The following is a 144,179-nucleotide window of genomic DNA, read 5'->3' as shown; positions in this document are numbered from 1 at the left end:
TATTGTTAGAATTAGCAGATACTGACCAATATACATAGCAAGAGACGAAACAAGTTAATTCCAGTAAAATTTAAAACCCAGGGAATTCCCTTTAACCCTCACCGGACCTATTGGTTTTCTACATACCTACTTGCCGGCCGAGGGGGGGGGGGGCGGGTACGACCCCCCTCGCCGTTTCGCCCCTGGTAGAGGTGGCGCGTCGCGGAAAAAAACGAGCGTGTGCGCCGTTACGAGACGCAGAGATTGGTATCCGATTATAAGGTCCTAGGTCAACCGGTGACCTCTGAGGTCAGGTCAAGTGTTCCAAGGTACGGTTCAGTTCCTGGTGAATAACTTCGCAAAAAAACGGCCGCAGAGCCGCGATTTTGGCAGTATCGTGTTTGCCTCGATCAGGAGCGTCGAATGATATACTTTTTGTTCGGGTCAGGTCAACTTAGGGCGTTGACCTCAGGTCAAGGTCAGGTCAGAGCCCCCAGGTCACGAAGTTGGTCGAAAGAGGTCATGTCGCATATCATTCGATTCGGCAGGTCTTCCTGAGTCCATTAGTGGCTTTCCCGACTCGCTAGCTCAATTTGATCGGGAGTTATTGACGAAAAACTAATATGACCTTGATGACGTCATAAATGACGTCACGCAAGGTCAACATTGCAAAAGTGACGCATCGAACCTTGCAAGGAGTGTATCAAATCACGATTCTGTGTGCTTGAGATAGTTGGAGATCGTTCTCGGCGCCAGAATAGCAGTTTTCATTTTTCCCCATTGAATTATAATGGTGAGGTCACGAAAATGACCTGACCTCATATGACCTTAAGGAAAAATCCGAGATATACAAGTTGTGGGAATCATAATGGATACTAGATCCTGCAAGTTTCATTTCCTTGTTACATCTCCTCTGGCAGTGAGGGCGTTGCGAAGTTGCGACATCTGAAGACCGTGCAGAGGTTCACTTATCACGTCATACGTCAGTGACCTGACCCGAAAATGCGGTTGGTGTCAAAAGATCCGGCTTGAATCAAAGGTCAGGTATGCCAAGTTTCAGCTCTCTATCGCCAGCGTGTTCGGGGCTATCGCGAAAAAACCTATGGGGGGGGGGGCGGCACCCGCCCTCCCCCCCTCGGCCGGCGAGGGTTAATCTACGTACTGAAGAGGGTCCGGGCCAACTTTACACCGACGGAGCGGGGATGGCCGATGGGGGCGAAAGGCCAACCCCTAAGATCTCGAAAACGAAGCAAGTTAGCCACAAACTTTAGACTTGGAATTTAGTGTAAAGGTGTCAAATTGATGCCCGGGAAGGTATTGAGAACTTGGCGGCGCTGCGCGCCGCCGTTTTCTTGCTATTCAGGAAAAAACACAGGGGGGGGAGGGGTGGCATATTGCCCAGTGCCCACCCTCCAACGGAGCGAGGGATATACGAGTTGTAGGTATGTACATACCTATGGTCTTATTAATCATTATGCAAGTTCAAAGGGTTCGGTCATGGCTCTTACACGGTGACAAAGTTGCAAAAAAAGTGATTTGAGGTCAGGTCATTCAAAATGGTCTGATGACCTGACTTTGAAGGTAAGAGGCCATAACTTGCACACAATGTGTGAATTGATGACAGAAGAGTCACACCAAGTTTCACAGCGCTACATGCTGCGGTTTTCGGCTATTTACGAAAAACCTCGAGAGGAGGCGGGTATCTGACCCCCTGCACTCGTCGAAACGCAGGTTAAAGTTTCAGCACGCTCAGACAAACGATGCGTCAGTCAGCCATCAAAGCCTGAGGACGGGCCTCATCAACTCCCCCTGCAATTACGAGGTAAGTAATCAGTGCCATTTTTTCACATTTGGAATACATTTTCATTGTTGTGTGATACTTGATACAACACTGAATAGTCGACCAGTATATTTTAGTCAGACCACACAAACACGACATAATGGTAAGCAATAGCAAACATGTAACTGAGGCGTTTAGGGAAAAACTAACAGCAGCCAATGAGCTGGCATTGCTAGCGTAGGCGATGTTCCAACAGAAACAGCTGCTGTCGGCATTGTTTTTAGGCACTGGACATAACAACCAAGCCTTGGCATTGAAGCCGACTGACACGGAGGCTGGCCCGAACAGTGGCGCTGCCGTGCGTCCCGACCCGGCCCGTGCCGTATTGTTCTAACGCCAAAGGCCAGACTCGGAGAAGACTCCTGATCAAAGCGGCCACATGACGTGGCTATTTACGTCGAATCTCCCCTCCGACCGGGTCAGTGGCAGACTTCCCTGAAAACGTAAACAGGGCTGGACGGCCTGCCGGATATCGGTGATTACGTCAGTGGGGAAGGCTGGAGCGGAGGTCGATCTAAGAGGGTGTTCCGGTTGAAAAGCTGCTAATTTCTGTAGGCAGCCTTTCGTATTTTGCTGAGTCTATTGTAAAGCACACCTCTCAGCTATTGTTATGAGTGGGTGCTTCATCAGAAGTTTATTTCTACAATGACTTTTGAAAGAAAGATGTCAGGGCGGTAAAAACACCAGCTTAACAATACAGATCGGCTGATATAGAGCATGGTTTGCCCGGTCAGGTCGTGACATTAACTTTAGGCCAAGTGCTGGAGTTAATGATTTCAGACCAAATTAATTTTTAGGCGACACGATCCGACTATAGATAAACGTTGCTGGCAATATCAATGTCCCAAAAAACCTCGCGTCAAAATTATCTGAAGAAAAAGCCCACGAAAACTTCCCTTTTGACGAGCTTGCCCCGGAGGAGGACGAATCGTTGACTTTGGGTCAAATGACGAATCGGAATCGGAATCGAACACCCAACGCTCATTAAAGATCTGGAAAACCTAAAGTCGTAGTGTTGTTTATTTATGTGTAAACACAGCCCACGCGTATTCATTGAACCTTATTAGACACGGATGTTTGGGGTATTTGAAATGTCAGATGTCGCACTTAGTATGAAACTGCGGGCCGTTGCAGGGTAGGTACTCACGTAATGCAACATCATTAACCCGCGCCGTGCTGGGGGGGGGGGGGCGTTTTTACGCCCCCCCTCAGGTTTTTCGCGAATATCTCAAAAACGGCGGCGCGCAGCGCCGCCGTTTTTGGTACACGTGTTCCTACATCATTTCCGCACATGTTGTGAAAATTTCAGACCTAGGCCGTTCAAGGTCAGGTCACCAGGTCACGTCAAGTGACCTTACCTCAGAAAAAGTTCAAAGGCTCGCTATAGCTACACCGACTGAACGATCACTTTGAAACTTTCAGCGATTGATATGAGTAACAGTATGTATAAAATGTATATCTCGGATTTTTGATATCTGTGACCTAAGGTCAGGTCAATTTTGCGACCTCTCCATTATAAGTCAATGGGAGAAAATTGAAATGCGCCTCTTTTGGACGAATATCGTTCAAAACGCTCTCAAACATCGGTTCATAGGTAAACATGACACACTGAATAGGAAAAATGCACCTGTGACCCCTCTGTGTGCCCCTGAGGTCATCTCAGGTCATGAACGGTCGCCAGCAGTTTTTTTGCTATAACTTTTGATAGAGACGTGCTAGAGCGGTGAAAACACGTCAGATGTGTTCAGCTCGACGATACGGATCGACTGATATGCAACATGACCCTTTTCGGTCAGGTCATGACCTTGACCTGAGGTCAAATTTTCAAAATGACCTTTCAAGGTCAACAAATAGTTCATTCGACGCGTCTCGACAAGAGGAACACGATGCTGGCAAAAGTAATGTCATGGCGCCTATGAGTCAAAAGTTATTGACGAAAAAACGTTTTTCGTAAAAACGGCTATTTTTGGAGTTTTTGCCCTCTGGAGGCTAAACCGTTGACCTGAGGTCAAATCTGAGAACATTACTCAGAAAGGTCTGTAAAAGGGCTATCGAATGCGCTTTTCCGCGGCGCTGTAGCTCTATCGGTTCCCGAGATAGCCGTTGGCAGTTTCCAAAATGTTGAAATAGTCAACATTTTACCTTTGGTGACCTCTGGTGACCTGACCTTTGACCTGACCCAAAAAATGACCGAAGTGTTTTCGTCCTTATTTTTGACGCTCTTTCGATTGCCGCTTATCGCGTGTCGCTACGTGGCCCAGGAGCCGAGTTAGACGGGGGGGCGTGAAAACGCCCCCCCCCAGCACTCGGCGGAAAGTTCAGGCCACCAGCACGGCGCGGGTTAAATGCGTTCCAGTGGTGACGCCCACATATCCATCCTCTGGTTCCGGCAGGGCTGCACTTGGCCCCATCCCTCCTGGATTGCGACAGCCGGTGGGTTCCAGCAGACCGCTGACGCCCGAAGAGTGCCAAGACCATTTCCCGGGCCCGCTGGGTGAAGCCCGTGCGGTTGAAGCAAATCACATCCAAAAAAGCAGCGTTCACGTGTAGATGGCAAGTTGGCGGCTTGGTTTAGTTGGATACAAGTACACCCACAGAAAAAGCTGCATACAAGACGCACATTGGTGTTGTTTTGCCACTGAAATAAAACTGAAGCATGCGTTCATTACATGTATTACATTACGTACGTTTATTACAAAGTGTTTATTACATAAAACGAATAGCAAAGATGTTAACAAATAGAATTAGCACTTTCTCTAGTTCGATGCTCAGCTTTGCATTATATAATCTGCTCAATGCTTCTTCTTTTCGAGGGCAGATACTTTTGAGCTAAGTTCTTGCAATTTCTGGAAAATCTCATGCTGGTTAGCTTGCATTTGTTCGATTTGCTCAACAGCCCTCGGGTCCTGTTCCTGTCTTGCCAGCATGTCTCTTCCCGCGGATGATCTGTATCCGTAGCCCTCCACACTTGCGCCAAGAACGGCCAGAACCAGCAGGATGGGCAGCATTAGGATCCTCATGATTGTTGTATTGTATTTAGCTTTTTTTTTAGAAAAAAAAGAAACTGGCAATTTGACACTGTTGTTAAGAGTACCGAAGAACAAAATCTGCGACCCAATATTTCCACCTTGCCAAAAGAAAACTCTTTCCAAAGTAAAATGAAAACGCGTTATTATCTTTGCGGCACTTCTTTAAACACAAACCCTCGGCTATGATTGAAGCTGTACACATATGATCGTTGACATAATCGTCATTATCGTCATCATCATCATACCTCGTCAACAACCTGATCAGCAGCAGCGACAGCGGCACCCAGGAGAGGAGAATCAGTGGTTTCTAGATTCTAGTCGACATAAGGTGACCTTTCTTGACCTGACCTGACATGACCTTGATTTCAAATTGAGGCTTCTACAACTAAGATCGGGATGCATAATAAGCACTACCATCAAAATAAGCGCAAAATTTATCCTTAACCCTCGCCCGCACATGCCATTTTCCCATCTTATAACGCATATGGGGGGGGGGGTGCCACCCCCGCGCAATTTCGTTCCTGCTGGAGATAGAGCTTCACGGCAAAGACCAACAGATTTTTGGGAACAGACGAATCCAATGGTACCCAATTGTATCTCATTAGGTCAAGCATTGACCTGCCAGGTCAGGTCAAACTAAAAAATGTTCCTGTTTGGGGCCACCGCTGGAATATCACGTGCTGTGCCCATCATATGCCGATGATGATGCCATTTGTGGTGCCAAGCCAACTAGAACAGCTTTTTGTCACACTATCCGACTACTCGTATAGGTACAGCACTGTTTTTACTGGCTGTGATAATTTCAGGTCAAGTTAGGCAATGATATGTTTGTATGTTTGTGTGCATCTGTGTGTATACTGATGTGTGCACCGATTGTTTGGTGTGTCCCTATTACATGGGATCATGAACTGAGTTTTTACCAAAAAATGCAGTAAAAAACTTCACGAAAAGTAAATTCAACTAGCCTAAAATGCAATGCTTTTAGATGACCTAGGTTGACCTTGACCTTGACCCTGACATCTGTACATCGTCGAATAACATGCTCCATGATAGGTGGGAGGTAAGACTAGCAAAAAAAAAAAAACTAGACAACTAGCACCCATGACCCCTCTGTATACCACTGAGGTCATTGCAGGTCATCAAAATATCCAGTTTTTTTACAATGACTTTTTATACACAGGCTAGCTCGTTGGAAACACCTTGGATGTGTGCAGCTTAACCCGCGCATAACTGGGGGGGGGGGGGGCTCTACAGAGCCCCCCTATTTTTCGGCAATATCTTCTAAAACGTTTGACAGATCAACACGAAACTTGCGGTATCCTCAGCGGTATTAATTTGACACCTTGTGTTAAAATTTCAACTGTGTTTCTACCATAGTTTGGCCGGAAATGACGTCAGAGTGACGTCATGTCGGCCGATTTCGATGCAAAATATTAAATTACGGCAAACGCTCTCAAGAGCTAAGTTTTAAAGCTAGATCCGATTTCTTTGCATCAGTGGACTACAAATACACGAAGCTATCAAACTGTTATCTCGAATGTTCAAAATTTTTAAAATTTCAAAAAATATGTTTTCACAATTACAAAAAAAATATTTTTGATTTTTTTCATTTTTTTTTAATTTTTACAAAAAACGGAATATGTGTGATAGAAAACCCACAGATGAACTACTCTAGCAAGTTTTAGCCCAATATCTTCAAAAATAGCCAAGTAATTTGCATTATTCTCAAAATTTTACAATTATATATTTTTCAAAACCTTTTTTCAGTACGTTTTTGACATATTACAGCAACATTAATGGCACCATCGTGTTCCTGAGCTCAAACTGCATCTGATAGGCACCTTTTTATTGAAAAATGTCATTTTAAAAATTTGACCTTTTCTGACCTGAATGTGACCTGACCTCCGGTAAATTCAGCTGAAAACGACCTCAAATGACACAGAAGACATTGTTTTCGAAATCTGCGAGTAAAATGGACCATAAAACCACATAAATTGGTCACGTGACCAATTTATGATATACAATTTTCGTGACCTAGGATGACCTGGCCTTGACCTGAAAAATTCGAAGTAAAAGTTCGGTACCCTCAGGGTATCTAAGGCATATATCAAGGAGTGCTTAACCCGCGCACCGACGGGGGGGGGGGCGGATATCCGCCCCCCCTGAGGTTTTTCGCGAATAGCGGGAAAACCGCGGCGCGTAGCGCCGCGAAATTTGGTATGACTATTCCCTTATCAATTTTACACATGGTGTGCAAGTTTGAACCTCCTACCTTTCAAGGTCAGGTCACCAGGTCACTTTGAATGACCCAACCTCAAGTCACTTTTTTGCAACTTTGTCACCGTGCCAGAGCTACAGTAGATGTCGGAGGCCTTTGAAAGTCGCAGGATGTTATTAGGTCATTAGTAGCTACAATTTGTATATCTCGGAATTTTGATATCGGTGACCTAAGGTCAGGTCAATTTCGCGACCTCCCCATTATAAGTCAATGGGGGAAAAATCAACTCCCTGTTTTTACCACTAAAACGGGTCGGAATGGCCCCATATACCATACATGACTTCATATACGATCAACCTTCACTACCTTGAGGTCTGTTTTGCTGTTGGGCAGCTGTGAGGTCATGTGACGTCATCAAAGGTCACCAAAGGTTTTTGGCCAATAACTCCGTACAGGAACAAGATACAGACGCGTGGATGGTCTCATTGTGTTCAGCTCGTCAAGACGCATCGAATGATATACATGATGACCTCGAGGTCACGTGACCTGAGGTCAACCTTTGACCTTGACCTTTCGAGGTCAACATATATATCATTCGATGCGGATTGACGAGAGGATCACGATGATGCCCTTAGTTTGTTCCTATCTTTACTAATTCGAAAGTTATTCGAGAAAAACTCTCTCCATATTTAGCGCCGCCATTTTAACTTTTTCGACCCCTGTGACGTCATCTTTGACCTTACCTGAAAATGACCTTAGTAAAAATTGTAGATCTTGACCGTGCGTATCCGATGCCGTTTACCGCTTGTCCCTATCTTGCTTCGTTCTCGAGATCTCAGGGGGGGCGGTCATCCGCCCCCCCCGTCGGTACTAAGTTGGCGCAGACCCCCGTCGGTGCGCGGGTTAAACCAAAAATGAGCCTGATCGGACTTGTCAGCCGGCGGTCAGAGCCTAAATTGTGGACAAGAAAAATGCCGACAGTTTTTACTTTGACCTGAGCTGTGACGTCATCGATGACCTTGAGGTCAATGAAAATAGGTTTCGCTCGACAGTTTTTCCAGGGTTATCAGACGCCGTTTGAATTTTGACGATCAGCCAAGTAGTTTCGGAGATAGGAGGGGGGCTCTGGAGAGCCTCCCCCAGTCACTCGCGTTATGGAAAATAACCCAGTCATGCGCGGGATTGAATGATATGCATTGTGCAACATGATATTTTCCGGTCAGGTAATGACCTTGATCCCAGGTCAAATTATCAAAACGACCCTTTAGGGTCAAACTATACTATACGCGTCTCGAACGAGATGAACACGATGCCGGTAAAAGAAATGGCGAGTGAGTTTTGTGTCAAAACCAATTGCAGGAAAATGATTTCTGAGAAAACGTTAATCTTGACAGTCTTTGCCCCCTGGAAAGGGGCTCTTCCTCCGAGGGGAGAGGGTCACGGGGTTCCGGACCTCCCAATAAGTTCACTTCCCTAATGCAGCCTTATGTATAATAGTGTGCATTTTTGGGGTCGGACCCCCAATCCTTGACCGTGGTGGAGGTACTGGAAGGTCTGTAGGCTAAACTGTTGAGCCTAGGTCAAATCTGAGAGCATCAATAAAAAGAACGCTAAAAGAGCTATCAAATGACCTTTTCCTCTAGTCGTTCTCGAGTAATCCGCCACTTTGTTGAAAATTGTCGAACTCAGCGAAAACTGGTCGGGTGTATGAAGAATGTAGATTACCGATAGGTCCGGCGAGGGTCAAAAACGTTTTCACATGGATTTGTATTGAAACAAAAATAGTCAAGGGAACAAAAGGTTGAAATGTTTCTTTGATCAGACGTAGAATGACCACTATTTGTTCTCTGAACAGCAGTGTTCTTGTTTTGCTCTTGCTTATTGTTCTTGCTTGCTCTATGCCCTCACCAATTTCTCGAGCGTAACAATTCTTGCGGTGTTGTCCAACACTCTCGAGAATAGTTCGGATTGCTTAGCTTGAAGTTCGGAGATCTCATTGAGGGTCGACCATGCGTCGTCCCTCTCGTACATATCCCTTCCAGCTGAATAAGTGTACGAGTAGCCTTCTACGGCTGATCCAAGGATGGCGACAACAAGGAGGATTGGCAGCATCTGGAACTTCATGTTGATTGTTTGGAAGTGCCGAAAGGTTCGTAAACAAAACAAAAACAAAAAATTTGTCCGTTTTCTAAAGCCCTTAAACGATGACTGCAACTGAAGGCATGCGGAGATGCAGGAAAAAGACTTTTGAAAAATGTTTCCGCGAAGTTCACATCATTTTCAGCATGGCTCCCCTAGCGTTGCCCTAGTGAGCTTTGTGTTAAACTTAAAGGTTAATGTTCTCTGGTAAAGCAGGCCTTTGCGTCGAGCCGGTCGTATGCTGTCAGTCAAGTGTCAACTACCGAGAAGCGGAGGAGCCACCTCTAAATCTACAGTAGCATGTAGCCAGGTGCTGAGTGCTGAGGCTAAGCGAGCTGCGTAAAAAAAAAACATTCCTTTGTACTTACATAAATTTGTTACAGTGAGGATTTCCAGATCCACCATGTGGCGCTACGGTCGCGTTTGGTCGAGTCCAAAACCCGAAGGGAGTGAGGTCATTGTGGAAGATGGAGGGCGGCGTGGAGCGTGCGTTGCGCCGAGAGTGGGCCGCCCGTTACCGCGCCGAGGATGAGGGGAGGGGATGAAGGGGCGAGTTCACTCATGCAGGCATGGTGGTAGCCTGCTCAGTGCTCATGTAGAGGCTCCAGCAAGAATGCAAGGATGCATGAAAGGATTAAAGGGACCCTTCCACCTTCAAAAAGTTAACCCGCGCCCCGCTGGGGTCTGCGTATAACGCGCCCTACTGGGGGGGGGGGGCTTTTCATAGCCCCTCCTAACTCTTAAAACAAACGGCCGATCATCAACATTCAAACGGCGTCTGATAGCCCCGGAAAAAACTGTTGTGAGAAACCTAATTTCATTGACCTCGAGGTCACCGATGACGTCACAGGTCAGGTCAAAGAAAAAATTACCGATGTTTGGCTTGTTCGCATTTTGGGCTCTGGCCGCCGCTCAAGTCAGATCAGGCTCATTTTTGGTTTACACACTCGCGAAGAGATGCTTTAGATACCCTGAGGGTACCAAACTTGTACTTTGATAATCAGGTCAGGGTCAGGTCATCACAGGTCACGGAAATCTTATATCATGCGTCGGTGACGTGACACATGTTTTATGATCCATCTAGGCCATAGATTTCGAATTCGATGTCATTGTATGCCATTCCAGGCCATTTTGATTTTAATTTAGCTTAGGTCAGGCCACTTAAAGGTAAAAAAGGTCAAATTTTAAAGCTATAATTTTCCAACAAAAAAGTGTCTTTCGGATGCAGTTTGAGCTCAGAAAACGATGGTGCTTTTCATATTGGTGTACGATGACAAATACGTACTGAAAAATAGTTTCGAGAATTTATAATTGTGAATTTTTTGCTATAATGCATATAACTTGGCCATTTTTGAAGATATCTAGCTAAGCATTGCTGAAGAAAGTCATAAGCAGGTGTTCTTTCACATATATTCCGTCTTAAACAAAATTTAAATTCTGATTTTAATTTATATAATTTTCAAAATTCTCAAAAATTTCAAAATCCAAGATAGCAGTTTGATAGCGCTGTCTATTCTGAGTCCTTTTGTGCAACGAAATTGGATCTAGCTTAAAATTGAGCTCTTGGGAGCGATTGCCGTGGTTCAATGTCTTGCGTCGAAATCGGCCAACATGACGTCACTCTGACGTCATTTTCACCCGACCTATGGTAGCTACGAAGTTCATATTTTGACAAGGTGTTAAATTGATGCTGACGAAGTACTGAAGTTTCGCCTCGATACGTCAAGCGGTTTAGAAGGTATTGCAGAAAAAAGGGAGGGGGGGGGGCTATGAATTGCATGCCCTCCCATTTTTCGCCAATAACTTCTAAACGCGTTAAGCCAGCGACGTCAAACTTTCAGTACCTTATCATACATACATCAACGTAACACGTTTCCGGAAAATTTGAGCGAAATCCGTCGGAATTTTTTGAGAAAATAACGTTTTAGTGACGCCATGTTCGCCATTTTCGCCTCAAAAACGCCAAGATTTCAAATCCTCATTCAAATCCTCATTTTTAAAGAAATCAAGACGTAGTAAAAAAAGGTTATACGTGATTCTACCTTGTTTATCAAATGGCTATCTCGGTTTTTTGAAAATATTGGATTTTGGACCTATTTTTCACAAAACTGACTTTTTTTGGAAAATAATTATCAAATCCAAAATTTTGTGTATATCGATAAACGGAATATATGTCAGAGAAGTGGTCAATGTGCACCTACACACCAATTTTAAGAAGAATCGGCTCAAAAATGTGAGAGTTATTCAAAATTTTATGACGTCACGGCACACACATTTTTTGAATTTTTTTTTTGGAAGTTCTAGACCTCGTACGGAAACAAAAGCAGCACCATTCGATTCGACGTGAAAAACTGCATCAGATAGACACATTTTAGGCCTCAACAACCAAGTTCAAAATTTGACCTCACTTGACCTGACCTTGACCTGACCTCTACCTGAAATTCACCCAGACGTGGTCCATATCACTTATTGAATTCTATGAATAAAATGACCCATAAAACATGTGTCGCACATGCACTTTCTATATTTTGTTTTTGGTGACCTGACCTGACCTGACCTGACCTGACCTTTAACTTGACCTCTGAATGATATTGTATGCAACGAATATTGTCTTGGTAGCCTAAGAACACGTTTTGGGCAATCAGTCTCAGTCCTTTCTTCGGCAACTACGGTGCAAGGCCGATACTGTAGAAACTTGCATTTTTAACCCTTGACCTGACCTTGACCTGACCTCTGACCTACTTAAGCAAAAAATGGGCTCTTAAGATCCACCTTGCTGAGAGCTTTTGATTGCCGTTTTCCCCGTCTTTCTACGACCATCGGTTGAGAAGTTAGACAGGGGGGTCAGAATCTGCCCCCCCCCCCCAGCAGGGCGGGTATGGCTGAATAGCCCAGCGGGGCGCGGGTTTATGCATTGGCATAAAAGTGATATCCCGAGGTTCAGAAAGATAAAAATGAATATCTACCAAATCTCTCCGAAAAATATTATTTGGTTTCCAAGATATTAGACTTTAGCTTTTGTTTACCTTTTAGGATCTCCGCTGTTCCTACGTCATTTGGAAGCAGTTTGGAAGTTAATTTGGCATCCTAAAAGTGCAGCAGATGTTGCGCTCAAAGCAGTATATACCACCACGTTTTAATGATGGATTTAGTATAAGATTTAAAAATCGTTAGATCTTCGCTGACGATACGAATTCTAAGGGGGTATTCAAATGCATTAGCCCCTAAAAATATGAACACTGCAAGTTTTAAATTAAATATCTCCGAATTAAAGCAATTATCAATATCGTTGCTGTGAATACCCAAACCGCTAAGTCCAAGGCCAGGGACCCCAATGTGGCTATATAAACTCAAAACTAATGTTAGCCCTCGCCCGCACATGCCATTTTCCCATCCTAGAACGCACATGGGGGGGGGGGGGGGCTGCCAGCCCCGCGCCATTTCGTTCTTGCTGGAGATAGAGCTTTGCTGCAAAGACCAACAGTATACGAGTATATTGCCAATTGTTGATAAGCGTTTAGGAAGGCCTTTGAATAAAACCATGAATAAGCAATAAATGCGAAACGTCGGGCTATATATCATTTTTCAATATTAACTTTATTCTTGATTTAAAGCGAATGAATATTTAATTTAAAGACCTTCCTTAACGCTTAACAAAAGACCAACAGCTTCTTTGGGAAGAGACAAATCCAATGGTACCCAATTTTACCTCATTAGGTCAATCATTCAGGCTTCTAGCTCTAAAAATGTTGAGTGCGGGTAGAAAAAAACTACCTGGGGGAGGGGGGGGTGGCAACCCCCATGTGCGGGCGAGGGTTAAGGGGGATGGCCACTTTAAACATATTAAAATCCAATGAGTTTGTATGTGTAAATAGAGTGAATAACCTTATGCTCATGTTATATGTTGCAAATTGATATAATTAAAACTAAATTGATATATTTCGATATTGCACCGTCATCAGAACCGATATTGCACCGTCATTCTGATGACGGTGCAATATCGAAATATATCAATTTAGTTTTAATTATATCAATTTGCAACATATAACATGAGCATAAGGTTATTCACTCTATTTACATTATTAATCATGCTCAGAAATACCATAGCTTACCTCCAAGAGTTTGTATGTAGTTGTACGACTCGATAGGTAAAATGTGTCATATCACCCTTGAAAAGTGAATAACACGAAACGTTGGGTGGTTTTGGTGTTTTTATCTTACATCATATACGAATTATGTAGTTGTACCCTCGCCCCTACCGTGGGGGGAGGGAGTGTCAACCCATCTAGTTTGTCTATGCTGTATTAAATATCTTTAGAGTTGAAGTCTGATTTTCGTATAGCTTCTACCTTTTTGCAAAATCCACTAAAAATTTCAAGTTTCTTTGGTCTTTGTTTTCGCAGATATGACTTTGTTTTTGAGTACTTAATATCATGACCCAATTATGCCCATTCCCCAATGTCTTGTGTTGGCTATGGCCTATGCGTCTTGTGAACCTTTGACACCTTGGTTGTGTTTTTTTTTCTTTGCCAGTCTTATATCCCACCCATTGTGTATGTTATTCGACGATGTACTGAATAAAAATCAAGACTGAAAAACAAAGACGCACCGAATGAAAAAAAATATTATAGGTAACAGATAGCTATAAATGCGCTTCAAAAACCATTTGCCACAAAGATTTGTATTCAAACAAAAATAATCGAGAACAAAAGTTAAAATGTTTCTTGGATCAGCGACATGGAATGGCCACTATTGGTACTTCGAACAGCAATGTGCTTGACTTCTACGCCCTCACCATCCTCTCGAGCGTAACAATTCTTGCAGTGTTGTCCAGCACTCTTGAGAACAGTTCCGCCTGTTTGCTTTGGAGTTCGGAGATCTCGTTGAGTGTCGACCATGCGTCGTCCCTCTCGTACATATCCCTTCCAGCCGAATAAGTGTAAGAGTAGCCTTCCACGGCTGATCCAAGGATGGCGACAACAAGGAGGATTGGCAGCATCTGGAACTTCATGTTGATTGTTTGGAAGTGCCGAGAGGTACTTAAAATAAAACAAAAAACAAAAATTTGACCGTTTTCTGAAGCCCTTAAACAATGTCTGCAGCTGACGACGTGCGGGGCTGCAGGACGAAGACTCTTGAAAATGTTTCCGTTTAGTTCACATGATTTTCAGCAAGGCTCCCCTAGCTTGAGATTTGTGTTAAAATGAACGCTAGGAGAGGACGATGGGCTTTAGGAACCTAAGGACATGGATGAAGGATGAGAAATATTTTTTACCCATGCTTGGGATAATGATAACGTCAACTATTGCAAAAGATTCGAAAGTCAACCCTTTTTACAACGTCTAACGTATGGGGGTGGGAGGGGGGATGGGGGAGGGATGTCCGTATGATCCCCTAGCCGTTCGGCCCCTGATCCAGCTACAGCTTCACGTAAAGTCGAGCGTGTTGCTCGTAACGAGAGGCAGCCGATGATACCCAAGCCTTAAAAGTTCTAGGTCATTGGTTAACCTTCAAGGTCAGGTCAATGACCCAAAAGTCGGGAAATCGAGAACTGCTAGAGCTTCATAAAGAAGTGAGGTTGTTATGGGGGTTTTCGAGGAGCTACTTATGAGTTTCATGTTAGTGTTAATCAAAGATGATGTATTCATGCACTTAGGGTAGTTCGGGTCAGGTCAGTCCAGGTCAGCAAGTCCTGCCGGCTATCCATAGTAGGTGTCAACATCCGCTGACGCTTTCGTTGCATGATACATGGGAGCCAAACCTACTTTTCAAATGTTCAAATAGGTGCGAAATTCGAAATCAGCTTAAAAAACCAACCCAGCAGCATGCCAAACTCGAAAAAGTGAACTACGGTCATCTAAGGTCAATGACCTTGACTTGACTCTCAGTTGACTTTGAAACACACCATAATGCATGGGCAAACATCATTTTACATGTTGGAACGCCTACAAAAAAAAACTGAAAAATGCACGGATAATTCATAATGTGCGCTAAGATACGACGAATCTCGATTCCGATTCATTAATCATCTCGATTCATTTTGAAGGTGGAAAGTTCCTTTTAACCCTCGCCCGTATGGGGGTCAAACGGACCCCCCCCCTCGGTGTTTTGCGAATAACTCGCTTAAAAAGCGGCCGATCGCGACGAAACTTTCAGTACCGTGGTGTTAATCAATTTTACACATACCCTTAAAGTTTCATGACCCTGCCCCAAATGACCTTGGACCAGTGACCTACTTTTTAAGACCATGTTTGGTTTGGCCGGAATCGCGATTCGGCACATGCCGGCTCGCATTAGTCGCGCGTTTGCAGTCTTTTCGGGGTTTCAAACGCTCAAACATGTGATATGATGTTGCTCCCATGCATTAAGGTGGGTGTCAAGTCACCTGTAGGTCAGGTCAGGTCATTGACCTTTGATGACCTCGGTTCACTGTTTCGAGTTCTAAATGTTTCCAGGCTAGTTTTGGAGCTGAATTTGAATTTAGTAACCATTTGAACATTTACAAAGTAGTTTTGGTGCCATCGTAATGTAGCTATAAATGCTATTGTTTAGCTGGAACAGAGACATTCTAGCATAAAAATATTCAAAACAACAGCTTCGTCTATTAGTTATGGGCGCTTTCGAAAGACATTCGTCTTTCTTCGTCAGCCTGTCTTAAAAAGCACTAAAAACACGCACACGATACACGAGTTAAAGACAAGATTTGACACTTCTTATGACCAAAAATGTACAAAATGAGCAGTTTTGAATTTTTGTGCGAAAATGTTACGAAGCTGTCAGAGGCGACTGACACCTTCTACGAATACCTGGCAGGACCCCTACTGGTTGACCTGACCTGACCCGACCTGACATGGCTTAAATGCATGAAGACATCATCTGTGATCAAAACTAATATGATATTTGTGATCAGCACCCCGAAAAATTCCATAGCAGCCACACTTACGACGTTCTAACATGTCCCAATTTTCCAGACTTTTGGGTCATTGACCTGACCTGGAAGGACAACCAATGACCTAAGACCTCAAAATGGATATCATCGGCTTCCTCTCGTCACGAGCAACACGCTCGTTTTTTCCGCGAAGCTCTAGCTTAATCAGGGGCGAAACGGCAAAGGGGTCCAACGGACTCCTCCCTCCCCCCCTTATATATTCGCAGCTGGCAAAACACCAATACGGGCGAGGGCTTAACACGTTACAGAGGCCAACAACTTTGCTGTTCTTATCTATCTTTGTTTGAATGTTAAGTATAGGCCCAAATGTTTTGTGCAGCTACAGGAAACTAGCGATTCGTTTGTATATCACTATGAATGGGTTGTATGGTTTGTATGGTTTGGTAATTAGCGATCTTTGTGTACATATATGCAGAAAATCGGCGATTCTTTTCTTTAAAAGGCGCAGCGTGGTCCTACAGCTGAGTTTGTAAAGTCACACTTATACGGCCTTGGCCACACGGGCCGGCACTGGCGCACGGTGACCCGTCCCGACCTGACCTCGCCGGAGGGGCGGTGACGTCACCGGTGGGCGGCTGAGAGTGGGCGAGGCGCACTGCACTCGGCCCCAAACAAGCGGTGCAGACCGGAGGAAGCTGCGGTTGGGGTAGCTTCGCTGCCTGAAAAAAAAAACTTTCCTCCACCCACCCCATCCAACGATAGGCATTCGGTCCTGCGTAAAATCAGTGCACGCAAAATCGCTACGAAATTGTGTCACCGGCTCAAGTGTTCCGTTGGAGAAACTGTGCACTCTAATACTGCATTTACAACAGGACCGGTTCGGAGTCGTGCGTCCTGGTAGCACTGTTCCGACTCCGACTGCGGGATTATGATCGGCTCCGACTCCGACTTTGACTCCTGTTCAGGGCTGTGATTTTTTTATTCAAGATTTGAACAGGGTTTTGCAGGAAGCCGGAATATTCGGAACGGTCTTGTGCAAAAGTTTGCTGTGTTGTTTAATAATAATTCTGTACCTCCTTTCTCCTGTGTGAAAAGTCAGCCCCGGAAATATCTGGATCCTTGTTGTTCTCGAGAACTTCTCGAAAAGTCTCGCTTCTGGTCTTCTGGTTTGGTCAATAAGGCAAGAGACAGGACGATAGTTTATCCGGTTGAATACGGAGGAAACGGATCAGCCACGGTCCTGGACCAGCAATGTCTCACCGAATCCATTAAAATAAAATTACTGTCGGCTGTCCCCGAGGCGGTGCTGTGTTTGTCCCAGGAAAGTTGGCTTTGCCCCGACCTCGCAGAGATCATGTGGCGCCCCCGGGCGGGCCGGGCCGCCCGCGGCCCGGCTGCGTCATTGGCTGCGCGGTCGCCAGCTGGTGGCCCACCGCGCCGGCCGGCCGACCGGTGAGCGGTCACCGCCCGAGGAGGCCGCCGACCGGTCACGTGACCGGGCGCGGCCGGGCGGACGGGGTGCGCCGCGCGGCGGACGGCAGAATGAGCTGGAGCGCGGAGTCGGACAGGCGCGTTCCGAGGCTTGCTCACTGAGCTAAGAGATTGGTCGTCCTTGATTCTCTACATGTTTGTCTCTGATTTGCTTTGGTTTCCTCATTCTTTTAGCAATATATCACGGTCTAGTCTCGCTTTTTTCCTTCGCGATAAGCATACGCTACAATAAGATTAATGGTTGCATTGCAAGGCCAAGCCTCGTAAACTTAGCCACTCACAGTTAACTAGTATCTTGTGGGGTATTCCTTTGCGTCGACAACCTCTTGGATTCTTCCACTCGTCGAGCTATCCAGTCGGACCGAGAGGCCGTTACGTCGCCGCAGCTCATCAAACTTCGCTTCTACCCTGGCCCGCAGCTGGTTGGTCGGGGTTCAGGCGGCTCGTCGAGTGGAAAGGAGCTTCGCAGATATTTCCTGCACCATGCTCCCCCAGACGTTCTCGATGGGATTTAGATCCGGGCTCTTTGGTAGGTGTGGTCGACGTCGATGCCAATCAGCAATGCAACGTTTTTTTGGAGATGTATTGTATTTAAAAGCAAACATTTGACACACGCAAAACGTAACAAACAGGCTACATGGGCCACATGGAGTATTTCAGTCCACAGACTAATATAATTGTGGGCATACATATAGCTTATAAAATTAGCTGCCTTGGGTTAAAGGAAATAGTTCACTTTTTAACATGGGTTTTGAACTGGAATAGCAGTTCCGTAGCTTGGGCTGAGACGAGCATAAATCAGGAGCTTTTACAGCCCAAGGATCACCCTAGGCAAAGATATTCTATTTCTCGTCCCGAAAAAGGTGTCTTGCGTTGAGGATGTGTGCCTTGCATATATTTCCATCCAGTATGAAAAGAGCATGGGTCCCGAAAATTCTTCAGAAACTAGAGAAATTATCTACGAGAACTCTAGAGAAATTCCCGTACTGATCAATTAGGACATTCAGGGGAACATTATCAGATCGAGCAGATCGCCCAAATGCCGGTGGCTGCGATAATTTCTCTGTTTCTGAAGAATTTTCGGGACCCATGCTCTTTTCATACTGGATCGCGTGTGCCTTACAGAAACTGAAAAGTTCTTCCTATATCAAAATATAGAAAAAAAATCTTTTGTTATAAAAAGGTTTTATTTTCTTTGCTGATTATTTTGAACATAAAAAATAATAAATCGTTCCAAAAAAAAATAATTTCGTGAAAGTGAACTATTTCCTTTAACCGAAACTGGTGGAATTTTTGTAAGGATGTTGACTAGCATTGCGCAGTTTGGACTGAGTGCTCAGTCGATTCAATCAGTAGGCTAATCAAATGCTTGTCTGCAGACGCGTCTGGAGCCATGCTCTCGTAGTGCGGGTAGTGCGGACGGAACATTTGTCATGGAGGAGGATGAGGGGTGGCTGTTCCTCCGGTCCCAGCTTCTCCACAGCAAATAAGGAGCTGTGGAGGCTCGATCCTGTTGCCATTGACTGTTTTCTGCAGATACTGCTCACACAAAAAAACACGTTTACTCCTGTTCAGCTTTTTTGCTATGTCCCGGATCCAATCCAGTACCTCCATCAGTGCAATTATGTGGTCCCGCAGTGCTTTCTCCGAGCAGACCATAGACCACGTCATCTCAGAACAAACAGGTGCCCGGAATGCCCGCCAGCAGCATCTCCATCGTCCATTGAAACAATGCAGGCGCGAAGGAGTAGCCGAACCCAGTCGGTCGGCCTCAGCAGCCCTTCGCGGTGTTCACCTGCGGCGTCGATGGATTTTTTGGTAACTGGTCGCCTCCGGATAACACGTGGGTCGCCTGTAGACTTCTTTAATGCAAAGGTTACAGAAAAATGTAAGCACAAAACTGGCGGCGACGCTCTGCTGCACGGTGACTCGCGCACCAACCCGCGCCGGCACCGCCGACCCGACCGTGGTCAGCTGACCGTGCCCCCAGGCAGCAGCCGGGTCGCCAGGGTCACGGCCGCCGCGAGGAAGGCATGCCGGCCGTGGACCGGAAAGGGGGGAGGGAGGTGCCGGGCACTCTGGTGCCTCGACTTCACGGATGTTGAGCACCACTGCACTGGTGCGCCGAGCATCACGGCCAGCTCCAGCTGCTGCGTGAACACCCGCTTCTGGACGTCTCTGTTCACGTGGTTGTTCCTCGAGTAGTCCAGTCTAATTTCTCCGATCGCTTTGACTGACTGATCTTGTAAGACGATCTCAGACAGAAGCTGCTGGGACTCGCTGCTGAATAAGCCGCGAGTCCCACGTCAAGAAGTGGTGGAACTCGCTGTGCACGGAATCGTGGCTGCATGCACTCCCTGCAAGGGCCGATGCTTCACCTTTGCATTGTTGACCTTGTGTGACATCATATGGCCTATGTGGGTGGCACCCGAAGACTCCCCAAACACCTGGCTGGCTGATGCGGACGTCCTCCCGGACGAGTCCAACCATCTCCTCGGATCCTCAAAGACCGTGATGCAGCCCTCGAGCGTTGAAAGGCCGTGGACTTGTTCTCTGTACTCTGAGAGGCTCCGACATCCCGGGATCCCATCAGACGGAAGAGGAGCTCCAGATGGCAGTGAGAGTCGATGCAGTCTGTGGCGTCTGACGACAGCTCCACGACAAGACGCCCGTCGCACTCCACCTCACCAATCACCATCCTCTTCTCCGCCATCTTCTCAGACGTTCTCTGAAACGACCATTAACGTTGGCGTCGCCGGTGCCTGCGTGGTGTGATGAGCCTGAACTGAGGGGCCGGACCTACCCGTCTCTTACCTCGGTATCCGGGAGGATTTGGCGTAGTGCGGCCTCGACCTCCGCCAGCTCCTATTGCGTGTGTTCCAGCTCTCCCTAGCTGAAAGACGCCGGAGTTGACGGAAGGAGACAAAGGAAAAATAAGAAAGAAAAAAACGAAAAACATGAGCGGCCGCCGTCGGACGTGCCACTCACGCACTGGAGGCGCCCGGCAGCCGGCGCAGTGTCCTCGCCGGGCCGGGCGGGCCGTATTTGCTTACCCGACCGCTGGCGCTTATCTAGCCTCCTATTGGCGCCCGCACCCTCTGTGGCCGGCTCCCTCATATGCCGGGCATCTCCAGGAAACGGGGGGCCGGTTGCACCTCTAACGCCAAGCGTTAATGTATTTTGCACGGAACTGACGTGAAAAGACCATTAACGTTGGCGTCGCCGGTGCCTGCGTGGTGTGATGAGCCTGAACTGAGGGGCCGGACCTACCCGTCTCTTACCTCGGTATCCGGGAGGATTTGGCGTAGTGCGGCCTCGACCTCCGCCAGCTCCGGTCACGGGATAGCATTAGCAAACGTTTAATGCGTCACCAACCGGCCACGCTGGGTAGAAAGTGAGTGGAAACGGGGCGTAGCAGGGGCGCAGCGCTGGATTTCGCGCCCGGTATCGCTGTACAACTTCCATAGCTTTCTGGGACTGAGCCTGGTCACTGGGATCCCAGAGACACACGGCGCACATGCCGCCCGGGCAAACCACTGAGCCGCGAGGGCTGCCAAGAGCGGGTGGGAGGCCGGCGGATAACGGCGTCGCCCATACAAGTGCGGGCAGGGAGGAGAGTGGGCGCCTAGCAAACAAGCGCGCGGTTGGCGATCGCCGGCGGTGGCTGGCCGCAGTCCGAGCCCGAGGGACGGCGCGGCCTCCGACAGCGGGTTAGGCGGCGGTGGGAACGACATGGCGAACGGGCGAACGGGCGGTATGGGGGTGCGGTCAGCGGCGGCACGACTGATGTGTTAGATGGCAAGGCGGCGTGAGTCGGTGCGTTTTCTAGCGGCGGCATGGCGGCTGTCGCTATAGGACAATGTGCGGTGAGCCGGTCAGTGACAGCGCAGGGCATGGTGTCAGTACACACGTGACGGTCGTACGGTAATTGCGAAACGTTACGGTGCGGCTGTTAGCCGCGGCGTGCGTATGCCGCTGCGCTGGGCTCAGGGCTGAGGGCTGTCGGCAGGACATGACAGTAGTATAGGCAACGGGTAAGACGCCCGTGTCGGGCACGGCACGGGTTGTCGGGAGAGGCATGACAGCAGCGGTGGGACATTGTTGAGGCGTGTTCGACAATCGACAGTGTAAGTGGAGTTGTTGGACTGACGTGAGATGGGAGGGACGCCTAGTCAGTTTGGCACAGTTATGGGGCAAAGTCAAGTGAGAACCGTCGTCTTTGAAGTGATCCGGCGAGAAGCGCTGTTAATGTAAATGATAATAGAATATAACTGAAATACAGATGCAACAGATGTGCAATGGTGGATAGGATGCGCCACCTAGGTAGCTTGTGACTGTCTCACAAATCATGTGTCGGGAGGGGTCTTGTTTATCTTTATTGTCTCCTAACATTCAGGTAGACAAAAATTCCTGGTAGGGACGGATACCTCGCAACGATGCGTACAAGTCCGCCGATTCCTGGAATCAAGTTGGTCACCGGGCGATTTGGCCCGAATTGTCACACCGGCGGTTTCCCGCACTCTAACCAACACAACACGAGGCTGCGCTTGTCCGCGGCGAGCGAACGCGGTACAAGAGCGCTGAGGTGGGGGGGGGGAGGGCGCTGAGCAAACAGGCGCCTACGAGCAACGGCCCGAGACGAGAGGGTTATCAGGCCGGCCGCGGCGGCGGGCACGGCGGAACGAGTGCTGTCGGCGGGCGGTCTAGGCGGCGGGTGGGGGACGGCGTGGTACACGGGCCGCCGTCGGCGTCGGACATGACCGTTGCTCTGTCAGCGGCGGAGTGACGTTGACGTGTGACAGGCCTGCGGCTAGAGCGCTGGCAGGACGAAGGTTCTGTCGGCGGCGGCATGACAGCCGGGGTTATGGGTAGATGATAGGAGTGCTTGTGGGAACGGCGGGATGGTGGTATGTGACAGAGGGGGTGGGCCTGGCGATTGCCGTGGTAGGTGTGCCCGGTGCCGTTGGCGGCGCGGCGGCGCGGCAGCGGTTAAGACGTACGGGGTGGTCCGGGCGGCGGCCGGGATGGGTAGAACTGGAGTGTCAGCATGGCGGCGGTATGTGGGAGACGTGTCGGTCAGGGCGCTTGGGCTAGACATGATCGTGAACGGTCGGAAGCAGCGTGATAGCAGTACCTACATATATGGCGGACGGACACTCAGTGCGTTAGACATGACAGAAGTGTCAGCGGCGGCGTGGCAGTGGTTCGTGACAGACGGACAGCCTGTGCGGCGGGGATGATAGATGATTGTCCGCAGCGGCGTGACAGTGCCAGGTTGTCGGCAGCGGCGTGACGGCATCGGCGTGGTAGCGGTATGTGACGGATAGGCAGCTCGTGCGATGAACCTGACAGGTCCGGTGGCGGTGGCTTGACAGCAGCATATGACAGACGCGGTGACCGTGTAACGGGCATGACCGGCAGCAGCGTGACGGCTCGTGACGTAGCGGCGTAGGTGGCGACAAAGGCGCGATGCGCAGGCGCGCAGCCCCCTGTGCTGAAGATACATTGCCTAACGCAGCACAAAGGTCCGGCGCCACCTGGGATCGAACCGGGACACCCTGGCGATAGTCCTAACGGCACACAAACGGAACCGTCACGCTAACCACCACACAACTATGGACGCAGCGTTCTGCGACAGATGAGCGCAAAACAACGAGCGCTGGTGAGGAGGGCGGCGCTAAGCAAACAGACTTACGGCTGGGGGCCACCGGCCCGATACTGATAGGGTGGCCAGGGGCCGGTCGCGGCGGTGAGCGCGGCGAGACAAGTGCACCAGCTAAGGGAGGACGCCAGTAAACAAACGTGCGGCTGGCACGGCGGTGGCCGGAGACAGCCCGGTCCCGGTCCAGAGAGGCGCCGCAGTGACTGGCAGGGTGACCAGGGGGATGGGTAGACGGCTCTGACGTCATGGCTGCGTCATGACGTCATGGTGGACGGTCCGCTATGGCCAGTCCGACCGGCCACAGCGGTCGCTGCTGTGCGGTGACGGAAGGCTGACGTGGGGACGCAGTGGGCGGAGCTTGGAGGCTGTGTACGGTCCGACCGCACACAGGGCCCGTGAACAGCCCTCAGGCTTAGGTGGAAAATGGCAAACGGGAGAGACGGCCGGCGGTGATAGCGGTGGTGAAGAGCGCGGCGGGCATGACAGTTTGGTATGACATGAAAGATCAGCTGATCTCGGAAATGTCATAGCTAGTTAAGGTTGTTGTTATAGCGAGTTGTTTGTCGTCAGTGTGAGAGAGGGACGCGAGTGTATGAGCAGGGCGAGCGCGATAGAATGGGCACCGGTGGGAAAGGCAGCGCTAAGCAAACAGACGGGCGGCTAGGGGCCGCGGGCGGCGGCCCGGGATGGGAGGGTGGTTAGGCCGGGGTGCGCGCGGCGGGGCGGGGCTGGTGGGAGGGAGGTGCCGCCGGGAGACAAAGGCACGGCCGGCGGCCTCAGGCGGTGGCAGGTGACAGTCCGGCTCGGAGAGACAGCGCGGCGGCCGGCGGGGTGGCCGAGCGGCGGTCGGCGGGCGGCCGGGCGGCCGGGCGGCGGCCGGCGGGGGGGGGAGGGGTTGCCGCGGCGGCGGTCGGCCGGGCGGCGGCCTGCGGGGGGGGGAAGGGGTTGCCGGGCGGCGGCCGGCGGGGCGGCCAGGCGGCGGGCGGGTCGTGGCAAACGGCAATACAGCCAGCGGAAGCGTCAGGTGTGACGGTGGGCTGTCGGCGGCGGCATGACAGCGGTGACGACGAACGTAGCGGGCGTGACGGTTGGGTGTGTCAGCGGCGGCGTGACATGTTGGGTGACGGGCGAGGCAGGGGCGGCGGCGGCAAGACCGAGGTCCGGCGGCGGCGTGGCGGTGTAAATGACAGACGAACAGTCCGTGTGACAGAAGAGGTAGTCAGCAGCGGCTTGACCACGTATGACAGACGGGACAGGCCGTGCAACGGGCGAGATAGTTGATTGTCAGCGGCGGCGTGACAGCGTATAAGACGGCACAGTCCAGGCGACTGACGATAGAAGCCATGCTAGCGGCGGCGTGACGGCCTAATAGCCGACGGGAAATCTCACCGGCGACGGGGAGATGGGCGTTATAGTAGGGCAGGGCGGACTAGCCGTCCGAGAAACTCTCATGACATAAACATGGGATGTCAGCTGCGGCGTGACGGCGCGGGACGTGTCGGCGGTAAGACAAGCAAGGAGCAGTAATCGCCACGTGATCGCCACGGCAGTAATCGACACACAAGTGGAACGTGGACCACTCTGAAATGTTCAACACAACAATACGAGGGGGCGGTAGGTACGCCGGCACGGAGCGCCCGCGGGCCTAAGATTGCTGGTAGTGGGGTCGCTCGTGACAGCCTGGACACAATAGGGAGACGCCAGCAAGCAAAGGCGTGACTTACCGGATGATGCCCTTTCGCGTGTGGAGCGTCCAATCTCCGGGAGATGATCGCAGCGGCTTGAGCGCGCACGCACGAAAAACATGAGCGGCCGCCGTCGGACGTGCCACTCACGCACTGGAGGCGCCCGGCAGCCGGCGCAGTGTCCTCGCCGGGCCGGGCGGGCCGTATTTGCTTACCCGACCGCTGCACTATGGTTGGAAACGGCCTCACGGATGGCCGTGGGCAATCTCGGAATATATGTATATTTGGGGTGTCATTCTGTTGGAAATTGATGAAATGTTTTGAATTGGGCAGAAAAAATTATTTAGTTGCGCATTTAGTCTCCATTATTGTACGTGGAATCGGGAGTTTCTGAGAGTGGCTTTTTTGGTGCGCCGTCAAAGGTTTAAACAACCGCGCTGGTGATAGCATGTGGAGTACCTCCATGACGTTGTAAAACTGGATTATTATATATCAAAATAATCCTTGTTATGTTGGCTATCGAGTGGAGTGACTCTTTTTCCCATGCGTGTTCAAAATCAGGAACGGCATTGCATTCTGTTTGCAGTGTCACCACAGCAATATTTGCAAAATTACGTTTATGTTTCATTGGACATACAAAAAGTTCTCCATCGACCTCCATTGAGCTTTTTGGCAGAATAAGTCTCTGTTCAATTCTGCGTAAGGGGAACGTAAAAGCAGACTGCGCACTTGTGCGCAAAATCGTCCGTGAAGCTTCATCTCCCGAGGCGTACCTACCCGTCGCTTCGTTAGCACCAGGTCGGCTCGTCAGTCTTGCAATCGCTTATCCTTATAAATGATGGTAAGAAGCAGGGTTGCGGAGTCGTGGTGGAGCCAAATCCGACTCCGACTACGACTCCGACTCCTGACTCGTTGCCATGACTCCGGCCGACTCTGTCTCCGACTCCGGACCCCTGCCAGTGTTTCGGAGTCGTGATGGAGCTGTTCCGATTCGGACCGACTCCGACTTCCACTGCGGGCTCCTGACCGACCCCGACTCCGACTCCGACTCCTGGCTCGTTGCCACGACTCTGGGCGACTCTGGCTCCGACTCCGACTCTGACTCCGACTCTGACTTCGACTCCGCACCCCTCGTAAGAAGTAACTGCTCGCCGCTGCACCTGGAGTATGGATATCGTGCAAACGTGTATGGATATCCTGGAGTATGGATATGGATATCCACCGACAGAGCAGACATACAGACATGCTGTAAACGCCATTACACTGCCAATACCATGGCAAATCAAATGGCTATCTATGGTTTTTGATCATCGTTCTACATTTCCCAAAATCTTGAACTGAATGTTGGCAATTTCTCGTGACTACTTCACGACCATGATGCATGCATTTCTGAAATTGATCTTTTTTCAACCAGCTACGTACTCGTATGATAAAATGAATGTCCCCATCGTGTTCTACGCCCAAAAGTACCCATAAAACATGTGTCATGCATGGGCTGCGAATAGGTACCAGTTTTAATTTTCGGGGTTATGTGCTTACCTGATTGACCTGACTTTGACCCTGGCCAGTGGCCTATGTTTGACTGACCCCTACATTGATCTGACACTCTTTTAGCACTTATATGAAGGGTTGTGACAGTTGTGACAGATTGTTTAGGACCAACTGATGACTGAATTTATTTAGGACCAACTGATGACGATATAATCGAAACGCGAAACGCGAGGCACCGATTGCGAGGTTCTAAAGTCCATGCTACTGAAAACCCGATTTCAAGTGTTTGACCTGACCTTGACCCGACCTGTGACCTCGAAATTCAACTTTAAAGCATTCATGTGAATCGTCTCGTCGCGTTCTTCTTTCGTTTGCCGCGCCTCGTGCGCTTCGCTGCGCCTATTTGTTCGCGAGTTATCGGCTGGGGGCGTTGAACGCCCCCCCCCCCCGGGCAAACGGCGGATGGGGAAATACCCCAGCAACTGCCGGGTTAATCTGACGCATGTTTTGTCATTTGATCGTCATTTTATTTCTTACTTTTTTGCCCAATCTAAAAAAAAATCATAAATACTCTTTCTCCAAATTTTTGACCGTTTATGACCAATAGTAAGACACTGTGCGTCACTACGTTGATATGTCTTGCCATAAAGCATAACAACAATATCCATTCAGTAATAGCAGTATTCAAAACATGTTCAAAATGCCTCGCGATATCGATAACATAACGAAAGACATAGGCGACTTATAACATACTTGCAATGATGACGTCACACACGCGTGACGTGACGTGACCTCGTCATTTCTGAGTTACTGTATGATGCACGAAAGACACTGGTATACCTATGCAAAGTTTCATCGCAGTCGGTCTACGCATTAACAAGTTATGGGCAAAACATTTTTTCGCGTTGACCCCCGGCCATCCGTGAGGCCGTTTCCAACCATAGTGCGCTGGCGCTTATCTAGCCTCCTATTGGCGCCCGCACCCTCTGTGGCCGGCTCCCTCATATGCCGGGCATCTCCAGGAAACGGGGGGCCGGTTGCACCTCTAACGCCAAGCGTTAATGTATTTTGCACGGAACTGACGTGAAAAGACCATTTGCGTAAGTTGGTCCACAGTGCTGACAAGTAGAGTAACGACCGTAGAGTGAAGTCAATTATCCGTCTTGGCTGCTTCTTGACGGATAATTGACGAGCATTTGACGTAACATTAATGAAACAAATGACGATCATTGTTACGTAACACTGACGGAACTAATCGTTAAAACCAATGGTCCTTCGCCGGACCTATTGGTTTTCTGCATACGCGCCGGCCGGGGGGGGGGGGGCGGTTACAGCCCCCACCGTTTCGCCCCTGGTGGAGCTAGTGCGTCGCGGAAAAAACGAGCGTGTGTGCCGTTATGAGATGCAGAGATTGATACCCGATTTTAACCCTCCAGGCGGTGGGGGGAGGGGGCATTTTTTTGCCCTCCCTTTAGTTTTTTTTTTCGATATTTCTCCAGAACCGCTGCGCCGGTCGTCACCAAACTTTCAGTACCTTCCCCTGAATAGCTTTTACACGTTGTGACCAAAAATTTCCAAAGGCTTTGATAGGTTGTCCACTAATGACGTCGGTGTGACGTCATTTCTGCCATTTTCGACCCAAAAAATGTTTCGCGGGGAAAGCTGTCAGGCCTACAGCTTTAGAGATACATAAAAATTGAATTTTTACCTCGAAACATATTATTTTTTGGATTTGATAGCCGAAAAAACAAACAGTTTTTTGAATTTCGAAAAAAAACCTTAATATATGTGATAGTCCCTACCGCCTTCTATCCACATGCCATATTTGAGATTTGAGATAACTCTTTTTTTTGGCCAAGTTTTACAAAACAACTGTTTGAAAAAAAAATTGATGACGTCAAAATTTCAACTCAATTCTGAGCAATTCTAGACCACGTAGCGCAAAATAAAGACCACCATTAGACTCGCCGTGACGAGCTGCATCGAATCAATACCCATTTTATGCAAAACTATCAACTTTGAAATTTGACCTTTTTTCACCCGACCTTGACCTGACCTCCACCAGAAAGTTACCAAACCGTACCTGATGGTCTTACAACCAATAACATTGAGCTGGGAAATGAAAAAAATGGCGATAAAGCATGCATCGCACAACCCTAGTAAAGTTGGGTTCATGTGCTGTCCTTGGTGACCTGACCTGTGACCTGAACTGGTATTATCAGTGACCTCTTATAGCAACATATGTACTAAGTAACTGACGCCCTATCGCTGATTCTCGACAAAATGAGTTTTACTCGATATTATAGCGCATTCCCTAGAAGGCCGTGAACGGTGAAACATTTTATCTTTGACCTGACCTGTGACGTCATCGGTAACCCTGAGGTCAATGAAATTTGGTTTTCCTCGACAAATTTGACAGAGCTATCGAACGCCGTTTGCATTTTACGGATCCGTCCAGTAGTTTCAGAGATTAGGGGGAGGGTAAAAAATCCCCCCTCCTCACCGCGCGGAAGGTGGCCGGGAGGCCCACCGCCGGGTTAGGGGTTAAGGCCCTAGATCAGCCGGTGACCTCTGAGGTCAGGTCAAGTGCCCCAAGAAACGGTTCCGTTTTTGGTAAATAACTTCGCAAAACGGCCGCAGAGCCGCTATTTTCGCAGCATCGTGTTCGTCTTGCTCAAGCGCGTCGAATGATAAAAAACTTCGGAGTGACGTCATTTCTGTGAGTGGGGGTATTTGAACATATTTTTACGTCTTCTCCGTCGTACCAAAGTCTTGCTCAACCCTGGATGAAGAAATACTGTTTCAGTAGCGCAAATGACACTTGCTTTCATCATGCAAGACTCATTTTTGGACGAGCCGAGCATACCTTGAATAACATAGCCTCACTTCTCCACCAGGCACCAAGTCACGGTGCGTTCAAATTGCCCCACCACGCGTGGGGTAGGGGAGAGCGGGGAGAGTTGTATCATGTCCAAGTTGTATCAGGGCGAATTGTGCCAAACTTATCCAACAGATGGCGCTCGTGACACGACCAGCCGACGAGGTTTTCCGGGCGCCAGCTTTCCCTGTTCTGTCGTGTGGCTGGGTGGACGCGTCTCGAGGTGAGAGCCGATTTTATGTGTTTTTAATGTCATTCTAAACAAATAAGTTGCAAGAAAATGTGTGTTTAGGGCATTTAGATGTGCACGAATTTGAAAGATCTCCGTAGCGGTGGTGAGGGTAGGTTCGAAGGCTGCGTGAGTGAAAATGGATTTCTCCAGCTGTCTGCTGTTTTTGAGCACGAGGATGTTTTTCCAAGATGGCGGCGAGGTACATGTTGTACCAGAGCCGGGTGGGGTATGTTGTAACATGTATGTATGTATGTATGTATGGGTATGTTGCTTTTGATCGCGAAAGCTAAGCCCTGGCTCGCGTTTGTAGGTAGCTAGTCAATACTCGTTCCATTTCGGCACAATGTGTTGGCTTCTTTACTCTTAACGGGCCACTTTTGCGTCTAGTCTGTTGATGTTTCGTTCGTTTCGATGTTTCGTTCGGATTGACCTAAGTTTGGTCTAATAAAAGTGAAGCCTTTGAGCATATACATTGTATTAACCCCATTTAATGTTGTTGTTATGCTCAAAACCAGTAGCAAGCACACTCCTTGAAACGTGAAATAGTGATACAAATTACCCCACCATGTGATACAACTCACCCAAGCCATGGGGCAAGTTGTATCAAAAACATTGTTCTATTCGGCAGACCGTAGAAGAAAAACTGGTAGAGGTAGCGGAAAAGTTACTTTGCGCAAAAAAGCAGAAGAATCAAGGAAGGAGATAGTATGGAAATAATGAGTTTATCACGGATAGTTACGAGGTTATGGGTCCGCGGAGTAAAAACTGATACAACCCACCCCACTCTCCCCTAATTTGAACATACTGTCTTGCAACAAGTAGGCAGAACAATTCTAAACATACCTTCAATTGAAAAATCAACACGACAACATATATAACACTTACTTATATATAACACTTACATATACACGCTGCACACCTGTCAGTGGACAGAACTCGCCTCTCTTCAGTTAACATAACGTCTATCATGTCCGTTCAATAAAAACGCTCCCAACCTTACTTCATCTGTTATACGAGTAGTGGTGCCAATCGGAACCGACATGTTCTGAACGTGGTCTGATTTTGTCCAATTAGGAATTGGTTGGACAAAGCTAGGCGGTAGCAGACTCGACAACATTGGACGATGACTTACTAAATCTTCAGCATTTTTATGAAGTAATCGTGCGACGTGCATAGCATTGATTGGCGCATGGAAAACTTAGTTAAGCTCTTAAGATAATGAACACTTTTCGGCTGGTAAAATTACAATATAAACAATTGAAATGACAGCTTTGGGTCATGGGTGCTGATTACTACGTAATTTTCGGACATCTTTGGACGCATGACTGACTTAAACATTTCAGGACGGAAATTCAACGAAATGCCGGACATTGGACGGAAATTAGACATAAATTTTCTAAAACTGGCATCACTTAGCTGCTGTTGCTTTGTCGAAGATATTGGCAAAAAAACTAGGAACATTTTTTTTCGGAGTTACACCTGTCTTTATTGAAATCATCACACTATGTTCAAAATACCCCACGTAAAAGTTATTTTGCCATATTCTAACACAGGTTTCAAAAGCTAATTCTACTTGAGTTGAAGGCACTTATTAGTTGATTGTACAACAAAAGCCGTTGCGCCCGCGCCCCGTAGGGCTATCGGCGGACCCTAACACCCGTAGGGGGGGGGGGGGCGAAACGCCCCCCTAAGATCTCGGAAATTTACCGGCCGATTTTCAAAATTCAAACAACGTTCGATAGCCCCACCTGGAAACTACCTTGTTGTGACCAAATTGCATTGTCCTAGGTCAAACCGATGACGTCACAGCTCAGGTCAAAAGGTCGGATTTTCACCGTTCACAGACATTTCAAGAAATGTGTTGTGCAGTTGAGTAAATTGTAAGTTACTGAAAATCATCGATGGTAAATTGTTCGTCAAACACATCCTTTGCTATCAGAGGTCACTGATAGCAGGTCAGGTCACAGAGGTCAGGCCACTGGGGGTAGCAATATGAAAGTGTCGTGTGATATATGTTTTATGGTCCATTTTACATGACAAATGCGATTATGTGGGTCAGGCAGCCTTTGGGGCCAGTTTAGGCTACATTCTGGTGAAGGTCAGGTCAAGGTCAGGTCACATTAGGTCAAATTTTAAAGTTGATATTTTTGCATTAAATGGGTATTGATACGATGCAGCTCGTCACGGGGAGTCTAACGGTGGTCTTTGTTTTGCCCTAGGTAGTCTAGAATTGCCAAATTGAGTTTGGAAATTTGACGTCATCATTTTTGAACAGTTGTTCTCGCTATAACTTGACCAAAAAAGGAGATATCGATCTGAAATTTGGTATGTAGATAGAATACGGTAGGAACTATCACATATTCCGGTTTTTTCGAAACTCAAACGACTTTTTAGATTTTTTTGCTAATATATCCAAAAAATTACATTTTTTATTTTTGGGGGGGGGGGCCAAAATTCAATAATGTCAAACATCCGAGATAGCAATTTTTAGCCCTGTCAATTCTACACCTTTTATCTCTTGATCATTTTTCTGTATCTTCAAAGCTGTAGGCCTGACAGCTCTTCCCGCGATGCTCTTTCTTCGGTCGAAAATGGCAGAACATGACGTCATTCTGACGTCATTTGCGGCCAACCTATCATAGCCTCTGGAAAAATTTTTGGTCACAATGTGTAAAATTGATGCCCGGAGGGATCCTGAAAGTTAATTTGGTGGCGATATCTGCAGCCGTTTAGGAGATATCCACGGAAAAGGACAGGGGGGGGGGGGGCGTTTCGCCCCCCCCCCCTACTGGGTGCGGGCAATATGCGCTAGCAATGTAACATTTTGCGCTGAAATGAAGTTGCAATGACGTGTTGTTGGGCGTTTTTACTTGCGAAATTGATTTTTTACAGTGTGCGTCAACACTTTAATGCCCTGAAACTTCAAACCCCGTTCATATGATAGCCCTTTTAGTTACGATAATTTCCCTAATTGGTCTTATTGTCGTGTCACTGATGCTTTTCCGTAATGTTGTGTGAATCATACTATGTTCAAATTACCCCACATGTTCAAATTACCATACCCTACCCTATACTTTTTGTTTGGGTGACGTCAACTTAGGGTGTTGACCTCGGGTCACGGTCAGGTCAGCGCCCCCAGATCACGAATCTGGTCGAAGGAGGTCAAGTCGCATATCATTCGATTCGGCAGGTCTTTCTGAAACCATTGGTGGCCTTCCCGACTAGGTAGCTAAATTTGCTCGGAAGTTATTGACGAAAAACTAATAGCTGTGTCTGTTCGCCTTGAAACAAAATGAAATTTTTGATGGGTAAATCTTTATGGCTCACCCTGTAATCAGGCAAAGTTGATGGGCAGCTTACGCCTTATGCACAAAACTAGATGTTCTTTTCAGAGGCATCAATATAAATTCAATTTTTCAATTTTCATCAATTTTAATAGCCAAACGTATCAGGTTGTCCCGCGCCGGGCCGGTGCTCCGCGACTTCCGCGACGGGCCGGGGGGGGGGGGGAGGGTGTCTGAACAATACCCCGTCTAACTCGGCTCCTGGGCCACGTAGCGACACGGGGTAAGCGGCATTCGAAAGAGCATAAAAAAAAATAATGACGGAAACAATTAGGTCATTTTTGGGGTCAGGTCAAAGGTCAGGTCGCCAGAGGTCATCAAAGGTCAAAGGTACTCAATTTCAACAATTCTGGAAACTGCAAGCGGCTAACTCGGGAACCAATAGAGCTGCAGCGCCGCGGAAAAGCGCATTCGATAGCCCTTTTACAGACCATTCTGATTAATGCTCTCAGATTTGACCTCAGGTCAACGGCTTAGCCTCCAGAGGGCAAAAACTGTAAAAATAGCAGTTTTAGAAAAAAATGGTTTTTCGTCAATAACTTTTGACTCAAGAGAGCCATGACATTACTGTTGGCAGCATCGTGTTCCTCTTGTCCAGACGCGTCGAATGAACTATTTGTTGACCTTGAAAGGTCATTTTTAAAATTGGACCTCAGGTCAAGGTCATGACCTGACCGGCAAGGGTCATGTTGCATATCAGTCGATCCGTATCGTCGCGCTGAATACATCTGACGTCTTTTCATCGCTCTAGCACGTCTTAATCAAATGTTATAGCCAAAAAACTGCTGGTGACCGTTCATGACCTGAGATGACCTCAGGGGCACACAGAGGGGTCACAGGTGCATTTTTCCGATTCAGTGTGTCATTTTCACCTATGGACCGATGTTAAAGAGGGTTTTGAACATCATTCGTCCAAAATAGGCGCATTTCAATTTTCTCCCATTGACTTCTAATGGAGAAGTCGCAAAATTGACCTGACCTTAGGTCATCGATATCAAAATTCTGAGATAATTTTTTTTGTACATACTGTTACTCTTATCAATCGCTGAAAGGTTCAAGGCGATCGTTCGATCGATGTAGCTATGACGAGGATTGAAACGTTTTCTGAGGTGAGGTCACTTGACCTGACCTGGTCACCTGACCTTGAGAGCGCTGAGTCTGAAATTTTCACAACTTGTACGGATGTATGACCGGGTGTGTCAAAAACGGCGGCGCTCCGCTACGCCGTTTTTGACATATCTGTGAAAAAACGCAGGAGGGGGGGGGGGTGCTCAAACACCACCCTCCCCCCCCGGCCAGGCGCGGGTTATGAAGGAAATCCAGTGACATAAAGAAAGGAGCCCCGTATTGATAAATGCTACATTCTAATGCGATTTGCATAAACTTGAGTTCGATCAATTGTCTTTTGATTTGGCTGGCTCGATCAATTTGGTTCGTGACCCACTTATACAATTTTCAAATTAACAGGGGAGCCATGTAAAAATAGACTCCGTTCTCCTCGCACAGTTTTTCAAGAGCCCTCGTCCTTTCTGTTCACACTATTTTTCTTTCAGTCGTCGTTTGTCAGGGCTCTGGTCAAGGTTAAATTCAAGCAATTTTCTTTTTTTTTACTCTCGAACACTCCCAAACAATCAACATGAAGTTCCAGATGCTGCCAATCCTACTTGTTGTCGCCATCCTTGGATCAGCCGTTGAGGGCTACTCCTATACATCATCAGCTGGAAGGGATATGTATGAGAGGGAGGCCAGTGCATGGTCGACCCTGGATGAACTCGCCCAGCTCCATGCCAAGCAGGCCGAATTATTATCCAGAGTGATGGACAACACTGAACGAGTTTCTATCCTGGAGAAGATGGTGAGAGCGTAGATAATGTCAATCTCCACGTACCGATATTCGTCATCCAATGTTGCTGATCCGAGGAGCTTTTTTATTTTTTTTCTTTAATCGTCGATAAAAATAATTTATGTTAATACAAGCATGTGACAGAAGCGCGTGGTTTCAGGTGTGAACGCAACGCACATGAGTGCATCATTATGCAGCAATCGACGACTTCGTAAGTGTTTAAAGGGGCAATCAGCATGGGGCAATCAGGGGTGAGGGGGAATTATACGGATACATCTGGTCAGTGGTCAATGTCTTCATTCAAAGTTACCTGGACCAATGCATGTGCGCACGTGCAGTTAACCCGCGCCCCGTAGGGCTACCGGCGGACCCTACCACCCGTAGGGGGGGGGGGGGGCGTTTCGGCCCCACCCTAAGATCTCGGAAATTTACCGGCCGATTTTCAAAATTCAAACGGCGTTCGATAGCCCCATCCGGGAACTACCTTCTGACCAAATTTCATTGACCTAGGTCAAACCGATGACGTTACAGGTCAGGTAAAAGGTCGGATTTTCACCGTTCACGGGCATTTCAAGAAATGTGTTGTGAAATCGAGTAAATTGGTAATTTATTGAAAACCATCGATGGTACATTGTTCGTCAAACACATTCTTTGCTATCTGAGGTCACTGATACCAGGTCAGGTCCCAGCGAGGTCAGGTCACCGGGGGTCACAATATGAAAGTGTCGTGTGTTTTATGGTCCATTTTACATGACAAATGCGATTATGTGGGTTAGGCAGCCTTTGGGGCCAGCCTAGGTCACGTTTTGTCAAAGTTCAGGTCAAGATCAGGTCAAATTAGGTCAAATTTCAAAGTTGATATTTTTGCATATAATGTGTATCGGTTCGATGCACCTCGCCACGGGGAGTCTAATGGTGGTCTTTGTTTTGCTCTACGAGGTCTAGAATTGCCAAAAATTGAGTTTGAAAATTTGGCGTCATCATTTTTGAGCAGTTTTTTGGCTATAACTTGGCCAAAAAACGAGGTATCGATCTGAAATTTGGTATGTAGATAGAAGATGGTAGTTTCTATTACACATATTCTGTTTTTTTTTTCGAAACTCAAAAAACTTTTTTGATTTTTTGGCTAATATATCTAAAAATTGCTTTTTTTATTTTGGGGGTCAAAACTCAAAAATTTAAAAATCCGAGATAGCAGTTTTTTAGCCCTCTCAATTCTACATCTTTTGTGTTTGATCATTTTTCTGTATCTTCAAAGCTGTAGGCCTGACAGGTCTTCTCGCGAAGGTCTTTTTTCGGTCGAAAATGACAGTACATGACGTCATTCTGACGTCATTTGTGGCCAATCTACCATAGCCTCTGGAAAAAAAAAATTGATGACAATGTGTAAAATTGATGCCCGGAGGGGTCCTGAAAGTTTGGTGGCGATATCTCCAGTCGTTCAGGAGATATCGACGGAAAAGAACAGGGGGGGGGGGGGGCCGAAGGCGCGGGCTAACATCCCCACTGTGACACATTCATCGTCCGGTGGCTATCTACCGCATGCAAAGCTCAGCGCAATCAGCCCAAAATAATTGCCGGGTTACTGTGTACGTGTAGTGTGTTGGGCACTTGACAACCCTTTAATTTGCACGTAACACCCAAGCAAAATAAGTAGTGGTGGTCACCCCTACGCACAAAAAAAGTTGCGTTCATGATTAAAGAGATGATACTATTTAATGCAGAAGACCACCTGGAGATCGGTCGAGTGGTTGTCGAGGTAATAGAGATGATACTATTACCTCAGGCAGTCAAAAGCGTTGCTGGGCCCAGCTTGGCCGGGACGGGTCGCTTATGCTGAGGTTTCCGTTAAATTTCAGATAAATTAACTATACGCTTGTCAACTGATCTCAATAGAGCACGGAATACAGCCGGTTCACATTCCGCCTCTAAAGTAGGTTGATCGGCATGGTGGAATGGTTGCCCTTTCTCTAATCCTCGCCCGAGGGGGGGGGGGGCTTTTTTGGCCACACCCGCCAGTTTTTTTTTTGCGTGTGTAAAAAACATGGCACTCAGCTTCGCGAGATTTTACTATGTGTGCTTTACGATCCGTCGATTTTGCTTCGTGTGTGAAGCTCGTGACCCCAGGTCACATAAGGTCAGCTCACCAGGTCAAATTAAGTGACAATTTGTTCCCAAAAGCTTACACCCGTCATTCCTACACCTTACCTCCGAGAAGTTTGAAACTCTGGAGTCTGGATATTGCATGAAAAAATTAGCACTAACACTATGAATATCTCAGAATTTTAACATCTGTGACGTAAGGTCAGTTCAATTTTTCGACCTATAAATCAATGAGAGAAAATTGAACTACTTTCCTTTTGGACGAAATTCATATTTACTTCTGTGAAGCATTGGGATACAGGGAGACATGACAATGGATCGGACAAATTACACCCGTGACCCGGCCTCGTTATGCCCAAATGGTCATATCAGGCACAGACTTCTCAGCGCATGAAAGGTCTCCAGCAATGTTTGACAATAACTTTGAATGAAGACATGCTTGCTTGAGTGATGCATTCCTTAGATGCGTTCAGCTCCACGACACGAATCGACTGATATTCAATATGACCTTTTCCTTGACCTTGACCTGAGGGCAAATTTTCAAGCTTGCTTTCATCCGCGCCTTTGTAGCTTTCATTGTTTCCGAGACAATCTGGTGTGGCCAAATACATAGCGAAGCGAAGTTCATAGCGAAGTTGGCTGAGACCTCCACAGCGGCGCAACTAAGGCGCTTCAAGCATCGCAAAAAAATACCCTTAGATGTGGCATCAACTTCCTCTCGGCTGGCGAGGGCTGACTTTCGACGACTCCTGCCGATGACCCTACACTATTGATTTACCTTCTACTTTTGACTGCCCTTCGAAAACCGCCTTCCACTTCTTGTCGCTATGTGACCCAAGCGACGAAGGATTGAAAATTGTCCCACCCACCTCGACTTGCTATGACCGGAATGCCGTCACAGCACGGAATAAGTATCCTTTCGCCCCCGTATAATCTTCACCACGCTGATTCCGCTTCGTAAACACACGAATGCAACATGAATTTTTTGTTAGGACAAAAAGGTACAGATGACAATAGCAAAACAAACACAGAACTTCAAAACTTTTAGCTGAATGGATCAGTACCATTTCAGCAGTCGTTGATACTTCCAGCATCTCATGCTCGACTTGCTCATGCCCTTACTAACCGCTCAAGTATAAGGATTCTTGCAGAATTGTCCAACACTCTCGAGAATAGTTCGGCCTGCTTAGCTTGGAGCTCGGCGATTTCATTTAGGGTTGACCATGCATCAGCCTCCCTCTCGTACATATCTCTTCCAGCTGAATAAGTATAAGAGTAGCCTTCAACGGCTGATCCAAGTATGGCGACAACAAGGAGGATTGGCAGCATCTGGAACTTCATGTTGAATTTCTAGGTGTTGAGTGCCAAAACGTAGTAACACAAATAAAACAAAAATTTTGACAGGTGAACGCAGAATGAATACAACGAAAAGATTTGAAAAAGATGAGAAGGGGAAAAAGAAGACTTTTGAAAAATATCTCTCAAAGCGCGTAGTGTTTAGTTCATGGCTCTTCTGCTTCCTATTTTTATTTTAATAGGTTGCAGTTTGCAGCATCGTTTATACCTTTCATTGACTTTCTTTTTATATCATATAATAAAGATATTTCTCTGCATGTGTATACACTGGCCGGTAAACGAACTTAACTTTCCAGTCACTGATCTCTTTACTGTCTGTAATGAGACATTGATGATTGACATGATAGTCCTCATTGATGATTGAAATACAGATAATTGCAGCGTTGCACTTTTTCGCGACTCTCTAGGTCTTTTGGTTCACGAGTTACCTATAGGTATTCGGCCTTCTGAAAATTGTCAAAATCGAGAACAACTGATCGTGATAGTTGATGTTACAAGCTGCCCCACCACGTGGTGGCGCTTGTTCAACTCTGGCTGACTGTCGCTCACCGCTCCGTTGGGCTGCGGCCACGGGTGACGGCCAACAGCCGGTGCTGCGCCAGAGTGGCCACCGCAGCTGTGCCGCCTGCAGTGACGCACCGAGCTGCCCAGTGCGCAGCGTGGGCTGATCTCGGCCGACCGGCTGCCCCACGGATCCTCTCCCCAGCGTGACTGCCAACACAAATACACACACCAACACGGCTCCCTGTGCGCCGAGCCGGATCCGCCAGTTGAGCTCGGGACTAGTCGGGCACGAGCGGGCAATCACTGTCCGACGGCCGTGTGAGCGGGTGACGGCCGGTGCTGGCGGGCACCCTGTGGTGCTGCAGGGCAGCCTCTGACCCACTGGACACTCAGAGTAACAAGCATGGCGCAGCGACCGGCGAGACGCATCTGCCTGCTTTACTTAGGAGTCGGTATGTAGAGACCCATTGCCGCTGATTATGTTTGTGCCATTCATGTATGTAATGTGCAATGCTTAAATGTTTTTGGTAGGGTGCAGCGGCGTAGACGTGTCACTGCCACATTGCCAAATAAAGGACAGTGCATCACCAAATCAAGTGACATATTTGCTCACAGATTGCTCAGACTGCTTCTACGGTGTTCTGATTTTCACAGAATTGATAGATTTTATGTTTCCTGGGGCCGATATTCACGTCGACTTCGTAAGTCGATTTTCTTTCGTAAGTATGATTTGGTATTCACGTCAACACTTCTTAAGTTTTTATCGACGGAGTTCACGTGAATAAAAAAATACTTAAGAAGTAGGTCAAACTTAAGAAAATTCTTACGAAAATGATCGAATCGACGTGAATACGGCCCCTGTAAAGTTGTTTCATTCTTTAACAATTACTATCAGAGCAAGTTTTTTCCGTATTAATAAACATCAATGACCTGAACACCAGCAATAACCCATGACCTCATTTGACCTCGATAAGGATGTTTTCATGCATTTTTCTTGTCGAAAGTATTTTTAAAAATCCATATTGTTGTAATGTGTCACGAACAAATTATCATTATAATCCTCTCTTACAATATTTCCAAAAAAAATATAGTTATATGTCTGTATTTCTGGACACGCATGGCTTGGCGCTACGATCAAAGAAGGTAGTGGTATGGACATCAGATGCAGGAAATTCGTACGTTAACCCTCGCCCATGTAGGGGGGGTTGGTGCAACCCCCCCTGAGGTTTTTCGGAAATAGTGCAAAAACGGCGGCGCGCAGCGCCGCCAAATTTTGGGTACCTTATGGGGCAAACCTTGCGCATCTTTTAATTGAAAAAATTTGACCGGGTCATGTCAGGTCACGGAGTTATGACGTCACAAAGGGAACAGCCTCCGGCCGGATTTTCACAAATTGAGTGCCAACGCCCGAGGTTTCCTGCCGGTGGTACGGACATCGGTTGATGGATCGTGATGAAACTTCCCATGCATGTTGGGGCAAGTATTGGCTATCATATGGTATAAGAAACTTGACCGGGTCAGGTCAGGTCACGGAGCTATGACGTCACAAGAGGAACAGCGTCCGGTACTATTTTTGAAAAGCGCTCGAACCACTATTTTGCTAATTCTTGTCACCTCAATGGGAATATGCAGCAATATTAGCTTCTATAGGGAGCAAATAGACCTTCCAAATCCAAAAATACAATCAGATTTCAAAAATTTAAATTTTGATTTTTCGAATTTCTGCCGCCGACTGTGACCTTGCCGACTTCCGGCGCTCCCAACGCGCCATTTTTAGAGCTAGGGAAACGAAATACATACCAAACGATAGAGAATTGATCAAGGAACACGATAGTGAAGGTTTCAAGTCGATATCTCCCACCGTTTTGCCGCAATCGCCGCGGAAAGTTGAAAAAAGTCTATTTTCCCGAAAATTTGACCTTTGACCGGTCAAAAGTAGGTCAAATGTTGACCTAGGACCAAAAAATATACCACCAATCGCGAGATCTCGGCGAGAGCAATCCGTTGGTCTTTTCCGCTAAGCTCTACGACGCTCCGTTTTCAAACGCCAAGGGGGGGGGGTCGCACCAACCCCCCCCCCCTGCATGGGCGAAGGTGGCAGATCGCCGTTTACGGGCGAGGGTTAATATGACACCATGTCAGTAAAAAACTCGAAGACTCCACGTACATTAAAAAAGCTTAATTGAATACTACTTGAGAAAATTTTAAGGCCTGGCAAATCTACAGAGAACCATCATACCACGTACTTACGACGCATATCAATTCTCGGCGCATCAGCTTATGCCATCGTATGGAACAGGCGGCGACAGCTAACAAACACTGCTGTTAACCCGCGCCCAGATGGGGTCTGCCGAGCAACGCGGTCTGATGGGGGGGGGGGGCCATTTTGGCCCCCCCCCTCAGATCTCGAGAACCACGCAACATAGCGACAAGCGGTAAACGGTGTTGGATAGCCCCAACGGGGAACTACCTTGTGACCCAATTTCATTGACCTCGGTCAAACCGATGACGTCACAGGTCAGGTCAAAGGTCGAATTTTCACCGTTTACAGGCATTTCAAGAAATGCGTTGTAAAATCGAGTAAAATGCATTTCATTGAAAATCATCGGTGGAGAAATGTTCTTCAAACACATATTTTGCTATTTGAGGTCACTGATACCAGGTCAGGTCACAGAGGTCAGGTCACTGGGGGGTCACAATTTGAAAGTGTCGTGTGATGCATGTTTTATGGTCCATTTTACATGACAAATGCGATTATGTGGGTCAGACAGGCTTTAGGGCCAGCTTAGGTCACGTTTTGGTCAAGGTCAGGTCAAGGTCAGGTCAAGGTCAGGTCAAATTAGGTCAAATTTCAAAGTTGATATTTTTGCATAAAATGGGTATTGATTCGATGCAGCTCGTCACGGCGAGTTCAACGGTGGTCTCCGTTTTGCGCTACGAGGTCTAGAATTGCTAAAAATTGAGTTCAAAAATTTGACGTCATCAATTTTTAACAGTTTTTTTGCTATAACTTGGCCAAAAAAAGAGGTATCGATCTAAAATTTGGTATGTATATCGAAGAGCGTAGGGACTATCACATATATTCCGTTTTTTTTCGAAATTCGAAAATTTTTGGAAATTTTTGAGTTTTTCTTAAAAAATCGATTTTTTTATTTTTTAGGGTCAAAATCCCAAAATTTCGAAAATCCGAGATAGCAGTTTTGTAGCGCCGTCTTTTCTCTACACAACCACATAAAGAACTTTAAAATTGCTAGTTAACTGTAGAATTGGTGAGCGTTTGAAGATGTCATGTTTTTTGCTCATTTTTGCTCGAACATGACCTCAGTTTGACCTCAATAACTCCTGACCTGAGGTGACCTGTGACTTGAAATTTTGTGTGAAGGTGTCAAATTGATGCCCGGTAAGGTAACCAAAATTTGGCGGCGTGCGCGCCGCCGTTTTCTCGCTATTCAAGAAAAACCACAGGGGGGGGGCCAAAATGGCCCCCCCCCATCAGGGCGCGGGTTAATCTATCTGCCACCAACTATACCTATATCATCAAGCATCGGCGTGTGCCGCTCATAATTAGCAGCACTCTCCCGCCTTTGTTTGGCACAGTGGCCCACTGACCCAGTGGGAGGCGCTGGCATCTCACAAGAAGTTCACGGCTGCCTCAGGGTCAGCGTCGTAAACACGTCACCCTGCAACTCCCAAACGCGAAACAGAACGCCTCATAAACATCATCAGTCGGTCACAAACACGCGTTTAGATGGATGAACCAGAGCCTGACTAGTGTTTGGACAGCGGAGTAGAAAACATGTTGCAGGCTTGTCCTCGACAAACCAGCAACAGCACGCCGTTGTACCCGCGTATGAATGCAATGTAGAAAGGTGAGGTTCGGACGCATGATGGAGCGAACGAGTGAGAAGTGAACTAATTAACGATAGGGTATCCCATTGGGAAATTAGTGGCACGACACGAGGCAGCGACGGCGACACATGAGACTAGCTGTATGGGACTGGGCGCAGTGGGGATGGGAGGGGCGGGAAGAGGGGGAGGGCGATTTACGAGGGACGGGCACGGGAGACGGTGACGGGAGGGGAGGACTAGTGCGAACTGTGAAGCCCTCGACGGGCCTACCATTTTTTTTTAAACAGCGTTTTCAACATGCCACCCCCCCCCCCTTCCCCCCGGCCGGTTTACGACTCCTTTCGCCTTTTCGCTCCTTTTTGAGCCTTGCAGGAATACGGGCGTGTGCGCCGGTACGAGACGCAGCGACTGGTACCCGGTTTTTAGGTCAGGTTAACCGGCGACTTGTGAGGTCAGTTCAAGTGGCCCAAGGCAGGGGTTTGGTGTATGTTAGTAACTTCTCCAAAAATGCCGCAGAGCCGCGATTTGGGCACCATCGTACCCGCCATGCTCAGACGCATCGAATTACATTTTGGTTTGCTTGGTTAAGGTCAACTTGGGTTGTTGACCTCAGGTCAAGGTCGGGTCAGAGCCACTCAGGTCACGAAATTGGTCATAGAAAAGTACATCATTTTCATAGAAGATCATATCGATTCGGCAGGCCTTCCTGAGTCCTTTGTTGGCCTTTCCGACTCCCTAGCCCAATTTGATCTCGAGTTATTGACGAAAACTCCCATGAACTTAGTTACGCCATAAATGACGTCACGCAAGGTCAACGATGCAACAATTAGTATCCAACGTAGCTAGGAGCAAGATAACTAGAACATAGGCTAGGAGCATACGCTAGGAGTACATGAACTTACGATTCCATTTGTTTGATTTAGTCTCAGACAATTTCCGGCGCAAAAGTAACCATTTTCATATTTCCCAAACTGACTAGCTATGGTGAGGTCACGTGAGCGATTTATTCATGCTTTATGACGCGCTTTCGAACGCCGCTTACCAGACGTCGCTTTGCAGCTAAGAAGACGAGGAAGACAGCTGGGATGTTCAATAAACATCTCGGCCTGGTGCGGGTGTAACTCCGAGCATCGGCTCGGCGCGGGCTGCTAAAATAGAAGGCACAATTCATCGTGTTTTACTGTTCTTTCTAGTTCTGTCACTCTGTAAAGTAGGACCCCATTGTGTGAATCTCAACAGTAACCAATGACTCTTCCCTGTTCTGCAGTGATGGCGTCTGCGGTGGTCGAAGCTGAACCAGCCTCCCCTGAACTGACCAAGTGTCAGTTCAGTAGAAAGGAGCTGCATACTACCGTCAGATCTGCGGCTGTGACGGCGCTCACCGGCATCTGTGACCCAGGTCAGGTCATAGCCTCCCACTTCGGAATCGTTTTGTTGCGCGTGCAATACTAGCACCCGAAGTGATTTATTGTAGCTATTTTTTTCAGGTGTTTCATAACTGATCAAATACCTTTAACCAATACCTTAAAATCCTCAATACCTTTACCACAAGTACTTTAACGATGAAATATTATCCTTTCGCTTTTTTTCTCTCGAAATAGTTAAACGTGGCTGCAAAAAGACTTGATCACAGAAAATATTGCATAGATCTGCCCATTTGACGTTGACAGTTGACGCCTTATTTTCAGTGGAGATGGAGGCGCGTCTCACTGGGATGGAGCAGCGCCTGAAACAGCAGATAGAGGAGCTCAAAGAAACACTCACCAAACTCTTCATTGACGGCGTTGCATACGACTACGATGACGGCGATGTGCCATTGGAGCAGCACCCGTACACCGGAGCCGCCAGTTCCCAGGCCGCCTCCGAAACGGCCTCCAGAGCCGTCATCGGCACTGCGGGCTCCGCCGAACGCCGCTCCGGCACCGAACGTGTTGGAGGTGGTGCCACACTACGTCAGCATGGCGGTTTCGAGGCATACAATGAAATAAAAACTGCCGGCGACAATAGCAGGACGTCGTCTGTGACCAGAGCTGAATTAGAGCGTCGGACTGCCTCGTCTGTCACGGCAGGAACGACAGCGGTAGCTGGAGCCCAATCTGCGGCAGGTGCAACTCACAGGGCTCAGTCGACAGATTTTGGAGCCGCTGGGGCACGGCTGGACGGATCCAGATCCGGGATATCCCATAGCTACACACACAGGTGGACCAGTTCGTCACGATCCCAAAACTCTTCCCAGGGTTCAGATGGGACTGTCGTTGGCGCCGAACAGGTCACAGGAAGCTCCGATCGCAGGTATGGGAGTGGAACCTCTCAAGAGCAGGCTCACACCCGTGGTGCTTCCGTAAGCCGCACTGCCGCAGCGGCCGAGGAGGAGGTGGTGGCAACAGCCGCCACGCATAGTGCGGGATCCCGGAGGTCCTCCTCGCACGCTCACTCGCACAGATGGAGCGCGTCTTCCGGAGGGTCGTCTCGTGAGAATCAAACTAGTGACGAGGCCTCCCAGGGTGGTGTGAGATCCTCGCAGGAGGTCGGTGTCGAGGGGGAGGCAGGACAGCACCGTGGAGCGTCCTCTCACCGGTACTCGTACGAGAGAACAGCTTCTTCCTCTTCTCAAGGGCTGTCAGGGTCAGCTGCTGCTGGCTCCCAAGAGGCCAGAGCTATTGGTGCTGCTAATTCTTCCCAGAGAAGAGACTCACAGGACTACGATGGTAGTAGATCCGCTGAAGGTCGTAACTATTTGTACGAGAGAACTGCATCTGCATCCCATTCATCATCAGGTGTTACTGCGGGTGAAAGGGAGCAGAAAGCCAGGGCAATAGGCGACACTTCCGAGTACGGAGGTGATCAAGACGCGCAGCGCTACGGGTCGTCCAGATCAGAATCTCGCCGTCACGGCTACGAGAGGAGGACTTCCTCACCGGGATCTGCTGAAGACGCTACCCAGGGACAATCCCAAGCATCAAGAGCCATCGGTAGTACGGAGAACTCCCAACACGCCGGCTCCAGGCACTCCAGCGGCCACCGCTCCTCATCCCAGCACTATGCTCAGGAGAGAAGCAGCTCTTCACGGAGTTCCTCCGCAGAAGCGGGCGAGACGCCATACGTGGATTTCGGACCCGGCGGCGCCCCCGAGCAGCAGAGCTGGTTCCCCGGCAGCTCCCGTACCACGGCCGGCACCGGTGTGCCCGACCTGGCCACCGCCTCCACGGCTCGCACCGGCGGCTTCGGCTTCGGCGCCGTCGGCGAGCCGCTGGAGGAGGGGGCGCTGAGATCCTCCGTGGCGCGCGCCCGCGCCGGAGGCTCACAGGCCAGCGGTGACGGGACGGTGGTGTTCAGGGACGGACAGACGTACGCCACATCCCAGGAGGCCCGCCGGCCGGGCAGCGTCGCCGGAGGGGACAGCAGTCAGTACGCCACCTACAACGCGTCCTGGTCCTCCTCGGGCGAGCGTCAGGTGACTGCGTACGACGCCAGCAGCGCCAGCAGACCCGAAGGCACCCAGGTGCGCTTCCTGGCCTCCTACACGCCGACACAGGTAAGCTGGAGTGCTAAATACAGACAATCAAATGTGAGTAATATGGCTTTGCTCGTGAGGACATGGTGTTTGATCGAGCTGTCTGATTTCTGATGATAATTAGTTATATAACTTTGCTGAGCAAATTATAATCACAATGCACGTTCTGTGGCGTCAGACAATCATAAATCGTGGATTTATGAATCATAAATGTGATGTCGATAATCCAGCGCTCGCCGCTCACTCCCGTGTTACAGAGCCCCGGCGGGTACACCGCCTTCACCGGGCAGCATAGTGGTGGCGGGTCCGGCTGGCACCGGTCGCGTCACTCCCGCGGTCGCTCGCGCTCGGCCCGACGCCGAGCCATGGCGCGTCGCCGAGCCACCGACACTGTTAGTTCCGTAACCGGCGGAGAGAGCGCGCCACTGTCGCGCTACCTTGAGATCGGCCAGTACAACGACACCGTCTATGAAGCCGAGGATGGCAAACAGCGCTACTCCTACTACTGGGAGATCAATGTAAGTCCAGCGCGAGTTGAGCTGATTTATTCGGGAGAAGTTATGGCTTTGCTGAGTTTCTGCATTACTGAAAGGACTGATGAGCTTTCCTTTTTGGTGTGCATTGCAGCCTGCATTCGTGATACATACAGTGAGCATACCTGCGGCATTTTCATCTAAGCTGGCGACTGGCGTATTCATTCCAAACGGCTTGAGGCGCACAGTAAACGGGCTTGTTGAAAGAAAGCCTTGCGGTACAGCCTATCATTTCAGGCGCCGACTACCACTGCCATCTAGTGGCTGGAATATAACCCTCGCCGGCCGAGGGGGGGCGGGTGCCGCCCCCTCCCATAGGGTTTTTTCGCGATAGCTCCGAACACGCTGGCGATAGAGAGCTGAAACTTGGCATACCTGACCTTTGATCCAAGCCGCATCTTTTGACACCAACCGAATTTTTGAGTTAGGTCAGGTCACTGACCTATGACGTCATAAGTGAACCTCTGCACGGTCTTCAGATGTCGCAACTTCGCAACGCCCTCACTGCTAGAGGAGATGTCACAGGGAAATGAAACTTGCAGGATCTAGTATCCATTATGAGTCCCACAACTTGTATATCTCGGATTTTTCCTAAAGGTCATATGAGGTCAGGTCATTTTCGTGATCTCACCATTATAAGTCAATGGGGAAAAATGAAAACTGCTATTCTGGCGCCGGGAACGATCTCCAACTATCTCAAGCACACATAATCGTGATTTGATGCACTCCTTGCAAGGTTAGATGCGTCACTTTTACAATGTTGACCTTGCGTGACGTCATTTATGACGTCACCAAGGTCATATTAGTTTTTCGTCAATAACTCTTGACCAAATTGAGCTAGCGAGTCGGGAAAGCCACCAATGGACTCAGGAAGGCCTGCCGAATCGGATGATATGCGACATGACCTCTTTCGACCAACTTCGTGACCTGGGGGTGCTGACCTGACCTTGACCTGAGGTCAACACCCCAAGTTGACCTGACCCGGACAAAAAGTATATCATTAGACGCGCCTGAGCGAGGCGAACACGATGCTGCCGAAATCGGCGCTCTGCGGCCGTTAGTTGCGAAGTTATTCACCAAAAACTGAACCGTACCTTGGGGCACTTGACCTGACCTCAGAGGTCACCGGTTGACTTAGGACCTTAAAATCGGGTACCAATCTCTGCGTCTCGTAACGGCGCACACGCTCGTTTTTCCTGCGACGCGCTAGCTCCACCAGGGGCGAAACGGCGAGGGGGGGGGGGTCGTACCCGCCCCCCCCCTCGGCCGGCGCGTATGTAGAAAACCAATAGGTCCGGCGAGGGTTAACATATGATCGTTGGCGCTTCAAAACGTGTCTTTATTAGCTGCGTGCTTGGTCTAATCTATGACCCTTTTACAGGGTTTTATCTCCTTGTGAAAACCTTGAAGGTAGTGTGCCACCTTTGAAAGATTTCCCATTTTATTTTTCCTAGGATAAGAAGCTTCTGTTTTTACCTAATATCGCAAAAAAAAATCAAAAATGGGCCTGGAATAGTGCCTTTTTTGCCGAAAAGTTTATCGGTTTTTCGATATGTATAACAACTGTAGTGGGCTGATCTGTAAACAGGCGTCGGCAACAATCGCGAATGCGGCGCACGTGTGACAATAAGCAGAGGTCATTATAGAGTTACGACGTACGGGAATGAGTTATCAGCTGTCTGATCGTAGACAACACAATGTCGAGCCTTAAACTGTAAGCCTGTATTGGTATTGTTTCTTTTATTTGGCTGTCGAACATTATTTATGGTTTGAAATATGATTTTATGTAAAATAATTGATATGAAAAGGCCGTCTCTTAAGTTATGACCCCATTTCACCAGACGCAAGTGGCAGAAATGACAATGATCAGCTGACGCATTTTTCTTGGCCGAAGTCAGAGCGCGCGGCCCGACGCACCACCACCGCTCCACAAAGTATGAGCAGAAGCCGCGCCCAAAGCCAGGGCCCCGGTAACGTGAGTTAGCCGAGTCGGGGCAGCGTGCGCTGACCCAAGCCGGGGCCGCAGCTTTGGGCGCGGTCTACCGCATCCCCGCGGGCAGCCCCGGGCTATCACATGACACCGGGAGGACGCGCGGCCCCTGCTTGGGTCAGCGCACGCTGCCCCGACTCGGCTACCTCACGTTACCGGGGCCCTGGCTTTGGGCGCGGTCTACCGCACCACCTAACAGGCGTGTTCGAAACCGCAGGAAATGATGATGAACGGGTTTATCGAAACTTGATTGGATGAGCATGTCGGTAATATAGTCAGGGGAAGGAGGCCCAATTTTGGGCCGAATAACGCAAAATTGGGTAGAGCTTAGCAAAGGGTGGTTTCTGGGGCAAAAATGACCGCTGAACCCGAATCTGACCGGTGCGCACCTCTAACTAATGTTGCACCACTTCCAGAGCACGTGCAACTGCGTGGTTCATCTTTTTTGGAGAATGGTACCTTTTTAATGAATTGCAGTGTAACGTTGTTGATATTTGAGATATTGTTTTGAGATTTTGTCCCTGTGCTAAAAACACATGGCGTAATTGGAAGCTGAAGTTTTGCAATGTTCGGGCAGCCGATGACGTCACCGTGACGTCATTTACCTATAAATGAGTTGAAAAAGTCGTCTTGTCCTTAAAGCATTTAACTTTATTCCCGTCGTATGCAAATCAGAGAAGGGAAAATAATCAAACATGATCTATGAACAATTCTGAGTCGGATCATGCTAAAATCGTTTTCGCAGAGGTACATGTGAGTCACGTTGAGAACGTGACAGCCCAAGTCACCACCTGACAGATTTGGTCAAACTGGATGAAGTAGTACAGCATATTGATAAATCACGTGAAACATGATATTTTTATCTCATTTTTACCGTGTTCTGGCGCTGCGACGGCATTTAAATAAAAATGCTGTTGGCGTAGAATTGACTAAATATCGTTCCTTTGGTCTCATTTTTAGTTCAAATTGTATATTTTTTTATTTATTTCAAGTAAATATCAATTCCTATGAATAACGGAAAGTCAGCGTGGGTTCAGCCTAGTCGTTGCGCGCGTTTGGCAAGCGATAAAAAATGATCCAGAATTGTGCGTGTCGTGAAGACTGGGAAAGAAAATAAACAGCTGTGGTTTATCAAAAAGGGCAAAAATCACCTTTGTAAGAAAGTGAAATATCTTGGATATTTGAGGAAAACAATCTAAGATCGAAGCGAGACCACACGATAGACGATGCAGGAACAAAACAGTACCTACAAAATTGATCTGACAACCGAATGCCTCCTCGTAAACCTGTTTTGCGTGAAGTGTATTTTCTTGGGACTATATTGCAAGTGAAAATTCATTCGTATCAAAGGAGCATGGATTCGTGATTACCCTAAAAAGTTGAAGCTTGGCGACACCTTCAACATGCATGCGGCTCGACACTATCAGATGCTCTTGGTGCACACATGGAACCGTTGCAGACAGAGCTGCAGATTGATGATGACTGGCACGACGAGCTGAATATGGAGCTCTCCCGACTCGCCCGTCTGAGTCCAAAAGAGATTGAATGGTACCAGCATGCGGCTGCAGGAGAAGGGAGAGCCGGAGCTGGCAGTACGGGCCAAGGAGCTGGCAGGCCGGGAGTATGGACGCCTGACGCGACTCCCTCCGGACGATCCCGCTCGGAAGCTCATTGATAAGACACCGCCACCTAGACTGCAGTACAGAGCCCACCTCCATTGGATGCGGAAGAAACAGGAAGCCCAGGAGGTGGGAGTGCCGGCGCCGTCACCGCCAGATGAGGACATTGCTGTCCTCCAGCATCGACCCTGTTTCCGACGAGTGGGGAAGTGGGTGTGCGAGGAAGCTGGACTGGGTGGAGTGCCCGTAGCCCCACTAACACTGCACCAGGGAGAACCGCCGTGGAAGCAGTACAACACCAACGTCCACTTCGGCTTGAAGCTTCCGAAACCTACCAAGAGGACTGACCCACCAGAATTACGGAAAGCTGCAACCCTGGAGGCCCTGGCCGTTTACCCAAATCCAGACCTCACAAACTGGTCTGATGGCTCTGCCCTAGACGGTACCAAGAAAGGCGGCGGAGTAGCCCTCCTCGAACTGCACCGTGAGGGACGCAAGATCGAATGCACCGTACCGGCAGAAGTCGTATGCAGCAGCATGCAGGCGGAGCTAGCGGCGATGGCGGAGGCGTTAAAATGTTTCCTGGGACAGCCGGAGCCATCCCTCGCTGCCATTCGGTCTGTCCTGCTCTGCTCGGACTCCCTGTCCGGCCTTCAAGTGCTCAGCCGATGCCCGGCAGCGCAGGAATCGGCCCTGACACGGCATCTGGGCTCTCCTGCACTCTGCCGCGGCCGGGGGCAGAACTATCAGTCTCCAGTGGATCCCGGGCCACGCGGGGGTCGAGGGTAATGAAGAAGCGGAGCGCCTAGCAAACATCGCGGTGACAGCGTCGGATCTCAGTTGACCTGGCCTGTGCGCGCATCGCCATCAGACACTGAACCGACCTGCTCACCCTCGATCGCTCCAAGCACCACCCACATCTGGAGAACACCCCTGGCCACGACGACCTCGACCGATGGGGACAGACCACTGTCTCGCAGATCCGCAGCGGCTGCTCACCCCTGGTCCGGGCCACACTCTTCAGGATTGGCCTGGCCACCAGCTCTCTCTGCGGACAGTGCGGCGAAGAGGACACGGTCGCGCACCTGCTATGCGAGTGCTAACCTCTGCTCCAGCACCCGCGCAGAGCTGTTCGCCCTGAGGGCGGCGCTGGAGCGGGTTCGGGATGAGCCGTCCCCTGCCCCGCTGGTGGCGTGCTTTGACTCGCGAGCCGCCCTAAGCCTCCTCAGCGCGGGAGCGGCCGCCCAGACCTCCACTATCGGCGCGGCGATCTGGAGGACGCTGCTGGACATTGCCGAGCGCCGGCAGGTGACTCTGCAGTGGGCCCCTGCTCACTGCGGGCTGGCGGAGAACGAGTGCGCTGACGCCCTGGCCAAGCAAGCGGCCACCCTGCCCCAGGGCGCCGTGCCCTCGGACGCTCGGTCCCTGACACGGGCAGTTCATCGGACGGTCACACGTCAGTGGCGCGAAAACTGGCCCGATTCCTTTTTTAAGTCTATCTTCGGGAGCACCCTGCCGCTCCCTATCCCCGGAGAGGATCGAGAGGCCGCCATCTCGGTGCACCAGTTGAGGGCGGGCCACTGGGGCCGCTCGCTCCAATACCTGCACCGGATCGGCCGCCACCCCTCCGTGGCATGCCTGCAGTGCCCCGATAAGCGGTGCCCCACGGCGCTCTGCGCCGTGTGCCGGGAAGAGGCGGACGTGCCGGAGCACGTGTTGCTCCGCTGCCCGGCCCTCGCTGGCGCCCGCCTGCGGCTAACTGGCAGCATTCACGTCGACCCGTCGCGGCTGCGGGACGCCGACCTGGTGGCTGCCTTGGAGGCCGGCTACCTTCGTCATAGGGAGCCTCTCGGCTATGGTCCTCCGTAAGGAGGTCCCAGGGTAAAGAACAACAACAACAGAACAACCAGTCGCCCTGCTCCGTCAACCTGGCCGGCGACTTCACGTACCTATGTACCGGCTGGTTGGCGTCGTACAACTTAACGGCGGTGCCAAGCACTCGGGATACTAGCTATGTGCGTATGCCGTGTACTGTACACTGTACAGAATGGGACGGAACATATTGTATCATTACGACGAGACGCGTCCGCTGGATGGACGAGGCAGACGTCCTGGGCGAAGGCCACCGGCCAGGGTGCAGAGTCACCGTGCCGGCGGCTGGCAGCCGAACGCCTCCTGATAATAGCCGTGCTACATTATGTGTGTTCCCCTGTGCGTGTGTGTGTGTATATTTACAGAAGAGAAAAATACAAATAAACTAAAACTACGCTTGTAAAGCACACATCTAATTCTAAACTCTCGCAAGCATACTCATTCCTTACGAATGCTTTGCGGCGCCAATACATTTATGAACGACTTCTATACCTACCTTTGAATTTTGTCATGTGACGTCCTGAAAACGTCATCAGCAATTTTTCAGCTATAGCTTTTGATCAAACCACATAAGAACAATTAAAGCATTTTCCATGTGATTATCTTGATAATCCAAAGCGATTGGTAGAGTACAGTAGGTCTACTAAAAAAGTCCCCCGCTCCAGAGGCGGCCGGCCGGCCGAACCCCCGGATTCCAGCCCCGACTCTACTGCGCAGGTTACGCGACACGGGTCAGGTCGCGGCGCCCGGCGAGTGGGTCAGTTGGCGGCGGCCGGCCGTGGAGTGAGGGCGCCGTGTGTGGGACGCAGAGATGCCGCAGTGCAGAGGAGGGGAAGATAGTGACTCTGCACGATGCCGGAAATGATGCCTTTGTGATCTAAATTAAACACATGCAGACGCAGTGCATATCCTCCCTTGCCCCATTCCTATTTTATCATAATCCTTCAATAATCAATCAGTAATGACCAGTTAATGCAAGCAAACAAAACAACCCGTTTAGCGGCGACATCATCTCGGATAAAAAGCGACAGTGATGATTGGAATAGACTTAGCGCAAGGGTAAATCGAGGGGTATATATGTATCACATACCGAGCATTTTATTCCCATCTAGCAAATCAATATTTGAGATCTTGTCCAACAAGTCAGCGGCCGTTCTAGACACAGATGAATACTTTGTTTGCGGTCGCATCATTATCTGCAATAATTCAAAGCGAGGTTTAACCCTCGCCGGCCGAGAAGAAGGGGTGGATACCGCCACCATGCTTTTTTTGCGGTAGCTCAAAGCACACTGATGGTAGAAGGCTGACACTTCATATGCCTTACATATGATTCAAGCCGGATCATTTGACATCAACCACGTTTTCAGGTCAGGTCATTTAGCTATGACGTCTTCACCCGCGCCGGGCCGGGGGGGGGGTGTTTGAACACCCCCCCCTGTGGTTTCCGCGCCGCCGTTTTTGGCACACCTGTTCGTGCATCTTTTCCACACAAGTGCAAATTTCAGACCCAGGTCGCCTTAGGTCAGGTCACCAGGTCACGCCAAGTGACCTCACCTCAGAAAAAAAGAATGTTCGTCGTAGCTACACCGACTGAACGATTGCCTTGAAACTCTCAGCGATTGATGAGAGCAACATTATCTATAAAATGTATGTCTCGGAATTTTGATATCGGTGACCTAGGGTCAGGTCAATTTTGAGGTCAAATTATAGTTCATTCGACGCGTCTCGACGAGAGGAACACAATGCTGGCAAAAGTAGTGTGATGGCTCTTTTCAGTCAAAAGTTATTGCCGAAAAAACGCTTCGTAAAAAGGGCTATTTTTGGAGTTTTTGCCCTCTGAAGGCTAAACCGTTGACCTCAGGTCAAATCTGAAACATTATTCAGAAAGGTCAGTAAAAGGGCTATCGAATACGTTTTTCCGCGGCGCTGTAGCTCTATCGGTTCCCGAGATAGCCGTTGGCAGTTTCCAAAATGTTTAAATAGTCAACATTTTACCTTTGGTGACCTCTGGTGACCTGACTTTTGACCTGACCCGAAAAATGACTGAAGTGTTTTCGTCCTTATTTTGGACGTTCTTTCGATTGCGTTTACCTTACCGCGTGTCGCTACGTGGCCCAGGAGCCGAGTTAGAAGGGGGGGGGGGTGTTCAGACACCCCTCGGCCCGGCGCGGAATCTCAGAGCACCTGCCCGGCGCTCTGAAACCTCTGCACGGTTGTCGGTTATAAAATGGTGCAAATCCGCAATGCACTTAGTGCCATATCAGCATAATGGGGAAATATGGAAACTGTTAATTTCGCGTCGGAAATTATTTAAAACTATACCTCAAGCACATGAAACCGTGACTTCATTCATTCTTGGCAAGGTCTAATGCTTCACTTTTGTATTGTTCACCTTGCGTGACGTCATTTATGACGTCACTAGGGTCATAGGAGTGCTTCGTCAATAACTCCCGATCAAAATGAGCTAGCCAGTCGGGACAGCCATCAATGGACTTTGCAAGACTTGCCAAATCAAATGTTATGCAACATGTCCTCCTTTCAACAGCTTCGTGACCTGTGTTGCCCTAACATGACATTGACCTGAGGTAAACATCCTAAATTGTTTCACCTAAACAAAAAAGCATAGGTATAAATCGACGCGTCTGAGAACAGAAAACACGATTGTATCGAAATGACGATAATGGGACCATTTTTGCGAAGTTATTTACCAAAAACCGATCTAATGCCTTGGGGCCCTTGACCTGACCTAAGAGGTCACTAATATTTTAAAATGTGGTACCAGTCGCTGCGTCACGTAACGACGCAAGCGCTCGTTTTTTTTTCGCGAGGATCTAGCAGCTAGCTCTATTATAGGAGCTAAACATGGGGTTGGGGAATCGCTACCTTCTCATTCACTATTAAGCCGGGATAGTGCTTGCAATTATTGTTAAAATCTAGCATTTTAAGATTTCAAATGGCCCATTTTTCCCGCCCAAGTCTTTCAATTCAAGGTCATAACACCAGGTCACGTCAAGCGACTTTATACCTCAAGGAAAGTTCCTGCTGCTCATTATATCTAAATACACCGACTAACCGATCGCTTTAGAACTTTCAGCGATTTCAATGGGCAACAGTATATGTATTTGAAACGTTTACTTTGCAAGTTTGACATTGTTGACAGAAAGGACGGGTCAATTTTGAGATCGCTCATGTCAATGGGAGAAAATTGAACTGCGCTTTTTGGACGGAACGCATAATAAACACTCTGAAAACATGTGGTGCTTGATGAGATACAATACTGAATGAGAAAATTGTTTGTTTTGTTGGGAGCCATCTTTTTCGGTCTGAAAAGGCCCTTGCAGAGTTATGACATTGCTCTGGTGTAGTAATTGGGTTGTGCGAGCCAGCGCCAGTGATCTGCGAAAGCGAGACTGTTCCCGTTGGACGATTGCCCTGTCGGGACGGTCCAGCCGTCTCCCAAATGGTCACCCGAAGAGGATTATGTGTCCTGGACTGGAATGGATCCGACATCAAATACAGGTTGGCTGATGGGGTGACCTCCAGTCCAGAGAGGGAAGCATGAAGACTAGGGGCGATGCGGATTTTTTTTTTCCTAAGGATAGCGAGGACGGAAGAGTCCCTTCCTTATACTGAATGTATCTCAGGCTGTTAATTTTCCTAAGCGTTTTTTTCTCGACATCGTCTAGGTGTCATTAATAGAAACATGAAATCCGGGAGGATAAATTAGATATAGAAATTGTGGCCAACAGAACATTATCAGTTGCGTTCAACACATTCGTAAGCCTGATCACACACCCAGCTTACATATGAGCCATGTAATAATTATTTTTGATAGACATGCTAAGTTATGAAATCATCTGAAGTGTTTGTAAAGTTCCACGATACGGATCTAATATCCTGGTATGCATCATGACCATTTCTGGCCAGGTCATGTCTTTGAACATAGGCCAAATTTTTCAAATGACCTTTAAAGATAAACTTTTGATTCATTCGAAGCGTTTTGATAAGAGGAACACGAGGCTGGTAAAATTAATTTCATGCAAGTTTAAAGCTAAAAACTTTTAAGTGTTTGTGAAAAAGCAATTGGTTTTCTTGTCATACCAATGGTGGCAGTTGCTGTTATTTACGTGCTAAGCTGTTGACCTTAATTAAATCTGACAATATTATTCCGACATAGCGGTAAACGAGCTGATTGTTGTGTTAGGTTAGGCTCTTTCGGTCGATTTCAGAGTGGGAAGGATTACAGGAATTAAGGGGAGACAGGGGGCCTGGGCGGGAGTCCTGGACCTCATGCTCCGCTGGGGCCGAGCCCATCACGTGGGTTGGATTGCCCTGACATATGGATAGCCCTGGGCGGTGTTTCACGGCCCCGCGCTGCAGCACGCTGCGCTGCGCTGCTGCATTGGTTGTTGCGGCGGTTGATATGAATTCGGCTCCACGCTAGCATTGCCAGCTTCCCAGTCTGTTGATGTTTCCATGGAAATTGGAAACCCAATGCACCGCTGCGCGCAACGCACCCTGTCCAAGCAAAATTTTACTATCGATGACCTCTGGTGACATGACCTCTGGCTCTGACCCGATCTAAAATTGGCTGAAGTATTTTTTCTTTTTTCTTTGCTACTCTTGACGCTACTTCGAATACCACTGAAATGCCCAAAGCTGAGTGTGAGTTACCTATATGAATGATGCTCAATCCCCATTTCCCCTCCAGCAGGGCGTGAGAGTCTAGGCATTCCTGTGGGGCACGGGCTAACAATGACTATCTCATAATCATTGTGGCCATGATCATCTACTGCCATTCCTTAATACCGGTTTCGCTGCGCTGAGCGGTAGCCGTCCCGTTTGTTGGATTCTTCAGCTGGCTGGCGGAAAGCGTTACCGGCCGCCCGTCCACCGCCCGCGGGCCGGACCGAGCGGCCCCGCTGACCCCACCTGACCTGAGCCCGGCGCGATATGGGACAGGCAGACGGGGGTTCCGCTCAGCGAAGGCAGCGCCCACTGGTGCTGGGGACTTTTTTAATAGACCTACTGTACATGACCATTTCCAGTCAGGTCATAACCTTCACTAGCGTGATAATCGACCTGAGCTCATGAACTGCGGTAAAATATACTATTAACCAATCGAAGCCAATTTGCGTACTATTCGATGCGTCTCGGTGAGAGAATCACAACGATGGTAAAATGGACGAAATGCAAGCATTGTATCAAAAGTTATTGCACAAAAACTATTTGGGGTAAAAACGCACACTCCGCGAATTTCGCCCCCTGTAGGCCAAAATGGTACCTCCATCCAGACGATTTTTACTTTTTGCAACGGGGAGATATTTTCTGAGCATGATCAATGCATTTTAAACCCGTCAATGAGCGTATCCTGTAAATAAAGTTAAATGTTTTGTTGTCACACCTCATTTTCCCGTCAGTTTACGAATAAATGACGTCACAGTGACGTCATAGATTGTCTGCGATATGTGTTAACAAGGATTTTCATTTATGCAATGAATTTTGACTATAACATTAAAGTTTTGGAACACAACACAACTACACTACTAATTTTATTTTAAAATATATAAAAAGGGTACCATTCTTCAAAAAAGAAGAACCACGCAGTTGCACGTGCTCTGGAAGTGGTGCAACGTTAGTTAGAGGTGCGCACCGGTCAGATTCGGGTTCAGCGGTCATTTTTGTCCTAGAAACCACCCTTTGCTAAGCTCTACCCAATTTTGCGTTATTCGGCCCAAAATTGGGCCTCCTTCCCCTGACTAATAGCGATTTCAGTGTGTGCATTTATTGTTCATAGTGGTGTGAAATGTGGTTGGGGTACGACCGACAACCCGTCGGGGCGAATTTCGCACTGGGGTACTCAAAATTTGAAGAATTTAAGACGTTTCCATGAGTTTTGAAAGTATGGATAAGTTCTAAAAATCCGGTTCTCCTTATCTGGGCCATTAACTCCATACGGTCCAGGAAAGCTGGCACACTACCTTTGAATAGTTGCTTAGACCGATGAAAAGGCTCATTTCTACAGACTAGAGATGAGTGCAGCAGTAGAGCCGAAGTGAGACGTGAGTGCTAGTTGGTTATAGTAATCTCTTATAGCTAATGGTTATAATGCTTTAGGAAATTACATTATAGTCATTTCCTTAAGTATTTAAAAAGCGTCAATGGATACTGTTTCGTTTCCATCTGTTCCACATATGCTGATGCTCCATCGTATCCAGCTATTGTATTGTATTGTATTTACGTCATAGACTCATCCCTTCATGAGATTGGAATCACAGGGCTATTCTCGAGTCAGAGTCAACACACGCTAAGAAATGCAATGATGAGGATAAAAAGTGAACACACATAAACCACACTACACACACGATGCAGAAGCTAAAAGCGGTTACAGCGACGTGTCAGCTCATGTCACCGAAGATAAGAGTTCTAAGACCTTGCTGGTAAACATCGAGGTGGACATGTCCCAGAACTCGCGTGGTAGGGCGTTATAGCCTGCGGCAGCGCGGTACACGAATTGCCGCTTCCCCGCAGCCGAGCCGTGTATGCGGGGAAGACTAAGCAGGTGGTCCTGCCTGGTGCTGCGGCTACGGTCTGGACGCTCGGCATTAGTGGCAAATAGTGCAGCTATAGTGACTCGGGCTGACCTGTTCGTCTAGCTTTGTGTAGGATGTTTAGGGTTTGGGCTTGAACCATAGAGCTACCTGGTGGTATGTGCGTGTAAAGTAAACTGTGACAATTTAATGATTGTTGGACCTGCGCAGGACTTCCGGACGATGATGGCAACGTGGGAGAATCACCATTCGCTGCGCAGTCCCAGCTTCTACGTGTTCCGAGGCGGCTACCGGATGTACATCAGGGTGTTCCCGAGCCGCCAGGGAGGCAACGTGTACCTGCACACGGGCCTGACCCAGGGAGAGTGAGTAACGGTACCAGTGTTTATCTGCACACGGGCCTGACCCAAGGAGAGTGAGTACCGGTACCAGCGTGTACCTGCACACGGAATTTACCCGGGGAGAGTGAGCACAATGGCATGCCTACGCAGCGTGTAGCTATACACGTGTGCAGTGAAACTTCGTATGTAGAACCACACGAGCTTGTTCTTAACTCGCGTGAACAGTGTGTAAATCATTCAAGGTATGCAAAGTGTAGAGATACTAAGCTGTAATTCGCTGGCTGTATATAATTTTATCACACTCAGCAGTAATACCGAGCGTCACCTGAAACTCCGAGACAACAGATACTCCAAGCACCCTCCCCCTTCCCTGCAACACACACTCTCTCCCCTGAGCACCTCCTCCCCCGGCCAGTCAGGGCCATGACGGCACCGCCTCCCTCCGCAGGTACGACGACCAGCTGCAGTGGCCGTTCGAGATGCGGCTGCGCCTCTCGCTGCTGGACCACTCCAGTCTGCAGCACGACATCCGCAGCAGGATCTGGGACCCGCGCCGGCTCTGCTCGCGCTGGAACTGGCAGAAGCCCCGTCGCAGGGACAACTTCGAGTGCGTCGGCCTCGGCTTCCCGCAGAGCCTGCTGGAGACGCAGCGGTTCCTGCTGGACGGCGCCGTGCTCATCAAGCTGGAGGTGTTCCTCGAGGACTGAGAGTGTGCTGCAGGGTGCTGCAGAACGCCAAGCGGTGCTGCTTCAGAGGGAAATGGGCACGAATAGATTGGTCATTAGCAATGGCACTGAGGGCAGATGTTTGTGTTTGTTTGAGCAAGACAAAGTGGATAATGTTTAACAAGCCAATGACGATGCCATCATGGATGTCAAAGTATATTGTGCGGTTGCTGTGTATTGCGAACTGTTAGCTATCAAGCCAAAACGAGTGGTGTTTGCCTGGATATAAAACTTGTGCTTCGCATTGGTACGCATATATTATACATGTGCGCTATGACTTTTGAAACTATAGTTTATCGATAGTTGATGTATGTAACTTCAAACTACTTATAATAAATATGTACTTACATTTCAATATGCGAACATATGCGCATGCTTCTATAACTTTTGACTGGAGGTATGTGGGGATAACGGTATACGCATTATCGCTCCCCAACCAGCTTGGCAAGTGTTACGCTGCATACACCACCACTCACCCCTTCGAGTCAGCTCGAAAGCATGCTATGCCGCGCTATGGGCACCGACTGCCTTTGACTGCAGTCCTCACAATCCTTTACCGGGGCAATTTTAGGGCACTGACTGTCGTTAATGCCTGATGACATGACAAGACCGCACTCGCAACAGACTTCGATTCGCAATTATGTGAAGATTAAGAAAACATTTTTGACCGTAAGCACCTGAAAGGACTGTTTACCTGCATGATCACCCTCGCTGTAAGACATTCCAGAATCGATTGGGCCAGACAAACTCGCCAATTCCTGCCCCATCGCCATGTCTTGCAGATGTTTGATATATGAAGGACCGCAGATTGGTTTCCTGAGAGACTGATTGATAATACATAAACAGAATGCATATGGAAGAATGCATTCTGTCCTTTTACGACTGCAATCGTGAAAGGTTGAAACATTCAGCATGCGATGGCAGAGCTGCGGATGTTTTGAGTTCAACGTTTACACATTGAACATTTGGAAAGTGAACGCCTACCTTTAAATGTTCAAATGTCCATTTGAAAAAATCTTATCAAATTTTCTAAAAAGTTGTATTTTCAGAATGTTCATTCCAAAATAAGTAGGTACAGCATCAAATGTATGATAAATGGCGACATTGCTGGTAAAACCTGCAGCTTTTGACAATGGAACTAATTTATCTCATTTTAAGTTATCACATTGTTATTCGAAATAACTTGAGTTTTTTATTTTTGAAATCGACTTATCTTAACCCGCGCGGGGCTGGGGTCTCCAGCCGAACGCGCGGGGCTGGGGGGTGTAAATTTTACCCCCCTGTTATCTCCCGAACTAACGGTCCGATTTGGAAAATTCAAACGCCAATCGAAAGACCTCATCACTAACAACTAAAAACATGTACTTAATTTTAAGTTTGAGGTCAAGGTCAAGGTCAGGTCAAGGGTACAAATTACAAGTTCCTACAGTACCGGCCTTGCACCGTAGTTGCCGAAGAATGGAGTCATGGACTGAGACTGATCGCCCAAAACCTGTTCTTAGGCTACCAAGACAATATTCGTTGCATACAATATCATTCAGAGGTCAAGGTCAAGGTCAGGTCAGGTCAGGTCAGGTCACCAAAAACAAAATATAGAAAAGGGCATGTGCGACACATGTCTTATGGGTCATTTTACTCATAGAATTCAATAGGTACACTCAATAAGTGATATGGACCACCTCTGGATGAATTTCAGGTCGAGATCAGGTCAAGGTCAGGTCAAGTGAGGTCAAATTTTGAAGTTGGTTGTTAAGGCCTAAAAAGGTGTCTATCTGATGCAGTTTTTCACGGCGAATCGAATGGTGCTATTTTTATTTCCGTACGAGGTCTAGAACTTCCAAAAAAGTCATTTTTCAAAATTTTTGTGTGTCGTGACGTCATAAAATTTTGAATAACTCCCACATTTTTGAACCGATTCTTCTAAAACTTGGTATGTAGGTGCACATAGACCACTTCTCTGACATACATTCCGTTTTATTTTTTGATACACACAAAATTTTGGATTTAATAATTATTTTCCCAAAAAAAGTCAGTTTTTTGAAAAAATTGGTCCAAAATCCAATATTTTCAAAAAATGGAGATAGCCATTTGATAGACAAAGTAGAATTACGTATATCCTTTTTTTGTTACGTCTTGATTCTTTTAAAAATGAAGATGTTAGCGGCGTTTGAACTTTTGCCGTTTTTGAGGCGAAAATGGCGAACATGACGTCACTAAAACGTCAATTTCTCAAACATTTTCCGACGGATTTCGCTGAAATTTTTTAGGGAACGTGTCAAATTGATGTAAGAAAAGGTACTGAAAGTTTGGCGGCGCTGCGCGCCGCCGTTTTTGAGATATTGCAAAAATTCGCGAGGGGGGTAAAATTTACCCCCCCATCCCCGCGCGGGTTAAGTGGACGCGAAAAGGTGCAGTACCAACACACTACGTGTAGAAGTATGTCTGCTAAAGAGGCAGTGACAGAACCACCACAACAAAATAAAAATACGTTGAGCAAAATGTAATAACTAGATACATAATTATCAAATATATGTATCCGGGTCAACTCTTCGATGAGGAACGCGGCCGTCTCCCAACTTAGTGGCAGCGAATTCACGACAGGAGAGCGTCACATCGTTTTGCTTGCTGTGTTGTGGGCAAGCTCTTTCGGTCTAAGACATAGAAGCATTGCAGTACATAGGTACTCAGGTATTTATAACGAGATGGACGCATGTGACTGAGCTGACCAGCGTCAGTAGGCTGCTGTGACAGACGCCAGTCCCGTGCAGGGTGTTCCGCTACGACGAACTCTGGAGACGCATGACAGCCTTTGCAGCAGCACGGCAGTGCTTGACTCAATGAGTTTTCATTATATGGGACCAAAAGCTGGCTGGGGAACGGTCTGCAGTGGCCAAGTGCAGTATTATTCAATCAGCGATAAAACTAGCAGAGGTACGAGCCGGTCCAACGACGATAGCTCGCCGGCGTCGATCGGGGGTCTGTCGGCACCGACAGCGTCGACCGTCGACCACCTTCCGAGGGGTCACCGACAGGAACCGACACGGACGGTCAGGAAGAGGCTAAAGGGTACGTGGAACCCAAGCGGTCATGTAGGGATCCAGTCTATGGCCTTGTAGTTCTATGGCCTCGGATCCAGAAGACAGGGAGGACTCAACGGACAGAGATGAACACAGGGTACCAGGAGGAACGCAGACGGACACGGAGGAATATGGAAAGGGAGCAAGAGGACAGGGAGATAGGCCTAGCGGGTAAGGTGGGACACATGGGACAGGGAGGGACACATGCGGACAAGGAGTTGTCAAAGCACAACGAAAGATCCAGCATCTTCTAACCCACGAGTTGCTGGTGGGGGGGACGTTAAACGCCCCCCTCACTTTTTTCGTCGAGCTATAGCTGAAAAACGGCGCGCTGCAGGCGCGCCAAATTTTGGGTACTGTAGGAAACTGAAAAAGTTTATTGTGACGAAATGAAAAAATCGGTCGGAAAGTTTTAAGGTATCGAGGTTTTAACCCTCGCCGGCACCGGGGGGTTGATGCAACCCCCCTAAGGTTTTTCGCGAATAACTCGCGTAAAGAGCGGCCGATCGCGACGAAACTTTCAGTACCCTTCAGTTGATGCAACCCCTAAGGGTTTTCGCGAATACCTCGCGTAAAAAGCGGCCGATCGCGACGAAACTTTCAGTACCCTCGCATTGATCAATTTTACACCTACATTAAAAATCTCATGACCCTAACCCAAATGACCTTTGACCTGTGACCTACTTTCCGAAACCATGTTTGGCCGGAATCGCGATTCGGCGTATGTCGGCTCGCATTAGCCGCGCTTTTGCGAGCTTTTCGTGGTTTCAAACGTTCAAACATGTGATCTGATGTTGCTCCCATGCATTAGGGTGGAGGTCAAGGTCACCTGAAGGTCAGGTCAGGTCATTGACCTTTGGTGACCTCGGTTCACTTTTTCGAGTTTTACATGTTTCTAGGCTAGTTTTTTTCTTAGCTGATTTCGAATTTAGCAACCATTTGAACATTTACGAAGTAGTTTTGGTGACTTCGTAATATGTTACGAAGTTGTCAGAGGCGGTTGACACGCATTATAAATACCCGTCACGACCCCTACCGGTTGTCCCGACCTGACCTGACCCGACCTGGTCTAAATGCTTTAAGACGAATGCTTAACCCTCGCACGACCAGGCCATTTCTCATAACACGAACGACCAGGGGGGGGGGGGGGTTGTTACGACCCCCCCTGGCGTTTCGAAACGGAAGGTCGTAGAGCTTAGCGGAAAAAACCAACGGATTGCTCTCAACGAGATCTCGCGATTGGTGGTATATTTTTTGGTCCTAGGTCAACATTTGACCTACTTATGACCGGTCAAAGGTCAAATTTTCCGAAAAAATCAAACTTTTTCAACTTTCCGCGGCGATTGCGGCAAAACGGTGGGATATATCGACTTGAAACCTTCACTATCGTGTTCCTTGATCAATTTGCTATCGTTTGGTATGTATTTCGTTTCCCTAGCTCTAAAAATGGCGCGTTGGGAGCGCCGGAAGTCGGCAATGTCACAGTCGGCGGCAGAAATTCGAAAAATCAAAATTTAAATTTTTTAAATCTGATTGTATTTTTGGATTTGGGAGGTCCATTTGCTCCCTATGGAAGCTAATATTGCTGCATATTCCCATTGAGGTGACAAGAATTAGCAAAATAGTGGTTCGGGCGCTTTTCAAAAATAGTACCGGACGCTGTTCCTCTTGTGACGTCATAGCTCCGTGACCTGACCTGACCCGGTCAATTTTCTTGCACCACACAATAGCCAATGCTTGCCCCAACATGCATGGGAAGTTTCATCATGATCCATCAAACAATGTGGGTATCACCGGCAGAAAACCTAGGGATTCGGCGCACACGTTTGGTAACTGTCGGCCGGAGGCTGTACCTCTTATGACGTCATAACTCCGTGACCTGACATGACCCGATCAATTTTTTTTTCGGCAAAAGATGCGCAAAGGTTGCCCCAGAGGGTATTGAAAATTTCAGCCCGCTACGACAAGCCGTTTAGCGTGCACTTCGAAAAAACCTCAGGGGGGGGGTTGATACAACCCCCCCCTAGACGTTCTAGGGTTAAAGCTTTGATCAAAACTAACATGGTATTCGTGATCAGCACCCCGGAAAACCCAATAGCAGCCACACTTAACGACTTTCTAACAGGTCCCGATTTTCCCGATTTTCGGGTCATTGACCTGACCTGGAAGGTTATCCGATGACCTAGGACCTTAACCCTCGCCCGTAAACGGCGATCTGCCACCTTCGCCCATGCAGGGGGGGGGGGTTGGTGCGACCCCCCCCCTTGGCGTTTGAAAACGGAGCGTCGTAGAGCTTAGCGGAAAAGACCAACGGATTGCTCTCGGCGAGATCTCGCGATTGGTGGTATATTTTTTGGTCCTAGGTCAACATTTGACCTACTTTTGACCGATCAAAGGTCAAATTTTCGGAAAAATATACTTTTTTCAACTTTCCGCGGCGATTGCGGCAAAACGGTGGGAGATATCGACTTGAAACCTTCACTATCGTGTTCCTTGATCAATTCTCTATCGTTTGGTATGTATTTCGTTTCCCTAGCTCTAAAAATGGCGCGTTGGGAGCGCCGGTAGTCGGCAAGGTCACAGTCGGCGGCAGAAATTCGAAAAATCAAAATTTAATTTTTTGAAATCTGATTGTATTTTTGGATTTGGAAGGTCCATTTGCTCCCTATAGAAGCTAATATTGCTGCATATTCCCATTGAGGTGACAAGAATTAGCAAAATAGTGGTTCGGGCGCTTTTCAAAAATAGTACCGGACGCTGTTCCTCTTGTGACGTCATAGCTCCGTGACCTGACCTGACCCGGTCAAGTTTCTTATACCATATGATAGCCAATACTTGCCCCAACATGCATGGGAAGTTTCATCACGATCCATCAACCGATGTCCGTACCACCGGCAGGAAACCTCGGGCGTTGGCACTCAGTTTGTGAAAATCCGGCCGGAGGCTGTTCCCTTTGTGACGTCATAACTCCGTGACCTGACATGACCCGGTCAAAATTTTTTTATCAAAAGATGCGCAAGGCTTGCCCCATAAGGAACCTAAAATTTGGCGGCGCTGCGCGCCGCCGTTTTTGCACTATTTCCGAAAAACCTCAGGGGGGGGGGTTGCACCAACCCCCTCCCCTACATGGGCGAGGGTTAAAATTGGATATTATCGGCTTCCGCTCGTGGCGGGCAACACGCTCGTTTTTTCCGCGAAGCTCTAGCTCGATCAGGGGCCAAACGCGAGGGGGGTCGTACCAACCCCCTCCCCCCTTGTGCCGTCGAAGGACGCAAAATGGCCTGTGCCGGCGAGGGTTAATGACGTCATGATTTCTGAGTTTTCAACAAAAACGGAATATCTTCAAAAAATCATTAAAAAAATCACAGAATAGATGTACAGACATGCCACAAACGCCATTAGACTGCCAACACCATGAACAATCCAATGGCTTTCTCCGATTTTTTTTTTTATTAACTTTCCACATCTTCCAAAAGCTTGAACTGAATCTGGGCAATTTCTCGTAACTACTTCAGGACCATGATGCATGAATTTCTTAAATTGATCTTTTTAGACCAACCACGTACTTGTATGATAAAATGAGGGTCACCATCGTGTTCTACGCCCGGAAATACTCCTGAAACCTTTGTCATAGGCAGCGAATACTAGTTTTATTTTCGGGGATATGTGCTTCAGCGCCTACCTGATTGATCTGACCTTGACCCTGACCTAGGCTTGACTGATCCCTACATGGACCTGACACCCGTGTAGCACTCATATGAAGGATTGTGCACAGTTTTGACAGAGATTATGACAAGAGGCGCCCAGTACGAGGTTCTTAATTAAGTCCATTCTATACTGAAAGCCCGATTTCAGGTGTTTGACCTGACCATTACTCGACCTGTGACCTCGAAATTTAGCTTTCAAACACTCATCCAAAGCGTCTCGTTGTGTTCTTTGGCTTGCCGCCTCGTGCGTTTTGTTTCGCCTATTGATTCTCGAGTAATCGGCTGGTGGCGTTTTACCCCCTCCCCCCCCCCAGCAAACGGCAGGTGGCGGAATACCCCAGCAACTGCTGGGGTATTCAGCAACAAAGCGGCAACAATTTACCTACCTATGTGGTAAAAATAAAGTGCATCATTTATATTGATGCATGTAAATATAGTGATCATTTCCTAATCAGAGGAAACGCATTATACAATTTCATGCAAATTATGACTCCCTTTCATCTGTTACGTCGATTTACCTTATCTCTCTTGGCGTTAGTTTCCTGGACTGATGTCGGGAATGAGACCGATGCCGAAATATGCTGTTGCGGAGCTTGGTTGCCCTTATGACATTTCATGGGATATTGTTTTTATCATTTTGCGTGCCTGTGCTCCGCTTCACGATCATCTGAATGTCTGAGCGCCCGACGCATGGACCTGATTCGTGTCATAGTAAATCCATGACGAACGAGAATGGTCACTGCTAAGATTTTGTCACTGCATGGTCAAAGGATTTTCACAAAGTAAAAGACATCTAAAAACCAGCTGTGTATTAGCTGCCTGTATTAGTTTAAATAGCCAGCTGCATATTGAATTGATAAATCTGTGAAATAATTGCTCTCCCTTTGAAGTTTTCCACGAATGACGAAGGGCACAAGTCGCCCGCACACGTCCAGCCGGCCCCTCGTGTTGTTCGATCAGCGCCACAGAGTGGCCCGTGCACCATCAGCACGTGCACCATCCCACGGGCCGGCAGCGTGGCCACCCCGTTGCCCAAGGCCGGGGCCTGAATGGGTGGCGTACACACCCGTCAGGGCTCCTATTCTCCGGCTGGCTAGCGACAGGCGGCAAAGACAATTGACCGGCGGAGCGACAGTGCGGCGGGCCGTGCGCTTATTTACGGCACTAAAAGGTAAATGAATGAAAACAGAATAGGTTCTTTCTGCAGGTGGTATTCATTGTTGTCAGGGAAGTTACTTGACAAAAAGAACTGATTGTGTAGGGGCAATAGAAAACGTACCTACTTCTCTCATGAAAATAAACTTCTATGGATAGGATATGTTTGGCTATTCCATTCACAATGTTCAGTTCAATACAATTAGATGCTTTGCTGTACGTACAACGTTTCCCCTTTTTTACCTTGTGGCACAATGAGGCACTTCCTTTGTTTAGGCAACTGACATTAACGAATGTGCGATGAAGGATGCAGTGCCCCATGTACGATGACACAACATATGTTAAAGCTGACAAGCCTCGTTGAAAAGTCTGAGCACAGTTCATGCTTGTATGCTCGCATAGTGCGTACTTATATGAAATGAAATGATAAATGACGTGACAAGTAGCATAAACACAATATTGCGTGCCCCTAATGACTGGAAAAGATATCGTAGCACGGTCTTGTTGTGTTGCAATGTGCGGGTACGTGAATGCTGAAGCAGTTACTGGACGCAATTTTGATGATGACAATGGCGCTTCAAGATCATCATGGCGATATGAAAAGGCATGTTGTATGTCTTTGCATGCGTATCGTATAGTTATTCACTTGTTTTATATTTTTTATCATCCCATTCTTACTGTGCAGTGTGCGTCAGATGGGCGCACAAGTGCTGAACGCAGCCTCCACAGTAAGAAGCTGGTTAAATGTGGTTCCCCTCAGGCGACCCAATTACTATCGGTTGTGTCCTCTTATCAGGGGGCTGTCATCCCGGGACCGCCCGTGTATTATTCGCCAATCAGCTTAACACTACCAGTGACGTCACTGGAGGACCGCCAATCGGGGCCGGCCGGGCCCGTAGAAGGCCAAACGCAGGCGTTTTCAGAAAAGCGTAAGCCGTATAGATAAAGTGGTGGATGGATTTTTGTTGTGATTCGGCTCTCCAAGAGTGCGTCAGGGTACGAGGACCCGGACAAAGGTCATGGTGAACCGGCATCTGATAAAATTCGCTCACCACTTAACAGCCGACTTCGACCCGTCACCCTCGTAAAACACAAAAACTTGCCGGTCATCAATCCACCTGCATCTCTGCATCTGCTTACTACCTATATCGACTAGTTACTGCAGCCGTTTTGGAGCGGCTCACGGCCGATAACACACCGGACGTGCGCTAGCCGCTGGTGCTAAGCGCTAACCATTGAGTGCGCGTGGCCGACTGCCGCCCCGATGGCGCTGGCCCCCGGCACCGGCGCGGCGCTGCTGATCCATGGAGGGGGGGGGGAGGGGGCTGCTAATTAGTTGAGCCGGAATTGGGATAGAAGCCGGCATGGGATTGGGATAGAAGCTCAGCCAGGGCCTCCTCTAACATACCCACTTGGTGGGCAAATACCTACCCAGTCACCACAATTGCCCACCCAGTGGCGTCGATTTGCCCACCCAGAAGCAAATGCAAAAATAAAGGTCCGGCCAGACGTCCGGTAGGAACTACCACTTCGGTTTCCCGGGAAAAAAACTTGCTAGCAGCCAGTGCCCCAGCCCCCAATCACTGCAGTGCAAGTTATTTTTTACAATGGATGCATCTGAATGCAGGGGCGGTAGCAGACTCGGCGTTTGGGGGTGGGTGCAACTTGGCAACTTTGCCAACCCTCGGAGGGGGGGGGGGGGGCGGTGCTAGCTTACAGGGGCCCATGGCCATAGCGGCCTCAAAGGCCCGTATGGAACCCCAGAGGCCGATGTGGGCTCTCAGAGGCCAGTGCGTAACGCCTAAAGGTGTAAGCCATGGGTCCCCAGCCAGACAACAAAATAGGGCCATCAGAGACCTTATAGGCTGATTGGGGACTAAATAGGGCCTCAATTTGGAGCCATCAGAGGCAAATGTGGGCCTCAGATATCAGTGTGAGGCCCTTATAAGACTGACATTGGTCCTCAGAGACCGGCATCGATCCTTCAGAAGCCAGTACGGGGCCCTCAGAGGCACAAAAGGGCCAGTCTTGGATCTCAGAGGCAGAAAATGGGCCCTCAGAAACCGGTGTGGGACCTGTAGAGGTCGGTTTGTGCCCTCAGAGGCCAGTTTAAGGCCCTCAGAGACCAGTACAGGGCCTGAAAATGGCAGTTTGAGGCCATCAGAGGCCGACTTAGGCTCTCAAAGGCTAATGCGGGTCCTTGAGGCAAGGATGGGACCCTCAGGGGTCAGTGTGGCACCCTAAAAGACAGGCTTGGGCTGGTGTTGGACCCCAGAGTCCAGAAAAGGCCAAGTTGAGCCCTCAGAGCCGATGCAGGTCCTTAACCCGGCAGTTGCTGGGGTATTTCGCCACCCACCGTTTGCTGGGGGGGGGGGGCGTTAAACGCCCCCAGCCGATAACTCGAGAGCCAATAGGCGCAGCGAAACGCACGAGGCGGCAAACGAAAGAACGCGACGAGACGCTTCAAATGAGTACTTTAAAGTTGAATTTTGAGGTCACAGGTCGGGTCAAGGTCAGGTCAAACACCTGAAATCGGACTTTCAGTAGCATGGACTTCATCACAATGGGCGCCTCTCGTCATAAACTCTGTCAAAACGGTGCACAATCCATCATATAAGGCCTACAAGAGTGTCAGCTCCATGTAGGGGTCAGCCAAGCATAGGTCAGGGTCAAGGTCAGGTCAACCGGGTAGACACATATCCCCGAAAATCAAAACTGATATTCGCAGCCTGTGACACATGTTTTATGGGTAATTTGGGGCGTAGAACACGATGGTGACATTCATTCAGGCATCGGTAAAATCCTTTTTGAAAGGATTGCATTCCCAATCCACAATCCTAGTGCCGAAGTGGATTGCATTCCTACCCGCAATCCCCTTTTTCACTTGGATTGTGATCAAATCCGCAATCCTTTTTTGCAATCCTGTTGTATTATTATGTGCACTAATGGATCTGGGGGAGGGAGGGGGGCATAGGGCCGTGCCTCCATCCCCAAATCACCCATTTCTAGTACCTAGTCTTGCGAGTAATTCCTATCTAAGGCACAGGTATTTTATGGGAAATATTTTTGCCTCAAACACCCCCACATTTAAACCTCTACCCAACCAGTGTTTTATATTTTTAAAACTCGCCCTCAAATACGTAATTTTGCCCTTCCTATGTTGTTCATCAGCGTATATTATTTTGAGCGTTTAAATTAAAAGCGTTTAAATGATTTCAAGTTTCGATGTAAAGCCCTTGATAGCAAAGTACATTAAGCCGATGAAGCCGATCTCAAAATTTTCAATCGCAACAAACCATTTCAAAGCACTAATCAAACACAATCCGGATTGGATTGCAAAAATTGGAAGTATGATGCAATCCAATCCGCAATCAAATCCTGTTTTTTGGAATGGATTTCAAATCCAGGTGCAATCCACCAAAAAGGAATGCAATCAGGATTTTGCAATCCTGCAATCACAATCCTTCCGATGCCTGCATTCATTTTATCATATGTGTACGTGTTTGGGTCAAAAAGTTCAAATTAAGAAACGCATGTATCATGGTCGTGAAGTAGTCATGAGAAATTGCCAAGATTCAGTTCAAGATTTTGGAAAATGCGGAACGATAATCAATAGTCGAAGATAGCCATTTGATTGTTCATGGTATTGGCAGTCTAATGGCGTTTACGGCATGTCTGTATGTCTATTCTGTGATTTTATATGATTTTTTGAACATATAACGTTTTTGGTCGAAAACCAAGAAATCATGACGTCATTGAAACCTCGATATCTCAAAAATTTTCCGGCCGATTTTTTTTTTGAAATTTTGTCACAATAAACGTCAAACAATTACATAGAGGCACCCAAAATTTGGGCGCGCCGTTTTTTTGCTATGGCCCAGCGAAAAAAGTGGGGGCGTTTAACGCCCCCCCCCAGCAACTCGGGGGGGGGGGGGTAACCCTCGCCCGTATAGGGGGGAGTCGAACGGACCCCCCTCGATTTTTTGCGAATAACTCGCGACCTGTGACCTCTTTTCCGTGACCATGTTTGGCCGAAATCGCGATTCGGCGTATGTCGGCTCGCATTAGCCGCGCGTTTGCAAGCTTTTCGTGGTTTCAAACGTTCAAACATGTGATTTGATGTTGCTCCCATACATAAGGGTGGGTGTCAAGGTCACCTGAAGGTCAGGTCAGGTCATTGACCTTTGGTGACCTCGGGTGACCTCGGTTCACTTTTTCGAGTTTTTTTTATGTTCTAGGCTAGTTTTTTAGCTGAATTCGAATTTAGCAACCATTTGAACATTTACGAAGTAGTTTTGGTGCCTTCGTAACATGTTACGAAGCTGTCAGAGGCGGTTGACACGTAATACGAATACCCGTCACAACCCCTACCGGTTGACCTGACCTGACCTGACCCGACCTGGTCTAAATGCTTAAAACATCATCTCTGATCAAAACTAACACGATATTCGTGATCAGCACCCCGGAAAACCACATAGCAGCCATACTCTACGACTTTCTAACAGGTCCCGATTTTCCCCGTTTTCGGGTCATTGACCTGACCTGGGAGGTCACCCGATGACCTAGGACCTTGAAATTGGGTATCATCGGCTTCCTCTCGTAACGGGCAACACGCTCGTTTTTCCGTGAAGCTCTAGCTTGATCAGGGGCGAAACGCGAGGGGGGTCGTGCCGCCGAAGGACGCAACATGGCCTGTGCCGGCGAGGGTTAAAATTGGGTATCATCGGCTTCCTCTCGTCACGGGCAACACGCTTGTTTTTTTTTCCGCGAAGCTCTAGCTCGATCAGGGGCGAAACGGCAAGGGAGGTCCAACGCCCCCCCCCCCCCCCCCTATACGAGTACCTACGTTCGCGGCTGGAAAAACACCAATACAGGGGATGGTTAAAGGCCGGCATCGGGTCTTCAGAATCCAGCGCGGGGCCCTCAGAGGCTAATATGGGCCTTTACAGGCCAGCATGGGGCCTCAGAGGTCAGTGTGGGACCCTCAAAAACCGGCATGGGCCAGCAGGGTAGCGCGCTACAAGGCCAAGGATGTATTACAAGTAGATTAAGGTCAATAAAAGCCGTATTTAGATCAAGAGGACACGCCAAGAGTTTAAGCTGACCATGCCTCCTAAAAAGAGGCAGCGAGCATCACCTACCTATTCGATTTCTGGTTCAAGGAGCAATCATAGTAAGTTTAACTCTGCACTTTTGCAGTCTTCTTAAAATTTTAAATGTATGTAGACTAGAGATGTCAATCGGATACCAACTTTTTGGTATACCGATACCAAACCGATACCAACTTGGTATTTGGTATTTTGATCCTAATGTTGTTGGTATTTTGTTGGTATTACGAATCCGGCTAATGTATAAGAGGATACGAATTCGGCAAAAAGTTGGTATTTCCCTCATGTTCCCAAGTTGGTTTGGTTTCGGTATTTTTCATGGTTTTGATTGGCATTTGATTCGGTATCGGTATCCTGATTTTCCGTTATTGACATCACTAATGTAGACAATAGGCATACCTATAAGGTGAAATACACACGAAATACCATATCACACACGACAAACGTTAAACTATAAATGGCACAGTTGGTTGACTGTGAAAGTGACATAGGCCTTAACCCCCCCCCCCCCAGTCGCAGGTGAGAATGGTTGCACTCCAAAACAAGTGACTGGATCTGCCCTTGGGCAGGGGAGCGGTGAAAAATTTTGCCCACCCAGTGAAAAATCCTTAGAGGAGGCCCTGAGCTCAGCGAGACTAAGGGATTGTGTGGTGCCTTCGGTAAGCCCCTCAAAATCACCCGTGTAGGGCCCTCAGGGCCGCCGGTTATGAAGCCTTTGGAGGCACTCACAGGTACCGGTGTGAGGCTCTAAGAGGCATTGGTGCGGGGCTCCCAGAGGTGCCGCTGTGGGCCCTCAGAGGCGCCGGTGAGGGTCATCACAGTTGCCGTTGTGGGCCCTCAGAGACACTGCAGTAATGTGGGGTTGTCACTTGTCACAGTCGGTTGTGGGACCCTTAGAGCTGCTGGCTCGAACCCTTTACAGGCCGACAGGGGCTCTCAAAGACCGACAAGGGGTTCTCAAGAGGTCTGCGGTGCCTTCGGGAGCCCTGTGGAGTCCTTAGAGACCAGCAAGGTACACTCAAACGCCAGTGGGGCACTCAGAGTCGTCGGTGTAGGGCCCTCAAAAGTCACCGGTGAGTGGCCGTCCGATGCGCAGGTCCCGTCTGAGGCCGTCAGAGGCAGTCCGGCGTTGAGCCCCCAAAGCCGCCGATATATGGCCTTAAGAAGCACTGGCTTCGGGACCTCATTCAGGGGTGCTGGTTGCACTCAGAGGTGGCAGTATGGGGCTCTCAGCTAGGCACCGGTGTGGGGCCTTCACAACCGCCGGTGAGGGTTCTCGCAGGCGCCGTTGTGGGGGCCTTCAACCATTGGTTTAAGGGGGTCATCGCAGACGTGTGTGGAATCCTTAGAGCTGCTGATCCCTGATAGGTCGTTAAATGGCCTGCCCTCGGCGCCGCCTGCCCGGTCTGTCCTTACGTCCTCAAACACGCCTGAGGGCAGACGGTTAAGGGCGAGGAAAGGAAAGTGAGACGAGGTTAGGTGGCATGATGGGGATGAGGAATCCTGGCGGGTCGCCTCACCGCACAGCGTCGTCTCCTCTCGCCCCCGCGCGGCGACTGACTGTCTGTGAAGCGCCGCGGTCGGCTCGCCTCCCCTGTTTGCCACTCTAGGGTGTTATCACTGCCGGCGGCCCGGCCGTGTACATACTTTACCGCCCCGTTCTCCTCTCCCGTCCCTTCCGACCCCTCCCCGCCCCAGCCCTCATCCAACCCACGATGGTCGCTGCGCCGGTCTCCCGTCCGTTTCCCGCTGGCCAGAACCTCAGTTATCTTTGTGCGATACCAAACCGTTCCTGGCCTTAGCGCTCACTCCCGTGCTTACCTCCCAGCGATGCATGCCATCCATTTGGCCATTTGAGGCCTGCCCTCGGCGCCGCCTGCCCGGTGCCGGGCGTCGGCTCCTGTCCTTAACGTCCTCAAACACGCCAAAAACTGCCAAAACGGAGTGACCTGTAGGTGTTTGGTAAGGGCCCTCAGAGGCCGGCAATTAGCCCTCAGAGGTCGCCAATAGGCCCTGAGAAGCCGGCAAGGGGCCCTCAAAGGCCGACAAGGGACACTAAAAAGCCGGTGTGGGGCTCTTATGGAGAGAAGTGTGGCTCTTCGGGCGGAGCACATAAGGTGTTCTTCCGAGCCCTGTGGGGCCCTTCTGAGTCGAAAGATGCCAGCCAGCGTGGACCCTCAGCCGCCAATTGGCGTCGCAAGGCCCCTCGGGCCCGAGAGGCCCCCTGATCCGATGGGGGCACGTGCCCCCTGCTCCCCCCGGGTGCAGATAGAGAATGCAATCGGCGGTGCGGGACACAACAATTGCAATCGTTCCTTCTCCCGTCGCGAGGTCGCCCATCCGACCCATATCCCATGATTGTCAACCCTGGGGCTCGGGTCGGCAATGTACCGGCAAGGAAATCGGCTTTAGATGAGTAAAAAGTTATCAAGAGCCATTAGTTGTCGTTACGTTCAGTAATAACAACTATACAGTGCCAAATGTACCCGACGTACAGCTTGGAGCCGGGCGCCGCCCGGTCTCCACCAGTGACGTCACGCTAATGCTTAGCAACCGGTCCATTGGAAATCACGGGATGATTCTACCTCTCTTATACGGCCTTGGTTGCGTCTATTTCATTTCATATAACTAATTTGAAAATTCGCCCACCAACAATGGTTTCTCTAATTTGAATGGCGAACCATTGAAGTGCATGTGCAAATTCAGAACGTACACAGGGTTACCGTACCAGATCGTGAACGTACACAGGGTTACAGTACCAGATCGTGAACGTACACAGGGTCAGAGTACCAGGTCGTACTGTTGTACGGGTTAACATTGACCTTCTTCTCTCGCCTGGAGGAACCTTATTATTGCACTAAATGCTCTTGCAAAATTGCACCTGCTCTTGCTCTAACAACAGAACAACTTATAGCCAATGGCCCAACGCCCTCGCAATCACCTGCGTAACAGATGTCCATTCCTGCACAATATTTTCCCAAACATCTCCGCCGCCAGCGCGACCAGCGCAGCGGCGTGTCCCAGCGCCAGGCAGAAGAAGGCGCTCTGCATGTCGTGCAGGGTCATCGCCTGCACCTGCTCCTTTTCGCGTCGCTCGCGGCGGTGCTGCGCCACCGCGTCCTGGATCCACTTCTCCACCAGTCCGGCCTGCAGCAGACGCAGCACGCTCTTGCTGAGACGGTCGGCGTAGCAGGCCTGCGGCCGGATCGGGAACGCTAGACCCGTGGAGAAGAAGCTAGCCGTGGCCAGGTGCAGCCGCTCGCCGTCCGGACGGTTCGTCTTAGCCAGGCGCAGCTGCGTGAACTCGTTCATGTAGACGGTGTCGCGGCGCATCTTCACCGTGTGGATGTCCCGGAACCGGTAGGGGACCAGCTTCTCGGCGATGCTGGCCATGCTGGCGTCGTTGGAGTCGGCAAAGCGGCTGATGTACGACCAGACGGCCGAGTTGGGGCTGCAGGCCACCGAGAGAGCGCTGCGCGCCAGGTCCTGTAGCGAATTCACCGCCGGCGCCACGGCCGGCTTGGAGAGCTGCGACACGAGCACCGTCTGGTAGCTGATGCCTATCACCATGCAGAAGAACCACCAGAGGCCCAGCACCATCCGGGCCGTGTCTCCGCGCGGAGTGGACTCGCTCGACTGGCCGAGCAGTGTCCGCACGCTGAGCACCGCAGCTCGCGGCAGGTGCGTTTGCAGACGCCCCGCCATCCGCTGCGGGGTCGGCGCTGAGCGACTGTGCGCGCTCCGCGACCCCGAGAACACATCCGGCAGGAAGGCGAACACAAACATGGCGATGACGAGACTGATGAACAGTAAGATCCAGGTGAGTGTGTCAAACGGACGGACGATCACCACCCATCGCGGCAGCGGCAGGGGCTTGTGACTGATGAACCCAATGTGCTCCACGTGAAACGGGTAGACGTAGTCGACGGCTTGGCGGCGAGCCAGTGTATCGGATATGTCCCCGATTGCCAGATCGGCCAGGTCTCTGTCCAGCATCCCGATCACTCCCGTCCACGAGCCGTTCACAATCTTGCCGAACAGGCCGCTCGAGTCGTTGGGTCGGACGAAGCGCACGCTGAAGCCGTCGTTGGCGGCAATGGTGTCGAGCAGGTCGACCTCGACACCCACCTCTCGGCCGTCGCGCAGCCAGGCGAACGGCGTGGCTGCCGCCGCCGTGGAGGTCACGCGCAGTTCCACGTCACGGAGCGAGCGCGGCTGAGAGGTGAAGTTGGCCACGGTCTGCCAGGGTCCGGGCCGCGCCTGTCGCCGGGCGCAGTCCGTCACTAAGGACCTCCAGGCCGGAGCTGTGCCATCAGCGGCCAGCAGCAGCAGCAGCGGCCGGCTGGTGAAGGAGAACTGGTGCTCCACCAGGTCCGTGACCTCGTCGGCCTGCTCCGGGGGCAGCACCACCACCAGACGACTGCAGACGCGCGTCCAGAGGGTGTGCGGCGGCCGGTGGCTGGGCATGCCGTCCCAGGAGGTCAGCCCCAGCAGCAGCACGCACACGTCCGTCGGACTCTGGTCAGCGGCCAGGTGCTGGCGCTCGGCGGTCGCCCCCGCGAACAGCCTCGTCTCCAGAGAGGCGGCTACGGCGTGGAGCTGGGTCTGCGCGGCCAGCACGGCCGGCGTCCAGGGCTGGTCGTACACCAGCAGCACCCGCTGACCGTCGGACACGGAGGTCAGCGCGCCGGTCAGCGCTGACACCGGCGGCTCCGGCGACCAGCGCTGACCGGCTGACAGGGGAGCCAGCAGCAGCACACCTGCGTGGAAACGGGCTCGGTCAACACAGACAGGCGCCGACAGACATAATAAAAATGGCCATTCTTAACTAGTTTTGAGCAGAATCGCAAGGACTGAACAATAAAAAGGTGTTAAGTTTGACAAAATGTCGGAAAGCGATGCTCTGAGGATTCAAGGTTGGATCAAATATATCTAATGTGGCTCGATAGGCCTTTGCCATAGACTCGAAGTTAATAGCTATAAGCTCGTGCTTCGATCGGTGACTACAAGGCAAAGTTGCTCATCAATTTTAGTCTGCAATCTTTTTTGTCGATAGTTACCATAATTTCATCGTCAGTCGTTTGTTGTACTATACGTCATAGTTCTGTCTCATAATCCAATTATAGCATATGCGACGATAAATTGCTTCACCTGGAAATACACAAGGCTCTATATCGATCTCAATGTTTTGCATGTTTCCCTCTAAGCATCGTGTCCAAGTATTCTAAAAGAGGTGATTACTTCGTAAAGGTGATTTACATTACGACGCATTAACTTTTTGCTATAAATGTTTGGTGATGCGCGCTTTGCTTGTCGTTTTTAACATGGCCCTGTTTTTTATACCTCAGTATGCTATTCACATGTGAATATCCTGTTAATTAAATATCATGTCATATGTACAATGATCCATGTCAATGTCAAGGATTATATTCCATTGTGTATGCTTAGGAGCTCGCATTGAATAAGAATCAGTGAGTTTACTCGCAATAGGAATGTCTTTCAAAACGTTTGCCTTACCTTTCAACAAGGTGCAGAAGATGAACATGATCGTTCACGGGCGTACTTGGCGTTTAATAACACCCAATATGTCCAACGCAACTAAATGTGCGACATTAATAAAATCGCTAGTTGATCTTTGATGCCTTGACTCGTCGGTTGATTACACCTTTTTGAAGTGATTGAAGCTGGCATGTCACATAATCTCCCAGTATTGTATAATTACCACACACGATATCAAGAGTCAAAACTGGAGAGCGGTATGGCCACGTTTTGAGCCCCCACGGTATGAGTGTATCGTTGCACCACTGGATGACACGAAGATCTAAGTCCGATGCACCATCGGGAGACTGTCTGGGGTGGTGTTTCACGACCGGTGGGCTCAGGTCGACTGCGGACAGGTCAGGATGCCCCCTGGGCTTATATGGCTGCCCAACGCCCGCTCCGACGAAGGAAGATTGCCGTGGCCCGCCGGAGTGCGAGGACAACGAATACTTCGATCGACTGAGAAGCAGCGCTCCAGGTACTTTGACAGTCTTATTCCTGAATGATTCGTGCACTGCGTAGTGGCCATATTTGCAGGAGTTCATTTATTTATTTATTTCGTCATCCTTCCAACAGGCTGATGCGCCCAATTACAGGAAGGCTCCTGCTCCTCCTCTTCCTTACCCCTCCCCCCTAGGCTACGGCTAACGTGGGAGCCCACCCCACTCCTGGTGACACAGCTGGGGACGACGCCCGCGGGACAGGCGACACCGGAGGTTTTACTCAACGTTAGAGGTAGATGGTGATGCTAATAAATAAGGGTAATAACTGCAAACGTGGGTATTATATATATAGGCGCAGTTGCGCAGTAACAGTCATCTATTAACCCGCGCCATTATGAGGGGGGGGGGGCATTTTGCCCCCTCCCTGTGGTTTTTCTTTAATAGCGAGAAAACGGCGGCGCGCAGCGCCGACAAATTTTCAGTACCTTCCCGGACATCAATTTGACACCTTCGCACAAAATTTCAAGTCACAGGTCACCTTGGGTCAGGAGTTATTGAGGTCAAACTGAGGTCATGTTCGAGTAAAAATGAGCAAAAAAACATGACATCTTGAAACGCTCACCAAATCTATTGTTTACAAGCAATCTTAAAGTTCTTAATGTGGTTATGTAGACAAAAGACGGCGCTACTAAACTGCTATCTCGGATCTTCCAAATTTTGGGATTTTCACTCCCAAAAGTCAATTTTAATTTTTTTAAAGAAAAACTAAAAAAAATCCCAAAAAATCTAACTTCGAAAAAGGAATGCATGTGATAGTCTCTGCGCTCTTCGATATACATACCAAATTTTAGATCAATACCTCCTTTTTTGGCCAACATATAGCGAAATAACTGTTCAAAATTGATGACATCAAATTTTTGAACTCCATTTTTAGCAATTCTAGACCACGTAGCGCAAAACTAATACCACCATTGAACTCCCCGTGACGAGTTGCATCGAATCGATACCCATTTTATGCAAAAATATCATCTTTGAAATTTGACCTAATTTGACCTGAACTTGACCTACCTTGACCTGACCTTCACCAAACATAATCTCAACTGACCCCAAGGGCTGCCTGTCCCACATAATTGCATTCGGCATATAAAATGGACCATAAAACATGCATCACATGATATTTTTATATTGTGACCCTCAGTGACATGACCTCTGTGACCTGACCTGGTATCAGTGACCTCAAATAGCAAAATATGTGTTTGAAGAACATTTCCCCATCGATGATTTTCAATGAAATGCATTTTACTCGATTTTACAACGCATTTCTTGAAATGCCTGTGAACGGTGAAAATTCGACCTTTGACCTGACCTGTGACGTTATCAGTTGGATCGAGGTCAATGAAATTAGGTCATAAGGTAGTTCCCCGTTGGGGCTATCCAACGCCGTTTGCCGCTTGTCGCTATGTTGCGTGGTTCTCGAGATCTGGGGGGGGGGGGGGCAAAATTGCCTACCCCCATCAGACCGCGTTGCTCGGCAGACCCCATCAGGGCGCGGGTTAACTCATTACCTATACTTTTAACGTCGAAAATTACAATGCTGGCAAATAATATCTTGAACTTTGAGGTACTTATTCAGGGAGGAGTCACCGCTAACGAGAGGCGTGAGAGTAGACAACCGGCAACACTCGCTCGCCGACGGGCTGGCCCTGAGCTTTTTCACGGAAAATATGTGTGCTGTTTTTATATTTTCGTGTTTGTGTGTATTTGCATGTAAGTGTGTTGTGCATGGGTGCAATTGTGCTGTGTATGTTTCTGTGAATGATATGAATTTTTGATAAGGAGAGGCATACTCGTAGACCTATTATGTTATACATTCATAGTTCTATGGGAGAGGTTATGCGCATGTGTGACTTGCGTGTTCCATTTGTTCATGCGCTTTGGTTTGCGTTTGTGTTTAGATGCTACTTCAAATTGACATTGGTGATGCAATTAGTGACAAAGTATGTGGAGTGGAGAAATAATTATTATTCACCGCCATTTATTTTTGTTCGTTGTTATTTGCTGCTATTCATTGCTTACTATTGCAGATATTTCACTCATCACAGGCACCGCCTATTACTTTAACGACTAACTGTTATACACATCTCATGCTTCAACGTATGTTAACGGCTAGTGGCTACTAAGCTTCAGTTGCCTATTAGCATATAGGTTAAAATGCCCATTATGCTCATCTCACATCTGCCATGGCTTTGTATCTAATATTGAGCAAGAAGTTGGAGCTGCGTTCATACAATCATTCTATTCGGCATCGTACGAATGTTCGCTGTATGACTAATGACTATGGTAGTCATTCATTCGTTCGCACAACATTCGTACGATGGCGAGCTTTCTGTTTGTGCACCTCTATTCGATAAACTTGTGTAAAGGATGGTAGTCAGACTAACATCCTTTACACAAGTTTATCGAATAACGTTCAGCCATCATCGACTATGATGGAGCCTGGGGTGGAAACAATACGACATTGCAGCCACAGCAAGGCAGAATGACAACTTAGTCACAATGCACATTTTCTCAATTCATCATTCACTATTTCTGAGGGATGTCTTCTATCAATGGTCTTGGACAAATGTCAACGCTTTGCATGCATGTTCATTCATGCGTTAATATGCTCAGCTGCGTACTTTCCAGCGTAAAGAGGTTCGCAACTGCTCCGGTAAGTAGTCGGGTATATCTTATTCAAATGAACCCCACTTGGCATCGAACATGAGCAATCATTTTCCTCTGTGATGTAAAGTTCAGGTCATTTGCCTGAGCCCTGAGCCTTCCCTATTTGCACAATGGCAGCAAATATTTTTCGGCTCCTCAGTCTTTGCAGAGCGAATCCCTCACAGTGCAGAGAATATTTGAATGTGGGTATTTCATTGTCATAGAATTGGCTCGTGACATTTTTTTTTTACAGTGTACTGCTTTTCGCAACATATCGAGGTGGTTCGCCCCCTCTAACGCGCCTCCTGAACGCGCAGTGACAACTAAAGAAAATGGTGCTCGGGTCGTCAAAACACTTGACTGAAGGACCCCGCCCCCAGGACCCATCCTGGCCAACCTGGGACCGGTTCCACTTGAATGGGACCGGTAGGCCGGCCGCCTCCGGGCGGGCGCGCCGGCCTGTCGGGTCGGGTCGACGCTTCTCTCGCCCGGTCGGTGGTAAGGGGGCACACCCCGGAAAAGTCGATTTACGCACCGCATTACCGTATAGCACTGGCGGTCGCAGCCGCTGGCAAAAGGGGGGGCCAAAGTCACACTCGCGGGACATAACATTTATCCGTCATCGGAGGGGGGGGGGGGGGTGATCGGCTAATTTTTACGCCCCCGAGGCGCCGAAAAAGTTGGCATTACTTATGCTTCATCCACCTCATTTTTGCGTGAAATCTTTAAGCTCAATTTAAGGCAAAATCACCAGTTCCATTTCCCGTCCCACGGTGTTTCCACCGGTCGGGCCACTGCACCATGGCGACGGATCGGTGTAGCATATACTGGAAGGTCGGGCACGCGGATCCATGACATTACCACTATCAAACAATTCGGAAAAGTACAGATAACTCTTGCTTTGAACAAGCATATGTGAAACCCATAGAGCATTTTCAAACCATTGTAGCGGCGGGAGAAAGTAGGTACACCGACCTCTGGAGACCCCCGGCCCCACAGGTTCCTGGTTTTCAAAATTGGCATCTGAGGGCCGCGCGCGACTCGTGCGGGGCTTCGCAACGGCTCTATTGGGGCTCGGCTCACTCAACCTGTCTTATAGTCCTACTGCTAAAAAGACTGGCCCTGAGCCCTAAGGACTTCATCAGTCTCTGCCAGCCCCACACACCGGCTCATGGGGTCCCGACGTCGAAATATGAGGGAATCTGCGCGGGACCATCAGGACGTAAAGTAATCTGGATCAGGACCAACGTAAGGCTGTGCAGGAGTCTGTGTGAGCCCTGTGATCTTCAGAAGCCCACCCATGTATGTTTTCACTTAGAGGCCAGTTTAGGGCCCTCAGAGACCAGTACAGGGCCTGCAGACTGCAAAGGCCAGTAGTTTGAGATCATCAGAGACCGAGGTGGGCTCTCTGAGGCTAATGTGGGTCCTTACTCATTACAGGCCAACATGGGGCCCTCAGAGGTCAGCGTGGGGCCCTTAGAGACCGGCATGAGCCGTCGTTGGACCCCAGAGGCCAGCAGAGGGCCCTCAAAGGCCAAGATGGGCCCTTCTCAGAGGCCAATGCAGGCCCTTAGAGGCCGGCATCGGGTCTTCAGCAGCCAGTGCGGGGCCCTCATTGGCACCTAAATGTTCGTCTTGGGACACCAGAGACAGCAACAAGGCCATTAGAGACCGGTGTGAGACCCTCAGACGCCGGTTGGGGCCCCTGAGGCCGGTTAGGGGCCCTCATATGCCAGATGTGGGGCCTCAGAGGTCGATGTGGGCTCTTAGTGGTCAACGTGGGCGCTTGACCGCCACTGAAGTTCCATCAGAGGTTAGTGTAGGACGCTCAAAGACCGGTGTGGGAGCTATATTAATAGCTGGGCGTGTTCTTTTTTTTAGCCTCGTGACGATCGAGTCAGGGCTAGGGCCCCATACACCTATGGAAGTCAATCGGTTGCTTGAGGGGGGGGGCAAATGATATGACGGCCCCCTTTATGTGCCTGGGGGCATGGCCCTGATGCCCCCCCCCCCCCCCCAGCGACCGCCACTGTGTACACATTACATACAGGCCTCTGAGATTACATACTAGCTCATGCAAACTCTATGCAGGCCCCGGAGGTCCCATGCTAATCCTTAAGAAACCAAGCCGGCATACGGCGTCACCACCGGGCTTCTGAGGTGCACAGCACCAACCCATGAGGTCTTATGTGTCGTAGAGCCACGCTCATTTGGCAGGGCCCACCCGCCACTGGCGGAGAGGGTCTCATGCAGGCCATTGCTGGGCCTACGAGAGCCTCAAGTAAACCCACGCTGATATTCCATATAAGATCCGGCCACACTCGTGAACCGGTGCCAGCGACGCTGACCGCCAAATTGACAGAATGCGAAACTGAGCCCACTCATGAGTGAAATTTACGTCCTTTGATGGCGCAAGAGAGAAAATGAAACATACAAAAAGCTTTCCTGGGACTTTTGTTTGATCTGAAAGGTGGGGCCAAAAGATAGTATGGCCCCACCTTTCAGCACCAAAGGGGGGCCATGGCCCCCGTGGCCCCCCCCCCCTGGGACCGCCTATGCCGTATAGTCTACCATAGGATACCCTATCGTTATGGGTGCGCTTCACGCGACCTTTACACCACCTGGCGAGGATCTTGCCGACATAGAGATACGTTTCTAGACCAGTAGATGGCCCTAGCGCTGAACGCCGATTTGTTGTCATAGGAAAGTATCACATTTCCCCTGTCCATCCATCCGTTAGCGCAGAGGGGTTCGACTGCCGGGCCGCCCCTCCCCATCCGCGCCCCGCGAGTTCGGGGAGGAGTGGCACGGGTCCGCCGCGCCGGTCAGGCCGGGCGGAAAGGACCAGATGTCATGCTCTCAGTCGAACCACACTGGGCCGAACTCGCGCCGACACACACGGATAGGGAAAGACCGGAAAATTGAAAGGGCTAACAGAATGAGGTACAGGAAAGCAGCTTCAGTCACATTCATAGTGTTAGCTTCATTAATTAATCCGCGCTGGGGGAAATTGGGCGTTTTTTGGTCAAACTTGCAAGTTTTTTTTGCCCGTATAAGCGCCGCGAAACTTGGCATAGCTTATCATACATCAATTTCTCGTCGAGTGTGAAATTGTGGAACCCCGGTCTCGAAACTCGGGTTATTGCATGAGCTATCAGCATGAGCTACATTGCATAGTACCGGACTATCGCATCAGAAGGCACAGAAGAATATGCTTTATTTAACACTTCTTTGCAATTATGTCGCCGCTTCAGAGCTACAGTAGGCGCCCGAGTCCTTTGAAAGTTGCAGTGCACGATGTAATAAGGCCATTGGTAGCTACAACTTGTATGCCTCGGAATCTTATCAGTTCATCCGGACTTATGTCCCCCAAGAAATCGTTCGGGTCGGAGCTTTCGAATTGTATCACAAAACGTCAGCGTGTCGTAATCGAGTTCGTGTGTATCGGTCGCAAAATTGAGGACGTTTTGCGACCGATTGGATTCCCCGTGATGAGGTGCATCGAATTAGGTAACCTTCTTATGCAAAAGTATCAGCTTCGAAATTTGACCTTTTTTACCAGACCTTGACCTAACCTCCACCAGAAAGTAACCTAAACCGTCCCTCATGGTCGTCTAACCAAAACCACTGAGTTGGAAATGAAAAATTGGTCACAAAACATGCATCACACGGCCCTAGTTAAGTTTGGTTCATGTGTTGGCCCTTGGTGACCTGACCTCTGTGACCTGACCTGGTATCAGTGACGTCTTTTAGCAACATCTGTACTAGACAACCGACGCTTTGTCGATGATTTTCGATAAAATGCTTTTTAATCAATGTTATAACGCATTTTCTAGAAGGCCCGTGAACGGTCAAACATTTTAACTTTGAACTGACCTGTGACGTCATCAGTGACCCTGTGGTCAATGAAATTAGATTTCTCTAGGCAACAAGGCTATCGAACGCCGTTTGAGTTTTGCGAATCCGTCCAATAGTTTCGGAGATACGGGGGGGGGCAAAAAATAGCCCCCCACCAGTGGGAGGCTTAAGGTTATGTGATCCGAGGTCAACCTTTGACCTTGACCGTTCGACTGGACTTGACTTGACTTTAGTCAACACATATGTAAATGCTACGAGGCGAAATTACGAGAGGACTACGATGCTGCTAATTGCTGTCATGCAGTTTTCGCCGAGCTTTTGGTATTACTTCAAAGGTGATACATCTGTACTAGACAACCGACGCTTTGTCGATGATTTTCGATAAAATGCTTTTTAATCAATGTTATAACGCATTTTCTAGAAGGCCCGTGAACGGTCAAACATTTTAACTTTGAACTGACCTGTGACGTCATCAGTGACCCTGTGGTCAATGAAATTAGATTTCTCTAGGCAACAAGGCTATCGAACGCCGTTTGAGTTTTGCGAATCCGTCCAATAGTTTCGGAGATACGGGGGGGGGCAAAAAATAGCCCCCCACCAGTGGGAGGCTTAAGGTTATGTGATCCGAGGTCAACCTTTGACCTTGACCGTTCGACTGGACTTGACTTGACTTTAGTCAACACATATGTAAATGCTACGAGGCGAAATTACGAGAGGACTACGATGCTGCTAATTGCTGTCATGCAGTTTTCGCCGAGCTTTTGGTATTACTTCAAAGGTGATACGTGAAGAACTATCTCTAGAGACGCTATGTTGACTGAAATGCAATAAATTTTACCTCATTTTGTTGCTAATTTGTTGAGAAACGCGGTCATGAAGGTTTCATGTCGCTATCTTTCATAGATTCGCCAATATTGGCTGAGTAATTTGGATAATTGCAGCTTTCCCCGAAATTTGACCTTTGACCTGCCATAGCTGGGTCAAATATTGAATTAGGGTAAAAAATATAGGTACCACCAATCGCGAGTAGGTACTCGTTGAGAGCAATCGACTGCTCTTTGTTGCGAAGCGAGCTACGACGCTTAGTTTCGAAACGCCGGGGGAGTGGTATGAAAAATACCCTGGACGAGGGTTTTGACATAACAGTCGAACTGATATTTGGTCTCACGTCACTTAGGGTCTATGTCTCCATGGAATTTGTTGGTATTGCTGGTTATTTTCGTTATTTATGTTCAGTACCGACTGCCCAGGTCACGTCAAATACCTATTGTCAAAATCTACCTGTTCGCTGTTCGTAATACCACTCACACAAACTGACTTCTTTCAAAGTTGTCAGTTTCTCACAAGCTCTTCCCGGCGTACTCCCGATCAAGAGTGAGAGGCGCGCGATAGGAGACGCCTGGCTGGGCGCTGCTCATGGATAGATCGTGGGATGAGTCTCCGACCCGTCTGGTCACGGCGAAACTTAGCAGGGAGGGTTCAGAGCACCTCGACGGCGGCCGCACGCCAGCGGAGCGCCGTAACTAATGGGTGTGACACTGTGTCAACAAACGCCGCTGAGTGACGAGCCGAGGGGACCGTCGAAACGCGCGGGCCATACAGCCAGAGACATCTCTCGGCGATTTTATGAACTAGCTGTGCAATGACTTTCAAATGAATAGAACTGCATAGTGATGCATGCAATGATGAATCACTCTACAGGATTGCGTAGAGAATCGATGTATTTATGATTCCTAGCAGCCACATTTTAGAAATTGTTGTCATGGCTTTCATGCAATGCACTGCAAGATGAAAATTGTATCATGCAAAACATAGTACAAAATTTGAAAAAAAGGCTTGCTAGGAAATGTTTTCCTTGACTTCTTCAGTCCAAAACTGCAAACATCACAGTCGTACGACAATCCGTTATTGAGTTCTATTCGTTTGAAATTTTGATTTTGCAATATGTTTGTCTCAATTGCTCAGTAAATGTGGATTGCAGAACAACGGTAACCACTCTGTGATGACGAGGTTAACGTCCTTCATAACATATCCAAAAACGAAGGCAATCGAAGCAACGATGCTCTAGATATTTACGAAAAACGTTCCTCATAGCGTTACGCGTGAAACGCACCCTTAATGCACTTTCCACTCGTCCGCTCCATCATTGCGTACGAACCTCACCACAGTAGGTATGTATGTATTACCATTAGGGACAAGCCACGCGTGGCGTGGCGATTACAGTCCAGAGTCTGGGTCGGGTTCAACAAAACATGCAGTGACAAGAAGCTCTGCGAGTGGACCTCCCTCGCGCGTCACTGTTATTCGTGAACATATCAGCTAGTGCTTCGGGCTCGCCGTTGCTTTTTTCGCAGCTACCATGGTTTGAATATCGGCCATAGCTTCCGGAGTCATCCATCCGAGTGAATCGCGGAGGCCAGACACGTGGCTCGGCTGAACGCCTTCGCACACATGGCATCATGCCGTTTACCAACATGTCGCCCACATCGGCAACAACCTACTCTCCTCCGCTCTCTCGCTTTTTTTCTCTCTCTCCCTCTATTTCTCTCTCTCTCTCTCTCTCTCTCTCTCTCTCTCTCTCTCTCTCTCTCTCTCTCTCTCTCTCTCTCTCTCTCTCTCTCTCTCTCTCTCTCTCTCTCTCTCTCTCTCTCTCTTTATCTCTCTCTCTCTCCCCCTCCCTCTCTCTCTCTCTTTCTCTCTTTCTTTCTTTCTCTTTCTCCTTCTCCGCACTAATTCTAACTCGGCGTCCACGTGTCGACAGCAGCCCGACAATACACGTACATAATACATAAGGAAAACCACAGTCGACCTCAGTCGCACTCACCTGACGTGTCGCTGCAATCGGTGGTGCGGCAAACTCCAGCGTGCACACTGCACAGGTACTTACACGCTTGTAGTAAGGCACCCTCTCATGCTTAGGTCACGGCCACACCTCAAGATATCGGCGCTTTTACCAACCATCACTGTCACAAGAAAAAGTTCCGTCACAAAACCGAAATTATGACCTTCCCACCTCACGTCCGTCACCATTGCCGTCACTCTTCGCACTGGTCCACTGCTCCCGCCAACGTCTCCCGCGCCCGTCCCTCGTAAACCGACCTCCCCTCTCCCCGCCCCTCCCATCTCCACTGCGCCCCGCCCGACCACGTCTGTCCCTCGCTCCCAGACAGCTCCCCTTAGCTGCGTCTCACGTGTCGCCGTCGCTACCTCGCGTCGTACCACCAATTTCCCATTATAGGGGTACGACTGCTCTAGGTGGTGTAAGGTTACCATGAGGTACGCGCTCAGTTACTCTTTTTCAAGTGGTGGTTTACTCTATGTAATGGTGGCATGCTTTCACTTTTCATTATAAAAGAAGTCATGCTACACCTTTAGCGGAGTAAGTGGAGTACTTGTACTCTAAACTCAGAGCTAAATTTGGAACCACTTTACTCTTTTATTTGAAATAAGCATTTTTTCTCAGTGCGGGGGTTCTGGCGGGGGCGGGCTGGAGCGCCTGCGACTGGTATCCACTGGAATCTGGATCTCCACGGCCCAGGGAGGTATCCGACAGCTCTCCCCCGGGCCGAGATGGCATTTGCCATGGAACAGCACCGTCCAGGTCTGGCCAGACGGGTCGCCGATAAAACGCACAAATGTAGGTTTATGTCCTTGTATGATGTGCTAAAAAAATGTTGAAAATATATTAAAAGAACCAAGGTCTGCAAGAGGCATCCTAGGAAATTTTGCAATTAAATGTTCATGATAGATTGGCTTGTAGATACCATGATGTGTAGGAATTCGACAATATTGAATTTTGAAATTTAACAGAGAGAATCTCGTTCGCAGCTCACTGAATTTCGGAGATAAGTCAAGTAGACTACTGAGTCACTACAGACCAGCCCTTGAGTTTGTCCGGGACCAGATAGATGATGATGATGATGATGTGTTTTGATGTGCTTCAAATATAATCTGATCGCTTACAAATTCCACAATGCAACGCATTCGGCTAGTTTGTGTATTCTTTGAAACTGAATGCCAATATTGCACCACATGAGCATGAAACAATCAGACATTTAAAGGTACTCAAAAACTTTTTCAAGGTAATCCTTTCCTAGCCAAAATCACGTCTATTGGTCAAGACTGGTCAACCAATGCACCACAATTCGGCAGATGTTGGCTTGTAGCTGCCTCGATTATTATTTTTATGCAATTGGTTTCAGCGTGACCTGCTTTCCAGTAAGCATGACTTTAACCGAATCACTGAAAAGGTTTTCGTGTCATTCCGGCTAGGACCCGTACAGTGGTATACTATATAGTAACATGCTATTTCTGTATAAATAAACACTAACATATAATTATCTCAATGGCCATAACTTCAACCTCGCAAATAAAACATAATATAATTACGAAAACCACATAGCGTAGCATATCAGAAAAACATCCCATCCATTTGTGCTGAAACATGTTGTGCAATTAACTTCAATCATTGCACTGGAGAATATCACAGACATCTGTGCCGCAAACATCAACTGCCTGGTCGGAGCCGTCAGCGAAAGATCGCAAAACAAGAGCATACACACATTTTTTGCTGCTCATGGTCTAAAGCCGACCAGGTTTCCCAATACGGCATCGGATGTGGGCGCAAAGTTTTCAAGGCATTCGCGAATTCTACACCATGGCGTAGCTATCGACGCGACGTTGGGTGGAAACACGGAGCTGTTGTCAGGGGGAGAGCCCAAACGATACTAGAAAATGCGCCGACGGAACGAACAGTCTCGTGAGTTGAACTCCACAGCTCCATCGACAAAATGAGCTGTCAACGGCGGGGGCTGAACACAACCCATCGTCCGCAACAACGAATTCGAACACCCAACGGCAGCCGAACACTCCGCCACGACTCTCGGGGACGCAATGCGCACAATGGCAACATCTAACGGCTCCGCCAACGACAACACCGCCACCTGCAGGGGGCGCGCCGAACCAACAGCGCCGCAGGCGAGCCGCGACCGGGCAGGGGTCGCCGCGGCGTCCGCCTGAGTCGGTAGACTGTACCGCTCAGCACTCGCAGGCAGAGCAGCGCACTTTGAACACCACGCAGTGAAAAACTGCCAAATACTATATAAAGTCCATGGTGTTCTTCTTTTTGTCGTTGACTGGTGCTAACCGTTTGGGTTTCCTCGACCTTTCCGGTGAGAAAGATGATAGGCCTGTGAACAGAGTTCAGACTGATTAATAAGACGTAGGTTCAGAATGCCTATGTATTCACTTACTTTCAATATTTGAACGGCCTAAATGTATCCTTTATTTTTAAGCTTTATTTTAAAGAAAACGCGATTCCTATAAAACAATATTTGATTTCTTAAAACAGTGGAGTTTAACCTACTAACAAGTAACATCAATAAAGACAATAATCAGAATTGATGTAAGCGATCGAAAGGGTTTTATCACTCTCTTCACAATATATTATATAAAAAAAAAATACATTGTAAACGCCACGGACAAACAAATGAAAATGGTAGCATCTAGGCCTCATTATATTTGTAAATGCATGCAACAAAGAATATCATGGTGCTGCATGTAAGTACGCTATGCTATAGTACAATACGTGCTACGAACTCATGCAGTGTTAATACCCATGATCATAATTTCATGCGTTACCATTGGCACACTTTAATGCAAACTGCATAACAAACTAAAACACGAAGAACTACCATTGCAACTCAATTAGAGAAACGTTCAACTTGGACTTAAGATTACAAGGTAATCAAATACGAAGCAATAGCGATGGAGCTGTGAATTCCGTGGCAACATCATTGCAATGGATGGTGAATACGTTGCTGTGGAGGTAGGCTGTATGCCAAATCGCTAATACACATCATATGTTTTTTTTTGTATAGCAACGAACCGCCTGGAAATGAAATGGCATCACGATAAAGGTTTAAATCATAAGAAAAAACTGCTCTTAGAGCTTTTGATAAAAGACAGTTACGAGCTGTCAGTGAGGTGACATAAGAATTGAAGGAAAAAGTTAATGACCATTACAAATGCATTTTTTTGCGGACAACGTTTGAAGGACAAGGTATAAGCTCAGATAGAAAATTAAAATGTAGCTAAGCTAATTGAAAGAAGGTAGTTGCAGTTTAACTGGGTACATACACAAATTTAAGTGTCAATGCACACAACAAACTGAAATAATGTGCTTAGTGCCGCAGGAAAGCCGGTATGTGAGACATATTCAAGCAAACATCCATTCAAACATGCAGGGCAGTTTGTATCTTGTCGTTGGAATGACCCCGCATTGTTTCAAAGTAACCCAACGGCCTAACCTAACCAAATGGCCGTGCTTAATTTCTTTTTCAGCATAATCAGCTTACGCAAAACGATCCGAGAATGCAAAAGTATCAGTGCAGATTATGAAAATATTTGTATTGCTGGAGTTTGAACTTTGGAAGACCACTGGACATTCGCCTGCTTTGCATAATTCCTTACATTGAGCTGCGCTGATGTGAGTGAGATATTCTTTTATTTATGAATATACACAAAGTTCATTATTTACCAGCCTGTCCAGTGAAACAGCCATACGTTTGCATGCAGACACAAATAGATGGACCACCAGAATCGGATAGGGCAGAATGACACCACATCAATACATTTAATATCGCCAGGCTCAGCCCAGTGAATGCGCGTGGCGGTTTCGGCCGTTATGCTTGCAGACAAGCCTGGCAGGCGTTCAGTAAGCGTGCTGCCGGCCGGTGTGACTGGGTGCGGCGGCCGCACGGGCTCCCGGCACGGCGCGGGACCGGTACCTAGCCAGTTTTTGGACGCCATCCAGTACCCCAGCGAGGTGTTCAGCAAGCCCTGTGAGCCGGAAGGGCTCACGCTGCCTAAGCTCTCATTGCTCTCAGTGAGGGAGATCTCCTCTGAAACGCAGCGGACACGGCGCGTTAGTAGCCGAGCTCCGGTCGGCCCTGGGCCCTCTGTCCGGGGCCCCACGCCACGATACAAACTGCCCTCCGACGGAGCATCAAAAGCAAAAGCGGGACGGCCTCACAGCACACACCCATTCGCACACACACGCGCACACACAAAGGCAAGGAAGAATGACAAAAAGATGGCCAAAAGTGCGCCGTCTGCCGGCTGCCGGGCGGGCGGTACCGAAGGTGGGAGGGAGGCGCGGCGGCTCCGTCGGCGAGTTGCCCCACGAACTGCTCATCGAGCTGTTGCTGTTCAACGAACCGTTCAGCGACCCGTTGAAGCCACCCAGCGTATTCAGCGCGTTGTGGCTAAAGCTCATACCGAACAGGTTGCCGCCACTGGGCCGCATGCGATCTGTAACTGATGTCGGCGGCGGATCGTCAACCTGTGGCTGGCGCGGCTGCAGGGCTGGGCGCCCGTCAGTACGCGACGAAAGGGTCATCTTGTAACAGCCACTTCGTAGAAAGGGTAACAAGTTTTTTTAACAAGCGAGCACCTGTTTGCACCTGATGGCAACAACAATAAAGAGCTGATATAAAGAAGGTCGCCATTAAAAAGTAACTAGCTGACGAACAATAACACTGCTAGAGCATTAGAGAGTTTCGTCAACACTGACCTTGGCTAAGTTTGGCTGCTTTTTCTGCTGTTTGCTGAGTTTTCAACAAAATTTCTGCCTGCCGGTTACCGGTTGGCTTGAAATACTGGCCAGCTATGTCTTCTTCAGCACCCTTTTCTAACCTCTGAAACACGAATGAGGTGATGAGTAAAAATCATACGAAAACGGGTAAGAATATGTATGAAAGCAAACATCTTGCGAGATTGGTTTTTATCAAAACATTATAGGAATGTCCCTAAATTGACAACTTTTTCATGACGTTTTAAGCATGTACTGCTTTCCACGAATCGTGTAGTATTGCCTATGGACCATGTATCTACCATATACCATGACCCGTGTACCGTGAGCGATGGACCGACCTTGAGGAACTTGTCCTCCTCGTCGCTGTCCCAGGCGATGCCGAGTCGCGCCGGCGCCGTCTGGGCCGGCACCCTGCCGCTCGTGCTGCCCTTGGAGCCGTTCAGGCTACCCCCGCCAGCCGCCAGGAAGTTTGAGGGGCCTGAGGAGGTACATACAGGCACAGCGTGGTAGGGTAGGCGGGTTGGTGCATTTCTGGTAGTCATTATGCAATTGAAAATTTTGAAGTAGTTTGCTTACAATTTTGAACACTCAGTTTACAACACGTCAAGCTGTTGACATAATTGATTGCTTTAATGGATAAGATTCAAAGTTACGCAGCATTTCATTTCAAAATGCCTTTATTTTACTAAAATTGTAATCACTAAATCGAAAATAAGCCTGTCATCAGGTCTGTCTGATAATCTGATGGCTCAGGCAGCACCAGGCGTCCTCACCTGCTGGGGGCAGCTTCGTCTTCACCATCTGCACATCGGGCAGCCGCCAGCGCTGGTCGATCTCGTCCCAGACGGCCTGCTTCTTGATGGCCTCGACGTCGGCGTAGTTGCAGTCCTTCCTGATGGTGGGCTGGACGCGTTCCATCAGCTGCTGCATCAGCTTCAGTTGCTGGTCCTGGCGACGGATCGTCTCCAGGTAGTCGTCCCGCTCAGTGGCGAACTCGCGCTGGATGTCGCGGATCTCCTGCTCCTGGGCTCGCAACTGGGGACAGTGGGCGGGGTTAAGAGCCGTCAGTCGGCACCGATGGATCCTTGTCAGAGAATATTTTTCAGGCATCGGGACCAAGAGGTAGAATACACTACACGATGAGATAGCGAGGGCAAATCTTCGTGTGGGTGAAAATTGTCCTCGTATATATTCATAACAACAAAAAACTGCTGATCTGTACTGATCTTTAACAATGATTCATAATCAGAGAGCATTGGTCGCTATCGGGGGTACATAACATTTCATTATCAAAACCGATCCATGGCAGCCAATATTCTAATTTCTATGGTAAACAAAGCGACACCTAATCCTCCACCTACCCGGACTTTCATCTTCTTGGCGAGCTCTGTCCGCGCCTTGAGCGTGGCCTGCACGTCATCGTAGGCCTTGACCAGGATTTCGTCATCGTCTTCGTCCTCGGCTGCGCCCCGTCCCAGCGCGGCGGCGATCTCCTTACGGCGCCGCTGCACCTCTTCCGTCACCTTCTTCCGCTTCATCAGAGCCTGCTTGTTGTTGGCCTGCTCGCCTCCCACCATCTGACTCTGGAGCTCTTTTAGCCTGAGGAGTGTCGGTGGAAAGTTAAGCAGAATGGATTTATGTGACGAGAAGTTCCGGATGTCAGTACAAATATTTGGGAGAAATAAGAATTGATGCTGAATTTAGCTGACGCTTTTCAATATCAAATTTGAAGAGCCTATAGTAAATGCTGATGGGCCCCGACATTCGTCTTCTAGTAAGTAGTGAGTGAATCCCACATGCATTTGAAAGCGATATGCGGTGAAACCACCATCGCTGCTGCTGTCATCATATACTTCAATACCTAACTGGTATTGCGTCCGACACTTGCAAGTTGCATTGGTTACAAATTCACTTATTATTCATTCAAGCGTTAATTCCGAGTCATTTACATTGAAGGGTAACAAACCGAATATTCATTTGCACTACGATATTACTTACAAAGATAAGTCACTCAGACAAAAAAAGGCATTATATTCACCTTTCTACGACCTCAGGGTCGGCGTTGTCGGGAATGGAGCCACCAGTGAGGAGTGACTTCTGATGCTCCAGCTCTTCCTACAAAAACGAGATCGTGGTCAGAGCTCCGATACGGCTAGCGAGCTGTACGGTTTACGTATCTGCCACCATATGTTTAACACAAACTTATTTATTACAAGAGTGGTGTAAAGCACTTAAACTTATAAGGCACTATTAAGGAGCGCAATGCAATGTGTAATAACAGTAGAGCAAACAATTAGCAAAGTTGGCTTTAATCTGAATTCTCAGGAGGAAGAGTGGCATTCATATTAGAGATGTCAATCGGATACCAACTTTTTGGTATACCGATACCAAACCGATACCAACTTGGTATTTGGTATTTCAATCGTAATGTGTTTGGTATTTTGTTGGTATCATTAACCCTCACTAATGTTTAAGAGGCTAAGAAATCGGTAAAAAGTTGGTATTTCCCTCATTTTCCCAAGTTGGTTTGGTTTCGGTATTTCCCCACGGTTTTGGTTGGTATTTGGTTTGGTATCGGTATTCCGATTTTCCGTAATTGACACCACTAATTCATATGCAGAAACAGTTCGACAAAAAAAATAACGGCAAGAAAATCTAATGTCAATTGGAAACTTAGAAGCAATTATGAGAGCCATTTTATTTGCGTTTGATTCCCATCATTGCATGATATTCTTTCAGCATTGACATTTATTATTTCTTTAAGTGATATCAGACCGACAAAGACGAACAAAGGTAAGGACCAGACAATGGTACGCTTGGTCAAATAACGCTCATGATTTTTCAGAAAACTAACCTTCAGTTTCTTTTCACGTTCGATAAACTCTTCCCTAATTTTCGCCGCCTCCAATTCCATCTGCTTTTGTCTCTGTGCTTGCACCCCGTTGGTTTCTCCCATCTTCTTTTGAGCTTCTAATTCCTTTTTCATTTGTAGCATTTCCTCTTCATATTCCGCTCTTAACCTCTCCCTTTCTTGTGCAATCGCCTCTTCATCTACCACTGCAAATTGGAAACAGGCAGAATGCATAGTTAGGTCACGATAAAAGAAAAATAAACTAAGCCCTTCCGACTGGGCTCATGGGCCACGTAACGACAATTGCCAAGTAGCTACTCGCCGGCCCATTTAAAGACATTCGCCCATGGGGTGGTGTTCAAATGCCCCCTCCGGCTCTCCCCCCCCCCCCCCCCAGTAGCGTACGGGTTGGGAGTGGGACAACATGGTAATCACGACCGCTGGTTGACTTCATTGTTTAAAAAATATCGTTTGTATGGTTTAAACACTAAAAGCAAGTACATATTCCGATACATACGAACCTTTTTGGGGCGCACCCGTCATCGGGCCGCCGCCGTCGCCCAGCTGTTCCTTCAGCTTTTTTATCTCCTCCTGGTACTCCCTTAGCAGCGCGTCCTTGGGGTCCTCGTTGATCTTGGGCTTGTTCTTGATCTGTTTGGCACGGTTGGCGTAGCGGAGGGTGCTGAGGGTCTCGTCGTAGTTGTTGTCGGCAGGTGACAGACAGGCGACCATCATCGTCTTGGTGTTGCCGCCCAGAGAGTCCTGTGAAGCGGGGGGGGGGGGGAGGGAATGAGATTGGCTGAGAGCTGTGGGCTGAGCTAGGCTGATCTTGCACCTAAAACAAACTCGTACACGTACTTGTGGTAGGCTGCCCAGTTACAGCAAACTTGCAAGCAGAATGCTGTCTGATAGTTATGTAAGTCGCTTATTTATGCAAACATTTCAATAATTTCTAATAATTAGGTAAATTCATTTGACCAATTAATAAAAATGAAGCAACTCTTCTATTCATTGGCTAGCTCTAGTCTGGAAGCCAATGCCTTAGAGTGCTGATCGTGTTTCCGTTTCGTCCGCTAACGACGGTCATTCTCCACAAGAAAGTCATCTGTTTGCGGCAGTGGCGGGCAGCACGCAACACGCGAGGAAACAAAGGACCCGATGGCGGTGGCGGCGGTGGTGTTGGTGTCAGTGAGGGACGCCCATCACCCATGATGGCGGTATCGGACGACATGGCGGTGGGTGCCACACCTTTGTATGGTCGTGCTCATACCACCCGATAGTGGATGAGTCATTTTGGAATATCAGTATCTACTAATGCACATGTTAGCGTCTAGCGATTGGTTTTGAATATTGCCTACGCATATGATGAAGTGGATGAAGTCATGAGGGAGTGTAGATAAAAACTTAACATTTCTGTCAAATGAGTCTCATGTGATTATACATTTCCTATGAAAGCCATTCGCGCTTCTTTAATCTTTATCTAAAACCAGGCTGATGTCGCCCATGAAACCCTGCATCATGCATATGAGGATGTGCTTAATTTCACAATACATACATGGCCTAACGCAGTAGAACTTTTCGTTCAATACGGACCACCGAATGATCTACATGCGTCGACCGGCCAATGATACATCACGCAAGGTAATCATACATCTATGATATAACTCCCGACCTTTACCACATGACACTGGATAGCCGTGATCGATGCCAGCGCATCAAAGTAGTCCGATCGGACCTTGCCCCACTGGCCTCTCCCACCCATCCTCGCCGAGTAGCGGCCACACAGTCCGTCTAATGGAGGCCCGCAGCCCCAGTAACCCACTCAGTCCCGGCAGCCACGCACAGCCGACCACGCGGCCCTGCCGCGATTCAATGGCAGGATGCCGTGAGCCGGCGACCGGCACGCAATCTCCGCCGCCGCCGGCACTGCTGCCGACGGGGTGACGCTGCTGCCGTCGCTGCCGACAGCGCGATGCCTGAGCGAGCTAAGACGGTAGTCTTAGCTCGCTCGGCGCTACCTTCGCTGCTGCTCTGCCACTGTTGTGCTCGGTCACAAGAGATCGCACCCCGTCTAGGTGACGTGATGGCCCTGGCAGTGGGCTGAAATCTGGGCCAGCGAGGGAGACCAACACATCAATAGTGGAGCGGCGGCATTTCTGTGTCGGCTGTGTTAACACAACAGTGGGACACGCGTGTCGGGGCCGGGCAAAACAAACACCGGACATGCTGGTTTTAGGACAACAGGTCGGTGGGTGCTGTTCTGAGGGTGAAAAAGTCACGGGAGAAGATAACGTAGCCCCGGCATTCCGCCATTCCTGGCCGGAAGGCGGACCATGCGGGGCTAAGTTCGACCAGCTCAGGGTCATCGACCTGCTGTCACAGCGACCTCCTCAGACGGACCGGGGCATTGACCTCGTTTGGCCAGCAATCAGCAGAGCTGAGCACTCGGCGTCACGGTCATTGGCCCAAAATCGCGGCCGACTTCTGGCGATCGGTGCAGAAAAACAGCCTTCCCGACGAACCGTCCCTGAGCGCGCTAACCGCGCCCCCTCACGCGATGGGCACGACACGGGGAGCGAATTGACGATCACCAGAAGCCGGAGGGATGCCCACAAAATGTGCTTCACTCAGCCAGCCTGTTCCTCACATGGGTACGTGTACTGATGCCTACCATATTGAAGACCTAGGTACTTATTTTTGATAAGCAGGTGTGATGTTTTATGTTTATAGAAGTGCAAAACGCATTGAAAAAACACTTTCATTTTTCCATGATAGACTTTAATCATAAAACGATTCAAACACTTTTCCTTATTCAAATTGGCAGAGCTATATAACTAAATCCTTTTCACTTCTCATTGAGACACCTAATAGCCTTCGCTGATATCAATTTTATCGGTCTGCTTACTGCGGTTCACATCTTAGAGCTGAACATAAACCTAATATTTCCTAACCGACCGTTGTACCTAAAATTACATCCAGCTTCGACTCTTTACCAGAAAACAAATTTTCAGCGGAGGGCAGCCCTGAGGGTATCAACCAATACGTCCGTCCACATGGTGGTCCATTGGCCAATCAATGCGACGATCAATGATAGCCACCCGTCCCCTGGGCCAAAGGTGAAGGCTGATCGATGGACGGGGGAGACAAAGACATCTCCACGAAGACAGGTAAACGGCATTGGTCCAGCGACCTGGATTGGTCCTCAGCAGGAAGACTTGTTTCGAATGCATATTACGAGAGTGGTGCGGTTGGTTGGGATCTAAAGTCTGGACGCTAGGCGCAGGGAGGAGCCGCTTAGCTAACGTTTGATATTCAATAATGTGTAGGTAATAACCCTACACTAAATTGGAGTGATCAGCCAATTTTGTAATCAGCCGACAAAACTACATATGATGCATTGGCATCCGGTGTCCTGTTGTGCGCCACTTTTTCCGATTTTTTCCTCTGTCGCAATGTGTGCGTGACTCACCAGCCGATTGATTTCACATACAACTGTTCGTGGGAAGGATGATGTGTGTGTGTAAATTGTCGATAAAATGACTACAACAGCGGTTCAAGGCTACCATCGCGTGTGTTCAGAATCAGATCGTCATGTATCGTCTGATACTCCTCGTGCATTGGAGACATTATCAAGAAAACGTATGTTTACAACACATCGGGTATTTTTGTTCCGGTAGTTATCCGGCGACATATAAAGCTAGCCTACAGCAGACGGCTCAGTTTGGAGTCCACGTACGTTTAGTGTCTGTAGCTCAGGTTATACCTGCAACAGAGGGTCAGTTTGGAGTCTCTAGGGGATGTGTTTGTAGTGTTTTACCTGCAGCAGTCTGGTCAGCTTGGAGTCTCGGTAGGGGATGTGTTTGCTCTTGCCGTCCACCAGCGCCGAGATGACGTTACCCAGCGCCGATAGCGACAGGTTGATTTTGGTCGCCTCCTTCAGCCGATCTCCAGTGGCCCCTGCAATGGCAGCCGGTGGAGTTCGTGTCATAAAACCAATCATAGTCAGCATGTTCGAGTCTTGTCATTTGTTTTTGTTCAACGATCAGTAAAACGTCAGTAATTATATCGTGATGTAAGGCAGTTTAAATGCACCTTCCAGTAAATCAATTTTGGGCTGCTTACATTGGCTCAACGACCCCTGAGTATATCGGTTAACCATTGCGTCAGTCAGCTGTCTGCATTTGGCTAGTAAGAACGCGCTCTTTTTGTCCGCCTAGACTCGGGCACATGTGATGCGGTGCAGTCTATATTACAGGGCAAACTTCTAGTGCCATCTATCGAGAGGAAAGCAGCATACATATTGGCGACTGGGCTTGTTCACGGCCACTAAAACTGAGGTTTTCACGCATTTCACTAGATCAAGCGATGAGCTTCTTATCAAATTTGCTCTTCGGTCGTTTTTAACCTTGCAAACTACGTTTTTCTAATACGAACTGAACACATTGTTAAAATGCTAAGTTCTTGCTCAGAATATCAAGAAAAGAGGCGGAATTGGGTAATTCTTGTCCATTACATGATCATGATTCCCAGAATAGCACCAAGCCCAGGACCATGTCATTACATTGGCTTTAGTTTCTGATACTGATGTCTACTTTTTTATCATAACGGTCGACATGGTTAATCACTTTTTTATCATAACGGTCGACAGGGTTAATCAATTTGACAAAAGCACATGTGGGACTAAAAAAAGTATCCCACAAGGCGTCTACACACTTTGAAACTACAGTCCAGCACTTCAACAATAACATGTCGTGCTGACCTCCTCCCAGGAGAGGCATACCAAATTACCCCGATATTCGCGCGTCCACTCTACAAGTCACGAACCACCGCCCACCGCCCACCATTCCAGCGTTGGTGGCGCGCAGGTGCTCATACGGGCACCTTGTGGGCGGGGCGGCGGCGGAGGCGGGGGCGGCGGCTTACCGACGGTGATCGATCGTCTTACAATCAGCCGTCGGTCGACCAGCCGGCACTCCGCCGCCGTCCCGGCTCTCCCCTGTTATGAGTGCACGGTGGGAGCTCCCCTGTTCCCGAGCCACCCCAGTAGGTCAGACCACCTGCTGCGAGCCGCCCCACCTGCCAGGTTAACGCCGGGGGCAATGACCATTGACCACACCAGAGGTGTGGCTCGTATACATGCAGACACGGGAATAATCTGGAGAGAATGAACGTTTAATACAATGTAGTTTCATGAACAGCTTTGCCGAAAATCTTTTTTTTTTCTAAGCGCTAACTACTCATTCGGATATACCGATCTCCCGATTGCATTAGCTATGTTTTGGAAATTGGAAGGACACCTTACCTACTTCACTTTTATGATATGGGAGCTCAGTAATGAGGCAATATTTATAATGGGTTTGCGTAAACGTCAGTACGAAGCAACTGGATGGGCAGGCTCGCCTGCCTGTCCAATAAGGCAATAAATTCGTCAAAATAAGAGCGTCTCACAATGTCTGAATTGATGCACCTCATTGCCCAAGGTAGTATATTACAGTAAGCCTTCGGTTCTGGTAGCACGAACCAATCGATGTGGTTCACCCCAGGGCTGCTTCGTTTCACGTTTAAACTTTAATATCCGACCCACTTAGCGTCTCTACTCCGTTCATACTTCATTGCAGGTTATGCATTCCTGCCACTACGGGTCTGGATAACAGAGTGTAGCGCCTCCTTTCCAAGTGCTATAGAGTGATGACCAGGCCTGTGAATCGACGGCGGTGGGCGAGACCTTGCTTCACTGCACACAGCACATGTAGCATGCCTTCTTATCTCGCCTTACACGGGTGAACCCATTACGTACGATTTGAGCCTCAAACACTAATCTCACATGTGATATTAGGATCCAAACCAGCATGGTTGCAGCTCCACATCGGATTACAGGAAATTATCAGGTTTTCGACAGGCTTTGGACGCCCTTACAATGGGCATTAAGTACGCTGTTACACGTTCTCCTCCACATTAAATCAATTTCTCACCATATTCAAGAAATCAAACCACCGGGTGCCGGATAATTTCAAGGAAGTGTGGCACCGCAGCCTGCTAGAGGAGCCGTCCAGTCGTTCATGACTGTTGGCCAGTCCCGCCTGTGATCGATCCCTCCCCGGGTGGTGCACCCTCCCTGGCCAATGCACCCTCCCCCCCCCGCCCGGGTGGCGGGTGGTGCACCCTCCCACCCCGGGTGGCGGGTGGTGCACCCTCCCCTCCCCTCCCCTTCCCGTCAGTGCCGTGACCAGCTCGGAGACTGACGCCTCGCCGGCGCACGCCAACTTCCGTTCCACACCCCGGGGTCGTTAGACGCCGTCAAAACGCCGCTTCAGCACCCCCAACAGCGTGGTCATGAGTCCAGGCATCCAGCTTGGACCCGTGACACGAAACACCGGCCAGTGTTTTGGCCCAGAGTCCAGGGCTATGGATGTTCCCAGTACGACTTCACGCAGCATAGCATGCGTACGTGCGTGCGTGTCACTTCTGCATTTACGCTCATTCGTTAAATTAGCAAAATGAAATGTGCTTATATTAATCTTATATTAACCTTCGCCCCAGTGGGGGGGGGGGGGCATATGTTACCACCCTGTCGCGTTTTTCGCGTGTGAATAAAAAACCGCGGCGCGTAGCGCCGCGCCGCTTGGGGTAGCTTTTGATACATCAATTTTGGACAATGTGTGAAATTTTTGACCCCAGGTCGTGTCAGGTCAGGTCACCAGGTCAAGTTAACTGACCAAGCCGAAAAAAAGTTTGCAATCATGTCCAGCCTGCAATGTTTGTCAGAAAGGTTTTAAACTTCGTGGATTGCATGCTGTTATGGGCGCCTACAATTTGTATCATATCTCGGATTTTTATATCCGTGACCTAAGGTCAGGTCAGTGGCGTGACCTTTCCATTACAAGTCAATGGAGAAAAATGAAAATGCCTCTAGATCCGTGTGTACGCATAGGAACGGTCCAAATATTTCAGAATCACAATGATTTAGTCCACTCGTGATGACCAAGGTGTCATTTTTGCTGATAGCCTCTAGAAAGGTCATCCGAGGTCATTTGAGGCTACAAACAGTTTTTTGCCAATAACTCGCCATTGGAAAGAGATAGAACGCTGGGGATGGTCTCATTGTGTTTGTCTCGTTGAGACGCATCGACTGATATGCTACATGACCTTTTCCGGTCAAGTCATGACCTTGACCTGAGGTCAAATTTTCAAGTTGACCTTTCAAGGTCAAATTATAGTTCATTCGACGCGTCTCGGCGAGGGGAACACGATTCTGGCAATATAAATGTCGTGGCCTTTTGTAGTCGAAAGTTATGGTCGAAAAACACTTGAAGTAAAAACAGCTATTTTTGGAGTTTTTGCCCTCTGGAGGCTAAACCGTTGACCTGAGGTCAATATTGATAATGACCTTTTCAAAAGAAGAGTTCAACATCTATCGATTGCTTTTCCATGCGCTTTTCTAGCTACCATAGTTCCTGAGATAACGGCATGTTTTCTGAAAAATATAATGACAATTGGCAAATTTTGACCTTTGATGACCTCTGGTGACCCCAATATTGCTCTAAGGTGAAAAATGACCGAAATACTTTCAAACGTACGCATTGAGAGCTATCGACTGCTTTTTACCGCGTCTTTCTAGCCCTCTTAGTTTTTGAGTTAGAGGTGGGTGGTAACATATGCCCCCCCTCACTAGGGCGAAGTTGGCTGAGACCGCCACTGGGGCGCGGGTTAATTTCTTCCAATCATATTACTATTTTACGTTTTCCAGAAACCTGTGCAGTCTGCAGTCTAAGCCTCCGTTCATCTATTAGCATATATCTATTGACTCCCTTTACCTTTCGTCTCCCATCAGCCGCAGCCCACGGTCGCTCTGCCTCACCCACCTGTTTTCGCCTGTCGTTCAGAGCCGGCCAGATCCACCAGGTTGAGCTTGCCGGCCCTCAGCTGGTCCTTGCCCTTCTTGGACGGCGTGATCATCTCCAAGAAGATGGTAAAGATGGAGTGCGAGCGCGACGAGTCCTTGTTCATCAGCGTCTCGCCGGTAGAGCGGTTGTTCCAGCCCTTCTGCATCAGCATGTCGCAGTCGTTCTTGTTGTGGCATGGCTGCCGGCTGAGGTCCTGCACGTACACACCCTTCTCCGGGTGTTCCTTCAGCTCGATCTTCTTCTTCGGGTCGTTACCGAGCAGATCCCGAATCTCTTCGTTGTAGATTTCTAGGTAGGATCCATGCACCTGAAATGCAGGATTAAATTATTTAGAAAAGTTAGACATCATCGTTATCATCAAGTTGCCGTTTCGTCATGATAGTCATTTCTGCACAGTCTCATGTGATCATCAGTATGATTACAACGTCTATCTTGTTATGCAATGTTGCAACGAATAGCTAAAACACATTTGAACTCCGACTTTTTTTCACCGGCAGTGGCCGAATATGGTACTTTAAGGTTGAAATCAAGACACAATAAGTGAAGTTAGCATTTGCACTGGTATCACTCACCAGATATTTGGTCTCTGTTGATGTGCTGATGGCGTCGAAGATGTGCTCGAAGGCCCTAGGTATCAACCCGAGCTGGGTAGGAGGGTCGGGGATGCCCTGCATGGAGAAGGATTTGCCGCAGCCGGTCTGTCCGTAGGCGAAGATGGTGCCGTTGTAGCCCTCGAGGGTGCCCTCGACCAGCGGGTACGCCATGTCCTTGTAGATGTTCTCCGTGACCGAGTCCATGTAGTAGACGCCGTCGAACGTGAAGGACTTGGGTGGCGAATTCTTGTCGGATGGGTTGACGATGGACACCTGCATGATGCTGTCGTCCATGAAGACGACCACCTGAAGCAGACGGGGACCGGAATGTCAGAGACTCTGCTGGTGTTTCACCCGTGAAGGTACATTTTGTAAAGGGAATACTGCAGGGGCGATTAGCAAGGCACTGCTCATCATCCGCTTATGGTGTGTACTTTATTTTTCAACTGGCACATTGCAAAATATGGGAGGAAACTAAGACATAAGTAATGGAGCCCAGGCCCCAGCGATTATTATGTGAATTCATACACTTTACACGTGTTGGACACATTGCACTTTGACTGATTGCAGTCTGATGAAACTTAAAAGCGCAGCTCAAGTTCATGGCTTATAATCGAAGTTATAATTGAATTATTTCGCATTGCCTGCGTGACCGGATCCACAGAAGCGCTGTGACTACTAGAGCCTCCCATCAAAGAGCTCAGTTCATCAATCCCAGCCTGAAGAGGATCGGTCCACGACCGACGTGGAACGGCGCAACTTTGCCGATCAACGATCAGCTGGGCGGGCGGCCTGCCAGTCCAACCATCAAACCAACAGTGGCCACAAATCAAGGTCGGACCAGGGCCGAGCGACCGATGTTCCATTCTGGACAGTTTGGTTTTGATTATGCGAGTGGGCTGTTTCAGATTCGATGAACAAGGATGGGTTGTGATGAGTATAACGGTAGAGGCGCTTGAGCGATTGCACTGTAAAAAAAAAAGTTTAGTATTTGGGGTACTAACGGCTGCTATTCGTAGCACCTTTTAGCGTCAAAAGAACACTACGACGTATTTACAAAGAAACATGGTGCTAATACTGTGCTAATGATAGCTAACATTCCCATCAAATATTATAAGTTTAGATCATCTATTCTTCTACTGAGCTTAACGTCTACTTCTGCTAGTACCCAGTCCATCAGTGAGTGCTCTTTCAAGCTGGATTTCTAATTAGAACCATTTTAAGTGTTTTAGAAGTTGGTAATGCTGAATATGGTACTTACGTTAGTATCACAATAGAACCGGACATGCTTACAGAGGAAACAAATTTGAAATTGGCGCCAAAGAAAGTAGCTAAGCCCATAGGCGGCGGAACGATTTGAGACAAGGGGGGCACCAGCTCAAGGGGCCAAACCTAGGGTACCCCCAAATCCTGTTTTCTCATCGGATTTAGGCCACTTATTTTTCGTCACAGCCCTGACACGATGATTTTTTTTTATTTTTTTTTTTACTAAACGAAAATGGCAGAACACCCCCATATGTGTGGTTAACTTTAAGCTGATCCTCAAGTACCTATGTGTTTGTCTCTTCCTTATTCTCGTTTGATAAATTCCATTAACCCTCGCCCGACGAGGGGGGTTGATGCAACCCCCCTAAAGTTTTTCGCAAATAACGTAAAAACGGCGGCGCGTAGCGCCGCCAAATTTGGCATACCCTCTGGGGCAACATTTTCGCACCTTTCCTGAAAATTTGAAGTCCCAGTCTTTTCAGGTCAGGTCACCAGGTCAGAAAAACCGGTACAAGGTCAGGGGAAAATTGGACTAGCTTAGCGGCAACTGAATTCCAAAGTTCACTAAAATTGGTAACAAAGTATACCATTCGATGCGCTCTGACGTCCTGAGTTCACTGGTGCTTTTATTTTTGCTCTATCTTTGCTAGGTAAAAAGTTATAAGCGAAAAACTTTTAACATGTTTAAGCAAAATTTTTGCATTCATACCCCCAAAACTCCCTAAATATTGACTTAGAGTCACCAAACTTTCCCAGGGGCGAGATCTCCCATGGACCCACCTACCCTGTAAATTTGTCGTTTCTAATTATGGAAAAGGCCCTCGCCTGGCGAGGGTTAATCCTACATGTATCAAATTACCAAGAAGCCATTGCAGTACTAATCAGTGGCGAATCCCAGGGGGGAGGTCACATGGGTCATGACATTGGGCCTGGGGTCACCACATGCCTGCCAGGAGCACCACAGGCCTGACAGCCGACAGGGGCACCACAGGCCCGCCAGGGGTACCACAGGCCTAGCAGGGGCACCACGAGCCTGTCAGTGGCACCACAGGCCTGTCAGGAGCACCATCGGCCTAGCAAAAGCACTACAGGTCTTCCAGAGGCACCACAGACCTGCCAGGGGCAACAGAGGCCTGCCAGGGGTACTATCGGCTTCGCAGGGGAACCACCAGCCTCGCAAGGGCACCATGGGCCTGTCAAGGGCACCACAAGCCTGTCGTTGGCACTTTAGGATTGTCAGGGGCACCACAAACCTGTCAAGGGCACCTGCGTTCTAACAGGGGCACCACAGGCTCGCCAGTGGCACCACAGACCTGCCAAGGCCCAGGGACACCACAGGCCTAGCAAGGACACCACAGGCCTGTCAGGGGCACCACGGGCCTGTCAGGGCCCATGGGCACCTAAGTCATGTGCAGGGCCCACCGTGGGCTTGTCAGGGGGCAGGGTAGGGTAGGTAGGTACCACAATCTTTCCAGGGGCACCAGCGGCCTAGCAGGGGCACCAGTCATCACACGACTAACCAAAAATAAAGAAAATAGAAAACTGAAAATAGGGCACCACCAAAATTAAGTGGCCGAAATCCGTTGAGGTTTTCATTTTGGGTATAGGTAGGGGCACCACTTCGATTCATGACCCTTCCCTTGGAGTTTTCCCGAATCCGCTCCTGGTACTAATACATCAAATTTAAGGGGGGGCACCTTGCTATTGGTGCCCCCCTTGCAGAATTCAAGGGGGGGCACGGTGCCCCGGTGCCCCCCCAGTTCCGCCGCCTATGGCTAAGCCCTGCTTTACAAATCTCTGGGAGTCTTATCACCAGCCCTTTAGCACGTTTTGACGGCGCAGAGCGATATGCGCATGCGCGTGCCAGCTGTTTCCGGCCACGTGTTGCGCCATTTTAGTGGAGTCCGTTGGTCGTGGTGGGAGTGTGTGCACGTGCTCCGGTATATGAAGTGAAATGAAGTGAAGTGAAGTGCTCCGGGCACATGCCACCGAGTGATAGCTCTGGAATGGTAGCTTAAATCAGCTATTATCGGTGGAATCCGTCCGTCGTGCGTGGCATGGGAGTGCGTGCCCCTGCTCCGGGAGGCAGTAAGGTGGAGGGAAGTGCAGTGCAGCAGTGCAGTGAAGTGAAGTGAAGTGAAGTGCTCCGGGGCCGGGTGGTACATGAGCATTTGCCACCGACACATGCCACCGACACCGACGTTGATCGACTTTGGTGAGTCTGACACGTTGTATCTTTTGACATTATCTTATATTGTTTAAGTGCTTCATATTCCGACTTTGGCAAATCGCGCTTCTTGGTCTGAAGGAAAGTTGTGTTGTTTGCGAAAATAGCTCCCAACAGAAAAAAAATCTTGGAACTGATCCAGTTTTTTTTTTGCTCCAGGCATGGGGCCTGGTCAGTTCTTCCGTCGACTACCACTTACAATGGAGGACAACTACGACAACAACACGGGGTCTCCGGTTCCGTCTATCACTAAACGCCGTCTGGTCGTGGATGAGGTCGAACTTATGGCCATGAACGGAACGTCGGTTCAACGACCCCCCCCCCCCCCCCCGCCTCCCCCAGTCGATCTCGCGTTAATCGTCGGTCACTGCGAGTGTGCAGGTATATGAGCGACCTTTCTTTATTTCCCGTGCGTTTGTTTGTGTATATATTTACATTTGTTTTTCATGCAGATGATATGAAGTGTTAATAAATGTTCCATTATTATTTCTTAATTTTTTAATGTGTTGGATGCTTGAAAGATGCACTTACACCGGAATATTGCAGAATGCAAAACACAATCATTGAGACTTGTAGTTATCACTTATCTAGGATATAACCTTTTTTGCACGTCTTTTCGGCCTTACACAATTTCCTTTTCGGTAATTGATTAGTCCTTTTTGCAGTAACTAGTGAAAGTATGTGCTGCTAAAAAAAAGCAGTTTTTGCGAACTTTTCATGCAGCAGCTTTAACTAGTATAGATATTCTTCTTTCAGCCCCAATGCTTTCGTTAGCATTATTCTACTTGTCGTGGGGTAACAATAGCGCTAAAACGGTTCATATGTGAGTACGGAAGGTACTAACTGCATGTTATTCTCAGCACCTTTTAAAGTTTAGCACCGCTAGGGTACTGAAAATTGGTCTAGCAGGTGTAGGGTACTACATTTAGTACACGGGTGCTAAACAAATATGGGTACTTATATTAGCACCTTGATACTAAACTAGATCTCAGTTAACCCGCGCGGGGCTGGGGGGGTAAATTTTACCCCCCCTCGCGAATTATTGCGATATCTCGAAAACGGCGGCGCGCAGCGCCGCCAAACTTTCAGTACCTTTTCTTACATCAATTTGACACGTTCCCTGAAAATTTGAGCGAAATCCGTCGGAAATTTTTTGAGAAATTGACGTTTTAGTGACGTCATGTTCGTCATTTTCGCCTCAAAAACGGCAAAAGTTCAAACGCCGCTAACATCTTCATTTTTAAAGGAATCAAGACGTAACAAAAAAGGTTATACGTAATTTTACTTTGTCTATCAAATGGCTATCTCGGTTTTTTGAAAATTTTGGATTTTGGCCTAAATTTTTTTTTCAAAAAACTGACTTTTTTGGGAAAATCATTAAAAATCCAAAATTTTGAGTCTATCGAAAAAACCGGAATATATGTCAGAGAGGTGGTCTATGTGCACCTACAGCGTATTTACAAATTGCAACCGAGCTCCGCCGTGGGGTAAGATGGGCAGGGATTTTTGCACTACGGCTGCGGTTGAACTACCGTCTGTGGTAGAAACTTCAGGACGATGGCGCGTTTCATACGAAATCTGGCGCAATGTTTGTTTGCTCCTTTGTGTATTGTTATTGCTGTGAACTCTTGAAGTGGGAGTGTTTCAATAACAATTTGTGGATTATTTGAGTTTCTTTATATAAACATAGAATAGTATTATGAAACATTTTGTGGAAACTGCAAATACTTATATGATCAATTACTTAGTTTGGAAATTGATACATATTTTGTAGATATTTGTCTGGCAAATGGTGTAACAAACCTCAAGCCTATCATGATCTGAAGCTGTTGTAACAAATCAAAATTGTTTTGATGTTTCATAGTACCTTGTTGGAAAGACTGGAGCATGATTCAAGATGATGCGTTAAAATTCAAGATTTGTGCGAAAGCTTGTGACTGAAGAACAAAAACAGTTTGATATGATGGCTCAATCAAACGTGGAAATGGACGACAAAAGTAGAGTTTCAACATTCCAGCATGTGAGAATAACTTCAGAAATTCATAGTTCTTGTAGTATTGCTTTCTTCTTATGTACATTGTACAGTTATAGGTTTTGTTAGGGTATTTCAAATTCATTGTGTCAGTTGAGATATAGATGGATTGCGAAAAAATTAAGAATCATTGCATGGTAGCTAGGTACTTGTTTGGTAAAAAGGTATGTGATGAATGCTATGAGAAGGTTTTTTATGACCACTTAATATATGATCATTGTTGTACCTACAAAAATGCAAGCTTACTAGCAACTAGTTTCTGAATCAAATTAAAAGTATTTGCCATGAATGTAAATATGTACCTGCAAAGTATGTCAATAAATTTGTGTGATGTTGACCAGAGAGTTTTATCATCTGGGCATTTATGTCGCTTCTTACATTAGGTGTTAAGCATAGTAATTACGGATGAACTTTGTGCCAATATCTTCAAATTGCACAAGGTATGTAGCATGTCTACAACCCTCACTGATCCTGCTATAGCATATAGGCATTTGGCACCAGCTTGACCAAGGGCATGAACTTCACAGTTGCACAACTTTTTGTCATGTACCACCAGTCACTTTTTTACTTAAGGTGCACATAGCAGTGCACACAACAATGTGCAGAGGGCCTACACAAAAACAACATGATTAGTGTGCACTATGCACAGCATTGTACCCTGATTATTTGAATATTTTGACCACTCAACAGTCAACAGTCAGGAGATAATTATTGAATATCACATTTATTATACATCACTTGTCAAACAAGAGCATGTTGACACACATTTTGACAAGATATCATGGTAGTATTCCAATAAGTTGGACAGTCACCTCCCTGGGCGTCATTTTTCCAGGAAGGTACCTCTGCAGGTGTTGTGGTAGGCTAGGTTGAATTGGGTTAAGTTAGGCGAAGTAAGGTGGTTGGGACCAGGTCAGACCGTAAGGCTTGGTCAGGTTGATTTTAATTCATTCTAATTTGACATAGATACCTATTACCTATGTATTTGCTCCAGCCTGAATTTCATTAGGTAATGAGTTAATTTTGCTTTGTTTTTATCTGTCTTGGTTTGTGTTTTTGTCCCTTATATTTTGCCCCATAGGCCAGGGTGGAGCTTTTCCAGGGAAGGTGGTGGAGCATGATTGGAGGCGCTCAACCAGACGGCATAGATGCCTGAACGATTTGTGAACGCGCACTGATGCCTGATTCAAGCCACGCTGTCTTCATGCGGGGCGGCGCGCTACTTAAAAGTCCCTAAAAGAACGGGAAGTGATGCCGATAGAACCTTCAATCATTCTGGGCTAACGCTTATGACTTGGAAAAAGTCGCGATCCCAAATCCCAATTCAATCAAAAACCTGTGGGCTCTTGTTCAGCAGGAGGTATATGAAGAGCCACCCGCCATAAGCACTGCTCAACCGCAGGCACAGGTTTAGACGGCATTGGTCTGCATCAAAGCCAGTGTGCTGGAGAATTCATTGGCTGAAATGCTCCAGAACATTCACCACCATGGTTTTATGAAAGGTGGCTACAAGCTCAGTTAAAAAAAGTACCAGATTGTTTTGCTTTTTAATTACAGCGGGAAGAAAGGTGTCCGGATAATTTCGTTACACCCCCTGTAATGTTCAAATGGTTGCTAAATTCTAAATCAGCTCCAAAAACTAGCCTAAAAACATGTAAAACTCGAAAAAGGAACCGAGGTCATCAAAGGTCATTGAGCTGACCTGACCTTCAGGTGACCTTGACACCCACCCTAATGCATGGGACCAGCGTCAAATCACATGTTTCAACGCTTGAAGCCACGTGAAGACTGCAACCGCGCGGCTAATGCGAGCCGACATACGCCGAATCGCGATTCGGGCCAAACATGGGGTGCGTTCTTTGAACAGATTTCACGTGAAATTTCACGTGGAATCGGAAGTCAAGCCGTTCTTTGCCGATTCCACGCGGAATTTCACGTGAAATCCCGCGGAATTCCACGTGAAATACGGGAATCGGAAAAGCTTGTCCCGAGCGTTTTTTTCAAGATGGCGACGCCCAGTGGAGGAGGGAATGTGAATGTGTGCGTATGATATGGACTGGTTTTGCGGAATATGTTACTAAAATGTTACCGTTTTTACCAAAAACCTTTTTAGGGATTGTTTCCGCTGTTACTAACCAGCAAACTGGTGAGGAAATATTAACAGGTAGGTATTTTTACAAGCTGTATGCACACCAGAGACTTTTCTATAAAAACTCCATCTGCCTTTTATGCATCAAGTAACTTACCGACAATACAAGCAACGCAAGTTCAATGCATTGTTTCACAAATCTGGGCATATTACATTTATGAAGCCTCTGCGACAATTGCGCCGTGAAATTCCCGTGCGGTCGGCAAAGAACGCATCAGCTGACTGAGCCGTGAAATTTCACGTGAAATTTCCGTGCAAAGAACGCACCCCATGGTCTCGAGAAATAGGTCACAGGTCAAAGGTCATTTGGGTCAGGGTCATGAAATTTTCAGGGTAGGTGTAAAATTGATAAAATCGGGGGCATTGAAAGTTTTGTCGCGATCGGATGGTTTTTACGCGAGTTACTCACGAAAAACCGATAAAGCGCACCCAAAAAGGCAGAAATATGCACATGCGATATCCTATACTGCGAAAAAAGTGCATCATTTTTTAACGTCGGCGACAAATTGTAATTACCCTAAGCTCAGGCAGATGTATGGTAGAAAATCCCCCAAGTGAAATACACTACGGCGGAAATAAAATACCCTACGGCGGAGCTCGGTTGCAATTTGTAAATACGCGCACCTACATACCAAATTTTAGAAGAATCGGTTCAAAAATGTGGGAGTTATTCAAAATTTTATGACGTCACGACACACAAAATTTTTGAAAAATGACTTTTTTGGAAGTTCTAGACCTCGTACGGAAACAAAAATAGCACCATTCGATTCGCCGTGAAAAACTGCATCAGATAGACACCTTTTTAGGCCTTAACAACCAACTTCAAAATTTGACCTCACTTGACCTGACCTTGACCTGACCTCGACCTCAAATTCATCCAGAGGTGGTCCATATCACTTATTGAGTGTGCCTATTGAATTCTATGAGTAAAATGACCCATAAAACATGTGTCGCACATGCCCTTTTCTATATTTTGTTTTTTGGTGACCTGACCTGACCTGACCTGACCTTGACCTTGACCTCTGAATGATATTGTATGCAACGAATATTGTCTTGGTAGCCTAAGAACACGTTTTGGGCGATCAGTCTCAGTCCATGACTCCATTCTTCGGCAACTACGGTGCAAGGCCGATACTGTAGAAACTTGCAATTTGTACCCTTGACCTGACCTTGACCTTGACCTCAAACTTTAAATTAAGTACATTTTTTTAGTAGTTCGTGATGTGAGCTTTCGATTGGCGTTTGAATTTTCCAAATCGGACCGTTACTTCGGGAGATAACAGGGGGGGGGGTAAAATTTACCCCCCCCCCCCCAGCCCCGCGCGTTCGGCTGGAGACCCCAGTCCCGCGCGGGTTAAGTACGAATAAAATGCTTAGCTTAGCACCGCTAGGGTACTGAAAATTAGTCAATTGAAAAGTACCTCTATGGTGCTAAACTTTTTTTACAGTGTGTGTATTGCATGAGTGGAAAGGAGGGAGCGTTCATGTTATCAAATTATGCCATGCATCCGCTGGGCAGATAGAACGTCAAACACGAAATTCGAGCACGTCACGTTTGGTATCAAACTGGCACTATCGAGTACCATCACAATGAGGAAAACGTTCTTGTGAGCCAGAACTTCTGTCACCCAAATATTCTCACTTTTATTGTTAGTGTCAGGGAGCTCAGAGCAACATGCCTTTAACGCCAGCCAGAAGAATCGAAACTTAAAGCTCTAAAAAACAATTCACGGTCGTGTGCAGCACTGAAGCCACAGGTCATCGATCAACTTTTTAAAAAAAGAACAGCTTCTGTCATCGATAATATTGGTGGGTCGCCGACATTCGTCCATTTCGAAAGTTCCCGCATAAAAAAAAAATGAAGCTTATACTGCCCCACCACCAAAGTTGACACTGGTGTCGCGTGGCCGCGCCTACCCCGCCGCGCGGACCGGTGTTGTTCGGTACGAGACCAGCAGTTATGAGTCACCCGGTGGTGCCCGAGCTGTCACAGGCCGGACAGGTGACGTCCGCTCACCCCCCTCTCCCCCCCCCCCCGATGGTGGGTGTGGGAGACCGGTGCTCAGTATTGACATTGTCCAGTCGATAGTCGATTGTGTGGCCCAGTCCGCAGAGTGCGGCGGTGGACGGGAGCGCGGTCCGCAGCTCCCGGGTGAGCTAGGTCACAGATTATTGGATCGGCACTGATGACACCGCTTAGGTCATCGCGGAACTTGACAGAGGGCACAACACATGAAATTATGAGGTAATAGCAAAATCGATAAAACCAGAAAATTCCTCGTACTGAAATGCTCAAGAACAAAGCTCTTGAATAAAATATACATGCGTCAAGGGTGTTTGAACTTCTTTTCTGACATTCTAGCAGCCTTGAACTTCACTGCTAGCCTAGCGGTAACGGAGATCTGTCAAATCCTGCTAATTTAAGTAAGCTTAAAGCGATTACTATATCTCTTCTCATTAAATGTGTCCATTACACGTGACCTAAAGATTAACCCAGGAAGTAAAACATGTCAAAGTCACTACCAGTTTACTCCATAACGCTCACACCGCTTCACCTATTGTGGCTCGCATCAACGAAACATCCCCCACGCCTAATCCTCGTGTTTCCCGGCTAAATCACTGGAATAGATAGTTGGACTTTGACTCATTCAGCCATCGGCTTACCTGCATTTCCATCAATCGCATCACGCGATCCCCAGCATGCAAATGGCTTAACGCTGTTCTGCTTATACTGTATAAATGTTAAACGGGGATCATCAACTGCCTTAGGCATGTAAACATACAAAGTTGCAACATCTGCAATCTGCATTTCTGAGCTGTTCCAGAGAACAACGTAGTTTGTCGTTACTATACAGCCGATCCAATTTACATGAGCTATGTTTAAACTGGACTTCAGGCTACGGTAGCGCGCACGGTCTCTGATTTTCCAACTGATATATGACAACAAGTGATATGAGATTCGGGGGTCCTGGGAGTCTTTTCAAAGATTTGAGAGATCCAGTGGAACGTTTTTCGCAGTTAGCGAATCATTCAACCGCTCATATGTAGTGATGCCGTAAATATGTACAACTAGCCTGTCACACTTGCAGGTATGTACTGTACTGATCAGTCGAGTCCTGCTCGACCGTCGCCAGGCGAGTGCTCGCCGTCGGCACTCATTCTGCGTACGCACTCCGCGAGGGCGTGACTGAGCGGCTGACCGCGGCGTCTGTTACCCATATCGTCACTATGACAACACGGTCCGGAGTGGTCACCGGACCGGTGCGGACACCAGCTGCGGCGCTGAGCCATCGGACTGCAAAAGAACCGCTTGATGACAGGGCCTGACGTCAGGACTACTGGACTGTAGATTGGCTGGACTTGCTGGAATTTCGAGACAGACAGTGATCTAGAGCATTAACCCGCGCACCGACGGGGGTCTGCGCCAACTTCGCACCGACGGGGGGGGCGGATGACCGCCCCCCCCCTGAGATCTCGAGAACGAAGCAAGATAGCGGCAAGCGGTAAACGGCATCGGATATGCACGGTCAAGATCTACAATTTTTACTAAGGTCATTTTCAGGTCAGGTCAAAGATGACGTCACAGGGGTCGAAAAAGTCAAAATGGCGGCGCTGGATATGGAGAGAGTTTTTCTCGAATAACTTTCGAATTAGTCAAGATAGGAACAAACCAAGGGCAGCATCGTGATCCTCTCGTCAATCCGCATCGAATGATATATATGTTGACCTCGAAAGGTCAAGGTCAAAGGTTGACCTCAGGTCACGTGACCTCGAGGTCATCATGTATATCATTCGATGCGTCTTGACGAGCTGAACACAATGAGACCATCCACGCGTCTGTATCTTGTTCCTGTACGGAGTTATTGGCCAAAAACCTTTGGTGACCTTTGATGACGTCACATGACCTCACAGCTGCCCAACAGCAAAACATACCTCAAGGTAGTGAAGGTTGATCGTATATGAAGTCATGTATGGTATATGGGGCCATTCCGACCCGTTTTAGTGGTAAAAACAGGGAGTTGATTTTTCCCCCATTGACTTATAATGGGGAGGTCGCGAAATTGACCTGACCTTAGGTCACCGATATCAAAATTCCGAGATATACAAATTGTAGCTACTAATGACCTAATAACATCCTGCGACTTTCAAAGGCCTCCGACATCTACTGTAGCTCTGGCTCGGTGACAAAGTTGCAAAAAAGTGACTGAGGTTGGGTCATTCAAAGTGACCTGGTGACCTGACCTTGAAAGGTAGGAGGTTCAAACTTGCCTACCATGTGTAAAATTGATGAGGGAATAGTCATACCAAATTTCGCGGCGCGCGGTTTTCCCGCTATTCGCGATAAACCTCAGGGGGGGGGGGCGGATATCCGCCCCCCCCGTCGGTGCGCGGGTTAATTTGGCATGTCAGTGGATGAGCTTTCGCGCAGAGCTATAATAAACCGATGGTACGAATCGTCTTTTTTATACCAACTGGCGATTTGTCTCTCAAGAAACCACTTTAGGCCTGCTCTGAAGAGTGTTCAGTACGCACATGACAAAAACAGGGCTCCGATATCTCGCTAGAGTGCGCCCAACTCTAACATCAGTAGCCTCAGCTTTACGAGCAACTGGCAACATTTTCGTTTGTTGTCAGCGGCTACCGCTGCAGCAGTGTCATCCTTTACCAACCCTGCACCCCCGCACCACAGGCTCGCACACAGTATTGATGCCGGTCCCCCGACTACGGCCGGCGGCGGCACGGCGGGCCGTACTGACCGACTGCAGGGCGGCCTTGGCATCACCAATCGATGGACGGCCGCGCACAGCCTGTGCACAGCGGTACTGCACAGCCCCCGAGAGTGACCGGTGGGTGGGAAGGGGTCGACAGACGCGCGGAGGCCGGGAGGGGAGTTAACCCGCGCCCCGCTGGGCTATTCAGCCATACGCGCCCTGCTGGGGGGGGCAGATTCTGCCCCCCCTGTCTAACTTCCGAACCGATGGTCGTAGAAAGACGGGGAAAACGGCAATCGAAAGCTCTCAACAAGGCGGATCTAAAGAGCCCAAATTTTTTTGCTTAAGTAGGTCAGAGGTCAGGTCAAGGTCAGGTCAAGGGTACAAGATGCAAGTTTCTACAGTATCGGCCTTGCACCGTAGTTGCCGAAGAATGGACTGAGACTGATTGCCCAAAACGTGTTCTTAGACTACCAAGACAATATTCGTTGCATACAATGTCATTCAAAGGTCAAGGTCAAGGTCAGGTCAGGTCATGTCAGGTCACCAAAAACAAAATATAGAAAAGGGCATGTGCGACACATGTTTTATGGGTCATTTTACTCATAGAATTCAATAGGCACACTCAATAAGTGATATGGACCACCTCTGGATGAATGTCAGGTCGAGGTCAGGTCAAGGTCAGGTCAACTGAGGTCAAATTTTGAAGTTGGTTGTTAAGGCCTAAAAAGGTGTCTATCTGATGCAGTTTTTGACGGCGAATCGAATGGTGCTATTGTTGGTTCCGTACGAGGTCTAGAACTTCCAAAAAAAATCATTTTTCAAAATTTTTGTGTGTCGTGACGTCATAAAATTTTGAATAACTTCCACATTTTTGAACCGATTCTTCTAAAAATTAGTATGTAGGTGCACATAGACCACTTCTTTGACATATATTCCGGTTTTATCGATACACCCAAAATTTTGGATTTTATAAATATTTTCCCAAAAAAGTCAGTTTTTTGAAAAAATTTGGGCCAAAATCCAAAATTTTCAAAAAACCGAGATAGCCATTTGATAGACAAAGTAGAATCACATATAACCTTTTTTGTTGCGTCTTGATTTCTTTAAAAATGACGATGTTAGCGGCGTTTGAAATTTTGCCATTTTTGAGGCGAAAATGGCGAACATGACGTCACTAAAACGTCATTTTCTCAAAAATTTTCCGACGGATTTCGCTAAAATTTTCAGGGAACGTGTCAAATTGATGTATGATAAGGTACTGAAAGTTTGACGTCGCTGGCGTAACGCGTTTAGAAGTTATTGACGAAAAACGGGAGGGGGGGCAGATTCTGCCCCCCCCAGCGGGGCGCGGGTTAAGCAAGGCGAGGTGAGCTTACATCTTGCGACAGTAGCGGCGGAACACCTTCAATTAAGGGGGGGGGAGGGCACTGCCGACTTTTGTCCCATTCTTGCCATGCAGCGCCCATAGGGCTAATGTTAAAATGCCAAAATCAAAGGGAGCACGGTGCCTCGGTGCCCTCCCCGTTCCGCCGCCTATGTCTTGCGAAGCTCCATAAAAGAGTAAAAAATAAAGAATGAGAGTTTGATGCGCATCACATTTTCCCAAGACCTCAGGACGGCACCACTCTGATGCAGTAGGACGATAAGTTTTTGGGACACAATCTGGGCTTATCGACGACTTAGGCTTCGGGTCAAGTTCTCAGTAATCTCACTGCTGCGGCACGCATTCCTTAGTGCCCCAGCTCTGGGTCACCCTGCCAAGGTCACTCGGAGCCTCAACGACGGACAGCGGGCCATCGAAAGGAGCGGCCGGCGGGGCGCGTCGTCGCGGTGGTCGATAAACGCTCCACCCATCGACCTGTCGGTCCTTTTACGAGCAGTACTGGAGCCGTGTGCGACCCGTGCGCAGCGAGCGGACTGCAGCCGTGCGTCTCAGTGGGGCGGACACACCTGGTTAGGTCGACACTCGTTAACTCAGCCGAGGAGCCCCTGGTCAGCGCCGCGGCTGGCAGCGTTCGATCGCAACCGTTCTGCGACGCCGCCCCATGGCTCGAATGGCTCCGGCTCGGGACGATCGACGCTCAGCAGGGCTAAATTTGGCCGCCCATTCGGCCATCGAACGGCTGCTAATTACAATAAAATCCGCCAATCAGGAGCCCATGCAAACAGATAGCAATCGTATTAGTCATCAGACGTAGCAGCTGGATAAATCGATTGGTGGGAAACGTATTTTCCTCCTACTGAGGGTATCCTTGCATAAAAACTTCACTCAAAAAGTAACGAGCCATATGGGGATATTTACGGTTTTCCTAGGGCGAATGCCCGCTCGCACCAGGCTGAATCCTGCCATGGGCCACATGTGCGAGCACTACAAAGATCGCAATAGACGACTTGCCTCGTTCAGAGAGGGTCATTTTAACTAACTATCGCGACATGACAACTACCTGTGGCGATATAACGCCTCTGAAAGACGGGATTATTCCTCCCGAAGGCGGAATGCCCCATAAGGTTTGCGACGCGCACAGTGTATAAGGCTCCTCGAGGAATGCATTATGCCTCCAAAGACGACAGGAGAGCGAATGCAAAATCAAGGTATGAAATGATAGATATTCCCAATTCTGGCATGTATGTGTTTTGTTTTTGCCGTTACGTTGCGTTTTGTGTCCTACAAATGCATCAGATCGCGCCTCTGCCCTGTGTTTTTCGTTTTCCTAATTTTAGCTCAGCTGATACAAGTTATAGCTCATCAATTTTATTGTGACGCTAATGAAAGATTGTGATTTTCCAATTAGCAACGATAGTCAGCACTAAGTCTGCTGGTCCTTGATCATAAAATCTACTCAGAATTGGCCCAGTTTTGAAAGTATTTAATAGCTTGACAGTCTTTTACATGCACCCACACACGTGAGTGCTTCGCAGCCTACCTTCTTTTCCAGGCTAGTGGAGGGTGATCTGTTCAAAACAGCCCTCCTTCCGCCCCCGCCCCACTGTCCGTCCCCACCACACTACCGCTTCAATGAAGTGCAGTTTCCGAGTTGTTGCTTGTTGATGTGTACCTCAAAGAGTTGCTGAATATCGCGGCAAACACGTTTATTATTTACCAACATATGGATCCGCATACGGTTGCAATCCCCACGGGACAGGAGCTGAGGGGGGATGGTGGGGTGGGCCAAACCTTAGCGCATAATAAGACCGTCCGCACACAGGATAACACGGGCCGGGCATGCTGTGCCGCCGAGCCGCCGTGTGTTGCGGCACAGCCTACGCTCCCAGCATGACGACGCGCTAGGACAGAGGGACCGTACGAAAGGAGTCGGAGTGAGAGAGAGGGAAGCATCATGGCGAAACAGACAATTACATTATTGGATAATATATATTATGATTCTTTTGGCTTTGAACTTAAGCATGTGATTTGTGATTATGGAATGTGCTGTGGAGCTTCGCGAGTTATGTGAGCGAACATATTACATCTCCGTAATGAGGCTAAGCCAGATAACACGAGTTACAAGTAATCCAACCTTGATCCCATTGTTAACATTCTTGATCCAATCACTGAGAACATGCCTTCACCAGACTCTTCTTAACTAATTTATAGCAATTCACACGTATCATTGTCATTGGTTTTACTAGATGTCTGCATTCAAAAAGTTTTTCGAGTTATTTACAACACAGCAGAGGGAGCCGCCTCAGAGTATATGCCAATTCCACTTGTTGGCTTGCCACATGATAATTGAATAATTCAGTCACAATGAAAAGTGTCTGTGCTTTGATACATGGAACTGGCTTTGCTAAAATGACTGATGGATGATGAGGAAGGCAAAGATATAAGTGTCCATGCGAAAGGAAAAGTAAAGAGTAAAGACAGCTGTAGCATATAGTGTCGATGGTTCATGACAAGTCGCTCACTGCTACAAAAAAAAGAAACCTTTGACATAAAGCTAAATAAATTACTCAGGACCACTATACCATTTTTGCATCAGCTCCGCGGCGAGCAAACAATAATCAGCCCTATCGCGAACCCGTCCACAATGAGACTCGGACACGCCCCAGCCAATGGCGTGGATTGACCGACCTTGTGCGGTGTGCTGTGTAACGATTCACCGACCGGGCTGGTAACCATGGCTCTTGGTGGGTAACAGAGCCGCAGCCGGCCATGGTCGATCGCAGAGGTACAGGGACCCGCAGTTGCTACTGTACACATATATTACCAATTTAGAATTGCGCTATTATTTGCTAAGTGCTGGCCATTGGAGAAAGGAAATGTAGCGCAAAGTATGGAGGAATAACACATGTTTGCTCCTAGCACGTATGTTTTGTATAATTCCTCTTACCGCAACAGATATTCTTCCAAAACTACAATCGTGCTTTTTTTCTGCGCCGGTTGCCTCCCCAGAGCCCGTCCTTGGTATCGCCTATAGCTTCCGTTCCCGCTACGTGAATGAAAGTCACGTGACTACTACAGGTTTGCGCTCAGTACTAACACACCTAGCCCGAGGGCCGGTCTGTAGCGGGGAGGGGTAGAACGCCTGAGCTCCAGCGCAGTGTAGGTGGTGGTGGCCCGTATCATAAAGAGGCAACCGTAAGCAGAACTACAATTGCCGCAGTATAAGATTATGATCAAGTTTTCTTTAAATGTATTGATAGACAAGAAAGTGCAATGTTTATCCGATATAATAAAACGGTGTCCAAGGCCTTGGAAGAACTATAAAACATATTCAGCAACGTATAAATTTCTGATACAGGCCATGACCTTTCACCTTGCCTCCGGGGAGGACCGCTCAGGAAGCCACATACCGAACGAATCGAGGCCTCGCAGCGCGGCGGCAGAGGAGGTGGATAAACCATCGCCAGATCTTTCGATTACTTATGTTTCCAGAAGAAGGAGGGGGTGGAAGGGGAGGGGCTATTTTCAACCCACTCACCAATCCTTTCCTTATTAACTTATAGCTTACCGAAAAATGCAACACAATGGTGGCCGTCACGAGATGTAGCGAAGAGTGCCTCAGCCACACCGGTTTTGAGTAAACTTTAAGCATTCGAATTCAGGCCAGTGATCCTGAAGCATTATTTTATTTTTGTCGTGCATAAGCTGGGATGACGTGGTCCAAGTTAATTGCGAAGAAGCGGTTTTAGTTTCAGAACATTTATGAGGCTAGTCGCGCCAAATAGTATACGTTTGTTGTAAAATGTCAAATAGAATGTTGACGTGCTATCCAGATGATGGAATTTATTTGACACAAGATGTCAAAAAGTGGCATCGTTAGTCATCCTGCATACCTATAAATCGATTCGTCACCTTGGTTCGAGCTCAATAGTTCTTTTCGCGGATGATTGGTTTCGTTTTCTTTTATTTGGGGGGGGGGGACAGTTTATGAGCCAGTAACCAGTAACCACCCTCCCCAGCCCCCCCCCCCCAAACAACAATTGTTGACAAATACTGTGATGGCCTAAAAAAATGCCCTCAATTGTGTAACGAAGGGAAGAATGAGGTAAGTTGAGCCGCTTTTGTTTTTCGTAAGCTACAGGCTAACTTACTGATCATTTTTCTGCGTTTACGGGTTGGACGGACAGAGTGGTCATTACGCATGTAATGGTGGCCAGAAATGTTTCATACCGCTTATTTTTGTACTGAAAGGCTACGTCAAAAATCATCTTGCACGTTGCTCATCTTACCCCATGGGCGGGGTAAGTTGAGACACGTCGTGGGGAAAGTTGAGCATGGATGGAAAAAGCGAACCTCTTCTTTTCCCGGGCGCGGCGAAGAGTGGGCTCTTTTATTTACTCCATGGCATACATACTTATGGCAAAGGTTTTTTCCTCCATCAAAAAGTGACTGTTTTAAGCCTCCCAATAACTCGTCAAGTTTTCTATCACGGAGGAAATCATTTTATCCTTCAGATAATCTGCAAATCACTTACAACTTGTGTAATCAACAAAGAAAAACAATTTTCTACCATTTTTATTCAGCAGAAACAAGCGCAGCTCAGTTTGGTTTTCGACAGCGGAGACAACAATGGCTTATCCGGCTCATCTTCCCCCAGGTGAAAATGGCTCATCTTGCCCCACCCGTGGCCATTTCCGATTAATGACACCCGCTAAGGAAAATAACCATGCACCGCAGATAACAACCATCTCATTTTAACGGCAAAACATGTCTTAGTTATCAGGGGCGATACCACATGTTACCGGGTGCTGAGCGTGAGAACGTTGCCGTCTCACGTGAAAGACTGCAGCATCGTAAGCGAACGGCACATGAAAGCTCAAGTCAATCAGCGCCATAGGAGCTGAGAAACATGGGGTGGCTAAACTTGCCCCTTGGCTCATCTATACCTCACTCTCCCCTATTTGGGGCTCGCAACCTTAATTCGTTAAAGTTATTTGTCTGTTCATTATAAAAGCTGTCAAATTTGCCGTATCATTAAACTTTTATTGAGTTTGTATTTCACACTTATCTAAAATGAACATTTTCGTCACTGGCTTCTTTTATGAATGGAATTGGATGGTCGCATGAATGAACGAATGAATTTTTTGAATTTTTTGAATGAATGACGAGAGAAATCCGATGATTTGAGGGTCCTGGTCATCGCTGACGAGAAAAAGCCAATTATTTTTATGTCCTGGTCAATGCTGAGATCCTAGGTCACTGGTTGACCTCCCAAATCAGGTTAATAACCCAAAAACACGGAAAATTGGGTCCTGCTAGAATTTCTACAAGTGAAGTTTGCTGGGACTTGGCTTGCTTCTGACCCCGAATTTGCACTTGCTTTGATCAAAGATGATGTATCAAAGCATTTGGGGTAGGACGGGTCACGCCAGATCACCCATTAGGCGTTCTGCCGGCTATATAGAATGTTAACCAGCACTTACAGCCTTGCAACATATTGCATAGGCACTATAACTGATACCTAAGTATGCCTAGTTTTCAAATGCTAAAATGGGTGCTAAATTTCAAACCAACACTTCCTAAAAACCACAGTAAAAAGGTGTAAATTTTAAGGAAGCTAACCGAGATCATTTCAAGTAAATGACCTTAACCTGAGTTTCACGTGACCTTGGCACCCACAACAATTAATGAGACAAACATTAGATAGTATATTTCACATGTTATCACGTTGCTAATCACGAAACGACTATGGAAACACACAGAAGATGACAGATGTGCGCTGACTTTCAATTGCTATTCTGGCCTTACGTCATGATCTTGAGAAAAATAATCACAGGTTAAAGGTAATTTGGTTCAGGGATTTAAAATTCTCAGACAAGATGCAAAAATGATTAGGGCTATTTAATTTTCCGGGAAGTTGTAAAATTGCTTAACTCCAGGGCACCAAAGAATCGTCGCAATCCTTCGCTTTGCCGCGATTTATTGGTGTAAAACAGCGGGCGCGGTCTACTTACCTCTACTTATATGTGTGGTGAGGGCTAATATTCATTTTATCTGTGTTGATGAATGTGCAACAATTTCTATATGAACTGAGACCAGTCCATATGAGTATGTTTTTCTCACGGACAATGACAATATAAAAAACAATGCGAATAAAACCAAACGTTTCGGACAACAACGTGCCTTCGTCAGTGGAGAAAAATGAGTGTATAGGTTTAACATCGATGAGAACTAAATGCGGCACCGTCCCGGTCTGGCCAGCCGGGTTGCCGATAAAATACACAAATGTTTATAAGCTTCCATGATGTGCTTAAAAAACTGCTGAAAATATATCTTTAAAAAAATAAAGATAACTACTTCATCGATGTTATCGAAAGAAAACATGTATGCCTAATTACTTATTTCTTGCCACTGACGGAGGCACTTTTTTGTGCGAAACGTCTGGTTTTATTCGTATTGTTATTGTATTGTCATTCCCTGTGAGCAAAAGGATAACTCTTCAGTTAGTAACCATAACAGCGAAACGGCTTATTGTAACACAATTCACTGTGTATACGAAACCTATAAGTCCCTAAAATAATTATATTTACAACTTTTAAAAAGATACAGCTTATACAGCTTGGGCATACAATTTTTCTCTGCATTAAGATAATATTAATTTATCTCCACAGAATATGGTAAATTAGTGCTGCTGAAGTTCGCTTTCGAAGCGTCTCCTCCAGGCATTCCACAGCTCTCGTGCCATTTTGGATCACGGAACATGGCTGGGCGCAGGACAGGTCGTCTGCGAGCTTGGACGGACCACGTGACCACCTCCTCCACTCCCCCTCACTCCCGTCCCCTTCCCCAGCAGGGCGTCCGATCTAACCGCGCCCCAGGCAGTCGGCTCGGTCCGACCCTCCCCATGGTCGAGCCACGGCCCGGTGCCGCCTGAGTTTGTGCCGGGTGCAAAACTGGAGCAGTAACTAGCGCCGGAACTAGTAGTCAGCACGACCATCGTCAGATGGCAGGAGTAAATGGAATAAGCGGTTCCAGGTTTCAGAAGGAATGGGGCAGGAAAAAGCGCTGAAAACAATGTTTTGCTGATATAGCCATAAAAAGTTCACTGAATTAGGAGAGCAGCACATCAGTTTAAAGCCCTTCAGATGGTGGTTTTAATAAGCACACAATCATTTCCATATTCGCCTCCAACGGTGTCACAGGCAAAGAATACGCTGAAATACTAGTGTGTACAGAAGCAACTGCGGGTCCCTGTACCACGGCCGAGGTCAAACGCGCCCCAAACTGACCGCGCTGACCGCGGGGGAGTGGTGTGGAAATGGGGCTTCAAGAGCCCTGATTCACGGCAGGACGCTACCTGACGCTACCGGTATCGAGGTATTGGGTTTCTATGAAAAAAATCAGCAAACTCGGTGCTCTAGTACCTATTTAGTGATGTCATTAATATAGTAGTTAAAGTTGACGTTATTTGAGAGCTAGTGAAAAGCCGTGGTTGGGCCCAAGTCGCATGACATCATACAGCTATGACAGTATGACGTCAGCTCCCGCAATACCGTAACGTTGTCGAAGTGTCAGGTGGCGTTATGCACTGAAACAGGGCCGAGGAGGATCCACTGTGTTTTTCTTTGACAAATGTTGTTGTCCGTTCCTGGTGATAGCTTTTAGTCAGATCGTTGGACCAGTTGTTACGTACTCTGTTCACTCTTTTTTTTTTGGCGGGCCTCAGTTTCCTGCAGGGGCTCGAGAGTTACCACTTCATTTTAATGGGACCAGCGGCTTGAGTCACCCCAACGATCCAATCGTGTAAATGCCGTAAATAGGAGTTCACAGCGCTGGGTGAGGTTATGCTACAGGAAACGGGGAAAATGCAAGCGTTTCTTTTAGATAACTATCATTCACTCACAGTACAGTGAGGGTGTGCTTTATCCATGACTCTCCCTCTCCATTTATGATAGCAACGACTTAGGAGGGCGTCAGTCTTCCTCTTTTTGCGCATGCCATCTGTGGTGCGGCGAGGTGTAAAAAATATATTCCTGACATCGATCGATCGATTGGCGCCTGTCGATAATGCCGTGAGCATTGTTTTGTCGAAGGAAAGCTGACAAAAGAATCAGACATGCAAACAGATGCGCCAGTCCAGCACATACAGAATCAGAGAGGTGAATAACCACGCATTGCCATCAAGGGACACCATCAGGAGTTCAGTGAGTTTTAATGCAGTAAACAACGAGCGAGCAGTATCTGCAATGTAAGAATTGGTGGACCATTATTGTAGGCAGGGCTGCGGAGTCGATGGATTTTCGGCGACTCCAACTCCGACTCCGACTCCGGCTTTCAAAAACCAGCTCCGACTCCGACTCCGACTTCGGGCAGAATTGTCGACTCCGACCGACTCCAACTCCCGACTCCGACTCCGCAGACCTAGCAGGGCTGCGGAGTCGACAAATTTTCGGTGACTCCGACTCCGACTCCGGCTCGGGTTTTTAAAATCGACTCCGACTCCGACTCCGACTCCGGTCACAACTGTCGACTCTGACCGACTCCGACTCCGACTCCGACTCCGACTCCGCAGCCCTGATTGTAGGTATGTGAATTTGAAAAAAAAGAAAAGAAAAAAAACAATGGTGATAGGTATTCAGCATTTATGTAAAGTACATTACACATATTTTCATACGATGGTTGATTTTCATATGACGCGTTATAGTGTCTGAATGCAAACAAAACCCCGTTGTATCCAAAGGTCAGGGTTATGAAGGGTAGTTTTGAGCGCAGTAAGCCTTCCGTTGCCTGCCTCATTGCAAACATCTCATTAATAATGTTCAGCAGAATGGGCGTACACAATGTCCTATTGCCTTTCTGTGTGCAATCTATGCACTTGGCGGTCGATCGAGCGGTAGTATCGCCCAGCGGTTCCTGGAAATGTTTGCCGTACCCCTCCCTCCCCCACCTCCCCCTCCCCACTGGCCATACGACACTGTCTGGGCAGCAGTGGTAGCGGGCGCGACCTTCCGCGAATGGCCTGGCCACGCAGCTCGACTCATATTTCACAGACACCGGCGCAGATCATACCCTGAAATGGCGCAGCTATCGACGGAAATTTGCTGGTGTTCCGTGTCGACATTGTCCACGAGGATTCATTTAATTCATTCATTCATCAGCGTGTCATGTGGACTGAGTGATATTTTCCCGATATTCCAATAGAAAATGAGCAGAGCACAAACCTTGAAACGATAACGGACGAAACAGCACAGACACACGTGGACCAGTAGAACCATCTCAATCATCGCCATCAGTGCTGCATCTGGTCTGAAGCACCACCCCCCAAATGTGTCATAACTATTCTGTCATAACTGTTCTGTTGTAACGGTTTTAACACCTTCTGTGAGGACCTACCTCGCAGTTGAGGTTCTTCTCTCTGCTGTTCATTGGCCGGCATCTCACCAGCACCTTGACGCTCTCCGCCATCGCGGGGAGCTGGAACAGAGCAGTTGCACTAGGTAAGAGCAATGCTTACAGGGATGAACGTTGACCGATATGAAGTTGGTAATAACTACATAGAGGGTGCTTTTCTCGGACTAAGAAATGTATCCATCTTCCTCTAGGATATGACCATTGCCCACGATTGCTGTTACATTGAACCCACATGCGATACAACAGATATTGCAGATAAACCTTCAGCTACATATCAAATCTGATGCCTTTCGATATGCCGGATACTCAGACAGGTTCAGTAAACGAATCATGCAGAATAAAAGAAACATCCATTGGCGTTAAAATTGTTGCGCATATTTTACTGTTCTACGATGGCATCGATTATTCAAAGAGAAAACAAACCCTTGTAATTCCCTAAAATCATCTTAGAGCAATTGAAAAGCAGTAACATTTAAATCAGTAAAACAAACTTCGATCTTCATGACTAAGAAGGAAAGGGAAACGCTGTTAAAATGAAATTTGTGTACGAATTGGATGCATAAGCTGGAATTCAGATATCCGACAAAACTTACCTCAGCAACACTATTTCTTGTCTAAGTCACGTCCAACGCGGCCATGGTATAAATTTCCAGAAACACAACAGAGGAGACGACGGTCGCCCGACCTTCACATGACGATGGTCTGGGTTTCTTCGGTGTAAAGGTGTCTCTGAAACGAAGGCAAAACAGTTATTCAGTGCGACACCCAAAGCTGACCTCACCCAAGCAACAAGTATGTGCGATGCGCCTAAGCATGACGAACACGATGGTGCCAAAATCGTGGCTTTAACCCGCGCCGGGCCGGGGGTTTTTGAACACCCCCCCTGCGGTTTTTCGCAGATATCTCAAAAACGGGGGCGCGGAGCGCCGCCGTTTTTAGTACACCTGTTTGTGCATCTTTTCCGCACATGTTGTAAAAATTTCAGACCCAAGTCACCTTAGGTCATGTCACCAGGTCACGCCAAGTGACCTCACCTCAGAAAGAAATAAGAATGCTCGTCATAGCTACACCGACTGAACGATTGCCTTGAAACTTTCAGCGATTGATTAGAGCAACACTATCTATAAAATTTTCATCTCGGAATTTCTATATCGGTGACCTAAGGTCAGGTCAATTTTGCGGCCTCTCCATTATAAGTCAATGGGAGAAAATTGAAAAGCGTCTGTTTTGCACGAACGCTATTCTAGACATTCTCAAACATCTAGATGTAGGTAAAATTGACACACTGAACCAGAAAATGGCAACTGTGACCCCTCATTATGTCCCCGAGGTCATCTCAGTCTCAGGTCACGAACAGAATCTAACAGTTTTCGCTAATAACTTCTGATAGAGACGTGCTAGAGCGCTGAAAACGCCTTAGATGTGTTCGGCTCGACGTTGTGGATCGACTGATATGCAACATGACCTTTTCCAGTCAGGTCATGACCTTGACCTGAGGTCAAATTTTCAAGTTGACCTTTCAAGGTCAAATTATTGTTCATTCGACGCGTCTCGATGAGAGAAACACGATGCTGGCAAAAGTAATGTCATGGCTCTTTTGAGTAAAAAGTTATTGCCGAAAAGCCGTTTTTCGTAAAATCAGTTATTTTTGGAGTTTTTTGCCCTCTGGAGGCTAAACCATTGACCTGAGGTCAAATCTGAGAACATTACTCAGAAAGGTCTGTAAAAGGACTATCGAATGCGCTTTTCCGCGGCGCTGTAGCTCTGTCGGTTTCCGAGATAGCCGTGGGCAGTTTCCAAAATGTTGAAATAGTCAACATTTTACCTTTGGTGACCTCTGGTGACCTGACCTTTGACCTGACCCAAAAAATGATCAAAGTGTTTTCGTCCTTATTTTAGACGTTCTTTCGATTGCCGCTTACCGCGTGTCGCTACATGGCCCAGGAGCCGAGTTAGAAGGGGGGGGGGTGTTCAGACACCCCCCCCCCGGCCCGGCGCGGAATCTCAGAGCACCGGCCCGACGCGGGTTAAGACGTCCATTTCTGACAAATATTTTTTTACCAAAACCAAACCTGTACTTAAGAGCACTTAACCCGACCTCATAGGTCACCGTTGGACCTGAGACCATTGGGTAAGTACCTTATCGGGTACCAGTCGCTGCGTCTCGTAATGGCGCAAACGCTCGTTTTTCCGCGAGACTATCACTATAGCTCAATTAGGGGCGTAACGGCGAGGGAGATGGGTCTAACCCCCCCCCCCCCCCGTCTAGGTATATGTGGCAAAAAAGGTAGGTCTGGCCACCATTAACCCACGCACCGACGAGGATCCGGGCCAACTTTGCACAGACACCTAGGCTCTAAGATCTCGAAAACGAAGCAAGATAGCCACATTGGTAAACGACATTGGATACCGGTGACCATGAGCAACATGGACTACAATGATAATTGAGATCTTTTTCAGGTCAGGTTAAAAATAGCGTCACAGAGGAGGTCAAAATATTCAAAACTGCGGCATAATGGTTCAATAGCTTTTTTTAGAATTACCCTTAGCCAAGGTGAGCAAAACTAACAATACCATGGAGATTCATTCGTCCATCCACATCGACATGTGTACGTGTTAACCTCGAGAGGTGAAGGTCAAACGTTGACCTCAGGTCAAGTTAACTCAAGGTCAAATTGTATGTCATTCGATCCGTCTTGGCAAGCTGAGCAGTGAGCACAATTAGACCGGCTCTACCTCTTGCCTCTTGCCTGTAAGAAGTTATAAGCAAAACGTTTAAGTGACCCTTAATGACGTCACATGACCTTACAGCTGTCCATTAGCAAACGGGACATGAAGTCCCGTTTCATTGTCATGTCGTTCTAGTCCTGAATGATTTCATTTTTGGTAGAATTGGCCATTACGCTGTGTCATTAATTGTGACTGACACGGTGATTTGAGTTTGTGTCATTTAAACCAACCAGGTGACCTGACCTGAGAAGTTAAGAGGCCACTATTCGCATGCACATAGTGTGAGTTTGGTTAGGATATAGCCACGCCAAATTTTGCCGTCACGCTCTAGTATTTTTTTTTTTGCTATTCGAACAATTTAAGGGGGATATCCACCCCCCCCCCCTCGGCACTGCGGGTTAATATTCAGGCCTAGCCGGAGCCAGCGCGCGGCGGTAGCTTCCATTGCTACCTATGAATCATGACCGGCCATGACCAAACCTACACCAGCTCGGATTTACCTGACGATCGGTAGGCTCCTCTGTGTCGTGTCGACGGTCCGTCCTCGTCCGGTGTTGACCACCACTCGTCACCGACCTACCACTACCGTCACCGCCACGTCACCGGCGCGCCGCACCGCCGTCGGCACCCGCACGTGCGTCGGCGTCGACGTTCGACGCGCTACTGTTGTCACATGGCGCCGAACGACAACAGACGGTTGCCATGGACGGTGCTGCGGTCTGGAGGTGGCCACACGAACTAGCCAGGTCGGCTCGCCGGAAGCCGACTGACTCATTCTTTATCGGCGAGTGAACAAAATGCGCCTTCGCTAATGCATGCACTTAAAGGGACTATCCAACCTTCTAAAATGTTGTTAAAGCCAGTTAAATTGTGCCCGACTTTATAGATTTGATGACCAGGAACACGGTTCTGGCATTTATTTTTCATTAAACATCTTAGGCTTCCCATATTCCAAACACAAACTTTCAAATATGTGACGTCACAGCCCAAAATTACCTCCTTCCCCAGGCCACATTACTGTCATAAAGCTGATTCTTTTTACTCTGTAGGCACCACAACAAAGTTCAGACCAAGTTTTAAGCGATTTTTCAACGAACAAACCCATTTAAATCAGAATGACTAAACGAGGTGACGTCACACTAACGGTCGCTCCATGTTGAAGATAGGGCCTTGTACAAGGCCCATTTTCAAATGAAGGGAACGAATTTCTTCAACACCAAGAGGCCGCGGGGGTTGCAACCTAGATAGATAGTGGTTTCTGAACCTCGCCGCAAACTTGGCTATCTCAACTCAAACCCCATGTTAAAGGTGGGATAGTCCCTTTAACGGTCTACGCCGTAGAGTAGGTACCTACTCGTATTGCAACGCAATCTAATTTGTCTGCGTATGCTTTTCGGCGCTGTTGCAAGCAGCAATAATAATAAAATATTAAGTTTTTAGGAATCTTGTCTGTTTGAAAATCAGGTAAAACTAGAAGATTTGATCTAGTAATTAGTATGTTATATTCTTGAACAGCCTGCTCTTAAAAACCATCTACTAAGGAGTTTCAACCTCTCTCATGTCAACTTCATTCTTATCAGCCAGCTTATCAGCTGGAAGCTGACTCATTAGCCGGTATCCGGATCGAAATTCAACTGATCCTGAAAGGGCCGCCGAGGTGGGTGACAAATACGGGCGTTAATCCCTGATAACGATAGTGAGCAGACGCCGCCCCACCGCGCGGCTCCTTCGCACCATGTCTCTGACCCCCCCCCCCCCCCCGGACGACCCCTCCAGAGTGAAAGTCGGCGTCTGCCGTCTGGGATTTCTGCCAGCGTCGGCCGCCTAATCCCCTGGAGGGTATAGTCCGTGGGTCCTCCTGCTGGTCAGTCGGTGTCACTCCGACCGGTATTCAACACATCTGCGCCGATTAGGGGAGGTTACGAAGGGCCGACACGTGGGGTTAACGAGGGGATGAGGAGGTAATGCGATAAGGTACCCGGGCCCGGCGATAAGAAAGCTGGGCCCGCCTCCCACCTCAAGGTGTCATGTGAGCCGTGGAGGAGCAGAAGGCGGAGTCTAACAACCATTCACCAATCAGAAGCAGACACGAGCCGTTCCGGGCCAGATCCCCAAAGTGAAGATGCCACGAGGCGATTTTGGGCCCAGAGTGGTGACGCAACAGCGTCTCTCATTTCCGTCGGCGTGTTTGGTGCGGCGGGGCTCGTAAGCGGCGTCTCGAGTTACAAGCGTCGACAATGATTCAGAACTCTACTTGGCCCTCGCTTATCTCGCCGGAAGAGGAACGGACAGAGGCACCGGTTGGAACAGCAGACCCTGCTGATTTTGGAGATACGCCTGGCGACTTCGAGCACAGCCATCGTCCTCTGGCACCTACCAAGAGAAGTAAGTAGCCGTAATGCTTAATTTACCTATGCTCAAAATTTGCCCATAAAACTGTGATGTTTGGCTTCTCATGTTTGTGACGTCAGCTTATTTGGCTTCTTTTGTCTTGTGTAACTGTGCCAAGTGGACTCGTTTATCCGGCTCCGGACTCTTTAGTGCCCTGATCCGGCTATAATGTGTATATACATAGGTCTCATAATTAAAGCGTTTTAGCTAGTTAACCCGCGCCCCGCTGGGGGGGGGGGCAGAATCTGCCCCCCCTCCCGTTTTTCGCCAATAACTTCTAAACGCGTTACGCCAGCGACGTCAAACTTTCAGTACCTTATCATACATCAATTTGACACGTTCCCTGAAAATTTGAGCGAAATCCGTCGGAAAATTTTTGAGAAATTGACGTTTTAGTGACGTCATGTTCGCCATTTTCGCCTAAAAAACGGCAAAATTTCAAACGCCGCTAACTTCTTCATTTTTAAAGGAATCAAGACGTAACAAAAAAGGTTATACGTGATTCTACTTTGTCTATCAAATGGCTATCTCGGTTTTTTGAAAATTTTGGATTTTGGCCAAAATTTTTCCAAAAAACTGACTTTTTGGGGAAAATATTTATAAAATCCAAAATTTTGAGTTTATCGAAAAAACCGGAATATATGTCAAAGAAGTGGTCTATGTGCACCTACATACCAATTTTGAGAAGAATCGGTTCAAAAATGTGGGAGTTATTCAAAATTTTATGACGTCACGACACACAAAAATTTTGAAAAATGATTTTTTTTGGAAGTTCTAGACCTCGTACGGAAACAAAAATAGCACCATTCGATTCGCCGTGAAAAACTGCATCGGATAGACACCTTTTTAGGCCTTAACAACCAACTTCAAAATTTGACCTCACTTGACCTGACCTTGACCTGACCTCGACCTGAAATTCATCCAGAGGTGGTCCATATCACTTATTGAGTGTGCCTATTGAATCCCATGAGTAAAATGACCCATAAAACATGTGTCGCACATGCCCTTTTCTATATTTTGTTTTTGGTGACCTGACCTGACCTGACCTGACCTTGACCTTGACCTTTGAATGACATTGTGTGCAACGAATATTGTCTTGGTAGTCTAAGAACACGTTTTGGGCAATCAGTCTCAGTCCATTCTTCGGCAACTACGGTGCAAGGCCGATACTGTAGAAACTTGCATTTTGTACCCTTGACCTGACCTTGACCTGACCTCTGACCTACTTAAGCAAAAAAAATTGGGCTCTTAAGATCCGCCTTGTTGAGAGCTTTCGATTGCCGTTTTCCCCGTCTTTCTACGACCATCGGTTCGGAAGTTAGACAGGGGGGGCAGAATCTGCCCCCCCCAGCAGGGCGCGTATGGCTGAATAGCCCAGCGGGGCGCGGGTTAATGCTAGCTGCGAGCAAGTATACCTAATTATGTAATTCCGAGGATTCCAATTTTTTTTTGCGTGGTTTCAGATTTTCTGGAGATGAGTTTCGATGAGTTTCTGGCGGAAGGTGAGCTCCAGGAGGCCAAGCGGCGCGCCGTGCCGGCGTTCGAGTCGCGTCCGGCCCACCTCACTGGGATCTCGCTCGACCCGCCGGGTCAGCGCCAGAGGAGGGTGGACCCGCTGCTGTTCATGGCCAGCCTCCAGAGCAGACTGCACGAGCCGCCGCCAGAGAACAAGGAGGTGCCGCTGCTCCGAAAGGTGCGCCTCCAGGAGTCCTACCGACTCGTCCGTCGCACGGAGGTAAGACTGCACACTGAGTGAAAGAACCGTGTAATGTGCGATATGCATAATCGAGGTCATACTAACAATTATCTGGAGATTGGAGCAGTGCTTGAGTTAGGATCGCCAACGAGTTCAACTATTGATTGTAACTTAAAAATAATCCACCATATTTAATGTTAATCAGGGTTTGAAATGCGAACGTGTTCTGTTGAAATCAGAGAGGCAGCTTGACAAGTGACAACGGTGGTTGTTCGTTTCGCAACAGGACATTCTGGAATGTATTTGTTGTACAAAAACATTCCTTTCAATGGGGTTATGGATGTGCAAACTAGAAAGAATGTCTGGCAACATTGAAAATCTTTTTCAGGAGCTTTGTGACTGGGTGAGACATTTTACTTGCGCCGCGATTATTCTAACCCCGAATTTTCGTGCTGTTTCAGCTGCAGTGGTGGCAGATGTCGAGCTGATCTGCCGGTACCTGGCGAAATAGTGCATCTCATCATCAGCTCAGCGCCAACCCGTCATTTTGTCATCACATTCTTATAAGCATCTTAAAGTCAGTGTCTTCTGCCGTCTTCATAATCATATCAATCGCTATCACCACGGCGAGTGTTTCATGTTCATCATGATTCAATGTTCAGTCATATAGTGCTGATATTACGTATATTGTGGTGCATGTAATGCGTTTTCTTTGTGATCCTTGTGCGAGATTATGGAATGGATTGTAAACCACGTAACAACCTTTGTATAGTGGATAGAAGATGTGGGTGAAAAGGCGGGTGCAATCGCGTGCATTTTTCACATGTAATCACAAGCGTGAAGCGGGTGCATTTGAGTTCCACGAGTTAGCGGCGTTGGTGCTGTGCGCAACTGGTCCAGCCAGCGCCGCATTGTCAACAAATGCCTGTGTCATGCATTTTTTCTATTGTAATAATAAACTCAGGAAAATAACTTGATCTTTAAAGGTAGCGAGCGCCTGACTTCTTCAGAGGTGGCGCGTTTCACGACAGATTAAAAAAAAAGTGCGAAACAACACCCAACATCTCACATTTTGATAAAATTTGGTCTAAGGGGATATCTTGCCCGATGACTCGTGTTGTGATATTTTCAATCTCATCCGTCGAATACTGTGGAAGCTATTGCCCCAGACACTTTCACACCGTCATTTCACGTGACGTCAAAGTGAGCCTATGCAAAGTCCAAAAATGTCGCCAATGCGAAACACCTTTAGTGCCAAACAAATGCTTACTGGGAGATAAAACTTGGAGTGAGGATGAAGCTCTCATGCCGTTACAACTGCATGCCTCATAGTTGTTTCTTCTTTTTTTTTTTCTTAAAAGTCGTTCAGGTCGGTAACGTGACTTCACCACCATACGTCAATTAGGAAATACTGACAATTTCATATATCCTTGGCACTAGGTCCGATGCTAAAAAAGGAAATATTTCACTTTTAACATGGGGTTTTGAACTGGAATAGCAGTTCCGTAGCTTGAGCTCAGACAAGCACAAATCAGGAGCTTTTATGGCCCAACAATTACCCTAGGCAAAGATATTCCATTTCTCGTCCCAAAAAAAGTGCCTTGCTGAGGAATGTGTGCCTTGCAGGGGTCATTTCGCTCTTTCAAAACTGAAAAGTTCTTCCCATGTTAAAATATAGAAAATGATATTTTTATAAAAAGGTTTTATGTTCTTTGCTGATCATTTTGAGCATTAAAATCGTAAATTCATTACAAATGACATTACAAAAAAACTACTTTCGTGAAAGTGAACTAACTATTCCCTTTAAGTTTTGCTTTATGGACCTTGCTGACTTTCTAAGGACGCCACATTTATATGACGTCACTAAGATCACTTAATTGGATAATTTGTCGTCAATAGCTCCTGAACAGAATGAGCTAGCGAGTTCGACGCCACAATAAACTCAGAATGAGCTGTCGAATCGACTGATACATTTGCTGCATTATATCAATCGACCAGTTTGGTGACTTGAACGACTTTGTCCTGACCTTGACATGAGGTCAACATGTTAAGTTGAGCCTTCTAAAATATCAGTTCACCATACGACGCGACTGAGCATGACAGACACGATGGTGCCAAAATGACGCTTCTGCGAACATTTGGGGTTGATTTTGGGGATCTATTGACCGAAAACCGGACCTCTGCCTCAGGGCGTTTGACCTGACCTCAGCGGTCACCTGCTAAACCTAATTATATACTTTTGTCTGGAAGAGGTCAACTAAAAGTGTTTAACTCAGTTCAAGGTCACATTAGAACCGCTGAGGCCAAGAAGTTGGACAAAGGAGGCATTGTAGCCGTTTTCATGGCGGGTTATCTGACGAATGCATCAAACTTGTCTAAATCTAACCAAATCTCTTTTACTGCAACTATCTTTATAATGTGAATCTATTATACTGTTTGAATCAAGAATAACGTCTGATAATATGATAGGTTTGTAGTGTTAGCGTCGGGTCACACTGGCCGCGCGGTGGCCAGCTGGTGGTCCACCGGCCGGCCGACCAGTGAGCGGTCACCGCCCGAGGCCGCCGACCGGTCACGTGACCGGGTGCGGCCGGACGGACGCGGTGCGCCGCGCGGCGGACGGCAGAATGAGCTGGAGCGCGGAGTCGGACTGACGTGTTCCGAGGCTTGCTCGCTGGGCTAGGAGATTGATCGTGGTTCTCTGCTTGTTTGTCTCTGATTTGCTTTGATTTTCTCATTCTAGTGTTTTGCAATATATCATGGTCTAGTTCCGCTTCTTTCCTTTGCGATAAACACACGCTTGACGCTACACATAAAAGATGTGGGTGATAGGGCGGGTGCAATCGCGTGCATTTTTCACATGCAATCACAGGCGGGTGCATTTGCTATCCAAGAGTTAGTGGCGCTGGTGCTCTGTGCAGCTGGTCCAGGCAGTGCCTCTTTGTCAAATATTTTTTTTCGTGTATTTTTTCGTGTCGTCTATTTTTCATTGTGATGATAATGTAGCGAGGGGATTTAGAAAAGAAAGAAAAAAAGAAGGAATAAAAAAAGCTGCATCTTCTTTGCGGTTCATCAAATACTGCGGTCCTCTGTCATTCAGCTGGTTGTAGCAGAGAGAATAATTCGCTGCTGTAATGCTGTCGGTAGTAGAGCTGGTGATACCAAGGGCGGATCTAGGGGAACGTTTTGGGGGGGGTCACCAGTCGGCCGACATGCCAGGTCTGATGAATGAATTCTGACGACCGGGGGGGGGGGGGGTAGGGAGCGAGTATGTCGAGATCCAATGACATTTGATCTTCGTCGTTTCTGAGTTGAAGTTTTATCGTAAGTCACTCGGCTCAGTAGTTTTAGTTAGTGAAACCCACCTATAGAGGAGCGTCGCCACGGATTTTTTTACTGGGGGGGGGGGGGGCGGATCGACCGACTTAAAAACCCAGAAGTAGTAGATATAGTTACCTCACTTATGCATTAGTCTAATGCCCAATGCATTAGTAGCATACAGTCACGATCTCTCTTATTGACCTGTGTATGAATCGGCGGCGCGAAGCGCCGCAAAAATTTGAAAAAAGTTGTCAAAACACAGCTCTAAAACACAAATATTACAACCCTTTTAGCATGCTAGTACAAGCCGGAGTTCCTTCACAGTGCACATATGAATTCCGATTCAATTTGACACGGTTGGTGTTATTACAGTCACGATCTCTCTTATTGATTGGTGTATAAATCGGCGGCGCGAAGCGCCGAGAACATTTGCAAAAGAATGTGTCAAAACACAGCTCCGCTCCAAAACACAAATTTTACCACCCTTTTAGCATGGCAGTACAAGCCGGAGTTTCTTCACAGTACACATATGAATTCTGATTCAATTTGACACGGTTGGTTTATGTAATTACAGTCACGATTTCATATTGACCTGTACGTATGTACATGAATCGGCGGCGCGAAGCGCCGCGAAAAATTTGCAAAAACATTTGTCAAAACACAGAGGGGGTCTCCTCTCTACAGAGGACCACCGATCTCTACTGCGGGCCTCCTCTTTTCACAGGGCCTCTTAACTACAGAAGGCTTCCTCTCTACAGAGGGCTTCCTCTCTACTGAGGGTCTCTCCCTTTCAGAGGGCCTCCTTTACAGAGGACCTCCTCTCTTCAAAGAGCCAGAGGACCTCATCTCTGCAAAGGGCTTCCTCTCTTCAGAGGGCCTCTTCTCTACAGAGAGCCTCCTTTCTTCAGAGGGCCTTCTCTCTACAGCGGGTCTCCTCTCTTCAGAGGGCCTTCTGCATTCAGGCGGTCTCCTTTCCACAGAGGGTCTCCTCTACAGAGGGCCTCCTACCTACTGAGGAGTCAGAGGGGCCGACACAGACACTAGCGGTTATTCACTGGAGGCCCCAGGAAGTAAGAAGGGCCCTAGCTGTCAGGCTGGTCAGAGTGCCCTGAATGTCCTGACGTGATTTTTGGGATTCCCGTGAATTTCTTTCGCCTCCGACGTGATTTTGACCTGCCAGGGCCCAGGGGCACTAAAAATAAAACAAACAAAATAAAAAAATGGAAATAGGACATCACCAAAATTAAGTGGCCGAAATCCGTTGAGTTTTTAATTTTGCGTATAGGTAGGGGCACCACGAATTAAATTCATGACCATCCCCTTGGAGTTTTCCTGGATCATCCCCTGGTGCTCGCACGGTTGAGACAAAAATGAGTAAGATTCTGGCCTTCAATACGCCTTTTCACGCAACACGATCCAGAAAAACAAAGGTATTAGCTCAGAAGTGTTTGACCAAGGGCGGATCTAGGGGAACGTTTTGGGGGGGGTCACCAGTCGGCCGACATGCCAGGTCTGATGAATGAATTCTGACGACCGGGGGGGGGGGGGTAGGGAGCGAGTATGTCGAGATCCAATGACATTTGATCTTCGTCGTTTCTGAGTTGAAGTTTTATCGTAAGTCACTCGGCTCAGTAGTTTTAGTTAGTGAAACCCACCTATAGAGGAGCGTCGCCACGGATTTTTTTACTGGGGGGGGGGGGGGGCGGATCGACCGACTTAAAAACCCAGAAGTAGTAGATATAGTTACCTCACTTATGCATTAGTCTAATGCCCAATGCATTAGTAGCATACAGTCACGATCTCTCTTATTGACCTGTGTATGAATCGGCGGCGCGAAGCGCCGCAAAAATTTGAAAAAAGTTGTCAAAACACAGCTCTAAAACACAAATATTACAACCCTTTTAGCATGCTAGTACAAGCCGGAGTTCCTTCACAGTGCACATATGAATTCCGATTCAATTTGACACGGTTGGTGTTATTACAGTCACGATCTCTCTTATTGATTGGTGTATAAATCGGCGGCGCGAAGCGCCGAGAACATTTGCAAAAGAATGTGTCAAAACACAGCTCCGCTCCAAAACACAAATTTTACCACCCTTTTAGCATGGCAGTACAAGCCGGAGTTTCTTCACAGTACACATATGAATTCTGATTCAATTTGACACGGTTGGTTTATGTAATTACAGTCACGATTTCATATTGACCTGTACGTATGTACATGAATCGGCGGCGCGAAGCGCCGCGAAAAATTTGCAAAAACATTTGTCAAAACACAGAGGGGGTCTCCTCTCTACAGAGGACCACCGATCTCTACTGCGGGCCTCCTCTTTTCACAGGGCCTCTTAACTACAGAAGGCTTCCTCTCTACAGAGGGCTTCCTCTCTACTGAGGGTCTCTCCCTTTCAGAGGGCCTCCTTTACAGAGGACCTCCTCTCTTCAAAGAGCCAGAGGACCTCATCTCTGCAAAGGGCTTCCTCTCTTCAGAGGGCCTCTTCTCTACAGAGAGCCTCCTTTCTTCAGAGGGCCTTCTCTCTACAGCGGGTCTCCTCTCTTCAGAGGGCCTTCTGCATTCAGGCGGTCTCCTTTCCACAGAGGGTCTCCTCTACAGAGGGCCTCCTACCTACTGAGGAGTCAGAGGGGCCGACACAGACACTAGCGGTTATTCACTGGAGGCCCCAGGAAGTAAGAAGGGCCCTAGCTGTCAGGCTGGTCAGAGTGCCCTGAATGTCCTGACGTGATTTTTGGGATTCCCGTGAATTTCTTTCGCCTCCGACGTGATTTTGACCTGCCAGGGCCCAGGGGCACTAAAAATAAAACAAACAAAATAAAAAAATGGAAATAGGACATCACCAAAATTAAGTGGCCGAAATCCGTTGAGTTTTTAATTTTGCGTATAGGTAGGGGCACCACGAATTAAATTCATGACCATCCCCTTGGAGTTTTCCTGGATCATCCCCTGGTGCTCGCACGGTTGAGACAAAAATGAGTAAGATTCTGGCCTTCAATACGCCTTTTCACGCAACACGATCCAGAAAAACAAAGGTATTAGCTCAGAAGTGTTTGACATGTGATTTTGAGCATGCAAGACGGCGTCTATAGCGCATTTAGGTCTTCGGCTTTTGGGGGGGGTCAAATGACCCTCTCAGACCTTTTGGGGGGGGTCATGACCCCGTGGACCCCCCCCAGGATCCGCCACTGTGTTTGACATGTGATTTTGAGCATGCAAGACGGCGTCTATAGCGCATTTAGGTCTTCGGCTTTTGGGGGGGGTCAAATGACCCTCTCAGACCTTTTGGGGGGGGTCATGACCCCGTGGACCCCCCCCAGGATCCGCCACTGGGTGATACAGGGGAACCTGAGAGTCGTTGAAGAGATCCCGAGATAGATCTATAGAGAGATCCAGATAGTGATGAGATCCTGAGATAGATGTAGGTATCCTTATAGGGATCTGGATACAGATAGAGATGAAGATGAGATCCTGAGAAAGATCTTGGGATGACGTCCACCTGGGAGAGATGTAGATATAGATCCACCTTGCGTACAAATACATCTGATGGAAGATGCTTTTTAATTTAGAGGCTTGATGATTCTGTTCATTGTATAGACCATGATGCACGAGATGCTTCTTCACTGCTCGGATTTGGGATAGAGGGATCCGATCAGCTGGGTTTGCGGCACAGTTGGGCAGGTGAAGGACAGGGCATTCGAAGTCCCGATGACCACTGCCAAACATATGGGTGGTAATTACATTGATAAATTGAATGTGATCATTTGTCCAGTCACCCATTCCTATACTGGCCTTCCCATTAAGAAAATTGCCCACTTAATTCGTATTAGCGTTGCTAGTTTTAACTGCCCTCGAGAATCATTTGTTCGACTGCCGTAACCGAATTCTATCAAATTCCTATCGGCCTTATTCTAAGATTCATGCGTCGTCATTCTCACACCCTTGCTCGCATTACGTTTACATTTCATGTATTCACCCAAATTTAATTGATAGCCCCCGAAATTCCCTCCGATAGTGTTAGGCGTCTTACAAACCAGGGTCTCCCCGGCGAGATAAATGTCTCATTCCGAAATCCATATGCATGCTCCGCTAACCGGCGACTAAGATACTTATCGCAGGGCCGTCCAGAATAATTGCACAAATATCCACCCTGCTAATTTATGGGATCCACTACACGTCCGATAGACTTATGGTACACATATACGCGGTTTACATCCGACTTATCTCTCTATCCGGGAGAGATTACCTATGCCCTCTTCCGGTCCGCGTGTAACACCTCCGTTCACGACCCAGGGACCACCGTTCATATCCTGGAACTCTCCTCAGGAACTCTCCTTAAACCATGGGATTTACTCTTCAAGGCCTTACGTGTCCTGGAGTACATTCTTCCCTCCCCTGAGGCTGTCCAGTACCGATTAAGGTACCTTTACAAAATAAGTATGAGGACTTATTCGGGACACTACGGCTCGCCTTATCCGCACTTTTGGGTGACTCACCCCTGACCCTCGGCTTCTTGCCTTTGGCATAACTTACTCTCCACTGCACACTGTGCCAATCTTCCCCTTCCCCCTGCCGTAGAAACCTCTCACTGCCTTCTCACCCAGTGTTACCTAAGCGGGAAAATTAACAGTGGCCGGTACCACTGGCGGAAAACGTGCATATGCCCTGCGTACGTGACGGTGTGTCCCTCTTATTATTCCGGTCTGGACGTGGGTTTAGGGAAGTGCATCTGTGTCTCATACAGTCATGCTGGTAAACATTACGCCATAGGAGACGGGCAAACAAGCCGTCTGCGCCTCACAATGCCCTGTGCCAATATTGGTGGAGTAATTATTGGCGCTAACTCGTAAGAACGCGAATAACAGAAACGCATTATTGATCCAACCTAATCGTAATCTCAAGTCCATAATTGCTGCTGCACGCATGAACCTAATCACTAGTTCTCGTATACACTCCTAGCAGACCTTGAACCGCTCTTGATTTAATCAGATGATCTAGAACCAATTAGTACGCACCGATCTGTCGTCTGGTTGTGATCCACCGTATCATAGTGAATTACTGAATGCTCAACGGAAATGACTCCTTGAAACTCGTTCGATAGCTTCTGATGGGCTACTAGTTACCTATACAAATTATCTTTATAGAGTGCCAGAATATTGTCATAGGGGTCCCTAGCCTTTCATAGAAAATATAATTTAAATCATCCTATTAGCAGTAAACAATGCACATCAAACGAAGTGCAGTCCTAAATATCAAATAGCATGTCATATTTAAAATTATGCATTAACTGTTTACGTTCTTATCCCGTTGCAACTTTCCACAACTAACCATGCTCCCATACGTGACCTTCATCTACCGCACGCGCCCCAATTACGGCTAACCCACTGCCCCTGTTGTGGCTGCTCCTCGCGCCCTCTGGCGGCTCAACGCCCGCGTCGGGAACGACGAATACCACGGCCGCCGGCTGGCGTCGCGTCGACAGTCAGTCAAGGCCACGCCGCGATGGGCGCGCCATCACTCGCGGTGCAGTGCTCGTACGTGTTGTCTCTTCTGGCCGGGTAGATTCACCGGATATGTCAGTGAGTGTGAATCTGGTAAAATATCGCTGCAATATTTTCCTGTTCGACATTTCATCAGCTCCGTTCAACGTAAGGGGTTAAGAATTAAATTCCTGTCCCATTTAATCTTTCCCAACAAAGATAGTCTTTTCTAGTATTTATTCTACAAAAGCACAACGATCGGTACCTATATTAGTCGCATATTAGTCCTAACCACAAACAATTCTACATCTACCTCTTACTCGACATTTCGCCACTTCAATGACGCAAAGTACAAGGACCATCTAAAGTTGCAAAGTGTAAAACCGTCGACCTCAAACCACTACTCTCAACTCTGCACCTAAGTAACAGAGAAATTCCGCCGTAAGCTCAAGCATTCGTATCTGTCGAAAATCATAACTCATAGCCATATTCATAGATCGATTGCATGAATCAGTCGCCACCTTAAACCATTACATTCTTTCAACCGTATTTACCTGTTCTATAACCGAATGATTTCGACTTCGCAATTAATTCCTACAGCAATATTACCAATGATTTCGCAATGCAACTTTTAGTGAGTACAGCACGAATCTAAACCCTCAATTTCACAAACGTTCCAATCTCAAATCGCATCCGCCGATAATAAATCGAACGAACCAGTTTAACCAAAGACAAAGACATTTCAACGCTGTCACGCATCCTGTCATCAATTTCAGCGTTCGAGACACTGAGCTGCTTATTCAAATTTTAGCATCCCGTTCTCGACCGAATCGCGATGTATTCCGTACTCCAACTGACAATAACGTATTTACTGGCGGCTCTGACATGACCTCACAATTCAGATCCTAACGTGCTACTAGGGTGTCTGGACCAATAAGTTCAAAGTAATTTAAGTTTTCCAATTCCAATTGAGAGTGCATTTTATGGCAACCGAAAATGTTTGGCAGTCGTCACGGCACGGCAGGCTGGGTAGAGGGGGGGGGTCAAGGATCGGGATTGAGCAGACTTTTCAACAACACTCACATTCTGGAGTTTCTCTGTGCTTCCGCTTCTCAGTGTGGTCGCAAGCGTCGGCGGCTGTCCTCGGTTCTGATCGCTC

At 48.1% G+C, this 144,179-nt stretch overlaps 4 protein-coding genes across 12 annotated transcripts; 2 read left to right on the top strand and 2 right to left on the bottom strand.

Annotated features, from left to right (window-relative positions):
- Positions 1 to 34,885: 34,885 nt before the first annotated feature.
- LOC122389679 (uncharacterized protein F59B2.12-like) lies at positions 34,886 to 60,032 on the top strand. 2 transcript variants are annotated; one of them, XM_043381923.1, is made up of 6 exons: positions 34,886 to 34,931; positions 43,800 to 43,931; positions 44,221 to 46,067; positions 46,304 to 46,564; positions 58,822 to 58,976; positions 59,401 to 60,032. In XM_043381923.1, exons 1-6 carry the CDS (start codon positions 34,898 to 34,900, stop codon positions 59,657 to 59,659), a joined length of 2,688 nt encoding a protein of 895 aa, XP_043237858.1. In that variant the 5' UTR covers positions 34,886 to 34,897; the 3' UTR covers positions 59,660 to 60,032. The 2 variants fall into 2 exon arrangements, with proteins under 2 accessions (XP_043237858.1, XP_043237857.1); XM_043381922.1 differs by lacking the exon at positions 34,886 to 34,931 and adding an exon at positions 38,798 to 39,135.
- A 15,629-nt stretch (positions 60,033 to 75,661) lies between these two features.
- On the bottom strand, positions 75,662 to 78,269 carry LOC122389682 (glutamate receptor-like). The gene is made up of 2 exons (XM_043381926.1): positions 78,242 to 78,269; positions 75,662 to 77,484 (listed from the first exon to the last, which is right to left on the bottom strand). The coding sequence occupies exons 1-2, from the start codon at positions 78,267 to 78,269 to the stop codon at positions 75,662 to 75,664; spliced, it is 1,851 nt and encodes a 616-aa protein (XP_043237861.1).
- A 10,983-nt stretch (positions 78,270 to 89,252) lies between these two features.
- On the bottom strand, positions 89,253 to 130,787 carry LOC122389704 (kinesin-like protein KIF17). Of its 6 annotated transcripts, none has more exons than XM_043381983.1 (15): positions 130,626 to 130,787; positions 127,989 to 128,124; positions 127,378 to 127,458; positions 104,191 to 104,517; positions 103,577 to 103,925; positions 99,532 to 99,671; positions 96,236 to 96,476; positions 95,718 to 95,920; positions 94,902 to 94,978; positions 94,225 to 94,462; positions 93,637 to 93,898; positions 93,202 to 93,341; positions 92,843 to 92,966; positions 92,407 to 92,586; positions 89,253 to 90,458 (listed from the first exon to the last, which is right to left on the bottom strand). In XM_043381983.1, the coding sequence occupies exons 3-15, from the start codon at positions 127,447 to 127,449 to the stop codon at positions 90,367 to 90,369; spliced, it is 2,445 nt and encodes an 814-aa protein (XP_043237918.1). In that variant the 5' UTR covers positions 127,450 to 127,458; positions 127,989 to 128,124; positions 130,626 to 130,787; the 3' UTR covers positions 89,253 to 90,366. The 6 variants fall into 6 exon arrangements, with proteins under 6 accessions (XP_043237918.1, XP_043237921.1, XP_043237919.1 ...); XM_043381986.1 differs by having other exon boundaries at positions 92,488 to 92,586; positions 130,626 to 130,763; XM_043381984.1 differs by having other exon boundaries at positions 92,407 to 92,580; positions 130,626 to 130,763.
- A 1,242-nt stretch (positions 130,788 to 132,029) lies between these two features.
- Positions 132,030 to 135,184, top strand: LOC122389701. 3 transcript variants are annotated; one of them, XM_043381980.1, is made up of 3 exons: positions 132,030 to 132,510; positions 133,980 to 134,251; positions 134,674 to 135,184. In XM_043381980.1, exons 1-3 carry the CDS (start codon positions 132,363 to 132,365, stop codon positions 134,698 to 134,700), a joined length of 447 nt encoding a protein of 148 aa, XP_043237915.1. In that variant the 5' UTR covers positions 132,030 to 132,362; the 3' UTR covers positions 134,701 to 135,184. The 3 variants fall into 3 exon arrangements, with proteins under 3 accessions (XP_043237915.1, XP_043237917.1, XP_043237916.1); XM_043381982.1 differs by having other exon boundaries at positions 132,282 to 132,510; positions 133,980 to 134,209; positions 134,674 to 135,171; XM_043381981.1 differs by having other exon boundaries at positions 132,282 to 132,510; positions 134,680 to 135,171.
- Positions 135,185 to 144,179: the final 8,995 nt, after the last annotated feature.

This window comes from Amphibalanus amphitrite, unplaced genomic scaffold (assembly GCF_019059575.1).
Source record: "Amphibalanus amphitrite isolate SeventyFive unplaced genomic scaffold, NRLGWU_Aamphi_draft 000368F_arrow, whole genome shotgun sequence".
NCBI classification, from domain to species: domain Eukaryota; kingdom Metazoa; phylum Arthropoda; class Thecostraca; order Balanomorpha; family Balanidae; genus Amphibalanus; species Amphibalanus amphitrite.
Note: the sequence above shows the minus strand (reverse complement) of the source record. Positions and strands in the feature narration are given on the sequence as shown.

What these genes read in the sequence shown, in the direction of transcription:
- LOC122389679 (XM_043381922.1), top strand. Translation starts at nt 39,087, where the DNA reads ATGGCGCAGCGACCGGCGAGACGCATCTGCCTGCTTTACTTAGGAGTC. An exon ending in CCTCCTACACGCCGACACAG is followed by an intron (nt 46,068 to 46,303) that starts GTAAGCTGGAGT and finishes CCCGTGTTACAG; the next exon opens with AGCCCCGGCGGGTACACCGC. An exon ending in CCTACTACTGGGAGATCAAT is followed by an intron (nt 46,565 to 58,821) that starts GTAAGTCCAGCG and finishes GGACCTGCGCAG; the next exon opens with GACTTCCGGACGATGATGGC.
- LOC122389682 (XM_043381926.1), bottom strand. Translation starts at nt 78,269, where the DNA reads ATGTTCATCTTCTGCACCTTGTTGAAAG. An exon ending in CTTCTGCACCTTGTTGAAAG is followed by an intron (nt 77,485 to 78,241) that starts GTAAGGCAAACG and finishes GTTTCCACGCAG; the next exon opens with GTGTGCTGCTGCTGGCTCCC.
- LOC122389704 (XM_043381983.1), bottom strand. Translation starts at nt 127,449, where the DNA reads ATGGCGGAGAGCGTCAAGGTGCTGGTGAGATGCCGGCCAATGAACAGC. An exon ending in AGAAGAACCTCAACTGCGAG is followed by an intron (nt 104,518 to 127,377) that starts GTAGGTCCTCAC and finishes CGTCTGCTTCAG; the next exon opens with GTGGTCGTCTTCATGGACGA. An exon ending in TGAACGACAGGCGAAAACAG is followed by an intron (nt 99,672 to 103,576) that starts GTGGGTGAGGCA and finishes CTGCCATTGCAG; the next exon opens with GGGCCACTGGAGATCGGCTG.
- LOC122389701 (XM_043381980.1), top strand. Translation starts at nt 132,363, where the DNA reads ATGATTCAGAACTCTACTTGGCCCTCGCTTATCTCGCCGGAAGAGGAA. An exon ending in TCTGGCACCTACCAAGAGAA is followed by an intron (nt 132,511 to 133,979) that starts GTAAGTAGCCGT and finishes GCGTGGTTTCAG; the next exon opens with ATTTTCTGGAGATGAGTTTC. An exon ending in GACTCGTCCGTCGCACGGAG is followed by an intron (nt 134,252 to 134,673) that starts GTAAGACTGCAC and finishes GTGCTGTTTCAG; the next exon opens with CTGCAGTGGTGGCAGATGTC.